The 144,179-nt window shown below is 41.4% G+C and overlaps 2 protein-coding genes across 2 annotated transcripts; both read right to left on the bottom strand.

The window, feature by feature from the left end:
• Positions 1–33,011: 33,011 nt before the first annotated feature.
• Positions 33,012–40,071, bottom strand: KCNJ8 (potassium inwardly rectifying channel subfamily J member 8). Its single transcript, XM_075160758.1, has 3 exons — positions 39,741–40,071; positions 38,945–39,391; positions 33,012–35,209 (listed from the first exon to the last, which is right to left on the bottom strand). The coding sequence occupies exons 2-3, from the start codon at positions 39,307–39,309 to the stop codon at positions 34,309–34,311; spliced, it is 1,266 nt and encodes a 421-aa protein (XP_075016859.1). The 5' UTR covers positions 39,310–39,391; positions 39,741–40,071; the 3' UTR covers positions 33,012–34,308.
• A 13,601-nt stretch (positions 40,072–53,672) lies between these two features.
• ABCC9 (ATP binding cassette subfamily C member 9) lies at positions 53,673–127,640 on the bottom strand. Its single transcript, XM_075160749.1, has 41 exons — positions 127,519–127,640; positions 126,098–126,180; positions 120,752–120,825; positions 119,049–119,214; positions 115,966–116,107; positions 115,476–115,597; positions 114,256–114,422; positions 113,324–113,566; positions 106,889–107,083; positions 103,933–104,097; positions 102,256–102,411; positions 99,344–99,478; positions 97,892–98,054; positions 97,231–97,271; positions 96,168–96,310; positions 93,281–93,389; positions 91,728–91,838; positions 90,713–90,785; positions 88,948–89,053; positions 83,783–83,821; positions 82,123–82,221; positions 80,637–80,721; positions 80,062–80,142; positions 78,916–79,053; positions 78,294–78,419; positions 77,629–77,725; positions 75,281–75,528; positions 74,206–74,354; positions 73,333–73,402; positions 72,340–72,497; positions 69,399–69,491; positions 66,555–66,657; positions 64,070–64,171; positions 61,247–61,367; positions 60,130–60,260; positions 59,459–59,537; positions 56,623–56,731; positions 56,298–56,401; positions 55,443–55,576; positions 55,018–55,080; positions 53,673–53,852 (listed from the first exon to the last, which is right to left on the bottom strand). Exons 4-41 carry the CDS (start codon positions 119,191–119,193, stop codon positions 53,715–53,717), a joined length of 4,683 nt encoding a protein of 1,560 aa, XP_075016850.1. The 5' UTR covers positions 119,194–119,214; positions 120,752–120,825; positions 126,098–126,180; positions 127,519–127,640; the 3' UTR covers positions 53,673–53,714.
• Positions 127,641–144,179: the final 16,539 nt, after the last annotated feature.

Here is a 144,179-nt window from a genome sequence, read left to right as displayed (position 1 = left end):
TTCAACACAAAAGTAGTGCAAATGAATTGCTAGTAATCCCCTGCATACCATGGGAGGCCTCTTGTATATTTTAATGCCGGCACCAGAAACACTCTGTGGAGCACCACTGTGCATACGAGGGTTGTGGTGAGTGCTACTCTCTTTTATTAAATTACCTGGGGAAAAAAAGGAAAGTTTTCAGGCATCAGGGCTTCAACAACAATTGCTGGGTTAAATGCATGTTAAGAACTCTCTCCTTGGGGTTTGTGTGCTTTATATAATTAACAGATGTAGTTACCTAAAATGCAGGCAGCCAAGGTAGTCATATAGAAAAGATGTGGAACAATTCCTAAAAGCAAATATCAATCTACAGTGGATCATAATAAAATATTCACTTCCACTGCTTGGTATTCATGGCAGCTGAGTGGTAGCTGGTGTTATCAGGAGCATTTCCCCTCTTTGACTTGCTCTCTTTGCCCAAGGGTGCCATGAATAACAAAAGCAAGTGAGAAATAATAACCAAGCAATACTAGGTTCCCCTGCTTTATACAGCTATAGTCATGTGTGAATGCCAGTGTTTTTAGAAAGAACAGCCATTCCCCAAATGTTTGTGTGAAAAACAGAATCAAAGTGTAATTTGTGTTGGAAGGGACCTCTGGAGCTCCTCTAGTCCAACCTCTTGCCTAGCTCAGGGTGACGTTCACAGTTAAAGCAGGATGTTCATGGCCATGTCCAGTCAAATTTTGAACAGCTCCAAGGATGGAGATTTCACAGCCTCTCTGGGCACCTCCAAGAGCCTGACTCTGCCTTCTCACCCGTGCAGTAGTGGAAGATACAGGCAGATCTCCCCAGAGATGTCTACAGGCTGAACAAACCCAGCTCCCTCAGCCTCTCCTCATACACGGTATGCTCCAGGCCCCTAACCATCTTGGGTCCCTCCACTGGTCGCTAGCCAGTTGGTCAATGGCTTGTCAATCCATTTATGTCATTTATGTCAATCCATTTACGTCAAACTGGAGGAGCGCAACCTGGCCACTGGTCTGGATTATTCAGAGCAGGTGTATGAAGCTTTGTAGTCAGGAGAGGATTAACCTTCCTGCAAATGTTTCAAGTGCCCTGATTTGAGGTGTTACAGGTGCTGTACTCAGCTGGCTGCATTCAGACAGCCTTGCTAAACCTGTATGGTCACACCAGGGCATTCACAGGATCTGAACCGGTTTTAATTTGTGCCTCTGCTATGCATATTGCATGAGGAAGTTGTGATTAGAGGTGTAGTATTCATGTCTCCATCTACACTTGGGGTGGGACCTACAATTGAGTAGTTTAAATAGTGATTATCTCACAAACTTCCTTTGCATTGGCCAAATTAAAAAACCCAACACCCTCTAATAATTCCTTCTTTGATCTATATGCATTATACTTTTACTCATAATGCATAATTTCCCCCTTATTGTCTTAATTTGCTGGAAACCTTCGCCCAATCTTGGGCCTGTGTCTCTCCCAGCATTAGCTCAAAATATTCTACCTCCATTTCTTGGAAGCACAAGAGAGGAGCGTGTTTGGGTGCAGGGGAGAGAATCAGAGCTGATGGGCTTGCAGCTGCTGTCATCGGGGAGGTAAGGGCTCTCAGCGATTTGTCAAGGTGTCGTGCTTTGGCATTTGGCATATTCTTTGGTATCTGGTGCTTCACTTTGCGGAAAAGGGAGTGTCAAAAGATTCGCCTAGGACTTTCTGGGCTGGCCTGCTGATTTTCGGAAAGTTTTGCAGCACTGTATAGCAATTCAGCAAGCTGTGAAGCTATGAAGGTTCTGGAGGCTTAAAGAGCCACGTTGTATTTATTCTTAAATGATATGTTCAGTTTTGCCTGCCTGATTTACTATGCTAGCAAAATAAACCATACTATTAATAAATGGTACTATAAACTGGGCTGAAATGTAATGAGTCAGTCCTTAACTCGTTTTCAGTAGAGAAAGGTTTGGGATTAGCCTAACAACTTAAACATGCTATACTTTTTAACTGTATGGCCATGGGCAGGTCACTAGTCTGAAAGGGGAAGGTGAGAATGCATGTTTTCACAAAGAATGAAGGAAAGCTTTCCAGAATTCAGACTGAAATTGTATATGTCAGTCCTGAAATTGTCACTACCCAGTTTTGCTGTTTCATCATATTTACAGGTGGGACAAAGGAATCTCAAGTGTTTCTCAGGAACATTTTTCCTCTGAAATACATTCGCTTCTCCCCTTTTCCACCAGCTGCATCTTGACACCAGGGAGAAAAGAGAGTGCTGTCTTTTTTTCTTGAAGCCTTCTGGTTTCAAAATTTGTCCATGTGTGAGTGTGCATGTGTATCACTGACATCTACTGACCAAGTTAAAAAACACAGCCTGATCAGTTGGGAACTGCATTCAGCTGTGTATTTTAATGGTAAAAGCAACAGTTGAAAGCAAAATTTGGAGCTTCCTCTTGTTCAGTGACCCTGAATCCAGATCCGTTGTGTGGTGTTTCTCCCAAGAAAGCCAAGCAGAAACTCCACTGCCAGCATCACACAGGCGTTGCTGCCTAATTCACTGTGTCCATCCCAGTACATCCGTACTTTATTTTCCAGACCTTTGAGGCTACAGGTCCCTGAAGATGAGCTGTGCTTACTGCAGGGGAGCAAGTTCATGCCAGGGACAGCATGGAAAGCCAGGCTGTGTCCCTGCGGAGCTGTGCAAGAGCAGGCGTGACCTGGGAGGAAATTCAGTCCCAAGGCTGCACTGGCAAAACTTGCCTAAGCAAAACTTGCATGACCTGATACCAGCAGGCTAAGTATCTGGTCCAGTTTTAGCCAGATACATGTCTCATTCTTGTGTGTTAGTAAATAAATAGGTTGTGGAGGAAGTTGGATATGCAGGTAGCAAAACTCTCTCCCAGGTTCCCTGGTTAAGACCTGTGAAAGTCAATACTATCACAACATTGGTCATCAAAGCCCATTAACCCTTCTCTGACTGAAGAGTGTACCAAACATTTCTGAAGAAGAGTTAAGAAAATATGCAGTAGACCAGTGGGCTTGTAACATGCCTATCTGTCAATGAGTCTCACGTGTTCCAAAGCACAAATGTTTAAGTTTTTTCTTTTAAAGCCTCTCTCGAAGTTGTGAAAGTTCCTACAGGTGTCGAATACCTTGTTTATTTATCTGCTCAGTAGATAATTAAACAAGGTATTAGACACCTGTAGGAACGTCTTTTTTTTTTTTTTATCATTTTAAATCTACTGCTTGTCACTTCATTGCGTTATAAGAAACAAGAAAAACAAGCACCCAACCCACCTTTGCTGTATCATCTATTATTTTGAATAGCTTGAATCTCCTGATTCCTCTTCCTGTCAAGAGTCTGCCAGACCTCTCTCTATTCATAACGATTGCTATTCATTTATTACTTCTATTTCCTTCAAGGCAAGTCCTGGAGCCAAAAATAAAGAAAGAAATAAATTCTGGTCCTTGTTAAAACCAAGGGGCAGATATGCTTATGCCAGGTACAGCCAAAGCACTTTCCAAAGCACGAAGACTGCAAGCAATAAAGACCCATCCCTAGGTACCCAGTGCAGAAAGAGCTAAGTCCTTTTTGCTGTAGGTTTTCTCTGTTGCAGAGGCGCAGAGCTGCTCTGCAGCTTGCGCTGGCCCTTGAGGCAGAAGCGTGGCATCAGTCAGCCTGAAAGGAGTGCACACAAAAAAAAAGACCTTGGGCCCTGAGTTTCCTGGAATTGACTAAGGGAGACCTTCCCCAATGTAGAATAAAGAGACTATATGCCTATACACCTATTTTGAAATTAACAAGTTTAGGTCAAAGAATAAATATTTCATGCCACACTGTCAGACTACCCCAGCAAAAAAACCAGGAACTCCCATGATACTTTGTCTTTGACTCCTCTTCATATTTAGAGATAAGATCACCAAAGATAAGACCAAAAACATCTGGAAAGGTAAGGAAAAGGTTTGTGCCATTATGAGGCATCATATTTTCAAAACTATTTCAAGACTCAATCTGTATAAGCAATACATTTTATTTTGCATTTTACGACTGTTATTGCACAGTGCTTTGAGGTTGGGTTTGGGGTTTTCTTGGGGAAGAGGGAGAAAGGATTGAACATTTTGAACATGGCTTCCGGAAAGGAGGAAGGAGAGCACCATACTTGGGAAAATGGCTCCAGGCACGGATGAGAAACCCTCTTGTCAGTGAAGTCCAGATCGATGGTGCCATGCTTCTGTGGAGATCACGGAGCAATCTTAAACTTTAGACCTGTGTTTCTCATTTAATTTGCACAATAAAGGGATGGTTTGCATCCTCCGTGCCATTCTACCAGTGGGAAAGAGAGAGCTTCTTACACGGTGATGAGTAATCCCAACCCCTGGCTGACCTGTCTGACTTGCACAGAAAATCTTCTCCCCCCATTTAAAAGAATTTCAGCCCCATCTGTGCTCACCACGACTAATTTGCGTCCTTGAAGGGTGGCCGTTCGGGGTCCGGGGATGCCCAGGATTTTCCCCTTTAATTTAGGTTATGGTAACTAGGGAGAGCTGCTACTTAATGAGGTGAACGCTGACCTCTGGTGGCAAAAACCCCCACATAGGCCTACATGTACTTCACTACAGGTTAGAAACCTAAGCTTTTCTCTTACACGGAGGTGACGGCAAACGAGCAGGACAGGGAGCAGAGAAATTTCTGCTTCAAACAATCCCTAAAAAGTGGGCCTGATAACTTGTTTGTGGAAGGCTGGCTGGCTACTATGAAGAAAAATACAATGAGCAGTTCTATATGTAGTACTTCCCCTACCAAACCTTTATTTTGCTTGTCCTTATGGTGATAGTGATGGATTATAATGATGTCACCTACAATAAAATAGAACTGTGGATGTAATTATTGGAGATACTGAATTACAAGAGCTCTTGGTCAATGGCCTCATCATCATCGGAAGTGACTGCTGATTCATTGACTTTTTTCCTGCCAACAGCTTGACTGTGAGACATTTTGAGATGAAGGAATAAAAGAGCAACCTAGTGTCTTTCACAGAGGGACTGCTCTCAGCCCTGGCTCTATCAGTCTCTGATATGACACAGCGCAACAGCACGTGAATGAACCAGGTTTCAGGGAAGCAAGCATCTGTACCCTGTCAACACATTCATCTCGTGCCCTGCGCCAGCGCTCATCCCCTGGTGCGCATCCCTCATCCTGTTGGCTGTAGGGTCCTGGTCCTGCTCAGTGTGAACCTGACTTCAGGGCTCCATCTCTGAATTTTTATTTACTTGTACGTATGTATATACAGGTTATATTTAAATTATATAATTATGTTTTTCATTTATTATAAAATTATTAATGTATTCAATATTAGAAAGAAACTGGGGCATGAGCAGGTTCATGGAACAGGAGAGGCAAGAGTGCTTCCCCTGGGATTCCCTGGTACCAAGTTTCCAGTCAGAGGAGCAGGCTCCTCTGCTGCGGGCTGTGCTGGGCGAGGGTGCGGTGCAGGGGCAGCACAGCCCTCAGCGCCCTTCGCTCCGGGAGCTGCTGTGGCAGACATGGCCGGTCAGGGGCTGCTGGGAGGCACAGTCCAAGCAGGGCAGCACTGAGGACAGGACATCACAGCAGGACACAGAGCAGCACGGCACCCCCTGCCCACTTTCCCAGGTCTCTGGAGAAGCTGAGCCCATAGGGAGAGGTCAGGGTAAATGGACTGTCTAAAACAGAGACTTAGGTGGGCTGTATAGTGAATGTTACCAGATTTTACCAGGGCGTGACAATAGTCACATACGATATCAAATGCCATTCTTCCTTGACACCAGATCGCTCCACTGCACAGGACACTATAGTCCCTCACTTTCTGGCTGCAGGTGTGGGAGCTTGTGCAGCAGTACTCCTGCTAGGTCCAGGTCTGCTTCAGTCAATGATCAGAACCTGTTCTTCCACAGATCTGCACAAATCTGTGCAAAATTGACTGCATTAAGATGGCTAACCCAGCTCCAGAATGATCTGGGATAGCATTTAATGAGGTGGATCATTGCCTCGTATGTATAGGCAATATATACAGGTATTGCCTAGTATATCATGTTCTATTCATTTTGTCCACAGATATATCAGCTCATATGAATTTCCTGCTAAGATCAGAGCACTTCTTGTCAGAAGTAGTCAAGGCCACAGGATTTTCCTGCTTCCAGGCAGCAGAGTGCCCTCACCATTTCCTTGGTTCCTAACGGTGGGAAGACATCCTCTGTTCATGGGCACATCTTAAAGCCAGTCTCCACTGGTATCGTTCTTCCTCTCATGGTTCTTGCAGGAGCTTGTTCCTATTGGCTTCAATCATGCTGGTGAGATAAGTGTCAGTGCTGTTCCTCCAGGTCTTAAGGTCCTGGGCCTTAGGAAGGCTGGCAGTTTCTGTGCGGCCGAAAGCTGACCATGGTATTATGACCACTGACCATGCTTATTTAATGGACTTCATTATTTGTTATATCTTTTTCTCAAAATTGCCAGTAATCCTCAGTGAAGCTGTTTTCAGGCTTTACCTGTCCATATTCATTGCCCTGTGTTTGAAGCTATGCAAGCTTCTCCTCTAAGCAAAGTGTAGACTTAACATCTACCTGGAGGGGATCTGAGGAGTCTGATGGAAAACTGAAAAATAAACATTTCCTACAAACCTATTCTTTGGCTTCATATCGCATGCTCTTTAACCCTCACTCTTTTTCTGGAGTCCCGCTGTGTCCCAGCCTGGTGAATAGGCCATGCTGTACTTGCTCTCCTAAAAGTTACCAGGAGTGCTGGAAGGATGCTGATAGTAAGTGAGGTCAGGAGAGTTTCTAGGAGAGTCAGGACTGTGGCCAGCTTCCTCCATATGGAGCAAAGGGTTTCTGTTTGCTGGGATTTACAAATGAGTTGGCTCTCAGTCTTTTGAGACTCCATTCATTTTCATCAAGGGTGTGCCGGCTACTGAAAACCACCACGAAGGGACAGACATTAAAGTATGTGGTAACGACTGTGGAAGTTCGTGCATTATCAGCTGGCTTCTTAACAGCTTCAACTTTAAATTTTTCAAAAGATGCTTTTAAGTAATTTACTGAGAACTTGTCAGCATCCTGAATCATTAAGAACAAGTTAAAAGCAGCGTAAGTGAGAAAATGAGCGAGCCTTTTGTATCCACACCAAAGAGCCACGAATCTAGAGAAAGGTGTGTAAATCATGTGCACATAGCCTTTTTCTGAAGTGGTTTTCAGGCAATAAAGTGCTTGCTGCAAGCCTACCAACACCACCAGTAGGTGGTGGTAACAACGCAATTTCTTGGTTCGTGGGTTTTTTTTTCTTTGAGGAAAGGATTGACAGTTTTATGCGTTCATGACACCGCGTGAACACTTTGTTAGATGCCGATGAAAGACCCGTCAGGCTTCAGATGTGAAACGGAAACCACAGGCTCATAGTCCAGCAGTGGGAAAGAATGTGGCTTTCCCAGAAACAGCCACAAACAGCTCGGTTACAGAAACTGGAGATAGAGTAGGTAGTGCTAATTACAGAGCAGCTGACTGTAAAGGGAAGGGGTTGTTTTTCCATTACTTTTTAAATGCCTTCTGTATTTAAAGGCTGGAAGATTTAGATTTATGGTTAAATTCCCACTTCTGCACTAGTACCCACTTTAGCATTAGCACCCAGGTGCTGCAAGATTCATGCTGCAGCAGCTTCGGCTGGTGCAAGGTTTAAAACCTGAAGGCCCAACCAAATTCCTTTTTTTTTTTTTTTTTTTTAATGAAATCAAATTAAAAATATTATAGAGGATAAGATAAGGATCTCTCTTACTGTTTGCTTGAGTATTTCTTTGTCTGCAGCTTTGGGCCATAAGCCTGCTGCTAGGCATTGGTTCAGTTCCAGTGGAACAAAATTTAAGCTAATGAATGTTCAAATGCATCTTGACCAATCCCCTGTTCTTGCATTCCCCAATAGTTAAGGTTTTTCAAACACAAAACTCACCAAATCAAGAAAATGAATCTGTGTTCATTAGACCAATGTCCAAACATTGTACTACATGAGTATTTTCTTCACCTTTGCAGCCAAGTCCTTGCACAGGCAGCACGCTAACAACCATAGTGCAACCCAGGTTTACATACACAAAAAATCATACTGGGATGTAAAATTTGAATTCCCTCTGTGTCTAAATTAGCATACATATCTGCTGGTGTAAGCACTTCACCTGGTGTAACTACTTACGTGTTCATTCCACTTAACAGTGAATTTGATGTGGTAGCTAGAAGTATATGAAAATAAGGGGAGTTACACTGCTTAATTGTAATCTGCGATGAAGACTTACTTGATTACTGCACTTACAAAATGAATAATGGCTGAAGAACCACTTCTATATTCTACAATCTTTACTACTCCAGTTCTTAAATTTATGAAGCCTTCCAAGACTCACTTGGTAAGGTGAGTGCATTTCCCCCACAATATAAAAGCTATGTTCTATTTTATGGTATCAGATAAAATATCTGACAAAAGAAATAACTTTATATAACACATACAGTTTTAAAAAGTAGGAGGCTTTTTTTCCAGTTTGAGGCAAATTGTTCCATGCCCCATGCACTGCATATTTTTGTAATTGTAGGATATGTTGCATTAGCATTCAATTGTTTTATTATCATGAATCTTACATTACTGTGTGAGCAATGATTACTCAATGTTGTGATTTACGGGACCCAGGTGGCCTGCCATCACAGCTAATTACCAGCAAGACAAAAGTTATATGCTAGGAAAATAGCAGTCTTCTCAGGTGTTCCCTTCTTGCCCCTTTCCTCCATTTTTTCTCCAGCCTGGTTCCAGTGAAACCAAGCTTCAAAAAAAAGGGCATAAGTCAGGGCTGATTTTGAGACGCAAAAAATTTGAGCTACTGGACAGAAACCGAGTTGAAGCAGCAATGAGTCAGGCCCTTATTTTGTGTGCTCGATAGCAAAGCCCAAGCAGCCATGCTGTTTGGAGACATGACTAAGAACAGCTGTGCAAATCGGTCACTGCATTGCACTGAGGCACCAGGATATTCTGTTTAATCCTTCCCATTAGTAAAAAAATCCACCCAGAAGAGGTCAAGAAGCTGTAAAAGACACAAAGCCTCTCCTCTCTGATGCATTCTTTGTGGTCTATTTTTACAGAAATCTCTCTTAGTTCAAACTGTCCTGAGATTAATGGTTCAGGGAGAGTTAGCCAGCCTTCCCAGCCATGGAAAAGTAATCACACCCCTCAGTCAGCACAACGAATTGATAAGGTGCCGTGCAAAGTGCTCTTTCGTCTTCTGGCAGCCTGGGCCCCAAGCCTGTGTCAAATGTGCTTGGAGGATGCCACAGGAATTCAGCCAAGTGTAAATATCTGCCACAAAACATCTCCCAATAACGTCAAAGCAAACTTACACGAAGGGAACGAGCCCTTCCTGTAAATACCACCGAAAAATCCATTTTATTAGCTGATGGTGGTATTAAACATTGTTTTCCTAGAACATTTGCACCGCAGCTAGTAACAAATAAGCCAGAGTACACTGAAGCTTTATCATATGTCATTGCACTTGCCAGGTAAATTAGGGTTTTGCTCAACAACAGCAGCTCTACAAGCTGACAGAGAGTTTGCAGGTTCAACAACCATGGAGGGCCATCCCCATGCTGCAAGTCCCCATGCTGCACGGGAGATAAGAGGGTGTGGGGGCACAGCACCTGGGTATGGGCGGGCAGCGTGGGACCCCTTAGCAGGGTCCCTGCACCCCTTTGGGGATGAAGACGGTCGGTGCCTGCTTGCTTGTGCTGATCCCGCTCTGTTGCACCCATCCTGGAGCTGCGCAGGCTGATAAACTGGGCAGAAAGGTCCCCCTCTCTCCTGCTCTTTTAGAGAAAGTCCCCCTTTCTCTTTTAGCTCACCACGCTGTCGGACGAGCTGATGCAGAAAGTGATTCATTCAGCTCAAACGACCGTGTATCACTTTGCTCTGACTCCAAGTAGCATGGGAAGTATAAAGCAGGGGTTTAATTACCTTGTCTCTGTAGATTTTCTTCAAAACTATCAGATCCAAGGCTTTAACTCTTTAAATACCTACTTATGTTAGTAGGCAAGTAGTGAGGGTTTGAAAACCCCAAATCTGTCTCGCGGCTTTACGAGGGAATCTGAACCTGAACTCAGGTTTTCAAAAATTAAAGAGAGAGAGTTTGAATTTCCTGTTAATCAGGTCACACAGCTGCCACTCAAACTGTTGATGGAAAAGGATAGTTATTACTTGCAAAATCCTCACCCCTTGTTTCTGGTATTTCAGGAACACAGATTGCAGCATCCTTCCTGGAGACCTCTGCTTCAGACGCTTCCTGGCACCTGGGTGTTGGGAATCATTAGGAAAGGAAAATTAAAGAAAACAGAGAGCATCATGCGGTCCCTGTATGGGTCCACGGTGTACCTTGAACACTGTGTACCGTTCTGGTCCTCTCGGTTCAGAAAAGACTTGGTAGAACCGAAAGGGTCAGAAACACAACAAGGATGATCAATAAAGTGGAAGGACTAAATGAGGTAGGGCCCCGAGCCTGGAAAACCGGTGCCCAAAGGAGCTTATGACAGATGTTTAGAGGATGTGTGTTGGCTGGGTAAGAAACCGCTTCTCACTGTCTCTTTAATGCAAGCTGATGGGCATCACCTCAAACTGTCAGAGGAAGTTCAGAATAAACAAACAGATATGAGAAAGGCTGAGAGAGCTGGTACTGTTCAGCCTAGAGAAGAGAAGGCTCCGGGGGCCAGAACTTATCAATGTATATAAATACCTGAAGGGTGCAAAGAGGATGGAGCCAGGCTCTTTTCAGTGGTGCCCAGTGGCAGAAACAGGGGCAATGCGCCCAAACTGAAACACAGGAGGTTCTGTCTGAACATCAGGAAACACTTTTTCACTGGGAGGGTGACCAAGCATTAGAACAGGTTGCCCAGGGAGGTTGTGGAGTCTCCATCCTTGGAGACGTTCAAAAGCCATTGGGACCCGAGCCTGGGCAACTGGCTCTAGGTGGCCCTGCTTGAGCAGTGGGGTTGGACGAGATGACTTCCAGAGGTTACTTCCAACCTCAACCGTTCTGCGATTATATGATCCTTCACAAAAAATATACTTAAGCTGTCATTCCTCGCTGCAGCATCTGGTATCAATGTATGCATATTTAAAAAGTGATTTGACAATTTCAGAGAACAAGAATCCATCAAAGGCTGGGGTTGTGAGACCACACCTCTGTCTCAGAAGGCCTTTGGACAGCAAAATGCAGATGCTGGTAGAGATTCCTGGGGGAGTGTACCATTACCTGCTTCCTACACACCATTTATTGGCCACTTTGGGACATTTTTCTGTGGAAAAGGGCTAGTGTACTACTGGGTAATAAATAGCAGAGCACGGATCCATCTCCCAGCTCAATAAAACCTTTTAATGGCAAGTCCTCACAGCAAGCATCTGTTATATTAAGCCATTAAGAAGAGGTACCACATTTGATCATAACTAAACCTTCTCTAACCTACAGAGTTAGAGGAACCTTTGGTCTGATTGAGTACATATGCCCTTTTGTTCTTATATGGTATGCTTATGTTTTGTTACTCAAAGCTCCTGGCTTCCCAAGCTATGCCCAAAATCACAGCAGGAAAGGGTAAACAGAAAAGCAGATTGAGGAGACACTGCAAGTCCTTACCAAATGCTGAGATCAGAGGGGACAAAACGTGAATGCCATCTGACACCACGGTAAAAGCACAAACAATAATCCACAGACATAGGAATAGGGGTGCAGTATGTAGCAGCGGGGAGCTACAGTTGTATTGGTATGTAACAGTCGTGAGCCCAGCAGGGGAATAAGTCAGAGATTTGTAGTGTTTGCTCTTTAAAAAGAAAGCTGAAAAACTGAGGTGATTAAACCAGTGTCACAAAAACTGGCACAGTGCTAAAGAAAATGGGGAGCCTAAGGAAAACTTAAATCTGTTCAGTTTATTGAGGTGCGACTTTATAAAGCATACAGGTAGTTTCTGAGAGAAAGATAGTCAAAGATTACATTAAAGAGCTCCTTAATCTGACAAAGTCAGAACAAGAGCTGGTAGCTAGCATTAAAGAAACACACGTTCAACTGAGAAATAGAACGAGGATGCCTGATGATGACAGTGATTACCTGCAGAAGAAAACTCCTTCAACAGCCATGGTACTCGCTCCTGTAGATTGGAGGTCCCAGCAGGGAGATTTGGCCCAAGCATTCCTCCCCTTTGTCACTGCAAGGGACTCTGTACTCCTTCCTCATCGGCCTGGGAAAGCAGGCTAGAGATATCTTCAGCCTTGCTATGGTCTGACACATCCGCCTCTTCCCAGGTATATCGTTTCCGTTACTTGTAACTCATATTTTTGTTTGTGTTACCTTAGTCCAAGATGACTGGGTCTTCCCAAAGATGAAGCTAACTGTTATCCTTTCTACCACTTTTCTCCCCAGATCAAAAAAAAAAAAAAAAAAAAGGTGCAAATCTTATTGCTTTTCATGCCCTGAAACTATGTTACAGAGTTTTTGCAGATGAAAACAAGGTGAATGCAACCACTGTGCCTATGTGTGTGTATTCCTTTCTTCCTCCTCTCTCCTTAGTAATCTTTGAATCCTTTGGCTACCATAAACCACAAAGGGTAGAGGTTTCAAGGATAATTAAGATGCTACAAGTTTTGTGAAAATAAGTATCCAGGGAAAGGAGAGAGGCTTTATTAGTATTTTCACTGAGGAAAGAGTTGCAGCGTAAGCCTACATCTTTTTATTCAGTACAGAACCTGCATAAGGGAGTGCCTTTATAAATAAATGCCCAGTTAGACCCCATATCACCTGGAAATCTTACATCCTTGGACACCAAAGTCAAGTAATTAAAACGATAAAATCCTGAGGTGTCATCAGTTTGGCTGCTTAGAGAGTTGCTTGTTTCTCTTTGAAATCCTGTCTCTCAAAAATGGCAATAATCTAGATTATTGTTACAATCTCTGATCATGTCAAGGAGTCTTTTTCTACATAGTAATTCATATTTGATGTATATATAAAAATAGGCCTTCTGTAAAGTGGGAGAGATCATGGCTTTCTGATTAAGTGTGAATTTTTACATACTTTATTCTAAACTCCATGCCTTTATAAGCAGATTTGTTGACTAGAACTTCTGCAATGTTTTCTGCTTCCCAACCAGAAGAATAGGCTTTCTAGTTTCTTTGTGGCAAAAGACTCAAGCAATGCAAAAGTATCCTCAAAGCCCCGGAACCACCTGCACTGGGCTTTATTTGGGGCAGGAGACAGGGGGAGAAGACTCTTACCAGCATGTATGGTTTGCCAGCTGAACCAGCTCAGGGCCTGGTGTCTGTGAGGCGGCCAGCTGCTGAGCCCATGCATAGCTTAGGCTAAACTGAGGGTCTTTTTCTTAATAAGGGAAATCTGCACTTACAAGATCAAAGAATTGGACGAGGCTGTGCAGTCTTAACCCTTTTTTATAGGATCTGGATGGGGTGTTGAAACATACCACAAAAATTCTCGGTATCGGGTGGAATGATAATTTTTTAAAATGAGTATCTCTCCTTCCCTGGGCTGCTCCACTGCAGAGTGCGCACCAATTTCTGTCGAAGAAGTGTCCCTGGTTTTGTTCTAGTGGTTTACCCCCTCCAACCTCTGTTTTCCTGGGGTTATAGGACATACAAGAACTGGTCCCTCAGAACTGTCCAGGACAGCTCCAGAGAGCCCCCTCCCTCAGCCCCATCCATCATGCGTACTGCAGAACCCATTTTCAGAGAGATTCCTCTAGCATGGTACATCCTAGAAGAAAATATTTGTGTGTGTATTACGAATTAGTCAAAGTTGGTGCATAAATTGCTTTTGGAATATTAGCTTGTGATTATCATTGCTTTTTAAAAATGTAAAGGTAGCTTGTTCGCTTTCTTTCTTTCTTTCTTTCTTTTTTTCTTTCTTTTTCTTTTTTTTTTAAACCTGGATGTGTTTAACAGGCAAGTCAACTTTGAAACTGCACTTAGCAACGTTATCTTTTTGTTGTTTGGAAATAACTGTGCCTCCATCCTGAATAGATGTAAAACCGTGTTTTCTTTTACGTTCTCCCCGTCTCCACTGCTCTTTAAACAAACTGTGGCCAAATGATTGTGCTAGCACACTGTTTCATAACAAAGTAGAGCCTTTCACATGATGTTGGCTATTTCTAGGGCAACACATGTGAGAAATCACTCCTTTCCTTTTATTTCTGTTGGAATCAGATTAAGCCCCTATTACCAAGTGACTTCATACCTCCAGTACCAGGAATCTGAGTAGCCATAAAAAATAACACAGATTTGGGTTGATCAAGCTTAGGGCAGGTACCAGGATGGTGCTTAATTCTTAGCCTTTTTTTCACTCATTTTTTAAAGGTTCACTGGTTTCTGTCTAAGACAAATAACTGGCAGACCTGGTTTAGAAAGACCAGGTAATCCAAACCACAAACTATAAATGTGTTGCATTTAATCTGTCCTTGTTAAGGCAAAGTTCTGTATTATTTCTATAAGGAAGATAAAAAGAAACAGAAAGTTTATTAGTTTATTTAATTGATGTTTTGATGACACATTGAACAAAGACAAATTTATGGCTTGACCACTTCAGCCACTGGCTTTGGAGTGCAGAGAATAATTTTTTTTCATAGACGTTGTACACAGCAAAACCCATAAAAAACTTGAAGCTTTAGTAGTGCAACAGAAGGGGAAAGGGAGATGTGGCAAGAAGCTGAGGTTATAGAGTTCAAGTCTAAATACCCTTAAATGTAGGGAGGTTCTATTGCTATGTTATTTCTATACCTTGATTTAAAAGCCTCAGTCTGACCATGAGCTACCAGTTCATGAATATGAACTCTGGGACTCAAACCCCACCTTGTAACTGGCTTGTTTATGGTCAATGGCTCCAGCTTTAATTTGCTGAAACAAGGACTATTGGCTGGGGCCTTTTATCTCTTTTTTCTTCCTCTTCCCCTTCCCCTCTCCCACCCCCTTCCTTTTCCCCTTCCCCTTCCCCTTCCCCTTCCCCTTCCCCTTCCCCTTCCCCTTCCCCTTCCCCTTCCCGTTCTCCTTCTCCTCCTTCCCCTTCCCCTTCTCTGTCTCCTTTGCCTTCTAGATGTAACAGATTTTTAACCAGACCAGCACACATTGTGTTGTCATTTGCGTGCTTTGTGAAATCTTCCCACACGCATTTACCTCACCACTTCCTTGAGTACATGGAGCCACTAGGAGAAAAAAAGCTTCAGCATCTGCCAGGTTACAATTTTTCTCTCTCCCAGTCCTATTTTCTTGTTAATGGGTTAGCCCACTCCTTGATATGTTTTAAAACTCTCAAGGATCCAGCTGTTGAAATGCATGTTAGCTTAATCAAAAAACAAATAAACAGCAAAGATGTGTGGGAAAGGAACCAACCGTACTCACTGTGAACACAGCAGTGTGCAGGATGGACATCTTTTTCCTCTAGTTCCTCTTGTGATTCAAAGTTTTTTTACCCATGAACCAGAGAATAACATTTGATCTCAGTTTGACTTCTGAAATAGGTCACTGTCTGGTTGGGGAGCAGAGATGCGCAGAGATGATGCGTCTGCTTGGAGATTAGCTTCTTGTGGCTAAGGGGGAGCAGATAGGAAAGCATAAATAAAAATAAATATCTTTGTCCCTGCTGTGGCTGAAATGGGCTCCCGTGGTATCCAGGGACAGCAGAGGATTTGGAAAGAAAGGTTGCACTGTGATAGTATTTTTCCCTTTGTGGATTACTCAGAATCTCGCATGGGAAGATGAGGAACGGCTCTGAGCACAGACTAATTGGGATGAATCAGTGTTTCTAATTCCACATAGAACAGCCTCTGTGAGAACCGGAGAGGTTGGTGTCAAAACAGGGAGCGCTGATGTTAGAAACATTGCAGATCGTTTCAAGGGGAGCGAGAGAAAATAATGCACACAGACAGGCTCTGGGCTCTCATTACAAGCAAAAGCACAAAGAACAACATTAAAATGGTTTAATCTCCTGTTCTTCATGTTTTAGAAACCAGAATACCTTGAGGGATGAAGCAGAGAGTGAAGACTGCAGTGTGGAAGAAGTGAAGTCTCTAACTTCTGACTCCATTAATGGGGTGATGGGTGGACTTCAAAATTTGCAAACTTTGACATGACAAGTTCAGCACTAGTGTTTCTAGAAGTAAAACAGAGAAATGAGTCAAAACCCAATGAAAACAGATGAGTAAATGTCAGTATTTTCCTTCCCTAAGGAGAAATATTTGTTTTTAAGCAAACTGGACATACACAAGTCCATAGGGCCTGATGCGTTGCTCCCACAAGAGCTGGCCAATGTCATTGTGAGGCCACTCTCGATTATCTTTGAAAAGTTGTGGTAATCAGCGGAGGTTCCTGAGGACTGGAAGAAAGCAAATGTCACCTCTATCCTCATGAAGGGCAAGAAGGACCATCTGGGGAACTACAGGCCAGCCAGCCATCCTCACCTTGATCCCTGTGAAGGTGATGGAGCAACTAATCCTGGAAATAATTTCCAAACATATTAAGGACAAGAAGGTGATTAGGAATAGTCAGCACAGATTTACAAAGGGGAAATCATGCCTGACCAACCTCATAACCTTTTGTGATGGTAACCAAACACTGAAACAGGTTGCCCAGAGAGGTTGTGGAGCCTGCATCCTCGGAGATATTCAAAACCCAACTAGACATGGTCCTGTGCAACCTGCTGTAGTTCACCCCACTTTAAACAAAGGGTTCAGACTAGGTGATCTCCAGAGGTGACTTCCAACCTCAACCCTTCAGTGATTCTGTATATTGTCGTATATTGTAGGATTTTGAGAGGGCCATGATATACTGCAAGTGTTTTGTTTTTCATTGACCAGGGAAAAAATTCCAACTAAGTTTGAGAGGAAGAAGGATGGCAAAGGAGAGTTGAAGAACTGACAGAAGTATCACTTGTCTACAGAAATGTTTGTGGTTCCTGTTTGTGATACATTTGGTAATCCTCAGGGGTGACGTGCTATGAAAGTGCTGATAATTTGATTTCTTTCTTATATTTTTATTGGAAATAATAAGTGATCATGGATCCTGTTTTACTTTCAGTTGCAAAAGTCCCTGTGAAGATTCAAAGACTGAACCGAACATACCATGTCCAACAAAGTCCATATTGCAGATACTGTTACACTCCAGATGAAAATTTTCCCCACGGCATTGAAAAGTAGTGGGAATTGCTTGAATTCTCATAAGCCAGAGGGTTATACGTACTTCAAGTGTTTTGTTTCTTCTTAACTACTCTAAAAAAAAAATCCTAGAAAAGTTGAAGCAGAACAAATGTAAGGAAAATGACTCTGCAAAACAGCACTGTGGGATTTTTTCTCTCAGTGTAAACTATACCAAGCTCACAGGAAAAGAAAAAAATTCTTCAGTAATTGCCCTTGCAGTAAACCCAGCCTGAGCTGCAGTAATCAGACTGATATTTTATATCTATCCGACCATGGGAAACAATACTAAAAAAATGTTGAACTGCAGTGTGGTTTGTTTGGTTCTTTAGCACAACAATTTCAGATCTTTAGTAGGTGTCCACCTGCTCCAATTTTGGGGTGCTGGTAGTCCTCTGCTCCTCCATCGCCTCACCAGCCGCTGCCCCGGGCGGGGCAGGATGACTGCCCCCATCTCAGCACTTTCCGGCTCTTGCCCGGCAGTAAATCCACCGCGATGCAAACCAGGTAGCTCTGTGCTGCTGGGAAGGTCCGCACCAGTGGGCCCCAGGAGAATGGGAGCACGTCAGCCTGGGCCCATGCCTCTGTAGGCAGCTGGCTGAGGACATACTGCCTTCTCCGTGCCTGGGAGAAGGCTGGGTAGCTCTGGACTACAGTGAGCTGAGAGGTGGGGACATCTGCGAGACCAGGTGCTTAGGGAAAAATAGGAAGTGAGGCAAACTGAGAGTAGAGGTGCACCCATACTTTTGTACTTGTGTAAATGCTTGCCTGGCCTTCTGAAGTCAGGAACAGCTGGAAACCTCCTGCAGCAGCATAAGGGTTTAGAAGAACTTAGACTTCGGTTGCCTGATGGCGGCCAGTCAGTCACTCACACATCTGTGGTGCTCTCAGCCATGAGACAGCTGGAGCATTTTCATTGCAAAACTGTGGTAGGGAAGTTGTCTCACCACCCCAAGTGTTCTGTGGCCTCACTCCCGTTCCTGCAGGTTAATGGGGCGTCTCTCAGTCCTAGCTAGAAAAAACAGGGATTTTTTTTCCAGTTCCTGCTGCGTCAGTGAGTGGCCTGGCACACCTGAACATGAGAAGGCCATTTTAATGGTTGGAAAAAACAGTAGTCCATGCTGGATGTCTCTCAGAAGGCTCTACTGGAAGGTCACTAGCCAGCACCCTCTGGCAGATGGGGGGACCAAGACTGCCCAAGGAGCTAGTGTGTGACAGAGAAGTCCCTTGCCGTACAGATAGGTGAGGAGATGCTGGTCTGATTGCTCCATGTCATGCTGGAGGAAGAAGCAGCTGAGATGCAGAAGGAGGCTGCGAGCCAGACCACAGGGGCACGGTGAGCCTGCAGCTGTGCAAACAACATCAACCTGTGTTCACTGACTTTCATGAGCGCAGTCTGCATAGATACACAAAACCTTTGATTCAAGGCTTCAGGCCAGCCAAGATGTGATACGGTTTGCATTTGGGCAGGGCCAGATTCAGAGGTGGTGTAAGCAGAGATGATCCATGGCCTTAGACAGGACAACTTGCACAATCTGAAGAACTAGGGCCTCCTATATAAAAATTGAATCAGGTGATGTTTTTGTGTAGCTTTTTCTGGCTTTCTATCTTAAAATAGGCTACAAATTCTGTGTTAAGAAGCTCCATGATTTAAGTTATGCAGCTGAAGCAGAGTCCTTATGAGTTTATCTGACAGGGACAGAGGTTTTTTCCATACCTGCATCAGAAAGTGGCATGGATTGACTTCAGAAGTACAGTTCTTCCCTGGCCCTTTCCTGGCACTACTTGTGTGAATCCCATTGCCAAGGCAAACCTCTGTGTGTGTGTGTGTGTGTGTGTTCACCTGCATGACAGACCAGCTGCCACCGAGGCTGTCGTCTGCCCGGCTCTGCACTGATGCAAATCCAGAGTAATTCTGGTAACTTCAGCAGAGTTGCTCAGGAGAGACACATGCAGTCGAGGACAGGATCTGTTCCACTTAATTAAATAAATAAAGGCTAAATATCCTGGAAGATCCATTTTCCAGTGTCCTTAACCTTGTCTTTGCTGGTGACCTCCTTATTTATTTATTTACTTATTTTCAAACTGAGCTTTTCATGGCCATTGACATAAATTTTCCAGCTTTTCTAATACGGAACATCTGTGGTCCCTATGCAGTGTCCTCTATAGGTCATGGGAAAGCTTTATCTTACTAATAAGCTCCATTCCTCTATATATTCAAGCCCAATTGACGGGGCCAAGTGTGTTTATAAATAAATATTGTCTTGTAATGACCATTTCCATATGTCCCAGAGGAATAGAGATCTAGTCCTTTTGAGCTGGCCAGCTGCCTCCTTTATAACAGTGAGAACAGTTTTACCCTGTCTGGTTAACATTTGATTTATGTGGAAATGAACTCCCCAAGGTGACAGGCCAGTGATACTGAAGAATGCAATGCTCCCAGCTACCCTTAACAGTCCGGGAAGTTTCTTCACTCATCCACCATTTTCCTCTTCATCAAACAAAATGATGGGTGTGTTTATTGAATATCTCCATTTGTCCCTGAGTAGCTCTGTCTGCCTCAGCCAAAACAGGGACAAAAGCATGAGGAAGGCAAGTGAGTTTCATTTGAATGCTATCCCATATCTTTCAGTAAGGGAAATGACCACTGATGTAGGACGTTGCTAAGCTATGGAACAATACATTTGCTGGGAAATTCAGAGAATGGATTGCAAAAATATCTGGTGAATGATTGGCCCTTCTTACTGATAAGTGCAACAAGAAATAGGCTGCAATATGCCTTCTCATCTGAATGAAGCATGATCTAATAGTTCCTTATCACTGAAGGATGACGTACTGTCTCAGTGGCTTATTTCTTAATGCTCTTCTATCAGAGAGAATATGTTGTATTTCTTACATGAGTCTTGATCTGCTCTGCATCCTCTTCCATCCAGGCGGCGGTGCAGCAGAGGTCAGGATCCATCTTTTAAAGGCTTTCAGAAGAAATCCATCGCAGTTTTTAGAAGATCAACACACAGGGCTAATGTAGCATATCTGTTAATCTTCACTGCTTAAATTGTTCCTTTAGCTACATATATGCATGTGTTTATGTAGATATATACACAAAGAGTAAAGAATGTTTATTCTAATTTTCCAGTCTCCCAAAGCTTTGTAGTGTGTGGAAAGGAATGAATGTCTGTAGATTTCTATGGTTTGGTTTCTTGTAAAGCCAGTCTCATAAACAGCCTCCAGGCTTGATCACTAGTAAGAATTGATTCCTATGGCTATAATTCCATCCTACCTTATAGTCTATCAGAAATAGTTTGGCTGTTTCAGTTGGTGTGACAAACATATTTCCAGCAAGATTTGGCATGAATCCAATGAAAAATGCCATTACGAGAAAGACAAATGTAAAGTATCTTTGTCTCAACTTCTGTGATTCCTTGATTTCAGGTAGAAACAAAAGTATGAAAAGTTTCACAGTAGTGTCTTAAGTCTTTAGATTAAAAAAAAAGTTTACCATCTTCAGCCAAATTTCAGGCCACAAATATTTAAGAATGAATAGCATTCTGGGAGTGATCAGACATTCCCATGCCAGAGAGAAATAAACCCAAAACTCCCTGATCCTGGAAACCTGAACAGTGAAAGAGATAAGACATGGAATTTAAACCTTACCTTCCCTGTCTTCTCACAGCCTATGGCTTTTCAATAGGATTTTATTTTTAATATTTCTTGGAATTCAATTACATCTCTGATTTTTTTTGCCAGGCTGATCACCAGAGAAGACGGCCAGAGCTGGGTCGCCCTGTGGCACCATGGTCACGCTGCCTCCAGAAGAAGGGTGAACTGAACCAGGCTGCGGCTCCAGACTAGGAGCTCCACGCTGACACTGAGTTGCCCACATGGGGACAAGAAGAGGGCTGATGGCAGTCAGAGGAAAAGAGGGGGTGAGCACGTGTAAGTGGGGGTAACCAAAGCTTAGGACTAGACTGAGTAAAGAAAAGACATTTTCCAGGACTTCATTTTATTATACAGAGAAAACAAAGAATTATTCTTCTCCTTAGCGGGTTGGGTTTTAGCACTCAGTAAAGAAAGGTTATATCAAAATAGGACATCTATTTTGGGTGTCTAGGTGTTTCTCCATTTTTGTGACAAATCCAATTTTGGCTGATGCACGAAGGACTAGACAGAGCCTCCCTTCCTGTACTCTGGGACATGTTCTAGAGGAGAACTCGGCAGTAAACCAACTCCTGTGAATTAAGTCATCACAACCTTATCACGTTTTCCAATTCCTTTCATACAATATAACAATGTGTGTTAGAAGGGGATGTGTGCACTGCGGTCTAGTTTTGATACTGAATGAAATTTTGCACTGCAATCCTGGCTCTTCTGTTTTAAATGGCAAAGAGAAAGCCGTATAATATAAAATACTGTTTGTAGATATTTAATTTCAGCTTTATGAACTAGATAAAAAAACAAAACAAAACAATCGCACTCAAAAAAAGCTCAGTTGATCTATTACTACGGGGATCTGTTCAATTTTTTGTTATGTAAACTGCGTGATGGCCTTGCTTTCTGCCAGTGGGAAAATCTCCTGAGAAGAAATGTGTCTCTTGCTTCCTCTGGGAACGCTCAGTACCCTGGAGATGCTTCTTGCTTGACATTTTGTTTCTCAATTGGTGACTGGGCCTTTGCTCAGATGAGAGGAGTCATTTTTCTTTCCCGGGCTTCAAGTAGTACATGGAATTATGTAACTGTAGGGCTCTCTCCTTCATGCTTAAGGCTAAACTGGTTTATGACAGTGGATATACAGGGGTTTTCCTCGCAGTGCTTTTCTGAGCAAGACTGTGCTGGGCTGGGCTATTTTGGCTACATTTTGGTGGCAGGTAGCATAGCGAGCTCAGGAAGTCCCAGTTCAGTACTGGGCCATTGTCCATTCCTGCTTTCATACAGTCTCTCACAGGGAATTTGGGGGCCAAAGCCAAAAGACTTGAGTGCAAACCAGGGCAGCACCCATGGCATAAGGGGTCAGTGATGATTTGTGCCTGCTGTAACTACGGTGTACTTATTACATCGTTGAACCAGAAACAAACTCTGCGTTGTTTATAAAATGAAAACACGTATTTGTTCTATCTTCTGGAAATACAGCATAGTTAGTCTCAATAATGCTTGTAAAATACGTTGGAATTGCATCTGGAAAACCTGAAGTCCTCCACAGAAGACCACGTTGTGCCAGTTAGGAGCTGGGATTAGAAAGATGCAGATTATGTTCAGATTATGTCAGAACTAATCACAAATTTTAGCTAACCTGAACCTCTATTTTCTCCCTGGTACTGTTTTCTGATATGAGCTGCTTGCATTCACAGCATTTGGAAGGCACTTTGCAGACTCACAGGGATGACAGATCTAATAAATGCACACAGGTGATCCAAAGAGTGTACCTAAATGTATTTTCATTGTACAGTTTTCACATCTGTCATTTCAAACAGCACCAGTCTACCCTGCAGTGTCTGGAGTTCTGTCTCTACCGAAAAGGAGACAATTATTTCAAAAACAGTACTGAACCATGAGGTATAAAATAGGGAAAACCAAATCTTGTTCTCTTACTTGATTACTGATGTATTTTTTTCCATGATTAATTGAGGTCCTGTTGCTACATAATCTTCCTTTTTTTACCAGAAACCTATGAAACAAAAGTACACTGCTGCCATACGGAAAGGGCAGCTAGAACCTTACTGCCATTTTCTTCTCCAGCAGAGGTTGCATTGAAATGTCTAAACGAAGATGCTTATGTCTTATGTATGTAAGTTTAGGGCTAAATAATTCCCTGGGGCTGGAAGGCACACACCCGCACTGCCTGGGAAGGGCTGCGTCAGGATTAGGAAGACTCCCCTGCTAGACAGATTTATGCTCTGGAGATCTTGCCACTTTTCACTTCGAATGCTCTTCCTGCCTGGACTCTTAAGCATATATTTAACTTTAGAGGCTTCTTTGAGAATCCTCCTAATTTGGAAGGGACTTAAAGCAAGTGTACAGAGATTGTTGAATTGTTTAGCATTTCAGAGGTGCTCAGGTGTTTCTGTCTATGTCAGTGGGTAACAGCATCCTCAGTGTTTTAATTATGTTCACATTTATTCATATTAGCAGACTATACTCTATAGTTCACACTTTATTAGGTACCTATGTCTTACCATGTCCTACCCAGCACAGCAGACGGAATCCAGTACTTGCAGATCTCTCTTTCAGAAGTCTTTGATCTGAAATAAACCAAAATCACATTTGCTTTACCAGAAAGAATAGTACATTTAGTAAGAAATGTTTTTAAGACTGTGAACAGCTGACATTCACTTCTGCTTTCCTTAAAAGCCAGCCATCTCTTGACTTCTTCTGTGCATTCCCACATTGACTTCTTCTGTGCATTCCTCCTTCCCTGGAGGAGCTGTCTTATCCTCCCTTGGATGATGTGTTCCTTCAAGTCTGCTGCAGTACTTTGGTCTCTGGTATCCCTGGACTCCTTTTTGCCCTGTCATTGTCTCTTTACAATACTCCATGCGTGCTGAAGATGGCTTGTTCTACCATTCTTGCTTTTTCTCTTTCTTTGCCCAACAGCCCTTTCTTGAGCTGATTCACCATGGCAGTGGTGGCACAATGCACAGCGGCACAGCTGACACCGTAGGAACTGTTTCAGCGCTCACTATCCACCTATTTATTACAAGAACCCAGGTCGTTAATGCTCAGTCAGAAGGCACAAAGGACTATTCTGGTTCAGAGTGCGTGCAAGACCCTTACATGCAATAATCAATTGTTCAGCAAGAGGAAAAGCAAAAGCCGCGGAAGGGAATCAGGAATCTGGTTTGTCTTTCACAGCCCTTTGAACCGTGCTCTGGCAGCTCCGAGCGAGCCTTCCCCGGGGGGACATTAGGCACATGTGCTTTTGAGAGCACGAAGATCCGGGGCCGATCCTCGCTGTTGCTGTGAAGTTCGCATGGCCACGGCATGCGACCCAGCTGGAAGTGAGTCCCTGCCTGATGTGAACGGGGAGGCACGTAGCTGTGTGGTCGCTACCGCTTTTCGTGACTGAAAGCGCGTGTCCTGCCCGGTGTGTGCAGCTCCCCATACGGCATCAGCCGTGGCTGTGAGCGCTCGGGGAGCTCCCTGGGGCCAGGAGTGGGTACTGAGGGTAAGTGTTAGCCTTTAAAAACTCAGATCTCTGAATGAAAGCATTTGGTAAGCCTGCCGTGTCTTTGCTAATAAATATTTCACCCCTTGGAAGGTACATTTGTACCCTCTTTTGTGTGCGTGCCATGACTGATGCTGTGGGGCAGATGGGTCCATATGTATGACAATTTTACTGAGTTGAACCACCACAGCCTCTTGATTTCATGTGCCAAATTACTATGGGCAAATTTTTCAAAGGGAGGTCTGAAATCTGTTTCTACTAAAGCAACCCTTCCTTTTTCACAAAAAAGTTCAGGAATAAAACATAAACAATCTTTGCATGTGTATTTGCACATGCACACTTGTACAGACACACATTTTTCCATTACAATTTATTTCCCCTGTTTAATACGCCAAATGACATTTCTGAAGTACCCATATGAAATGCTTGGAAATCCTAATGGGGGAAGAAAAATAAGTTTCACTTTATAACTATCCTGCCCCGTTTTCTGTCCAGGTGGCACACTGGCATGTACCAGCCTTTCTCCACCACAGCGTGCATATGTAAGTCAAGTTGAAAACTTCAAAGAGGAAAGTGGTCATGTGCAACTCTCTGAGACACTTGACAGAAATCTAAACCAACGCATTGCAAAGAGTTACAAACAAAAATCAGTCTCAAAACCAGTGCTTCTCCTGTGACATCATGTCACATTAATCACTGCTAGGTTGCCCTAATAAGGATGAAAATTCCCCCTTCACAGCCTGTTCTCTCAAACAAAAAATGCATCTTCTGCTGTGTCGGACCTTCCTTAATGTCTGCCAAAACAGATGGAGCTGGTAGCTTTGCTCAAAGGTCAATGCAGTTAGCCGAGGCCGTGGATAGGAAAGAAGTCCACCACAGTGATGGTCTTTTCCTCTCTGAAGCACATGAGAGGGTCTCTGAGACATGAGGATTCGTGACATATATATATAATTTGTGTGTGTGTGTATGTGGCCAGAGACTAAGCTTTAAATGGAATCTTTTGGCTGGAAAACCAAAGTAACAATAACCTGGAGAATCCCTACCGTCAAATCTGGCAGCGCAAACACTTACCTCTTTATATAAATTTATATATATATATACACACACCTATTTATATAAATACCAAGTTAAACAAGCTTTTCTCCTTTGATTGGATAATGTACACAAGGAGAATTTAAGTTTAAGGAATTTACTGATGAATTAATAGTCCTGTGCTTGAAGTGGAATAGGAAAGAATGTATTAACATACACAGATGTATTATGTTGGAAAGACATAAGGAGTTATCACTAGTTGCTAGCTGTGTGATTTGCAGTGAATTGCAAGCACTGTGCAAGGTGTGGCTACCTACTTAAGATGATCTTTCTATTTTGTGACATCGCTAGCAGCCTCTCAGTGAGTGAGTGTTCAGATGTTGACATTTGAAATGAGAAAGATATGGTTGACTTCATCTACATGTTTCCATGCTAAATTATTATGCTTGTACATGTCTGTGTATGGTCTCACTTGAAACGTCTCCATCAGTAAAGTTTCTGCCACCTCTGCTTTGAAGACTGTTCCACTCAGTGGAACCATTCAGTGCATGGTCAGGAAATCTTTATTTTAGTCATCTTAACTTCTCATTTCTCTGGTTTTGTGCCTTTACTCTAGTAATAGATATGACTGAAGTACATTAGCCCTGGACCTTCTCCAACTCCCCCTGAAAGCACAGCCCTTTGCATTTTAAACGTAGCATTTTCCATTAGTTTTAAACATGTGAGGTTTTAAACCATTGTGATGAAATGTTTCAGGGGATTGTGTATGATTTGGGTTGCACGGTTTCCAAGTTTAATTAAACAGGGGTGAAACACTTGTTAGGACTGAAGCAAGGAAAAAAAAAGCCAGAAGATGGCCCATTTTGCCTGGAGCCTTCATTGACAGAAGGGGCACAAGTAAGGGTCATGTGGCTCCACTAGTGGCAGCTGCTTTGTGGCCTTACGTGGTCATCTTACTACTCCTGGTTTTATTCTGTGAATGTCTTATGGGTGACATATGTAGGCTTTCTCTATCATCCTGGCTTTCGTAACTTAGGCTGTGACTGAACAAAGCGCTCGAGCGTTAACTTGAAGTCCTGTGCGAGTTAACCCTGGCCTGCAGACAGCAGGGGCGTAGATATGCAACATGCGGTTGGGTCAACGTTATCATGCCCATGCCCCTAAGGGAAGGATGGCAACATCTTACTCCACATTAATGCTTTTGCAGGGATTGTCTGGCCTCAGTGAAACTGGTGAAACTTTGTTATTCAAACAAAAAATAAACACAGTTTTAATATTGGACATAGCCTTATGCGCTCAGTGATGGGACAGCTGTCCTTCAAAATCGAGCACAAGTTGAAGTGTAGTACTGAGCTGGACCTCAGTAGTAAATGTAGTCATACCCAACAATATGTTTTCTTGGAATCATTCCTCAAGACGTACCGTAATAAACTGGATTGCGGAAGGCTTTTTCTTTTTAGTCCCTGAAAAAGGACATGCACTGAAAAACTTGGCCTCAGTCACGCAGTTTACTACAAACCTTCACAGACATATGATGCAATATCATAAGCAATTTTGTTGTATTTGAGCAGTTGATCAAAATGTAAACTTACTCTTTGCTCATTGCCTGTTACTTTTTATCTTTAACCAGAATATCTGAATTGATATTTGAAGGAATTATTGTCCCTGAAGGAAAAAAACCCATGACTGATAATGACATACATAATACCAGTACAAACTGAAGGATACTCATGTCTTTAAAATTAGGTTAAATTAAATATTTCAAGAAGCACATTCAGACTTGTATTCCATTTTTCATGTTGATGTATAGACAGTACAAAGGGGCTGACTGTAAGGAGAGCTTCAGTTCAGAAATCTTATTACTCTCTTAATTTAACACAAAAGATTTAGAGGATATGGTGAGATTTTGTATATGGAAAAAATAGCACATCACAAACAATTTAATCTCATCGGCCAGGAATAGTATCTGTTTATAAAATAATTTAAAACACTAGCTAAGGCTGAGCATAGAACATCTTTTATTATTTGATATATTTTTTAAATGCTGTGAGATGCAAAGCTGACCACCCAAGGGGCTAACAATTATCACTTGCTCTCGCTCAAGCTCAGCAGAGTTTCTTTTACTGGGTGTTGCAACCCTGCAGTTTTGCTTTATGTCCTGGCCTTGACTGAATCTGAAAACCGTGACAGTCAGCAGAAGCAACCCCTTTTTGACAGACCAACCCGGATCACCCAGAATCAAAGACCTCACATCAAAAAATATACCCTGAAGGATAATGAGGCTGGGCCATGGAAGGATGCAATTAATTTTCGTGGCTATTGTGGTTACAAAAATAGTGCTTGAGGAGAGCAGTGATGTTCCCTGGGTGAGGAAGACACTGAGCCCCAAACCGCGACAGCCCTTTGCAGTCACTCCAGTGCCATTCCTCAATTTAATGATCTTTGCAGTAGACCTCAGACCATAAAACCAAGAAATATAATTTCACCTTGGCCCACACAGAAGCTGACTTTCTCATCCTTGCTACTAAGCCAAAATTTAACAACAGTAGGAAGAAAAGTAAACTCCTGTAATGATAAGATACCCTAATTTATACAAATTATCCCTAAGGACATTTGTCAGTACTGTTTGAAGGATCCGTAATTAGCACTGAAATGCATTTGTCAAAATAAATCAACAATTTGGGGATGCCTAACCCTGTTGGGTTTTTTTTCCCCCCTGTTTGTTTGTTTCCTCAGTGGGAGCTTAATTTAAGACTTTTGAATCAGAGGAAGCCTTTCTCTTGACCAAAACTCATTAACCCTCCCTGTTCATAAATTTGGAGTGCAGAAGGGACCATTAGATCATCCCGTCTGACCTCCTGAGCAGCGCAGGCCATGACATCATGCACAGCTACTCCTGCACTGAGCCCAGAAAAGTGTGTGGAGACTAACATGTATCCTCCAGAAAATTACAGCATGTTTGTGGGTAGAAGTAATGTCTTCAATTGGATCAACTCTTTTTTAGACTAGAAGAAAAAAAAAAAAGGTATTAAATCTTTGTTAAAGGTGAAGAGAGAATCCATCACTGTTTTGTTTACCTCTTTGAATTTTTAACAACCTAAACGTTAAAATTATTGGTAGCAATAACTAAAGTATGGCAATGTTTTCCTTGAATGCATGGTTTTTGTCTTTCTTATGTTGTAGTATGTCTTGATGGTGCTAGCATATTCCCTTCACTGTTAACCAATAACTCATCAGTGGTCTGAAAGGAGAGGCCTCAGCCAGAAACCTACTGAATACTTAGTATTTTTAAATATTTTCTTTAATCCAAGCCCCTTGGTGATGTGTCCTGACTGTGAGTCCCTCAGTCTCAGTGGCTGTTTCTCTTGGACAGCACTGATTTCGCCTCTGTGGGCTAAATCACTCTACAGTGTCCAATGAGGGAATGTGGGAACATATTTTATCTTTACTGTCCTGTTATCACATGAGAGATCTTTTTTTTTCAAGTTCAAAGAATTCTTAAGGGGAAGTAGGAAACATAATTTAGAGAGATAGGGCCGACAAGCATTATTAATATGCTAGGGGTATTAGAAATTCTTGCCTATCAGTTTAGATTCGTCTGGATGTGATGTAAACACACATATATGGAAAATATATTTTAACATAAGCATTTGGGGGAGAAAAAGTTAACTCTCACCTGGCTATGAAAGCAACCCAGACCAGGAAATCAGGTTTAGAGAAATGGGAGTTTACTCCATCATTTTGTATTTCACTGCCATCCATCACACACAGCAAGAGTGTCCCCCATCAGCTTGACATGAAGAAGGGTACTTCCTGTGAAGGACACTGTCCAAAGCACCTGGGGAGCCACATTGCTTCCCAGTCTGCTCCTGGAGACAAGTCATCAACCCAGGGCACTGACACCAGGGTCCTTGCTGCCTCCAGCCCCAACCCCGCATCCACGAGTCCCAGCATCACTCCCCGTAGAGTCTGGTGTCCACAGCTCCTGGAGTCAGCAACCACCCAGCTCAACGCGAATCCCCAGCACCGCGTTCCGTGACTGCAAGCATCCGGAGACCAGGCTGACGCACGCTTGTAGGATGCCATGCTGGGGCTACAAAACCCTGTTGCTAATAGTAGCACAGCACAAAATCAGAGACTAGCAGGACGTGATTTATTGCTTGATGGTGCCTTCCAAACCCCCACCAGTGTTTTGAAAATACCAGGCTCTGCAGAGAATATTATTTGTCAAAAATAATGAAAGCTTTGTTCCTTTCATCATATAATATCTAATGTTTTTTTCTCCAGTCAAAGTTCCTTTCTGATCTTGGACTAACTACTTTTTCAGCTTGGAGCAACAAGCATTTGCTAATAATAATCACTGGAGAGCTTGGCAACTGGTTCCACAAAATGTCCTCAATCTTAGTTTGTGAAGGAAGAAAAGATAGGCAGAATTAGCCATGTTTTTTCAGTCAGCAAGAATGGTGTGTGCATACCGCTTTCCAAAAGCATGATTCCTTGCCTGAACTTTTTGCAATATAGATAAAGGCGCGTGCTTTTGTGAAATACATTCAAGATGGCTGTGAGGTAAGTCGAGCCCTGTGCCTCTGAAATGACCCGATGGACTAGAGTAAGACATGGCATTAGGGTAAAGGCCTGTTGCATACATGAGCTACTAACTAAATCTGAATATACTTCTTGCTCTCTTGCTGTATGATGTCTTGAGTATCCCAGAAAGCTTGGGTTAACCCTTCTGTGGATGGAGCCAAGCAGTTGTATTCTGAAGGGCAAACTGCTGTGGTGCAACACGTGCCCATGAAGCAATACTCAGGAGGGGGATCGTTTTACAAGGCCACAGTGATGCCAAGTGCTAGGGAGAGGTTCAAAGCGTGGCTTGCAGCAGGCTTTAGAGGGGTTTGGTACGTAGAGCAGGATGCAGCTGGCTGCACTGAGGGTGCCCAAAAGGGGTGTTTTGAGCGGGCAAGAGTGTCATGGCCCTGACGGGAGACCAGTGGCTGTCCCAGCAGCTGTGGGGGCCAGACAGGGTGCCCCAAGGCATCCAAAATACACCTAGTTGTTGCTCGTTGAGTCATGATCCCACTTCCGTTAGCTTTTAATGCTTAGGTGCCTATTCTGCTCGTATCTTCAGCAGCCCTGGTCCAGCCTAGGCTTGAAGGGCAACCCTGCTGCCTGGCCTGAGGCGCAGACCTCCCTGGTAGCCCTGCTCAGCCAGGTTAGCCCCTCCAGAAGGCAGCCCCAAACCCCACATTGAGCCATCTGGTTCGGCAGCGCTCTCCTCCATGCCACGGGTGCTGAGGGCTCCTCCCTGGAGCCAGGCTTTTTGGGCTGGGGCGGCACTCAATGACCGTACGTTGCATGTCCTGGCAAGGCTTGGCTGCAGCTGGGGGTCTCCAGTGGCTGGCTTCTCTGCGGGGTCTGATGGCATCACTCGGGGCGGGAGGAAAGGAAGAGCTCTTGTGTTTGCGGTCTGCCAGCCCTCCTGCAGAGACCTGATTTACCCCCCGCAACGCAGGGTGCGCCCGCGCCGGGGTCCTGCCTCTGTCCCTGGCTCGCAGCAGATGTTTCGAAAGAGAGCGCAAGAAATCCTGAAGGTGACAGCTACAGAATAACCTGCCAACAGGGAAAATTTCCTCCAAATCCTATTACTCAGAGGTTGGCTTCGACCCTGGAGCATTAAGCTTTATATTCCCTGTAAGTGCCGTCTGTGTGTGTTTGCTTTCTACGTCCTCACCACAGTAACTCTGAATCTTCTGGGTATCCAAAGAGAGGACAAAGGGTCTCATTGCCATTTTTCTGTTTAAAACAGAGAAATTCATTAAGTTAAGGCTAGAGAGAAAAATAAAGTGCAGTCCCAGATATTATGCCTGTTCTGGAAGGACTTTATAATCACTTTTCTACTCTTAGGAAATACTTTTGCTCCCCACAGAAGGCTACACCAGCGACAACAACATCTGCCTGGTAGGCTGTTCAAAGAGCCAAAACGTATTAAATGCACAGAATAAGCGATGTTGAGTACACAGTTCCAGTTACACCATATTACAGGGGGATGGGAATGGTAGGGACAGACATAAGTGTGAAGGGATGGCAGGCAGATGATACTTATACATTATTACTTCTAATTTTCTAAATTTTTATGAATGAGAGAGATGGATGGGTAAATGCCAGCATGAACTGTCAGCAGTGTTCGGTAGAAATCTCAATTGTCATTCTTAACTTGACAGTGTACTTTAAACACAAAAAACTTCAAATTTAAAATAAAGCCCTTTTAATCTGATAAAATTGCCAGGAAGAATAAATAATTAAACATATTGAACTGTGGTGCTGCCAGCTCATCCTCTCGGCAGGCACGACGCTGCAAAGCTGGGTCTGAAAGCTGTCCTTCAGCGAGGAACGCAGCTCCCAGCCCCAAAACATCCCTGCCTCTCTCCACAGCCAGCTGGGTGGCTTACCCCGACTGCTTCTGCTGCTGGCTTCTCCCAGGACTGCAAAACTTGCTCAAGAAAGGGGCTTTGCACTAAGGGATTTTCTGCAAGGAGCAGGAGCACAGCAGCACAGATGAATGTGACATTCATGACACGAGGGTCTGCCTTGTGTATCTGTTCAGCATCCTTGCATATGACTGAGGTGCCTCAGTGTTACCTCAAAATACCAATATCCCTATAATAGACTTATGGGAAAGAGAGTACATTAGGTGTAAAGCAGAGAGAGACATGAAGATGAAATAAAAATTGGAAGGAAGAATGTACTTATGGAGAAAATGAGAAAATGGTTGTGGGTAAAAAAAAATCTCAGTTGAAATACTGAGAGACTATTGAGAGAATATGAAATTATTACTCAAAAGGACCACAGAAAAGGCTGGGATACAAGAAAGACTGAGAATGTAGAAGAACGAATGGAGAATACAAAGAAAAAAAGGGAAAGAAATAATCATTATTGCCACTTTTTTATTTTGTAGAAAATTTGCTTTTGTACAGCATCTGACTTAACCATTTATCAAACAGACAGCCTCAAAGAAATTCACAGCCCTGGAAATGGAGGCCAGAGACAAATTGTATATGCTTCGCTCTGACTCTTCTTGGAAGCTACAGATGTTCATTGTTTGGACATACAATGGACAGATTAATGTCTCCAGATGTTCACCATCCACCCTCCCAGAACATTAATGGGCAGGCCAGGGAATGAATGCTTTTAGCAGAAACTTCATTTTCCGCTACTGCTTCAGATGAAGTATTTTGTCAGTGTTTATCTTCTGGAGAGCACCTGCTCCAAATGTAGAGAGCCTACAATCAATGCCCCTCCCTGCCACCACCCAGCACCGCACGAAGCCTGCAAACCATCCATACAAGTGCTGATGAACTGACTTCCAAAGAGAATGAGAATCCAGCATTGCTTTTGACTATTTTACCTGATAGGAATAAGCAAATGTTTAAAATTATAGAAGTATTTAAGTGGTTGAGTGGCTCGGAGCACAGGGATAGTACTTCTCTTAAGCCACAGACATGATAAGGCAACTCCTGTAAGAAATTTGAACTGGAATCTGTCCATAATTATACTTCTTATTCACAGAGGAAAAAAACGTGGATCAATTTAGCATTACCAAATGTGATACAATTAGTTGTCAAACACATTTATTTATTCTTGTAGAGAAACTTGTGAGGACATTTTTGGGAAGGCTCTAGATAACAAATGCCCATTTGGGTTTTAAGAGAGAAGCTGCTTACCACCAATTCACAATGCCATGTTATATAAAAACATAGGTGAAAGACTGCTGAAAAATAGTAATTCAGCAGCAGCACCCAAGTCCCCCTGAAAATTATTCAGATAGTTTTGAAAATACTATCTTTAACATTATTGGCATGGTTCCCTCTCGTTCCCATTCGTGAATTCCCACTGGCAAAAAGTAACCTTCTGCTGAAGCAAACAGACTCAATCCTACAAAAAATACTGTAAGTGAAGGAAGTACACCTGTCGCCTTCAGTGTATGAATCTATAAGAGAAAACAAAACAGGATTTGGTCTTCCACTGATATGGAGATGATGTTAAAGAGGCGTGTGCTTTTTTCAACTTGAATAATTTCAGTGAAACGGATGCTCAGGTGGCAGCTGGGAGGACTTGAGTTTCTCAGCTTGGGCCACAGCTACATTACAGATGCACGCTGTCCCCCAGCGGAGTATCTCACCCTGAGAAGAAGAGCAGTGCTCTGCACGAGGCCGTGCCGTTTCGCTGGTTCTTCTGCCGCTGCTGCGCTGAGCGGCACCAGTTTTCCCGTGGGGTGGTCCGGTCACTTCAGCTGACCTGGATTTGCTCTCAAAACGCCTTTGCCATAAACCAACGGAAAGAAAAGATCTGAAAAACTGAAGGTAAAATCCTGGCTCTTCTCCAGTGAAATCATTGAGGAATTCAGCTACTCCTTTCAAGAGAACAAGGAATTCACTCCCAAAAGATTGATATCCAAATATCCTGCACAAAATCTGTGGGAGCTGTTGTATGCAGCAGTTTTGGAAAAGCACTCACTTCTGCCTGCAGGTGGGTAACCCACTTACACAGAAAAAAACACATTTTGTTACAGCCAGCGGAAAAAGATAAGAAAGAGACCCTGCATAGGAAAAATAAGATTAAAAAAAGTAGCATGCCATTAAAACAAGTATAAATACACATTATATTACATGAGTGAACTGTGTTTTCTTTAGTGTACGTGCCATTTTTAATTAATTCATACACTAAGTGCTAAAGTGTTTCCTAATGCCATGAGGTGGTGCTTTCAGTAAGTAATAGAATAAATAGTTCTTGCACAGTTCTTTTCTGCATTGTGTTCTCATTTTCTTAAGTAAAAGAAAATTTAAACAAAACACCACGGATGCCTCCTCCTTCCGAAGCCCACCGACCTCGCACAGAGCTGTGTATCACGTTTCTGAGGCACTCTGGCTCCCTTCGGGCGTGATAAACTGCACTTTGGGCACAATGAGGGAGGGATTCGTTCTCCGCATGGAGTTGCTCCTCCGAATGGAGTTGTTTCTCCTCATGGAGTTGCGTTTCCGCAGGGAGTTTTGGTGGGACAGCTCGCTCTTCTGCAGGGTCTGGATGAGAATGGATGGCTTCTCGTCGAGCTCTCGAGCACTGCAACGTGGCGCTGCCACTTTGACAGTGTTGCCAAACTTGGAGTAGTCGACTGCGTACACGCCTTCCTCTTCGGTGACGATGGGCACAAAGCGGTGACCCCACAGGATCTCCTCTGCTATGTAGGAGGTTCTCGCCTGCGTCGTGATGCCAGTTGTTTCTACGACTCCTTCAAGTATCACGATGAGCTCCAGGTCCTGGAGCACCAGGTCAGCAGCGGAGATATCGTAAAGAGGACTCCGCTTGTCTATGACATGACAAATGATTAAGGGAGCCACGAGGAAAATATTGTTGCTTTCAATGGGGTTGTCCACGGGGATATCTACTTGGTGAATGGGTATGACTTCTCCTTCAGGGGTCGTAGTCTTCCGCACAACCTGGATTCTCACCGAGGCACTAATGATCATGCTCTTCCTTAGGTCTCCCACTCGAAACATGAAGCAAAGTTTGCCATTTCGAACTGCAATGACCGCCTGCCGGCTGAAAATCAAGGTCTCAGCCCGCCTGTGAGCTTGTGCGGTCTTCATGAATATGCAGCCCAGCATGACAGCGTTGATGATCAGACCCACAATGTTCTGCAGGATCAAGACCGTGATGGCCAAGGGACATTCCTCTGTCATCATCCTGCCCCCAAAACCAATGGTCACCTGAACTTCAATGGAGAAGAGGAAAGCGGAGGTGAAAGACCTGGAGGAGAAGATTGCACAAAGTTAACTCTAAGGACAAACACAAACCGAGAAGCTATTAACATATACTTTCTAGAAACAAACTTAAGGACCTATTTGTACCTTAAGGTACATTTAAGCCTTCTGCTAACACCAGCAAAAGCATTGCACGCTCAGTGACTCTGTTTTTGTATGATCGGTGCAGTATCTGATGGTGACAGAGAAGACCTCAGAGCCTGAACTCCTGAAAGACCGTCTGCAACACTAGGTGACCCTGAGAACCCACTAGATCCTCTGTTCAGGAACACATGCTACCCACTGCGTTAGTTGACAGTGCTGTAACACCTGCGCTTTCCACCTTCTCCATTCCATGAAGCTCTTGGTGGAGAGCGGTGGTTTTGGCAATAGTGAGCAATGGGCTGGCACGCCGAGATTCTTCCACCAGCCTGTGCAGGGAAAGGAAATGGGGAAAATTGCAGCATTTCACTCATACTACCTGAGTCGTGACCCCCTTTAGCAGGATTTCCTGGAGGGAAAAGGGACACTCGCAGATTCGTGACACTTCCCAAACCCTTGCTTGCCTTGCGACTGAGCCCGCAGGATCAGGCTGCAGAGAGAGGCCAGTGGCCTCCACGGTCCCCTCTACACATCCCGGCAGGAGGACAACGCTGTGACCCAGGGTTTGGGTTTAGCTCACTGCTGTGGCAAGACTAACTGGAAAATTTCAACACAGGAGTGGGTTGTAGAAGTGTGGGTTAAGTTATACGTCCCTATATGATGCTGGACGTCAGAGGATGCTGTCCACAAACTTTCCAAATACATTATTTATAGTAGTCCACAATGCCATATTCCCTGTACACACCAGGGTCTTTCATTTCCTTTTGTAACCAGATACATCCTTCACCAACATCTCTTATGCCCCAGATCAGTACCCTGGGGTTTATCCGGTAGACGTGCAGCACACTGGGTCTCATATGAACCAATATCATAGTCACCCTTCTAACACAGTGCAACCCATCAACATTTGAAGCATTATCATGCTCAGCATGGCTTTACCTAAGGAAAACATATATCCTGTCCATGACGATGGTTCTAAACTATTCATTGCTTTTGGTTTGCTTTTCAATTAATCTGCTTTTAAATAACTTCTTCTTTTTTTTTCCTAACCATATTTTCAGTGAACCTGGGGTCATGAGGAAACAATAAAATAGGGTAGGCAACATCAGGGGTAATTTTCTGTAGAATGAGAAAGTTCATCTTTCAGAAAACCAGCCAGTCCCTGCAGAGATATCTTTGAAAGAACTTTGTCCTTTTTTTGCCTTTTCTATTTTTTTAATCTTTGGCAGAATCCCTTGTATTGAGGGGTTTAGTTTTGCATTTCATTCTGAAGAAATCAGGGATGAAGGAGTTAATTAATAGAATTCATGGAATGATTTCTTACGTTCATGAATATTCAGTCACATGCAGAATGAAGCTTCTGGCTTAAACTTAATTCAGCTTAATTCAGCTTAAAGCTCAGCGGAATAAATATTCTGATTTCCCTTAACAGTACGCCTTAAAAGAAGAAAGAAAAGAGAAGAGAATCCACCTTTTTACAGTGGAAGTAAGTGAAGCAGCAAGTTTGTACAGCGTTTTGACCATGTGAAGAGGGAGCCAGAAACTCCAAATCACACTATTCCCAGGTCCTTCCCTTTAGAGCTGTGTAACAGTTTTCCTCTTTGGATAATGTTTGCTTTGTGTGGCAAAGAGCTGTGAGACTTAGAAATTTCTGCAGTACTTTGAAAAATTAAAGTGCTGTGCAAGTTCTAGGCACTGGTTAAAATTTCCAAAACCAGGTTTCCTGTAAATCTGTAATGGCACCTTCCCAAGAAAGCCCTCCTGAAATATCTGTGGGCCTAAATCTCAGGAAAGTAGGTTAAAAAATATTTGCCATTATTTTGACATACATATCATTGCAATATTAAATATGTTTTACACCCAGCAACTTCACGACTTTGTCCAAAGCGGTAGCCAGATTTAACAAGATGAAGTATTTCACTATGAAGGGAAGAGATTTTCTATGGCTTGGACGTGGGCGCTAGAGCAGCTGTTGGCTGAACCACCCCAGGTACTCGCACGAGGGAGCGACGTGTGTTCTTTGTCATGGGCTAAACCAGAAAGTTACACCGATTCGTTCGCTCTGCTTTTTCACACCCCTGCAGGCTGTCCTCGCAGCGGAGGTTAGCAGCCATCCTGGGGGAGCTGCCCGCGTGGGGCTGTCGCAGCCGGGGCTACGGGGAGGGAGCGAGAGGCAGAGCCGCGGCCGTGGGTCTGCCTCGCCCCAGCGGCACGAAGCCCACGGCAGCCGGCTCAGGCTCTGCGGGGTGGCCCAGGAGCCCCGTGGGGAGCCCCATGGGGTGGGCCAAGCCGAGGGGGCTGCCAACCAAGCGGAGGGATGTCCCCCCGCCTGACCCTGAGGAGCCGGCGGGGTGTCGCTAATTCGGGTTGGACAATCCCACAAATCCCAGAAACGCCGGGGGTGACACCCCAGCAGGCGCAAGCTGGGTCATGACGTCTCATTTAAGAGGCGACTGCTTGTGGTCAGTTATTGGAAGAGAAATAAGACAGCAACCCCACCCCCGCCCCAACCCCCCAGCCTAATGAAGGTTAGCTTGGAAAAATCCCCATTTCCTTTAGCTTGGAAAATCCCCATTTAGCAAAAAAGCATCAAAACAAAGGGAGAATGAAATCTCCGCTCCTCCATGAACCAGATACAATGTCCCTTCAAACTTGGTGAGGTGCCTCAAACCTACGTGCAGGAGAAAGGAGAAAAGGGAAGCGGATACTCTGATGTCTCGGGGGACCCTGCAGCCCCCCCCAGTCCCTCACAGCACTGCAATGTGTAACGGCAACTGATCTGGGGCAGTCTGGTCGTACCGAATCAGGATTTGTCTGCTTAAAAACCTAGTGCTATAAAAAGAGATTTTACTGATGAGATGACAAAGCGATCTTACTGCTTACCCCCACCTCCAATTAACAAACACTCTTCTATTCCGTGTGTGTACGTGTAAGTTTATCAGTGCCTTGAAAATCGTCCTGGCTTTGGGGATGGACAGTGAAATGCTTTAATGGGTGACATTTAACCTAGTAGTCCCTTAAGCTTTCACTGTCTGACACATCATGCACGCCATGGAAACTGTTCCTCTGTCAAACTGCTGGCCTATGGCTCCATCAAGGTATTTTGGAGCACCCCGTATTTAGCTGTCTCGTGAGAGTCATCTTGAAAGACATCTAGTTTTGCCCTAAGCGGCACTTTTCTTGCTAGCTCTGCCTGACACCCATGGCCGGTGCCCTGCCTCTCAGGCACCGCTCTTGGGGTGGCCACCTTTTGCCGGTGCGGCGAGCGGCTCGCACCACGCTGGGGATGCTCCCGCTGCTGTAGACAACGTTACAATACATATAACACATACCCACTCTTGCAGCAGGCTCTTATCTCGACAGGCAAGGTATGTTACCCACAGAGTGTGGAGACACATGAAAAGCAGCAGGTCTCCCTCTCTTTCAGATCCTGTAAGGAATCAAAGAAATCTACAGTACAGTATTTTCCAAGCCTGGAAGGCTCGCTGAATTTACGTAATCTAGAGGAAAACACTGCACTTTTCAACTGTCTCAACCAAACACGAAGGTTCATGTAAACCAAAAGCTGCATTTTAGGCATCGGCAGGACAGCAGGCAGCTCCGTTCCCCCCCTTTCTTCATCCCACCGACCGTACTTTACCTGACACACGTCACGCATGGTGTCCACTTCGTGCTGTTTGTAGTGCTTTCAGTGCTTGGGTCCATGTCGCCATGGGCAAAAGCCACCAGCCACCACATCATGGCAAAGAGCAGCCAGCTGCACAGGAAGGACATAGTAAAGATGACCAGCGTGTGACGCCACTTCAGGTCCACCAAGGTGGTGAAAATGTCTTGCAGGAATCGCCCCTGCTCACGGATGTTCTTGTGTGCCAGGTTGCATGCCCCGTTCTTGGCAATGAAGCGGGCTTTGCGTGGCCGGTCTCGGATGCGCGGCTTGCGCAGGTTCTCGGCAGCGATCCGTGCCAACACATACTCTTCAGGGATGATACTCTTCCGAGCCAACATCTTCCTGCCACCATAGTCCACTCAGCGAGATGCGAAATGGGGGGTGGTCCCTCTAGTGCATCTCCACAGGGCTCACTTTACCCTGCAAAAAGAGAGAACCTGGTCAGATTTGCCACCACGCGCTACAGCAAGAAGCCCTGATTAGGTACCACACACCAACAACCATTACATTAAATGTCACTGTGTGACTACTTATTCTACAGTGCCCTCCCTTTTTCAGACCATCATTTTTATATGAGCAAGTGGTATAAGCTCGCAACAGAAACGAAAGATGCTATTTTGACGCTCCTTGCAGGAAGGGAAGCTGCAGAAGAGTCTTGCAAATTTGGTGTAAAGTAACATGACGTACAACAGGTCGGTTCTCAGGCTGTTTCTCCAGGAGGTAGCCGTGCCCAGGTGGGTTCCGCAACCTGGAGCACTAAGTTACTCACATCCTTCAGGACCTGAAGAATTAGACTTCTCTGGTTTGAACCAAGGTTAGTCTGCAGAGAGGCCGTGGAGACTCATGTCTTATGGCTGTAGCTGCGCGGTGCAGCCAGGAGCCCGGCCGAAAGCCCCTGCCCAGTCCCCCGAAAGCATCACGAGAAGGAGCTGAGCTGGAAGCGCGGGAGGCAGGACACGGGATTCCACGGAGCAGGCGGTCGCATTTCCCCTTCGCAGCTCTTCTTCCTTACCGGGATTAGGCGGGGAAACCCTCCCTTTATTCCCAAACTTTGTCCCCAAACGGGTGACAGAACAAACCGACGGAAAGCCCGGCTCCCCGCAGCTCCCCGCCGGCTGGCCCGTCCCACCGGGGGCGGGCAGGGGCTGCCTGACCCCCCGCCGCTTCGCAGGGACCCCCCCCCGCCCCGGCACGGGGCTCAACCGCCCCCCGCCCCGCCGCCACTTACCGCAGCGCGGCGGGGCGGGAGGCGGCCGGGCCGGGCCAGGCGGGGCGGAGCGGGGCGGGCGGAGCGGAGCGGAGCGGGGGGCCGCGGGGGCCCGGCCGGTTCGGCCCCGCAGCCGCGGGCCGGGGCGGGCTGGGGTTGGGCTCGGTGGCGGGGAGCGGCGGGCAGGGCAGCCCGGCGCGGGGCGGTGCGGGGCGCAGGCAGACACGGACGCGCGTCCTTGCGGCGGGTCGGATGATGGGACATTTTAGGCTGGGTCCAGCAAATTTATCAGAGGAGCAAGGTGCTTGCACTGGCTGCTTGTGCCTTTTCGGTAGGGAGTTGGCTCTGGGTAGGCAAAGGGCTGCAGCAGGGCAGCGGCACGCTTGCTTGCTTCCTCTGGTAAGCCGAGAGTTGTGCCTTTTTAACTTTATCTTACCTCGAATCTCGCTGAGACAGCTTGCAGGCAGAAAGCAAAGCATGTGCGTAAGTGTTTGGAGGACCAAAGCCAGAATCTCAGGGCCTTTGCTGCTTTTGACAAACTTAATTACCTGTTTCTGCAAGAAAAAAAAAAAAAAGACATTCCTTTTTATGTGTCCTGGTTCACATCTCTTGCTGGGCACAAAGTCAGGCCCGTTATAACGTTCAGTTGGTGTAACGGGCATTGGCAGATGGGAATTTGTATATGGGAGGGTATAGAAGAAATTACGCATAATGGCAAAAAACAAACAGTGAAATCGCAGAAGTTCATTCTGTTTCCCACAGGTCGGGGTTTACAGTTTTGGCTCTTGTGTTTAATGGAAACTTGCATTCTTGGAAATTGCAGCTTTTTTTTCCGAAGTCTTAGGGTTTGTAGTAGGAAGAATAAACAGTACATCAACTTTATGAAAAGATCTAAATTTACATTTTAATGAAGTAAAGTGCAGAGGTTTCATTGTGTCGGATTAACTCCTCCATGCCCAAGGAAACCGTGTGTGTACAGTAGGGAGGTTTCTAAAGTTTTCTGTGTATCACTCAAGTGAATGACCTATACAGTATAAAATTTTTACAGAACCTAATACCTTTCTTCTCTCTGTAAACTAGAGAAAGAAAGAAATGCTTGACAGGCCTGCTGCAGTCGGAAAGGTTTTAAGTGTATTCAGGCTTGGAAAAATTGAGAAGGTGCATTTGACAGGCAGTGTAATTCTCAGCTTGAAGACATGCACCCTGTCGAATACATGCACGTGCTCCACTTTAAATAGATGAGTGATTCCTGGAAACTTTTCTAGCACTATCCTTTTCTAATACCAGATATCCAGTAGTCAGAAAAGACCCAGACTCAAAGCCCCTGTCGTATTAGGCAATTAGCTAAACATTTGTGTATGATATTAACTTTAGGCAGATGACCAGCTCCAGCCTGAAAAATCAGGATCTAAACCAATTACCTTTAGATTCTAACCAGACTCTGAATAAAACACATAAAGTCACTTGAGTGGGTATCTGCAGCATAAGCGTTGTTGGTGCCAGCTATGGCACTACGTAGTCTGGGCTCGGAGAACTCAGGATATTACCCTGCTACAAATGGGGTGGCAGAGAGTGGTCTTGGGGGGCTGACTCATTTGTTTGATGCAACCTCCAAAAGTGCGTCTCACTTGAGTGTAACTATTCAAAATAACGGATGTAATACTCGTGCAAAAAAGTTCCTTTTCCTTTTTTCCTCTTCCTTTTTTCCTTTTCCTCCTCCTTTTCCTCCTCCTTTTCCCCCTCCTTTCTTCCTTTTAGCTCCTATGAAGTATTTGTTCTATGCTAGGGCTAGAAACAAGATTGATGTTCCCCAGAATGGCTGCTAGCTGCATCTCAAAAAATAAAGAAATGTCTGGGAACTGCATGGAAACCCCCCTCCTTTTTCGTAAGATCCTTGAATTATATTATTTTGCTTCCGACACAAATTTACTCATGTCACATGCCCAATTGCACAGTTTCCTCTGAAGTTATTACTGAAACCCACAGCTTTATAAACAGAAACACCAAGAGATGTCACTTTTATTTACTTGCCACCTCAGAGCATAACCCACCGCTGTGACTGTGCTCAGCCTCAGCCCCTTCTCACTCTGCCAAGGCCCCTCGGCCGTGCTGGGGTGCGAGGGAGCAGGAGCTGCTGCCGGTGTGCTCCTCACCCCGTCTCTGCTGGCAGTGACTGGGGCTGCGTGACACAAAGTTAGTGCGTGAATTAGCAGCAGCTAGTTTGGCAAAATGGATCAAAATCATCTTCAAGGGCAGGTGGGAGCAAGGAGGGACCTCCCTCAAGCTGGTCCGGTGGAACAGAAACTGCCGCCGGCGCTGGTGCTGTCAGAGACCCCTACGACCTCCCAGCCCCGCTTGTTCCCCGCTAACCCGCTGGAGGTTTCTTCCCCCTCAATTGGGCACCATCCAAAGGCTTGTAGCTGAGATAGGAAGGGGTCCCACCAAACACACACAAATAATCTTGGCACAACCCCAGTGTGACTAAAAAAAAGTTATTGATTGTTTTCCCCATCATCATACATTGGAGAAGTGCTCATAAAATCCCGTCTTTCCATCTCCACCTGTTCAACACTGAAAGAGCCTCCCCGTCACGTGAAGCTCATAAGAGAAGGGGATGCCTCCTCCTTCCTTACACTTGGGATTAGCTTCACCGCCGGGATGTGAAGATCAGGAGCACCAGAAGTATTCCCTCCTCCTGGTTAAATATTATGAGACACGATTTTGAGCACAGCATCCACTTCCCCAAGTTACAGTGTATGAATATGCTCTGGAGAGAGACAGCTAGTAAAAATGTTCCCCTTTGCCCTTTTAAATACTTGCTTGGTTGCCACATGCACATTTAAGTCTGAGATTTAAGTAATAGCTGGGAAAATCTCCCAAAATGTCTCCTAACCATTTTTGTAAGGAACATAGTGTCTGAGTGCTGTGAACACAGCCTTTTCAGGCAAAAAATGATCAGAATTGATGGCAGGTTTGGGTTCAGTTTTATTACGGCCCATCTCCCTTCTTGCTGTTTCATTTCCCTCCACCCACAAGACTTACAGATATTCACTTTACAATTATGCCTATCTAAAAAAGGATTAAATAATGTGCTTAGACATGAATCTGAAATTTCCACATTATAGCTGTGTCCAGCCCTTTCAGAAAATCCTTCTTCGTAATAAGTTTTGTTTGAAATTCTAATCTTAGCTTAGAGATAGGATGACTTTGCAGGCGTCCAGAGATGTCATGCACTCAGCACGAGGCTTCCACAAAGACACAAAGCTGATAAGCCATATTCGGACAGCATGGATGAACTCTTCCCCAGCTGAACTGGCAGTAGATCCATCAAACATGAAAGAGCAGAAACTGCAAACTAAGGGCGTCTGTTACCCTCAGCCAGCTTTTTTTTTCTGTTTCATGCAAGAGCAGCAGGACAAAAATAGTCTTTATCATCAAAATACATATAACTAGTGCCCCTTGTCCAATATTACTAAGTCACATAGTGAAGTTTGTAGATGTTCTGTGGGTTTGCTGGCAGAGGGATTGTTTCCCATTAAAACTATTTGATTTGGAAACGATACATCTGCCTTGTTCAACGAAATCTGGTACTCTCTGTGCATGTCAGGCTATGGGGTGCGGGCTGTCGACCCTCTGCAAAGCTAGCAATATGTTGGCAGTTCTGTAAATCTCTGTTATGGTACTTCCAGTGCTGACAAATGGGGTCTGGTGCATTTGTCACCAGGAGTTTACTATTTTCTATCCCCCTGCATGTAGCCACCAGGTAGCAGATGGGTTGATATGTGGTGGTTTAGCTTCTGCAGTTCAGTGAGCTGATGGGTGCTGCTGGCCATGGCGAAGGTATCCCCTACCTTTGTATCTGCTCCCTGCGTAGCACGGGGAAGAAAGAGAGACCCACACCATCTTGGGTGAACTGCCTTAACTGGCAGCAGCTATATCCCCTATAGCATGTCCTTAGCTGGTACCGCAGAGGGGCAGCACATGGGCCACCAGCACGCATCAGCGAGAGAGGGAATGGTCCTAGAGAAATGCATTCAGCCCCGTAGTGTGAGAGAGCAGCCAGGGAACTGTTTTGGGCTGGGGCTGCAGTCCCTGGCCTCCTGCACAGTCAGCAGTGGGAGAGAAGGAGGGGAGAGATGAGAGGAAAGATTATCACACCCAAATTACATGGTTCCTACAGTCATCTGATTTATGAAATCCAACATCTTTTAGCCTCTGTTTCCCTAACTCCACCTCTGCTCCAGGGACATGCATGAGCCAAGAAAGGGGTAGTTGAAAGAAATGCCTCATGCCCCAGGATATACCTTATATTCACTCTCTGCAATAAGCCCTAGCCTCATTTCCCTCTAGAGATGACCACATTATATTAAATCCTTGCGCAAAACCCAGCAAGATTTCTTGCAGCCCCACACTACTTATCAATCTCCCTATCTTTATCTTTAATTTTAGCTGTATGTTTGTTTCTTCCCAGATCTCTCGCTTATAGTGCAGGCTGAAAACCAAAGGCTGCACTTTGCTGAGCCTCAGTGCTACAGAGACTCAGCCTGTCACAACACCTCCGTATCGGGAATGCTGGCACCGCTTTTACCCAGTCCACCTCTTAGGTCACGGTGTCTCTGACCAGCAAAGCTAGGTAATCCTCTCGTTTTTCAGTTCATGGCAGATATTAGCTCCCATGTACTTCAGCCTAAGCCTTCAGCTCAAAGTACAGAAATACTGTACTGTCACTTGGACTTACCCAAGTCAGTCTCTGCTACAGAGTGAGATGGCAATAGTCGAAGTGGTACAGCCTTTTTCTGATACCTGATGCTCTGAAGTACATCTGTCACGTTACATGCCCCTTCCTGCAGCAGGAGTTTCTTCTAAGGCTCTGAGACGAGACCAGTTTGGGGTTGTTTCTTTCCCTCCCCATGCCATAATTTATGGAAAGGCTGTAAATCAGTTTCTAGGTAGGTTGAACATGGTTACGATACATCTCTAGCTGTGTCGCTAATTCACTGGAGTGTTCTTTCCATTAGGTGCTTCTCCCTTCTGGCTCCCTGGCTATCTCCCTGGTGACTTCTTGGAAAAATTGGCTGCTGATCCATCTCTCTATGGTGATTCTCATTTCTGAGTTTATGGGCCAGACCAACCTCTGAATAGGCTGAGTAGAGATGTGAACTCTTTGCCTCCTCTACCTGGTGGAGATGTGGATGGTCCTCTTCCCTCTCTTTGCCAAACTCTTATGATCCGTCATCAGATGGAGGCATCAAATGATTTAAGTTCACTGACGGGTGAAACCACACTGTAAGAGGACTTCCTACAAGCTCCTAACCTGCTGCACAGTGCCAAGGTGGCTCCCTGCGGTGGGGTGGAAGGGCTGGTGGGAAGCTTCAGTGCTGTACTTCATATCACCAAGGCATTGGGGAAAAGGTAAAGGGGAAAAGGGTTTGGACTCCTTAGCATCTTCCTCTTGCATTCCTCCATTTTTTCCCCCGTAGGTCTACCCGTAACAGAGTACACTCAAAACAGCAGAGCGCTCTGAATGTCTGAGCTGTTCCCAAACTCAAGAGAGTCTCAGAGCAAGGTCTGTTAACCTGCTCCTCAGCGACCAGGCATGGCTCTGTACTTTTCTTGGTGTCATTGACCTCCTCCCGCTGCTTGGTCTCATCTCAGATTTCTATACAACATTTGGCTTTTAAGTCCTGTGGGGCAGGGATTTCCTCAAAGTGTCTAATACTTGAATTTTTTAAAACATCTTCCACTGCAATGTTGTTTTTCCAATTCTTCCATGGCAGGGTTTTGGCTTGTGTTGGGTGGCACCCTCCCACCCAGTAACCAGGCACGGCTTGGATGTGGGATGCCCCAAGCATGGTCCAGAGACTGTTCGAAATGCGCAGGATGGACAAGGCAACCTTATTTTGGGGTAGCTGTGGTTTTAGATACCTGGATGCTCTCACAGGCGGGCTGTGCCACTATTCCCATTTTATTTAGCCTAAGAGTTGGCTCTAGGAACAGGTAAAGCTGCCTCTGGTGACAAAGTGCTGGAGGCAGCAAAAACCCAGAAACTAAGAGAGGGTATGTACTCCTACTGCTGAGACAAATGATAGCTGCCGTTTCTCTTCTCCTTTTCTTCTGGTGGTACTTGGAGCAACAAAGCCAGGTATTGAGGGTATCAAGGGCTTTTCATTCCGTCTCCTTGTCCAAACCGTGTAGCAGGAGCCAGAAGGCTTCTGGCTGGCTTCAGCCTCAGAGTAGTCTCCTCTTCTGAGAAGCCCGGAGCTGGCTCAGGGGCCGTACCACCAGCTGAAGGAGATTTTTCTTCTGATTTGTGAAATGGAATTTTTTTGTATCTCCGTCTTCGTGCTTCCAGGTCCCCTTGTCTACAAGTGATTGATATCTCTGCTAGCTGCAGAGTAAGAGTTAAATTAAGATTATGCCATTGATGGAAGATAGATGGCATCTCTCATCTTAAGATCATATCACAGAGTAATTGGCAACTCCGAGCCCTCTGATCTCGGATGCTGTGGTGAGACCTGGAGAAGTAGATGGCCCCAAACCAGAATGATTCAGCCTTGAAAATCTGCACTACTCAGAGCCTCTTAGAACCTCACGTTCCTGGCTCTGATGGAGAGGTCTAATGGTCATAGCTGGTGTTGCTGAAACAGTAAAGGCCTAATCTAGCTAGTATGATAAAAACACATATAACCGGTAAACATGAATCTGTAACTTTCTGCTTTTCAAAGAATATGCTGCTTTGGGGCATCTGTAACTGTGATACTGAAGGGTGGTGGTTCTGGACCATGTCATTTACACTAAGCTGCATTAGTTCCTTAGTTACACGGTTAAATATTTTACTGGACGTTTAAGTGATATTTATGGATGTAAGCTGGTACAGCCAGAAAACCCTGAAGTAAATTAAAGGGAGAGTTAAGAAATGTCATGGGAATAGCTATAAGACACTCTTATGGGCAGTGCTAGCTGGCACTGTTCATTACTTATTTATACCTTTTATCCAAAGGATGTATAACTATGTAATGTATTTATATATAAAAATGACTAATTTACATACATGGGAATGAATGCACTGGGCAGTGAAATGTGCAACATGGTAACGTGAGCTGAATGCTGCATTATTATATAGTAATTCATAGGATGAAAATCTCTATGTTCCATGAAAATGAAAGAAGGCATCCTGCGCATGGTGAATGTCAATACACCAAATAGAAACTAATTTTTATTAATTTAATGACTGCTTGTTTATAGTCTCCTCAAAATGTGGCTTATTATATTAGAGAAATAAAAAGCTCCTGCCAGGAATGTCTGTTGTGTTTGCATGGGTAGTGTCTAGCAGACAGATGCTATCAATAGTGAATAATTAATAATAACTATGTAGTAAATAGATTAAGACTTTTCTAAAAATCTCTCTTCTCTTGAAGGATTACATTTGGAAGCTTCTCTGAACTCCATGGCTTTGTACAAGCCAATACTCTAAGCTGTCCTGCCAAAACAGCATCAGCACATTGCTAATTTGTAAGAGTCAGAGAACTTCTGCCTCACAACAATTTTTTGATAGTTTGAAAACCTGATAATCTTTCCCCACAATTCCACACAGAGGTCAGTTCTGGTGGAGAAAAAACAGAGCAGTAAAATACCAATGTGGAAATGATTGGGATGTTTGCATGGCAATGAAGAATTTGATTTACAGTTTTGTTTTCAGACTTTTTTAGTACTCTCTTAGTTTTGTCTTTGAAAGGATTTATTTCCAAAGAAACTAGAGAGCTCTTTACATGCCATCATTGAATTAATATCAGAGGATTTACATAACATATTTTGATTTTAAATTAGGCTTTCAAAACATACTACTTGAGGATATAAAATGGCAAATGTGCTGAATTAATTTTTGCTTTTAAACACATTTTATGGGAGAATCGTTGCTCCAGAGAGATTTTAACAAGTAGCAGTGTGGTTTCACTAGATATTCTAGAACTGATTTCTATTGGCAGAATCACACTGGGGATGCTGGGCCGAAGTATTTGCAAGGGAAATACACTCCAACTTTTGCCACTAGATAATGGAAACATGATAATGAAAACATGGCCCTTGTCCACCGCTTTTTTATAAAGGTAACTGTTTGCCTCAAATACATCATATCTCCGTTTGTGATAAAATGCCTACATAGCTTGTGTAAAATGTATGTGTGATGTTTCCTTCAGCTTCTCTTGACACGTTAGCAGAATGGGATGTGAATGTATCGGCATCTTTACACAACAAAGCAAGAGAGCTCATTGCTTTAGGAAGCAAAAAGAAAACAATTAATTAAATCAAACAATTCATTGTATAAGAAGTTTGAAGAGACCTATCTGACCCCATTCAAAATTGATGTCATCTGTATTTTAAGAAAACATAATTCAACACAATTACTTTTTGCTGACAGAGGTTTTACATAAAATGAGATGCCAAATCCTTTGGGCCATATTCATGTTGGTACTGACTGAATTCAGTGGAGATGTAATTATTTTCTTAGAAATCTTTCTTCTGAACAGAAAGGAAATGAACCTCGAGTTACTTGTACCATATGCTTCTTTAAAATAAAAGTTCGCATATGTGTGTGTGTAAGCACACACACATACAGACAACTTATGGTATGTCAAATGGCAAACTTATCCAGGTTGTTTTAAGAGGTCTTCATAACAAAGCAAAAGGAGTATGAATAATTAGTTATAAGGGACTCTTTGAAATAACATATAAAATTAATTTAAAACAAGTTTGAAGTTACAAAAAATTACAAAAAATCAGCAACAAGCTCAGCTCAGAATTCAGAGTCCTCACAGCCACTGACTTGATTTATTTCCTCTAAAAAAAAAAAAAGCAACTTTCCTTTTTGGTAACTGTATTGTTTGAAATGTCAATTCCAAATAATTGTCATGCTCCCAAAATCCCTGAAGCGTAAATAACAATTAGCAGAACACAAGTGGTTCAGGCAAAGCGATTCTTAAGGAGTTTCTCATAATCTTTCAAGATGTGATGGTTGAGAAAACATCATAAAAATAATTCACCTTAAATGAGTCCCAGCATCCACTGTGCTGATGTAGATCCCCAGCAAAGCAAATAGATGGAGAGATCTGTTTTAAGCGCTGGATCTTGAGAAGGCAAAAGCCTCCCCTTGCTACCTGTCAACAGCATGGCTTTATGGCAGAGGCTCGTGGACCTCCTTCAAGAACTACTTAAAACCCCTACAGTGGGTTTCCCAGCCCATTAAGGCTTCAACTCGGTAATAAACACAAAGGTTGTATGGGGTATTTCTGGTTTAGAAGAAGCAGTAATGAGCAGCTAACTGTTACGAGTTTGATGAAAGGCCAGATACAGGAAGGGAGCAGTCTCATCCATGCCAGCCATTAGACCGGCTCGAGGAGTGGGAAAGATAACCCACTGGTTGCAAGCTAAAGGTTGAAAAACACTGCTGTGGATCCACAAGCGGTTGCATTGGCAGCAAGGGCTCTTACTCCTTCTATTTTGCTGCTTCTGTCACAGAAACACTTAGCAGAAAAAGAAATGCAGGTGAGATGAGAAACATAATTTAGGACCTCTCACAGAGATGATTTTCCTAAAAGAAATGTCCCTATGGCCAGTGTTTGCATTCAAAGCTCCTTTGTGAAAGGAAGAACTTAATAGTTCTGGTGCATAACATTGCAATAATGAAAGCTTGTTTAGTTTAACGCTTGGAAAGAAACCACAGCCCCGGAGCATGATGACCCCAGAGTAAGGGTCCCCCTGAAAAGGAGGGGTTATGACAGAAAGCTAGAGGAAGCCAGGGGGAGAGGAGAGCGAGTGCAGAGCTGTGTCAGAGAGGAAATAGAGCAGAGGGTACGGAGCTAAATCAGGAAGGAGTGGGAGGCCACAGGCAGGGTAAGGAGCATTCAGGGATACAAGCGTGAGCCTCAAAGAGGGTATGATATAATGAGATGGTGAAGAAAAAAAAGCAAGAAGGCTGTGGCAAGAGAATAAGGGCTGACCAGCAGAAGGGGAGTGTGACAAGAGTCAAAGAAGCAAAATCTCCAGGCTGATGTTTCCTTTGCCATGTTCGCGCCACAGCCTACGGAAACTGCTCCTAAAGGGGACACATTTAAGGCCTTTACGTGACATTAAGAGAAATTTGTTTCAAAGACTTCATTCCTTCTGCATCCTTCTTAGTGACAAAACAGCTATGTGACTGTTGGAAACGCCCTCCTCCATTAGCAGAAAACACAAAAAAGCAAAGTTCAGCCTGAGCCCTTGGTGAGTATATAACATCATATGCACAGTGGCTATAATGCAAGGAGATCTGGTACGTCTATAGCAGTTGGTTTATGTTTGCTGTCTTTCTTGGGATTTGTGTATGTTGAATAGGTTTAATTGCTCAGGAATCAAATTGTGCTTTTAAACCTGCTAGGCAGCTGTGGGATATGCTACAGAAATCATCAAACACTTTGACCATGGTTAACGCAATACTAAGGCCAATATTCCTGCACACTTCCATCAAAATGAATAAAGTGTGCTGGTAGGTTTTTCTCAGCCCATAATATTTTTTCTTTTCTACGTGTTTCAACAGCAGTGTTAAGTTCTATAGGTCTGGAGGGATGGATGAGTGAAGAAGGTGCTTCTTACCCCTGTAATGGCTCTGGGACATAGGTAAGAGGAAAGAGGTACTAATTATTAGCCCCTCTTAAGTATTACAAGATACCTGACACAATCCCAGGCCCACGGCAGCCATTTAATGTAGTGGGAACCAGGATCTCACTGAACTAGTTGGCATCACTTGAAATAAATCAGGATTGCATCGTCATCAAAGATACACAGATAAACAAAGTTAATGTGTACTTCATCTTCATACTGACTGAGTCTGACAGCAATGAATCCAATTAGCTTTTCACTGAAGACAATGAAATTAAATCAAGAATGATTTTGGCCTTCTGGCTCTGAAATCTGTGTAACAACATGCACTTCCGCTGTAAACATCTGCTTTATTTTTTTATTTTCATTGTATGACAAAGTTCAACACAGGGAATTAATCCAGAAAAGAGCAAAAACTTTTCACAGCAGTAGACAGGGAAATCACAGAAGTACTTCCCCGCATAAAATGTTCCAGACTGAGTTTTTTTGTTTAGTTGTGTCACGCAGCTTTTATTTCCAATAGTTAAGATGGGGCGGGGGGAGGAGGGGAGATAAACCACTGTATCATTTTTACACTGCTAGACTAAATGTAATCCCAATTTTAAGTCCTACAACTTCTCCAAAATTCATCGTGTTTTTTTTTTTTGCCAAGTACTGTGCCTTATGTTCTTTTCATTACACTAGAAAGAGGCTTAAGTGCACCTCATGTTCTTCCTAAATCTTATAGCAATAGATGAATAAGAATCACACTGAATACTACTAGTGAAGCTGATGTCTGCCTTTGGAAGTGTCTGTGAAACTCCTTCTGGAGGTTTAGGCCCATTGTGCAGTTGTCATGGTTCAGAATCTAGCCATAGGCATTAGTCAAGTGCAGGCAACCTTTTCAAAGCTGTATGATGTAAATATGTATCTAAATCCTTGAAGATACAGAAATAATTTGAAAATCATACCTTCTTGGACTAGATCTGGTTTAGATACATGCCACAAATGTGTAAAGGAAAGGAAAGGTTGTCCCAGGATAAAAAATAATGGGAAGGACTAAAGACATACAAAACAATTAGCGGTTGCCTAATTAGATGCCATTTTAAGTAGAATATTTTAGTGGACATATTTAAAAGATTGGCTAATATCAAGTTTATAAATTCAGATTATCTTTAATACAAAGTCTTAAGATATTGTACAAAATTCTTCTAGAAGCCTATCAAAGCATGCATAATTATAGGATGATTTGCATCTTTGACTGAAAAAAGTCTGTGGAACAAATATGGTTTTAGGAACTGGCCGTAGGGATAAGCCATCATTACACTGAAAAATAGTACTGTGCCAACTATTGTGTGCGAACTAAAGTGAAGGACAGGAAGAATTTCCTTATTTCTGATGAAATTCCTTTCCCTCATTCACTGCTCCTCCACTACAACTTAAAGAGCAAAGTTAATGTCTTTGGAATGCAGCAGAGTGCCCCAAGTGTTATGGGTTTTGATTTGTTTTTTTTTTAATTTTTCCCCTCTGGGGACACAATGCTTCTGGGGATCTCTCATTTCCTTGACAAACTGCACGATTTGATTGCTGGTTCCAGCATAGCATATGCAGTTTATAAGAGCAGTGCATTCTTTTCCTCTCTATAGAAGAAAATAAAGTCACTAAACAGTCTAAGGAAAATGCCAAATTCCCAGGAAATAAAAACTTCTGCCTCTGTGTGTGTGTGAAGTTTAATAGCTTTTGAATGAAATGACATTATTATTGCTTTGAGGCATACATGTATTGCAATAGGTTTTATTATTTTGGAAGATGGACGTGTGAAGAAAGATGCTCTAAAAAAAAGATAAAAGTGATGTTACATTGAATAAAAAACATTTGCATTTCATTTGTTTAAAAATAAGCTATTAAAATGCATCATGCGATTCTTCACATGTCAGCCCGGACAAATGAAGCAAAGATGCCATCTTCTTGAGAAAGTAGGTTCTCAGGCGTATCATATTCTAAAATGTTCCCTCGCTTCATGACGATGACCAGGTCTGCTGTTAGGATGGTGTGAACCCGATGCTGCCGTAAAGAAAAGCATACAGAAGTTTTCGTTATGATAATTCTCTCTGCAGTTCATTAATGGGCCTAATGCAAGGCATACCAAGTTGGTGAAAGGCTATCCTTGTTTACAGTGGTATTTGGAGTAGGTCCTTGTACTATATCTTTAATCTGAAGAGATCTCCAATTACTTTACAGCCTCTGGCACCAAGCCTGAAAATACTTAAGCATGCACTTCACTTTCGGTCCGCTAATTGCCATTATGGGCAGCACAACTGTTGGAATAAATCCTACAGTGTCACTGAAATACATCTTCTCCTTTAGGAAATATGTGTGAGAAACATCCTGGGTGTGCCTGCACTGTCAGGTGGCTTAGTGTCCTTGGTCTCTGTACCCTGACTGTCTGCTCTGCACCTATCTTAGGGCAATCCTGGGCTGTCTCCTTCTGTAAATCAATTAGCTCCCTCTAAGATTAAATTTGTGCGTGCTACAGGCAATATTGAGCCCCATAGGCAACAGGGATGAAACAAGGCTGAGTTTGATTTCAGTGCCGTATGAATACAGCCAGGCAGGTATAGACAGGATGAACTCTAAAAGTGTGATATTTCACTATAAAGGCTGAAGGTCAGGGTTTACTTTATGGAGTGGATTCCTCTAACGTTATAGATTCAGTGCTAGCTGCCTGCCTAAGCTTTAGTTAAATATGATTCGCATAAATAGTCATGAAATTAAACAAACCCAGGAACCACACAATAAACACCTTCTTGCACTGTCGTCTCAGAAGTTGTGCCGTAGAAAGGAAGCAGAGTGAAAGGAAACTAAAGAGGTAAAAATAACTACCAAAGAGCCAGAAGTCTTGTGAACAGTGTGGACTGAGAGAGTCTACTTGTGAGTCTTCACCAAAGTGGTGAACAGGCCGTCCTCTTTGAGGAGTAAGTTTGAGGCAGTGTCACATTCAACTAGAAAGCCCTCAGAAAGGACTAGGACAATATTGGCGTCCAAGATGTGAGATACGCGATGCTGGAAAAAAGAAAAGAGAAACAGGTGGGTGAAGGAAGGATCAGCCATGAATGAAGAGAGGAAGGAAACGAAGCCAATTCTGTGAGGAAAGCTAAATATTAACGTGTGCCGTTTTGTTTGAGACACCGACTTTGGAGAGGCAAAGCAAAAGAAAAGTGAGATTTCAGTCAGAAGGACAATCCTGAAAAGTTGAATGGCACGTAACTGAAGGAGCATATGCTTACTGCTAGCATCTTCAGCATTTACACATCCGAGAACCTCAGAGCCTACTGTCAATGAGCTAGGTTAAGTGGCTTGCTTGACACAAACTAGTCACTGACAGACTTGAAACCAGAGTCCAGGAGGCATAGCTCTAATCTCTAACCGCAGGACTGGATTCCAGACAAAGCAAATGAAACAGCTGTTGAAACACGTATTTATCTGGTGGATAAAACATCTGTTTGTTGAGTAAGCCTGCCGTCACAAGGTGAAACACTGTGTATGTGTGTACGTGTGTATGCATGTGTATGTATGCACATACACGTGCATAGCTGCACAGATATATGGAACTTTTGGGCAATAGAAATGGCAGGAAAACAGGAAAAAATATCATAAACCCTTAGTTGAACAGATACTAATTTTTGAGCAATTCCCATTGATTCAAATTTTTAAAACTTTTATCAAAAAACCAACTTTTTATTCTGAAAGAAAAGATAACCCAACTTAAGAAACCACACCAACAAGCTTTTGAAATCTCAGCTCCTTTTATAAATTTGTGCCATGATAGTAGACACTATACATGCAGACTCCAGAGGCAAAATTCAAATCTAGATTTTGATGCAAGTTTCAATAATGGTTTAACCCATGGGTTTGGTTTCAATTTTTAAGTGAGAATGACTTCAAATTTTCTTGGAAACAGTGTAGATGCTGAAGTTCCCTGTAAAATCCTTCTTCAGATCTAAGTGTTTTAGTTTGGCCCATTTGCAAGATAGCATTTACTGCAAAATTTCAGGTCATTGATAGTATGTGTCTTGACTTGTTCTAGTATCTGGGAATATTCTGACCTTGTGTTTTAGTTTTATTTTTTGATGTTTTTAGTTTTATATAGTGATGTTTAACTGGTGAAAGGCAAGACTAACTGCCTGAGGAATGAGGAAAGAGAGCATTTGCTGGCATCAATACTTACCGCTATTGTTACGACTGTGCGGTCTGCAAAGGCAGTCATCACAACCTTCTGCAAAATGTTTTCCTATCAAAGGAAAAGGCTTACTTCAGTTACTTCATCCTTTTATATTTTAATTCATGTGTCTTCAAGCACGTAAGAGAGAGAGGATCGTATTCCATACTATCTCTGATCTGTCCACCAGATTCTCGGTAATGAAATGCCACACAGGGGATTTTCTAAAACATTTAATTTTGTCTTTTTTCCCCTCACCATAGGCATCAATCCCCAAAACGCATCAACAGCAATGGCTGAAACCAAACACAAGAAAAAGGCGAAAAAGCTGTCAGTTTTTTCTGCTAAAGAGATCTCATGGCTGACATTTAGGGAAGATGATGCCTCCTCTCCTAGTAGATCCATGCACTGATGGTGCTAATTGCTATACTCACTGTGGCCATGTCAATAGATGCTGTGGCTTCATCCATGATGAGAATGCTACTCTTGCGGACAAAGGCTCGGGCCAGACAGAAGAGCTGCCTTTGCCCTACGCTGAAGTTCTCTCCTCCTTCTGTTACCATTGCATCTGTAATAAAATCAGTTACTTTGAATGTTGCACCACTGAAACGCTGTACATTCATACAGTCAGGACCCAGAGATTTTGAGTGGGCACTGTGAAAGCTTTGGTTGTGCACTATTCCAGGGTCAAGCAAAATCCCTGTAAAAGCCAAGCAGCATAATCTTGACTGAACACTGTAATGGAGTCATACCAAGAAAAGTGAGCTTTTGGGAAAGGAGCAGCTTCTTGGGAAAGGAGCAATATATATCATTAAGCAAAGAGTTGGCACAAATAGTTAGCAAATCCGGTAGGCTGCAGGATAATATCTTAGTAATATGAAATACGCTTAATATGGAAGGAAATATGTGAGTTTCCTTCGTGAACCAGATCTGAAATGATAAGGAAAATGCTCTGTCAGTGTTCTAGACAAGAGCTACAGCTCTGCTGGCAGAGCCAGATTCTGCCGAAGAAGCGGAGGTAAAACTGCTCTTTTTTAACTCTTTGCTGACTAGTCACCCCACTATGATGCTGAGGTGCTGCAGTATTTTTCTGCAATGAGTGGAAAACCAGACTACTCTTCACCTTTTTAGTAAGAATATTCTGTCTCTATGCTAGATGTAGGTGCCTGGCAACTCCTACATGATGGTTCAGAGTGTAAGATCTTATGTATCTGTTTATATGTGTGCGTGCTCATGCATGCATAATTTCATTATTGGCCTATGTTCCCAGAGACTTGGTTCAGACATACCAAGGCCTCCTGGCAATGACTTGACCATGTTCTTCAACTGAGCAATCTCCAAAGCTTCCCAGAGTCTATCATCGGTGCACTTGCATTCTGGATCCAAATTAAAGCTGCAAAGAAAACCGTAACAAGAGTTTTGTTACTGCAATTACAGTTCATTCAGGTCTTCTGCAAAGGAACATTTTGGCATTGTGTATGTCACTTGACTTCCCTTGGACAGACAGATTGGACTGAGCTAGGAAGGTTCCTTCCCTTTTACATCCCTTCCTCTTCCCCAGTGCCCATCACAAGCACGCCATGCAATGGTCACCCCCAGATGGCATACACCTACCGGATGGAGCCACTGAACAATATTGGATCCTGGAGAATAATGGAGAGTCGGGAACGGAGAGTATGAAGAGGCAATTTGCTGATGTCTATTCCGTCAATCACTATCCTCCCTGTTTAAAACAACATGCAGAAGACATGTGAGGGAATTGCACAAAGCATGTGATCTGCAGGTAGCAGAGAGAAAGAGAAAACAACTAGTTTGGGCTGGACTCCAGATGATGGGGCAGGGTGCCTCTGCGATCTCTCAGCACCGTTATATAAACATGGGGAAGGTGAATGTGTGTAGCGATGCAAGCCAGAGGGAACCCAGCTTATTAGTGACACTGTTGCCTTGCTCTCTTTCTTTTTTTTCCCCTCATCTTCCCTTAAAGGAAATACGTGGCTTCCATGCTATGTGATTAATGGTAGAACCAGAAGGACAGTTTATTATGGGGCAACCTGAGCTTTACAGTCAAACAGAGCGAGAACGAGAGCAACTTATGTAATTAGCCACATCCTGTGCCTTTCTCTGTTCCCCTTGACTTTAACAGTTGCAGAAGATATTTAATTTGAGATTGTGCACAATTTCTTTTGCATAATACATGTATGTATCTGCAATCTGTACATCAGGAGCCAAAACTATCCTTCGAACTCTAGAAGAAATGGGGTAGCATTTACTTTTTAACACGAGGCAGATCAGAAGAGCAAAAAGGATATCCTACTCCATTTTAATACCATTCATGCTGGTTCCTACAGCTCAGTTTCATTTGAGTATTTGGTTGTGAATTAGCCACATACTGTTCTGCTAGCATAGGATTACTGGAAGCAGTCCCATTAATCACTCCTTAACCTAATAGTTCATTCCCTGACAAGAAGTTGCTGCAACAGCTGGGATACTTGGTAAAGTAAGAGGATTTTTCCTTTTCTAGTCACTACTTCAGGTCAATGAGCATATGGATTTCATCTGAAAATCTGATTTATGATGTGCTGGGTATGGCAACTGCTGATATTCAGGCGAGGGAGATGGGGGAAACGTACAAGAGAGACTGGTTTGCTGCTCTGTAAGTAGAAGAGGGTGAGAAGGGCAGAAGGAATCTGGCAAATACATGGCTATTCAAAGCTGTGCACATATGCCTCTTCTGTCATTCCCAAATGCCATGATACTGCATTTTGTAGATTACTTTATGTGGCCCTATTCTGATGAAAGACTTAATCTCCACCGAGCAGGACTTCCATTAATCTTATGCTTTCATTAGAAGTTCAGAGGAACCAAGATTTCATCTGTGGGGTGCAAAGTCCAATTGTTTTCAGACTTTCAGAAAGTCTGAATCAGGTCATAAGACTTCAGCATGAGACATTGGTGGCTGCATAAACTTACGCAATTCCTTTCCTTCACAAATGAGGACATGAGAGAAGGTTAGCACAAGATGAGGTGGACTAACGAGAGAAAAATTAATATGGCATGCGTTGGGAATAGGGGAATGCATTTTTGATAGAAGCCAGGGTGTTGAAGGAAAAGAGAAGATGAGGAGACTTAAGGGAAAAAGTAAATTAGAGAGGAGTTGGGAAAGCAGGAAAGTAATGAAGGGCGGCCAAGCAAGACAGAAGAGAAATGAGTGGTGGTTTGAACAGAGGGCGAGAAAAGGGAAGCACTGAAGAACAAAGAAAGAAGTGACAGTAGGGGAATAACATGGAACACATACAAATTCAAAGAAATAACAGAGCCATAAGAACCCAAGATGGACAACATGAATGAAATCTGGCTCCAGTAAAGTTACTCGAAATCTTGTTATGTAACTTTTATTAGAGCCACGACTCCACCCAGAAGTGGACCAGCGTAGAGGCCAAATATGGGTCTCGCTGAGAGAGAGACAGGGATATGCACAAAGGATGAACAGAGCTTGGTTAGAAAAGACTTAGGCATTCCCATTAGGAAAAATCAGGCATACAGAAGGAACAGAAAAAGAAAAGATACAGAAAGAAGATTAAAGTAGAAGGAAACTTAAAGTTGGCCATAAATATAACTATTACTTGTTTGCCCTATTTATATATATCCAGGAACCCCGGTCATGAATCAGAAACCTATTACCATAGATAGATATAGGCACAGAACCACAACAAAAGCACGTATTAGCTGCATCAGATTTACTTATCCTCCTGCATCCTACTGGGGTTTCCCTAGCAAACGTTCCACGTGCAATGGCTAAATTAGAAACATGGAAATCTTTGAAATAAAAAGATGACTCTCCAGTAGGTTTCCATATTCCTGCAACGGTACCCATGTATACGTATTATAAATGCCAGAGTGCATATTGCTGCATACCAGTTCATTCCAATTAGCTGGGAGAGTTAAATATTGCAGGAGTGAAAGCATAGCAAAATGTTTCCAAAACCTTCAGTCAGTTTCTGCTGTAGTTGTGGGAAACCACAATAAAATAAAAAATAAATATCAAGGGAAGGGACTTGTTAAGTTCTAGTTTCTATTCTGCTAAAATTTTGACAGCTATCATAAGTTAATGCAGTTATTCTTTAGGGAGAAATTTAGAGAGGCTCCAGAGAGTTGCATATTTTTTCCTTCTATTTCAAAAATAGCATATTGTTTTGTCAGAGCATACGCAAAAAAAATTTAAAAAAATTAGAAGTATAATGTGTGCGTAACCTTTCCTGGAAGAACCAAGCGCTACTCACAATAGGACACTTTGTACTTTGAAGGATCAGGCATAACAAGCCCCATTCTAATCAAGTATCTTCTGAGCCAGAGAGCCAAGATATAAACTATCAAAAAGTCTCCTTGCTTCTTCTGAAGAAATAAGGGGGGAGCAGGTCAGGAGTGACAACATACTCCAGTCAAAACTAACCATCAAATATGTCCACCATTCTGAAGAACGCCAAAGACAGGGATGACTTGCCGCTGCCAGTACGACCACAGATCCCAACCTGCAAAAGAAAGCAAGATGTTACTTACTTATAGAGGGAAGCTGTAAATCAGACCTGCAGTCCTTTTGCGAAAGCTGGACTGGACTGCTCTACTGGTGAGAAGAAAGGTCCTTCCCAATGGCCAGTGGCAGACACCAGGGAAAAACCAAAAGAGCATGGCAAGAACACTCCTTTTTTCTGCCTCTCAGTATTGTGAGGACTTGTCCCAGGAACATTTTTAAAACTTCAGCATTTTGACCTGGACTCCAATGGCACTATATGCTGAAATGTGAGATATTCTTGCATTTTTACTCAGTTCCAGTTTAGTGTTCATCTAATCTCATCTGGCCACCTAGGCTCACTCTGTGTGAGGGAGATGGACTTGGAAAGAAGTGAGACTCTCAGAAGGAAAACTGATCCCAGCCAAGAATAAGATGTCATCAGTGTAAGTTTCTTGACCCACGCCCAGGGACCTCAGAGAGGACCATCAATGTATGTAGCTGTCACTGCAAATTGTTGTTATTCTTGCTCTTCTGCCACCTTAGAAAAGAAAACACAATAAGGAAGGATCTGCTCCAGAATGGGTATGATAGGCAATTGCTTGACACGATACCTTTTGTCCTGGTTTGATATACGCCTTAACATGCTTAAGAACAGGCTTCAGGTTGTTTTCATATCGAACGCACAAATTTTCAATCTTGATTTCCCCCTCCTGGGGCCAGTCTTTGGGGACTTGAGAGGGATCTGAAGTAGTTACAGAAAAACAAACCAAAACGAATGCTATCAGAGGGTCACCCTTTATGACATTCCCCTTTCCCCCTCTCTCCTGTCTGTGGACCTTCCTGAAGCCACTCGAGACATGGAGTCCCACTTCCCTGCTGAGGGGGAGCTGGGAACTGCCTGGCGGGTGCGTTAGCACTTAGCTTCCAGATCTCCACACATAAGATGAGAGGGCAAATGCTAAAGTGGCTCTTGGCAATGAAACGGGGAGAAGCCAAACGAGCAGAGAAGAATGTAGTGTCAGCGCAGCATTAACATCTTCTTCGGTCAGTAACCGGCACAGGAAGGGCAGTGCAAGCAAGGATGTTGTTACTGCCTTACAACATCAGCTGTTGACATTATTACAGCTCATATTTCATCCTGATTTGCGAATACGCAGGCAGGTTTTGTGTCCAGACTAAGGGGTTTGACCTTCCAGGGAAGCTTGCTGACTTGCGAGTTTTTTTGGCCTTGCACTTCAAGCACTTCTAAAGTACCAATCAAAGCCAATTTGAAATATGTGGAGTATGAACAGCAATGTGCAGTTCAGGGAAGAGCTGCTGAGGTCCAATTGCTAACATGCCCCTGTCCTGTAGTCCCCATTTGCTGCAAAGATCAGAGATTTTGAAGCATGTGACTGATGGTGCATTTCTAATTTTCATCCATTTTTTTGAATAGGTGCATGGATATTTTGTTCATCCCATCTATAACTGTGCCCTAGTACTTTCTGATTGTACTACAGGGCCATGCTCTGCCTCCCTGGCGCTTGGTAGGGTTTTTTTAATGTTGACTATCATGGGCCACATATTTCATAGCTGCTTTTAGCTATCCTTGTCACTCACATCAGCGGGAGTTCCTACATGTCAATGAGCACAGATTTTGGCCAAAGAGGCATATACATTTTACATGACCAAGTCTTCCGTGCTTTCACATTACCACATTAAAAACCCAAAAAGATTAGACTGCAATACCCAAGTAGCCATCATAGTTCTCCGACTCCATGTTCAGGAAGCTGTGCACTTTTTTTACCGCACCCATCTGCACCTCCAGATCAGCCAGATTCCTCACCACCCAGTTCAAATAGTTGGTTATCTGCATCACAAAATGAAAACAAGGACAGGGTTCAGCCTTCTGTCTGTTCATCTCCCTGTTTGCAAATAAAGGTTGGATAAATTTGTAATAGTCTTTGGCCTGACTCAGCACAGCGGGTCTCTTATTGACGTTACAACAGTTCAAGACTCAGTGCAATGGCATCAAATACGTAATAAGCCAGTCATACTCCAACACAAACAACCCTGACATAGTAATTTAATGCTCAGTATTCTTATCCTTGTTTTTTGAAGGAGAACTATGGAAAGGTTGTACCTACAGTCTGAAGATGTGACTGATTAAGGCAATCTCTTGTTCTCAGCATCTAGTAATCAGTACTGAAAGGCATTCTCTATCAGCACACAAACACAGAAAAAAATCAGAATTGGAAGCACTGTTTGGAAATATTGCAATTTCTAATCTTTCAAAGACTGCAACTAAAGATTAAGAAAGCTTACTATTTGCAAATATATTGAAAAGATTTGATGGGCATTTCAGTTCTGTTTCCTTCTGTACATATTTAGATAATTCATTTCTCTTTCTCAGTGGAAAATGTGAGTTTCTTCGCATAGAAATAGGTGAGAAATAATGTATTATCAGCTCAATGGTGTTTCCTTCTTGGTGTTTATTCCCTTTTGTAATCAAAAGGATTTAATCAATAGTAAAGCTATTAATTGTAGTAGATAATAGTTGAAAATTAGTTGTCTAATAATACCCAGAAGCTTAGAGAAACTAATGCCTAGTCAGGACTGACTATTTAAGGCTGAAAATAGAAACTTAACTTAGTGAAAACATCCTATACACAAACAGATTCAGAGAAAGGTTTTGTCATTTATTTGTGGGAGATTAGCTGAATTTGCCAAATAAGAAGTTTAGTATGAATACATCACTCAGCCCCACTTCTTTTCCACTTACCTAATACTGATGCAATAGGCATACAGTAAATAATTTTCACTGAGATTCAGCAATAACATTTGTTGTCAATTTAGAGGATTTAGTTGCTTGTTTTATCCTTAAGACAGAGTTATTCTAGCGGGTAGAGTGAAGTATTTTCTTCGTTGTTCAGAAACCCACTCATTCTGTGTCCGGGTTTTGAGTCGGGAAGCTACGGAAATGGGTACGTTTGCAGATAAGCTAAACACTCTGCAGAACTGCTGCTTGCGGAGTAGCAGGCTGCAATCATAGATCTGGCAGATTTGATAACAGAGCCTGGCGTCCAAAAGGCTCTACCCATTATTTCAACCTTCATCGCAGTTGTGCAAGGGAGTTGGCAGTGTTTATACATGGGGAGAGAATAAGCTTATGGATGTTTACTGTAAACACAATGTTGGTACAAACGGTTTGCTCTCATCCGGGTCCAAACATCAGCCCTCTCCTAGCTCCAAAGAGAAATGATACAAAAACCTGTGTCAGGGGACACAGGTAATGATCCAACTGCATTCCAAGTTCCATCAGTGTTATTGTGGGGCAGGAGAGAGACAGGTAATCACTTGGTGACTACAGCATTTTTTCCTCTGCTATGCCAGACTTCAGCACATGGCTAATTTACACTAATGATCTGTTTGCAAGTACAGACTAAATACAAAGAAGCCAAAGATGATGCAGACATCTTGGCGCTTTCAGATCTCTGCTAATGAAGCAGGATTACCAGGAATGTTTTCAGAGTGAAGTTGAAGCACTGGGACTGATTCTCAGTTGCTGGCAGATTCTCACACTGCTGCAACAGCAGCACAAAGGGGATCTAAGGCCACCCTAAGGCAGCTGCCGACAACTTTCTGTTGTAACCACGGGCTCGCCAGCATTTACGTGCAAAGCCAGATCTCGGTGGCAGACCCATACCCATATCCCTCCCTCATACCAGTGCCATAAAGCAGCCACGTTTTTGCCATGCCAACCATGATTTAAAAAATTCTTCCTGCCACTATCTTCATCCTGCTTTTGTCACCACTTTCGTGGTTAAATTCAGTGATATTTCTACTCTCTACGGTGATTGTACTCACTCTGTGCTCATGATGCACCCTCAGTCTCTCTTATAGCTTAGTACACTAAAACACTGTTCCTTCTCTGTGACTCAGCTCAAATAGCTCAGTGCTAGTGATAGAGCCAAAATGAATTGGCTAGCGTGCCACCAAAATCTCATCATTCCTAACCCCGTGTCCCCTGCTTTCTTACTGCTACCTGTCATGATGAACCATGCCTACCAGCCCCAAAAGTCCCAATCCCCAAATCCATTCAGAATTGCATGGACAATATTGGACATCTGAGTAGTTTCCCTCCAAAGGCAGAACTGGTATTTCTGGTTCTTCAGCAATTATTTTATTTGATCTTTGGTTAAAAATTACCCAGGTTATGACAGTCTGTGGAACAGTATTTTCTGGCAGGTTTTGCCATATACAGGCGGAACCAGCACTGTGTTGTGCAAAACAGAGTGCACAGCAGGTCCTCTTACGCATTTTTAATTTTCCTGCTCTGCTTGGGAGCACGCAGGGCCTGGGAATGGATGTGTTTTTTTAATTGGCTCATAAAACCTGAAGCAAGTCCAAGTTGCCCTGAACTCTCTCAACTTTGGCTCAAATCCATTATTTGCAAGATTGTTTTTTTCAAGATTAAGAAAGCTGGAAGACAACCATGTATATGTATTTTTAAAAGTATTATAAAATTAATATGTTGGTCTGAAAGTTCTTACTCTTTGCCTTGGTACATACCGTCAGAGCGTACAGGAGACCTAGCCCCACAAACCCTGAGTTAGGCCCTTCGGTGATGGAAGTGACAGCCGCAGTCAGAACTATACAAGCACCAAGGTAATCCTGGAACGAGAGAGAGGGGGAGAGAAAGATTCTAGGCAACATTAAAATGCAGCAACAAGAAAATTTCTTTAGTTGCACAGCAGGTTCACTTTACTGAGGATTATTTTTGTACTGAAACCTAGTTCTTAATTCTGGTTTGCTTTTCCTGGAAAAGGTCAGAGGTTGTGGTGCCCAACCTGAAACACTCTAAAGGAACTTGCTGAACACAAGTGAAACAGGCCAGTATTTTCTGCAAACCCATTTGGGCTAGGGTATCTCGTTGTGGCCACCCCAAAAAGAGCAGGTATCAAAAAATCTAATAAACACATTAAAAAAAAATCATAAGAATGGCATAACAATGACACTCCTAATTCCTACCACTAAAACAAATCAATTCCACTCTCTCCACTTTCCTTCAGGTCTTCTCAAACATGGGTTTGCTTCCCCAAAAAAGAGAAGTATCGGTGACTTCACAAAGTCCATGAGGAATTCTGGTAGAATTTATACAGGTCATGCACATGTTTTATTGGCACAAGTGGGCAGACTGACATACAGTGTCTATGTCATGCAATGGGACACTGTGCATGGCGAAGGCATCCCTAAGCCTGCTATACACTCACAGCCTGCAGTGAAACACCATGTGGGTGTTGGCAGCGTGGACTCTGAAAGCAGTATAGCTGTGTAGTTGTGGTGCTGCAAATGAGCTACTAAGCCTTGCTCCTGCCACAGCACTTTGAGTTTCAGAGTGATTCCGTGGTAGATACCTGAAGGATCTCAGCTCTGTTGCATGGTGATGTCTTGCTTTACAGAAATTGCTGTGTAGGCTGTATTAGAAAGATCTGACTTCTCACAAGCTTTGCAGGAGCTTGAACCCATCTTCTTGATGTGTACCTCAGTTTTGAAGTGAAAGCCACATGTGATCTCATGTAGTTGTTAAGGTGCCTGATTCATGAGACTGCTGGTATTGCCACTATCCCACTGCTCCCTGCATTATATTTACTTTGGATTACAGGGTTAGCATTTTCCATCCGTTTTTTACCTCCTGTCTGATAATATCCTGCCTGGAATCTTTCCTTCTGAGATTTGAAATGAGGGCCACCTAGTTCATCTGTCTGTAAAAAGTGTTGGCGAGCAGATGACAGACTCGAACTTAACATCTACAGGGAAGTAGAAGCACAATGGTCTCGAGTCTCCATCAGCAGTTGGGACAGGATTTCACAGTTGCTATTAAATCCTACAAACTTTTGAGTGATATTAGTACTACTGTGCCACTAGGCAGAGCTAAATGAACTATTCCTTGGCAAGACCACATTATTTCTAATGCTATGATGAAGCGATGCATATTCTTGGATCAAATTCATTCCACGTGTAAGCAAGTCTAAGACTGAGAGACATTAACCGGCATTGCCACAGCTTATTCCAGGATTGGTTGTTGCTCTGTTATTTATCTGTCTTTGGTTTGGAAGCAAGTTCAGCTTGATCTTGGATGCTGTAGGAAGCTGAAAGCTTCATGCACAAGGGAAAGCTTTGCCATCATAAGAAATGGAGCACAACTTTTGTTGCTCTACCAGCGTACCAGGAAACAAAAGTGAGGATATAGCCTTTGATGTGAGGATTAATCTTGCCTATTACTATTTGTGTCTAGAATCAGGTCACTGCTCTGTTTATTCACTGCTCTTTTAGTGTCAGGTGAATAAGGAAATCACAGTTACTTTGCTTTCCTTTTCTTGCCTTGCAGCTCAGGAAAGTTCCTCATGTGCTGTCCCTGGAGAGGCCCCATGAAAGCCAGGAGCCTGTCTCACTGGCAGTGGCTGCGTTGTGCCCTGCTGTCATTTGTTTTTCAGTTGGAGTCTAGTTCTGCCATCTTTCGTGATATTGAACAGTAAAGATCACAAACAGTATGGCCTCACAGCTGCAGTAAGGGCACTGAAAAGGAGGGCTTTAAATGACAGCTGTGGGATTAAACCTGTTGCTGGAGAGATACCTCAGGACCTGGAAGCTCTGTGGTGCCTAAACCAGCCCTGGCAGAATGATGGCACAGTTCGCAAAACTACTAAAAAGCCATGCTCTGCTTTGAAAGTTCCTGCTGCGGCAGGCCTGCAGACGCTGCACAGTAGTAGAGAAAGACTTATTTCAAGTTATGTAAATGTTTGTTCTTGCACTCTCTTCAGACGCTAGACATCACAACAGCAAAAGATGAGGCAGACTTGTATTTTCTTACTCCTGGCCAAGAAAGCTGAAAAAACTCTATGGGTTTAACATAAACAATCCTGATCTATTTTAAGAAACAGTGTGTATAATCTCATTGCGAGATTAATTCTCATTATTATCTTCTCTGCATCAGGCAAAGGCTCTGTTTGCTTCCAAGGTTTCAAAACCGTGGCTGGGACTAAACTGAACGTACCGTCCTGACCTCCAGCCATCTGTTGGCAGCCGACAGAAATAAGTAGGCAATGTTGTTCGTGTCCGTGAGTTCTAGCATACGTTGTTTAAATCTGGCTTCGTGCCTGCCAAGAGCAAAGTTGTTATATTACAACACATTACACACTCATACACAAAAGGATGAAGCATTAAACTCTTCTCTTCCTCCCCTCCCCCCAAACCAAAACTTTTTGCCCTTCTGCTTTTGCCAAACTTTGGGTTAAAAACTCTTCCCTAAGGACCCGTACCTGCTGCCAGGGCTTTCTTTAACCAGGCAGAGCTACACGTACAATGGGGAGGAATTTGTTTGACAAGCAATTATGTTGGACTAGATTTTGGATCAGGTCCTGTCCCCTCAAAGAGACTGCAGTGCCAGGGTGCTAGGGACAGGTTTTATCTTCCCAGAGCACATCCGCTTTTATAGCTGTGGGCTGTGGCTGCTGCTGCCCTCCAGTCCTCTGACAGGTGAGTGCTGCCGTGGCCCCTCGCTTCTTCCTCACAAGCCACTAGCAAGAGCAGAGGGCTCACCTGTCAGCTTAAAATCTGATTTCAGAAGTTACCTAGCCAGCTGCAGGAGTTTTCAACAGGAGTGACAGCTCTAAGGTTTCAACTAATGTAGACTGTAGATTGATCAGTAGATCAATACCTTTCAGCTGCGCAGCTCGGCTGTTTTCTCAGCCAGTCACACCTTGCGTAAGCAACTCGGAAAACTACCGTGAGGGAGAGCTATAGATCATTTCTGAATTACAAAAATGAGCGGTGTTACCTCCACTGTCACTTGTTTCTCTCTCCCCCATGTAATGCCCATCATGTTTAAAAACCAGTGCAAGGATGTCAGAGCGCCTAAGAGCCGAGGTACGCTTTGGGAGAGGAGGGGGAAATCTCTGTAAGCGTATTAAATTCATGGCGCCTTGCAGTACTTTAGGTATGACCTGCAGCCAGACGGAAGCCATTTCGTCATTTCATATTCTACTGCCTGTTAAATACCCTCACTTGAATAAACTACTTGAACTTCATTCAGCAGCTTATCGTCTGCTTTATCATGGCAAGCTCTTCCATTTTAAAGTCTCAGGGCACTGCTGTGAAGCACCTGTAACCCCTGTTCTGCCAGAAACATCTGTCTTTTTTTTTTTTGCCTTTTCCCACTGATACTTTATTTCCCTCTGCACAGCTTGTAAACATGGCAAGCAACCTCCCCAAAACAGCGACTGGTAACAGTAATGACGCGGGGAGGAGCAAAGATGGACTGACTATTCTGCTCGTCTCCTTTCTGGCAGCAAAACTCCTGTTTTCCTAATGGAAAATCTGACACGCTCAATCTGTATCTTTTCATCCATGTCCAGCTCATCTTCTAGGCAGTTTTAGACTTTTATCCGTCAGATGACAAACAGCAAAGGTCACTGAAATCGCTTTCTCATCCAACTGTACTACTTTGTGGTAAGTTATGTGAGGAGCTGCTCTATTTTATCCTGGAACATACTGAACTCAGACTGCAGAGAATGACTAACAGGACTATTAGTAAATACGAGCTTGCTGACAAAAAACACTGGAGACTTCAGGTTTGGTTGACGGTGGAGCGCAGACAGGGAAATGAAATGGCTTTGATTAGCACCAGAGATCCTGGAAAACTCAAGTGATGGTTACGATGCCTAGTCCTTCCCTAGGGCTGCCTTTTGCTCTCTGCCATCCAAGCCCACATTGCCGTTTTGTAAGGTAAAGAAGAGTTGAACGACTCCCAAGAAGTGCTAAGCTCTTTCATCTTTCTCAGGAGATAATGTGATGAAAGGCCACTCTGAATCTCTTAAGAAGCACTCAGCATACATCAGCATCGGGCCTTAATTATGACTTACTGTTTCAATACATCATTCTGGTTGATAAAGCTTGTTACAACATTTCTTGTTGACCACTGGCTCACACCTCTTCAACACAGCCACATTTTTGCTTGTCCTGCCACAGAACTTACCGCAGCACTCTGAACTAATAGCCTAGGTCCTAAAGCTAGCTGAAGTCTAAAGCTAGATGAAGCAGTCTTAAGCTGATCAAATACGTGTGTAAATAGCACTGCAGCGTGATCCACATCGGCTTTAAATCCTACAGTGTACAGAATGAGTGCAAGTTACACTTACTGGGGGACAACATCAAGCTGGCACTTTGACAGAGTCATGCCAGCTACAATGTAGTGAATACACAGGAGAATTTGGCTTATATTTCATATAGTAAGTAGAGAAAAAAAATACGTGCATGGTTGGAAAAATTCTCTGAATCTTCTGGAATTTATTTTTTGGTTTTGATTGACAAGGCTAGGTTTTACAATATTAAGATCAAGTTCTGTTCTGCCATAGTTTTCTTGGAAAGTCCCTCTAGTTGCCTACTGACTTCCAGTTGGAGAGTACTATAATGATGTTTCCCTGCCTGAGGAGTGGGTTAAATACAGAGATGACTCAGGGGCACTTGAAGAGCACAGCTTGTAGGATATAGTGGAGGGGTCTGAAGGAGTGATGCCTGTGCCTGCCTGGCAAAGGAGAGCTCCCTGCTGTCCAAGTAAGGCATGGTTAAACTAAACACCTTAAAAGTTTAAATACTGTATCCTAAAAGAGTCATCATCTGTTCAGTGGAAAACCAATACAGATAAATTAGTATGTTACTGAAAATATGCACAAATGTTTAGAGATGTGGCAAAGCCACAGGAAAACAAAAATTTCTTTCCTGTTTTGAGATAGCTTAATAAAGTCTACCAAATCCAATAATTTGCCCTCAGACATGGTCCAACAAGCTGCACAGGCCAGAGCAGAACCCAAGCCTCTCTCTAATAATTTGTTTTACGGACCTGAATGCTCTGATGGTGGTAAGGCCTTCAGCTGTCTCAGAGAAGTGACAGAGTAAAGGTAGCTGGGTGCTGTCGTCAAGTTCCTGGAGGTCCCTGGGAGTACGAAAAACAACACGCAGCCATTACAATGTAAACACCTCTGTCTGTAGAAATTTTACTGCATAACAGACAAGAATAGACATTTTATGTATTGCACATATTCTTTTCAGGATCACACAAAATAGTATTTCTATAGTATAGAAAGACACTGACATGGGAATATCACATTTCTCTTTTGTCATAGAAGCCTTTGAATCACCTCCCAGCCACCTCCACAGATCTAGCTTTTGGTCACAGCTAAGCTTCTGTTTGTCCCACAGCGGTAATGACATTATCACACCTCTTCTGGATAAAAACCTGCTGTCCATTTTAGCCAGATCCTAATTACCTTTTATTCTCAAACATTCTAATTTATTAATATAATTAATATAATTAACTTAAATTCAGAACAGTTGATTTTCAACTTTGTAGCATGTTATTTGTGGCTCTTACATCAGATATAAAATAGAGTTTGTGTATCTGCAAGTTTATCTATTTTATTGCAACTGTATGTATCAGCTGGCCTAACAAAAAGGGTGCCTTTCTGTATAAACTTTGCCTCATTTTGAGTATCTGTAAGTACCACGACATGCTGAATGTAAAATATAAGAGACTGTAGCAGACCTTCTATTTGTAGTGTTAACATTATCACATTGGTTAAAATAGAGACAGCACTGACAGAGAAATAATATGAATGAGAAATTTCCTCAATTATTCAGCAATGGTATTTTCAAGACCTGCATGGAGCAATGATATTTAAGTCTAAAAAGTTCCAGTCTCCTGAAACAGGAATGTTTTCCCAACCACAGAGACAAATACATCTTTCTGTAGTATTCTGGCATAGCAGCCAGTTGTATAAACAGAAGAGAGGCCAGATCATTAGATATTTAAACTCTTTATTGAAATCCTACTGTGTTTGCACACTGTATTAGATAGGCCAGGAGAAATAACTGCTCCATGATGCTGAATGTTACAGTATACAGAACTGAATTTGCTGCTTATGTTTTGATGATAAGTATGCTCTCTTTCAAATTTATGATGGAAAATACACAGAAGTTTTTGAGAGATGTAATGGAAAATACAACAAAGAGTCAAAGTGCTGCAAGAAATATTGTAAATATTTGCATTTCTAAAAATTAGTGAAGCTTATATGCCTGGAAAGTACTGCATGCAAGTAAGTTATAAATACTGGCTGAAGCTATCCTTCATCCTACATTTCCCAAGACTATTTTTTCTAGAAATAAATTGGATTTATTAATTTCTATTGTGGATTGAAAGAACACAAGTCAACCCTGGATGTTTCACAAGTGATTTAAAAGATTTTAATTTAAACAGATTAAAAGAAATTACTTGCTGATACAGATTTTCCCAGAAAACTGTAAGGGAATAAGATGAATGAGGTCGCTATGGCCTTGCAGAAGATTGGCGATCGCAGAGCCAATGGGTGCATGTGCGTGTGTGTGCTGACCTACAGGGGTGATCAACTTCTCGCTCGCTTGCATGGTATGGCTATCGGTACAGCATGTGAGAAAACCAGGTTTGGAGACAGATGGAGACTTTACTCTCACATACAAAATCACAGAGAGAAACTGTAGTATTTCCCTGGGGTCTAATACATCAGATTTTGCCTACTTTTGTGTGTTTTAAGTAAGAAGTTTAAATGGTGTGCACTGCTATGTGTAGCAGGACAGGGTGACACTCAGAACATAATGCATTTAAGAATGAAAACCAGGTCTCCTGATTTCTGAGGCACCTTGAGGCCTGGTGTACTGCCACGTAGAGCATTAGTTTGGAAACCTGGTAGGGAAAGAACAAGGTTTCTGAAAAATCTCAGAGAATTTAAGCAAATTATTTCAGAATGAAACATTTTTGTTTTGTGAATTCTGATTATAAAGTTTTCTTATGAATAAATTGCCTCGGAAATTCTGAGGAAAGCTGATGAAAAGGAGGCTAAAGTGAAGCTAAATTATTGATATGTCACTCTGTGCCCCTCCTGATCCATTGATTTAAGGGGAATAACTGACACAATTCTTTCTCAGGCTACGTAAATAAGAGTATTGTCCATCAAGCCAACTGTACTGGAATGCTCAGTTGAAAATCACCGTGTCTCTTAACTGGATGCTACCAAACAGCAGTTAATGCTTTACCATGTGCATACTGCAAAGACAGATGCTAAAGATGGTAGGTTATTTTGGCATCCCTGCAGGTCAGCAGACACCTGTATCAGCAAGTGGAGTAAATCCAGCCAGAAATCTGGCTGATAAAAACAAAAAGCATGACTGATTGAATTTAAGACAAAACTTCGAATGGCTTGCATAAGATATTTTACTAAATTATATAATGGATTTAGCACTAGAAGCATGACTCTAAGAAACCATGACACTCTTTTTTTCTGACAAAAATTTACTCTTTATAGCCAGCAAACCATTCTGAATAAGAAATGTTGCTGTACAGTTGAAATGACTTTCTGTGGAGATTTTTTACCCAATATGAAGAAAAAGCCGTGACTACGTTAATCCAGGAAGTTATTTTCCATTCTCTACTAACCCTCAAAAGGTCGAAGAGGAGCTTTGACCAGATGTGAGCTGGCTCAGTTGATTAACAAACTTCATGCTCATCTGACTCTATCGCCAACAGTGTACAAAAGTGATGCAACTAGTGTTACTTGCCCAAATACCCCATTTGTAGTCAGGTCAGCTGAAAACATCCTCCAATGTATGTCTCAAACTCATACCTCAGGATCAGAAGCAGGACGCCATGACCATTTTCCCCTTATACTATCTCCTATAACCTCACATTCCATCACAATTCTTATGTACAAATTTTTTAGAAGAAATTTTCAGGACAGTTTTTTAATACGTACTTGGAAGCAACTCTGAAGTATTTCTGGATGAAATAAAATGCTATCCCGAGAGGCACGAGGGCGACAAGGAACCATGGAGTGGCGTAGGAGATCATTCCGATGGCTGACAGGCAGAGCAAGGTGGACCGCGTAAGAGACTCCAGGGTAGGAGGAATGTGCTAGAGTGAAACAAAAAACAAACATAAGGCAAAAGTCACTGGCAGTACTACGGTATGCCTTTTCCTATAGAGGACCATAGGGAAAGTGGAATGATACCACTGTGCACTCATTGGTATTCTCCCTATATCAGGAACCTTTATGCTTCTGTGGGTCTACTACTCAAATGTGCAGAGGTTAAAAAATGAGTCAGTACGTTTTTTTCTAAAGGTTGGTGTTTCAAAGATCACGGGGAAATAGAAGCCATTTCCATCTTGTTTATATAACAGGCAAGAAAGAGAAAATTGTTCTTGATATGCCAAATATTTAAAGAAACAGCATGCTCTTTCTCAGAGCCTCTTAATTTTCCTTTCATGTTCCCATCACCCTTACATTCAGGATTATTACTCATCCAAACATTTTAATTCACAGCCATAGTGAAAGCATCCCTTCCTCTCCCTGAATGCCCTAAATTCACATGTGCTACAGCCAGGATGGAACATCTATTTGTCACGTATTCTCCCATATAGTTAAAGGTATTATAGTCTACCCCGTTTCCTGCTTTGAGCCCAAAATCTGGTGTTTTGCTAATCCAGATCTTCCAACAGAAGCATATCCAATGTCTGCATATGAAGACATGAAGAGCCACCATCTCCCACTATGTTTATTCTAATGGTTACCTGCCCTCATTACTACAAATGTGTGTGTACTTTCTATTTTGAATTTGTCTATTATCATTCCCAGAGCCTGTTTTTGCTATGCCTTTCTCTACTGAATATTTTAATACATCATCTTATTAGCTGAGTGAAAATTTACAAAGCCAAGATGTAACAAAACAGAATATATTGATACGTCTACCTGGTCAATGATATTTGTATCAGCAGAGAAGCGATTTAGAATTAGCCCCAACGGAGTCATATCGAAAAACCTGTTGAACAAATTAAGAACAAAAAGTTACCTGAAAAGGAATTCTAGTTTTGGATAAAAAGCCCGGTCAGACAGAACACAGAGCTGTGTCCAGACATTTTCTAAAACCAAGCAGTAAATATGAATAACATAACACATCATAATGTCTGCATCCTGACTATCCAAATGCTTCTCTTGATCATCGCCCCCCGCAACTTTTAAGGCTCCTCTTCCAAAAACCTACCATCTTGCCCCCTGCTCTTTCATCCACGCTTCCTCAAGATTTAAGATCCCCTCCAAAGATCACAGCCTGTCCCTGGACGCTACTCAACCTCCTGCATAGAACTGGGCACCAGAACTCCGTTGTTTCATGAAAGAACTGTGATAACTGTATTCATTTCGCAGGCATCCTTTTGGCCATCCTGCTGCCTGTGAGAGACTGTGGTTATCGTGCACAGAGCCCGTCCCTGGCCATCAGAAGAAACTTGGTGTCCAAATCGTTTGATCCTATGCCCATTGCTCAGGGTTGGAGCCGGGTGCCCTGGAGCTAGAACTGCACTCAAAGATTTCCTTGACACCTCAGCCTTGAAGGGGGTGCCAGCTATCTGACACATTTCAGCCAGATAAAAAAGGGGGAAGAATGTCGCATGTTCTCACATGGAATTTCAACCCCCCGCTCACTTCACTCGTTATTTTCACTTTTTGAGGCCTTGAAGAACACAGGGCAATTACAAGAGCTTTTCACAGGAGTATCCTCCTAGTTACAAAACCAGGACAGGTTTTGGCCATGTAGGTTTTCAGGAAGAATGTTATTTTTTGCTGTACCTGATTGGTCCAAGGATGATCTTGTTGAGGAGATTATGGTGTAGGTTCTTGGCTGCTGTGAGACCCATCCACTCCACAGTCAGAGATGTGATGAGGCAAAGGACAATCCCTGCTCCAGAGAGGATGCTGAAGACAGCTACATGATAAGTCTAATAAAATGACAAATACATCAATCCTAGAAATAAAAATATATTTCTTTTTTCTACTAGGAAGTTCCCAAGGTACTTCGTACCAATCAGCTAGTATGTCACATCACTTATATTTCATAATAATATTAATATAATCTTTGGGAAATAAAAGAACTATGATGGAACTGCAATTCATTAAGTTCACATAATTAGAAGATCTGGCAGTTCTAAGATCCCTCAACCTACTGATGAGTACCCTTCAAGACCTTGAAGTGATAGTACTTAGAACTGTGAAGACAGACTAACTGGACAAATACAAAAGTATGCAAATTGTCAGCCAAGAAACTCAGATAACCAAAGTAGAACCTCTCAAGAATTAAGGCATTTGAGAGATGTTGGAAAGTTCCACTTTATTAAGTTCAAGCACCACTAAAATTCCCAGAGCAAATCCTAAACTAATCTGCCAGGGCTATAACATGTTTAAGCCTTCTGAAAGTTTACTAAGTGGATTCCAGTGAGATATTTGTATATCAGTCAAATTTACAGCTATAAGCAGATTGTATTTAAGTAGTATATTTGAAGATCTTTTTTTTCTGGCAGGACATTACTGGACAGCCAGTACTTAGGAAAATGGGGTCATTGACTTAGGTGTTAAAAAATCCAGATGGAAAAGTTCAGTATGAGATTCCTTCCATTGAAAAGTCAATCAATTTTCTAACCTCAAACATGCTTCTGTTTCAGTTTTGCATGTTTGAAAAGATTGATAAAATTTGAATTGTCTTATGTTTTATCATAAACAATTCATCCACCCTATATAATAATCAATCTTACTATATCTATCTGTCTTTCCAATCTAGCTAGCTTCTAGATGAACAGCAAATAATTACTTTAGAACATTTTTTCTTTTTTTTGGCTGTCAAGCTGTCAAGCTCCAAGATATGGCCCACCTTATTTGTGCTTTTAACATCATCAATGTTCCTGACTTCATTTGCATTGTCCATGGATGTCCACGTAGCAAGCCAATAGTCTATGGCCACTATAACTGAGTGTTTCAACAACTTTGAGAAAATCATCAGAAAGAGCAAGAAAAATCCTCCAGAGGTTAGGTATCTCCAGCAGGTTTTCCACGGCATCTTTGTTCTGAGCCTCAGGACAGTTGACATATTATCATCTTCATCTTCTTCCTCTTCTTCCTCTGTGACTCAGACATTTGATCAAGTTAGCTTGGATTCGGTACTAAGAATTATACCTGGTTTTACTGGATTTGGTTGACTTTTTTGTTTTGAATTTTAATTTTAATGGTAAAATTAAATTTGTCATTTAAAAACATCAAACACTTCAGACATATTTTCATAAGACTTCCCCTGTGCTCTTTGAGCAACTCTATAGTTTGTCAGTCTTTGACTAGTTGCAGTTTTGGTAATAAATATTTTTGTAAGTCAGGTCCTCAGTACTGACTATTTATAGTAGAGACTAGGCCTTTCCCAACCTGTTCAATTGCAGAGCAGAGCACTTTGGGTCACATGGAAGATTCTAGAAAGCTCTCCAAAGCTTTCCATCCAGATGCTCTGTCATCTGTTGCATGAAAGAACTCAATTTTTACTTTATTCCTGAGTCCAAAAGTTTTGTCTATATAAAAGAGCACAGCTGTGGGATTAATGTTTCTTCTAGTCCTACCTTTGACTATATGATAATTGTTCACATTATACTGAAATACAATTCTGCTATGGGAAATATATTTTTCATAGATGCATAAACATTACATTTAAAAATAATTTTTTTCCAGGTAATCAAAATACACATCACAGCCTTGCAGGCTGCACTTGGGGAAGAAAAATGTTGACCTGCTTTTGACAGCCCTGAACTGACAGCATTTCCACCCATTTCTGATTTTGAACTTTAAAAATGAATTAGCAAGTGATTTGAAAGTTGAAATTCTACACTTTTTGGGACACAGAGACTTTGTGTACGTTCCCTAGGTCACATAATAAGTGTGGATGACCTGGAATGCAGTGTCAGTTGTATTTCTGCCCTCAAGTTACTGATATGTGTTTTATGATCTTAATGATGCTTTTTGCAGGCATTCTGTGGACTATATGGACATGTCGTTTTTTCCCCGTGTTTTCTATCTTACCCCACAAAGAAGATATAAGTTTTTGGCAAGGCTTTCTTGACAGACCAGAAGGAGGAGCTTGGGAATGACCTCAATTTAAACTCCTCCAAGAATTTAACTGATGAAGTGTACTGATGACTGGACATAGTAAGAGGTGTTCTGCCTAGCTCTGCCAAATAAAGATGAAGCCAACATAGTATTTCCATCTCAGGGGCTTTAGGGTCCAGCTCTGCCTGTTGTGCAGTGATTGGAAATCTCTTCAAAATGGAGCAATCCAGGACCTACAGACCTATGAATTAAGATGACAATCCATCATGAGCATTGTGAGATGAAACACAAGGCAGCAGTAAAGAGCCTGCTAATAGCTCGTGTGCATTCTGCGATCACTCCAGCCAACATCGCCATGATAATCTCTGCAATTAGTGCTGCTGTTGAGTTAAGGTGAAGCCTACAGTTCACCTCTTCTCTTCCCTGGCACAAACTTACTGCTTGCCAGGACTGACTGGCGTGGTTTAGCATCCCAGGGATGTTCTTGATGGGTCTTGTTGACAGCTGCCAATATCCAACCGTGTGTCACCCTCTGCCCCTCATCCTGCTTTAAAAGTGACATGAATCTGAATCTGCAGCCTCTAAAACCACCAAGACTTGGGGGGAACAAGAAGCTAAGCTTGAGAAAAAAGCCTAAAATTTCTCCCATAAATAGTCTCAGCTAAAAAAAAAGCAGATTAACTCTATATCCAAAAAGGATTTGAAAATAGCTACAAGTTTGATCACATGGTGATATATCAAGAGTCCAGAACAGATATCTCATGAGGGACACGGCTACAGATGATGTAACATTATTGTGCCAATGACTAGGCAGAGATACCTCAATTTGCATTAATAACAATTCTTACCGTTGTTTTACATCTATCTCACCCCTCACTACCTCCGGGCAGTATGAGTTAGCAAAGAAATTAACTTGTTTTGGTACACCTTATCCTTGCACAATGTTTAGAGAAATCTATGGAGAATCTCTTAAACAAGTCATATTCTAAACAGGTCGAAGTATTGGACTTTCCACTGTTATTACCAAGTGTCATCAACATCTTCATACTTCGTTGCTAAGAACTGCCAGTTGTTCAAGTGGAAAGGCAATGATACATGGTAATAGAATAAATAAAGGAAAATGATAAAACATACCTTCATCTTCATCTTCCAGTTGTGATTTGGATTCTCTGGGGTACATGGCCCTTCTAAGAGTTTTTCTCTCAAGAGTAGTCTGGTCAGCTTCCATATCCTGTAATAAGAAAACTTATTTATTAATTTGAGAGCTTAGCTGTCTGCCATTGTGGTAGCACCAACAGTAACCTCAAAGAGACTATTCAGATGATTTAGCTCACAGAATGCAAAAGCACAGTGTTTTAGGATTTATCTTTCAGAAAATCCTGCCTTGTCCACTTTCTTCCCTCTCTCTTTCTTCCATTCTTTCATTCCCTCTCTTCTGGAATGATAAAAACTTCAAAAATAGTCTTTAAAGTGCTCATGGCAATAACAGAATCAAAGGCTAAGAGATACTTTAGGAAGTCTCTTAGTCCATCCTTTGCCCCAGCAAAGGATCAATTGTGCATCGCATTTCAAAAGGATGTTTGCCTAATGTGTCCTTACATGTCCTTACCCATGATGGATATACCATACATGTCCTAGACAACCTGTTCTGGTCCTTAAAGTTCGTTACAGTTCATGTATTTTTTTCCCTAATGTCTAGTTTAAAATTTGCTTTCTGACATGGTTTGGTTTTTTTTAGAAATTAACTGAAAAATATTTCTTTTCAGAAAGGTCATCCTTGCCCAAATGATCCTATTTACCTTTTCCAATTCTTGATCTTGGCGATTCATCAAAGTTTTCCAGTGTTCATATAGCTCAATATCCTTGTTTTGGATATCCTTTAATGTCCCTTCCCTAAGCACCATTCCATCCTTCATTGCTATGATCTAGGGGAGAAAGCATCCAACAGGTCTACTCAGCAACATAGATATCATAATCACTGACCTGGATCCTACAAGACATGTCTCAGTATTGGTGAGATTACCATTATGCCAATTTCTGTGTTCATTTTATTCAACATTTTATTAATAAATTCTTAAGTTTGTTGACACAGCTCATAAACTGGAATTTCTATAAGCCATGATTACCTGTACTTGTAAAAAGCATGGACAAGACATAATAAGTAATAGTTGTATTTGCAATTAAGTCATAATTCTCCGGTGGCTTTCAATCAAAAAACCTACACAAATAATGTAAAAATAAAATTGTTCCGTCTACTATAAAATCTGTATTATGTAAAGTGGCAGTTAGACACATGATGTGGGATTAAGAAGGAGGGACTCTATTACAGAGAAAAGTAGTGATCTCATCAAGCATTATGGTGCTAACTTCAAGTGTACGTTTGTCATTAGCAAATCTGCATCATGGTAACTCTTCTCTTACCCAGTCAGCATGTGGTAGATATTGTAACTTATGTGTCACCAGAACAAGAGTCCTCTTGTCTTCTTGCAGAAACTTCAAAATGCCTTCCTGCATTAAATGATCACTTAAGTGAATGTCCAGTGCAGAGAATGGGTCATCCTGCAATCAAATAAAATTAAAAAATATTAGAGCAGGATACAAAAATTAGTTTTATTTCTTTCAAGAGTTTTTTAAAAATAGAAAGCATCTGCCATTACTAATGTTTCATCTCTCTTTAATGGCTAAGACCTAGTCAGAGGGCTGCACTATGAAACAGTGAACTAAAATCCATTGCTCTTTAGTTCATAGCAATGGACTCAATTAATTTTTTGTGTCTAGAAGTGCGCAGTGCTGGTGCCACACTGATAGTATGGAGTAATCCTGATCAGGAACACCAGAACTGAAATTTCCCATCCAAATTTGAAAATGCCAGCATCCAGAGCCAAGCTTGGGCCTACTTTTGATGGGAAACTGGCACGGGAAAGATACAGCAGAGTTAGGAACTGCTCTAATTTCCTCCAGACTAAACTGCAGATGTGCTTGGTCTTTACTTTGAGTGAGTGTGGCTAGCAACAAGACAACATTCAGATAAGGATATTAACATGCAAACACTTTTTCTCTAAGAACAGAAGTCCCTGGTTAACAGAAGTCGAACAGCCCCTTCATGAGCAGTAGCCTCCTGAAATTCCTGATGTGCCTTGAAATTAGTAACAGAGAAGGGAGCTTGTCCAAATCCACAGCACTCTGCAGGAGAGTGCTGAACCCTCAGTCTGTTCACTGCTCACAAGTAGTTGCATTATGGTGCTTTTCCTTATCAGAAGTCCTGCTGATTTCAGTGGGACTATGTTGATAGCAGGTCACCACTGAGAGCGAGCAGAAGTTAGACAATCTGTCCTACTCTTCCAGTGTTAATCTCTGTAGGAAATCCTACCTTCATCAGTCTCCCACTATGTTTTGATGCTGCCTCTGGTGGATGTTTATTTCCTACCTCTATAATTTGGATTTGGAGTTGAATACAAGTCCCTGTAGTTTTCTAAATCTAATATAAATTTTTTCTAAAGCTAAATATAAGGAATGACAGTTTTATTACTAACTTTCCATGCTTCATGTCAAAAAGAAAATTCTTACCAAGAAGACAATGTTGGTGTTCTGATAGAGTGCTCGAGCTACACAAATTCTCTGTCGTTGGCCGCCACTTAAGTTAATCCCCTAATGAGTATAATGGATCAGAAATATGCATCTTTGAATAAACATTATGATAGGACTTTGGAAATGTGATTTTTTACAATTATACAGCGTTCCAATAAAAATAAAAAGCTTCATTAAAATGCTAATCCTGTTGATAAACAAGCATAATCCTCATATAATATCAGAAGAAAAATGATCATTCAGCAACTAATCATGGATAAATGTAAATTATGAAGAGCTTCTCTAAGCACAGCAGGCTTCTTAGATTGAAAAATGCAACCAATACTAGCATCAAATTCTGCAAGCAAAATACAGGAGACTTTGATCAAAAATGCCATTTGAGAAACAGCTGAAGAAGGAATAAAGTTTTCAACTTTTTTTGCAGTAACCCCTGATGAATTACAATTATTTACAAGGCTGGCAGCCCAGCACAGACTAGATCTGTCTAAGTGACATCAGAGAGCACCTTCTTAATACATAGGCTAAGCAGACATAAAAGCATTCATATTATTTACCCTTTCTCCAATTTCTGTCTGATCACCAAATGGTAGTAAGTCAATGTCAGGCTGCAGAGAGCATGCATCTGTAACAGCTTTGTACCTATAAAATAAAAATATGGTCATTGCAATTATTTAACCAGCCACTTACTTTGCTAACACAAAACCCTCCCGCTCAAATTCACTGCTAAAGTATTATGGCTCTGTGATGGCTGGATAATTGCAAAAATAAGTAGGGCAAAATGATTATTCAGCAACTAATCATGGAGCGTTGTAAACTAAGCATTGTAAAAAATGACATATTTATTAATAGAGATCTTTATTGGCAAGCCTACTTTTTAAAGATTCAATTACATAAATTATCGAGTACATTCCTCCCTATCACAGTGTATTTGAAGCCATTTTCCAATGAGTTATTATTCTTCCCCCGTTAGGTGCCTCTTCATTTACTTCACTATGATATTACAGGACAAAAGATCCTTACAGTGCTTCTGATCTTGCCAGAATCAGGAAACCACTTTCAAAAAGTTGAAATTTGTTGTGAGATTTCTAGGTCTGTGGGGTATCGCAGATGATCTGCTAATAAGCAGCTGGGATCAGACTATTTGAGTGGTGTAATTCAGCCTTGCCCCTTTGATATGAGTGAAGTTAGGCTGATGGATGCAGTAGCTGAAGAATCTGGTCCCTGAAATTTTAGATGTTTATCTAGATTTTGAGATATTTGGTCATTGCTAAGTTTTATTAAGTGGCAATGGAGTCATACATCTTAACAAAGCACACACTGAGAGGAATGGGGTGTATTTTTAATAACTTAAAACAGAGTGTTGCCTTTGAAAATATCAGCAATTTGTTTTCTTTAAGTCAAGTCACTTTTTCCACTGCATTTGTTAGCTGACCTTTTAGAAGGACACAAGAAGCAAGTGCTGGATAGGCACGACAGAATCTGTGCCTCAGCTTTCACGCTCCCTTCCTCTGTATTTCTAAAGGAAGAATTAAGGTTATTTCCTTGAGGCACCCCATCTTCATACGTGCAGTGTTTTTGTAAAGTGGCTGCTCCAGTAACTTGATCACAGCAGGATTAGCACATAAACTCGGTGGAAACAGGCCTAGTATCCCTATTTCCAGAGCCCTCTGACAACCTCAGGCTCCATTAAACAAAACAAAACCATGTCAGTAGTCTCCAAAGATGGGATTCATCTCACCTAACTTTAGCCACTTGAAAAATACACATATGGCTTCCGCTGTATTCCATGGAGAGCCACGGCCGCTGTGTGATTTCTCACAAACACCTTAGACATGCACTCTGCTTAGAGGGGGAGCCTTGAAAGACTAATTTAAAATAGAAACCTTCCTCTGAGATTGCTAAAGTCAGGTTAGCTAAATCCACCCCAGGGTTAATGTGCATTGATATTTTTCAGAATCTTCAAACTTCCTCCAGAAGGAGAAGCCAAAAACCTCTTTAAAAGAAGCTGCCAGGTGTTTTTGCAAGGGGGTTGATATTTACCTCTGTTTATTAAATGGGCTCCCAAAGATAATGTTCTCCTCCACGGTTGCATTCAGCAGCCATGGCTTCTGAGCTGCGTAAGCCACTGAGTATCTGTTTCTACTGCAGACAGAGAAAGAGCATTAGCAAAAAGCAAAGCACCCACATTATGAAATGTTTTTTAAAATTAATTTTATGAATGTGCATTCATAAAAATACAGGGAAACACATAGGCAAAGCAACTGTTAAAAAAGTAAAGGGAAGAATTTTAAATGAGATGCTTTTGTTAGAACAGCACCCACTCTCTCCCCTGATGGCAAAATCTACACTCTAGGTTGTATTCTATTCTACTATAAATGGCTGGTACCTACCTCAATTTAGTAACTGCAATTTCAATCCAAAGGCAAATTATAAATAATCCAAATTATTAAATTCTCACAAGAATAGTTATTTGATTTTTTTTTCTCTAACGTCAAAACAGGTAGTGAAAAGGCACTGTTCAAACGGCATCAGGGCACTTGACTTGCTGCTTTCTGAAGTTTTAGATTATTTTATGTATGTGGCCGTGCACATGAAATATATTTTTCTCAGTGAATGTTTTTTTCCTTTAAGTCTATTAGATCTTCAGTGGACTGACATGATATCGGAAAAGAGAACAGTTCAATACAGATTGGGAAGGAATCACTACAGTCTCCCAAGTACTTACTAGATGTACTTTAAACATGTCTATAAATACCTAATGAAATGTGTACAATAGGGGTATGAATGTTCTTTACTTCTGGCTGTTTTGCCTACGTGTGGCAAAAAAGGTCATGTAATTTCAGACATTTTTCTGAGATGCCCAAGATGTGTGAGGAGGATGTGTGAGGTACCAGCTTGTGGATCCGAACACTTATCTTCCTTCTCAGTCTCTTTGATGGTATTGCTTCAAACAGACATTTGATATAGCTTTGTACGTAAGCATCTAGGATTTGCTATTGAGAGAGAGGGTGCTAGGGTATGAGAAATAGCTGGTTAGAAGCAGTCAGTAATATCCCAAAATTTTTAGGAGTTTTAGCAGTTCAGTATGCACTAGTATGAAATATGTCCTCAGGATTATCAGGTAGCAAATCATGGTGTGGCTCCCAACCACAGCTATGTGTGCCACTACTTCTCTATCATTTATGACGTGTTTTGAGTTTAGCTTGTCCTTCTTTTAAACCTGCAGGCCCTTTCACTGAAGCCAGGGGTGGAGCCTGCTTGACTTCAGCTGGAGCACAGCCGGTTCCCTTCGCAGGCTGTGTGCCCTGCTCCGTCACACAGCCGTCAAGCTGGGTTACAAGCAATGCAAAACCCAGTGCTGATCAGAAAACATGCAAACACATGGGAGAGTACACATAATGATGTCTTACATCTAGAGACCCTGTCTTGCAAGATATGGAGCACACTAAACTCCCAGTGATGTCAAATGGGAGCTGGGAGCACAGAACATCTTTCAGATAAGATTGAGGTAGTGGTACAATGGCTGGAGAAGATTGGGATCCACTGGATTTAACACAATCTGTCAGTTAATCCTACAGTGAATGATTATCGACATGGTAAGAAAACACAGAGATGGCTGAAGGGCACAAAGATGAAGGTTTGAGGAAATTCTGAAGAAATGAATGAGTGTATCATGATACACTAAAAACAGAAATAATACCTTCTGGATGCTTCAAAAGAAGGTTCAGTTTCATTTACACTGTAAGTTATGGTAAATGACATTTAGTAAGCAGGAAATATAGAGAATAACATTTTGTGCAAGTTTTCTATACAACAAAACTGGAGTTAAGTACACATTTTAAGAACTCAGCATCACTTTGGGTTTTTTTGTTCTTAAAGGGAAAATAAACAAGGTCTAATTAAAAGTAAATAACTTTTCTAAATACATCAGTTTCGTATCTATAGTGCATAGTGGCTAAACAGGCAAGTTATGTTGTTCGAAAATGTATTAAAAATGAAAAGTGTATTGTAAAACCTATTAAAAATGAAATTCTTAATATTGCCTGGGCATATAGAAGGTTGACAAGCAATAAGTTAGCTTCTCCACACAGTTCTGCCAATGACCTGCAAAAGTTGGTAACTGATGTCAAATTTCTCCTGGAGCAAAGATAAGCTTTGCAGATACGATTTTGCAAGGTACAAACACACTTTTGCATCAGAACAGATTTTGAACCTGTTTATAACAGTAAGGCTGCATCAAGCCATGCACTACAACACCTAGGCTTTTCTTGTCAACCTCCACTTCCTAAGGATCATATCCATGAAATACATTTTGAAGAACATGCAATGGCAGTAATGACATGAATGATTTTGTAGCTCCCTCTGTTTGTTAATGGACTTATTAACAGCGTTGAGGGCATGGAATGGCAGTCAAAGCAGTTCTGGACCAGCGATGGGGCTCATGTCCAGGCACGGCAACACATCACTGCAAAGTGCAAAACCTAAAAGAGTAAGTTTATGCCAGGTAAATGGAAACAGACGTTAGAAGGGACTAGTAAAACGATGTCAATGTGTTATTTGCCTGACTTAAAAAAACCCCAAACAAACAAATCCTCCCCTCCCAAACCTACGAATCCTCCAGATGTAGTATTTTACTGCTGAGACAGAAGTGTCTACTCAGTAACTGCAGCTGCACTCGTAAGCAGAGGATCCAAGTCTGGCCAAGGGCATAAAAATTCTAATAGCAGAGCCCTTGTAATGCCAGACTCAGGTATTAAGCATCTTCCCAAAATGCCAGGACTGAGACATGTTGCTTTCTGTGCTGCACATCAGCTCTCTAAGAACTTTGATAATTCATGCCTCCTAAAGTGCACAGTCAGTGTGTTTCCTTCGTGTACCAATCGCCAGAGAAAATATTACATCAGAGGTGAATAAGCCCTGTTGGTTATCTCAGAAGGGTCAGATAGCCATAAATTGAGGCTCAAAACAGACATTGCTTCACCAAAATTCATCCTTTATTCAGCTGAAGCTTCCATTCTTATCTACAATGGAAAAAAGTTACAAGAAAGCAAAAGATGGAGTCTAATAAGAGATTAAAAAGAGGTCAGAAATTAGGTCAAACCAAAGAAAAAAGAAGAAAACCTAAATTTCCTGTATTAAAAAACCCCAAACTTCTATCAGCAGAGCATTGCAAATGTAGAGAAAGGGATAATGCTTTCATGTGTACATTTGGGAGTGCCCTCTGAAGTACAATTTAACAAAAACTGGGCACAAGCTTTGCAAGACCCTTGCAATTCCATACCAGATTTAATATGCTTGCCATTATAATCAAATAGATTATCTGAATGAGCAAGGACTAATTTTAGGATCTCAGTTTCTTAAACTCTTCTTCCTTGGTTAGAAATTTCATTCCATGCTTAGCTTGACAAATACACTTTAATTCTCCCAAATTATGTGTGAAATTTCTATGAGAAACCACGTTCATTAATAATCTCATGAATAAACACATATAAGACCTTTGCTGAGCTGGGACCTTCATAAATACGGGGATTAAATATTTGGTCTTGTGCTTTATTACCCTACTGAGTCTGAAAGAGTGATGCAATTGCAGGGCATGGGAGTAGGCTGAAACTGAAGCTCCTGAGGTTTCTAAAAAGAGTGCTTTATTTGCCCGCTGGGATTAGTAGTCTTTGCTCTCATTTCTTTATTTATTGAAATGTGGCTATTTATACTGATTTTTATTCTGCACTATAAAATATACACATTTCCTAAAATGGGGCATGGTAAGTTCAAGTCTGAAATGGTAGGAAAGACCAAACTGATTAGATTGATTATTTATTTTTATAAGATTTTGAATATATAAGCTGAAATAATACAGAAATGAATTTAAATCAAGGTTTTAAGGAAAAGTCAAAAAGAGACCTTGTTGAAGTTTGGACAACTTTTATGCTAACTCTGGATGTTTTAAAATAGACTAATGCATGTCTAACCAGGCCCAGATTCCCTCAGCTTACAAAATGAAAATGGACGAGAAAAAAGGGATACAAAATCTGTAGGATACCACTGTAGTGGTGGAATGAACCATTTCCTCTCTAATATAGGCAGGAGATTTGAAGCAAGACAAGGACTGATCATCTACACAAATACTGTGCAGCCCTTTGGAGGAATTTATTCCTGTCCCTGCAGCCAGCCGTAGCAGCACAGCAGCCCTAGCAGGTATGCTGACTTTGGCTACTGACATTTATCTGGCTGACCATTTGTCCATCTGTGGATAATGCCCTTCAGTGTTTTCTATGAGTTACTGTGGTTGCAACCTTTTGGTAAGTACTTGTACTTGTAATCCTTCTGAGGGGAGCACTGACTTTTCCTAATTTTTCTTGAAGCCTTCCATAGCTTGAGAGCAGAACAGGATTGATTTTGTAATTCTTGTGTTTCCCATATTTTTCACTTAGCACACCACAACCTGTTTGCACAGAAACCAGTTCAATGTACAGAAAAGGTATACCAAGTGAAGAGCTTCCACTTAGCCACTCTTCTTTGTTTGGCGGTCTGAGAAGATGGTTCTGACTGTTTGGCTTAGTATGGATGAGGGGAATACATGTGTCTGCATATTCCCCACATCTGTCCCTGTGTAGACTTAATAGTTAGTAACTCAGATCTAACAGGGTCAGCTGAATCTCTGCATCTGGCTAGCCTCACGTTTCAGTGTTTAAGAAGTCTCTCTAGCTGATTGCTCACTGGGAAAACAAAAAGCCAGTTCCTTCTCTAAGGTTTTTAATGTATCTGAGGCATGTCTCATATAACTGGGAAGAACTGAGATCTGGCCCATAAGATTTGCCCTGGCCAAGATCTCTTACAGAAAAATACACTAACACGCTTTCTTTCCCTAAGATCCCAAACCAGTGACAACCCTGGCAGTAGGACAGACAGCCCTCACTGCAGTCAACCACAACAGCAATAAGATATTCAAGCCTCATGATGGGCTTTCACAATGATGCACTGCAGGATTACCCCAATATAACTGGCGCTGAAATTTGATCCATCATTACTATTACTGTGTGGTTATACCTGATTTTGTTGGGGAATTCACCTAGCCTGCACTTCATCCCTGGGTCAGTAGCTGCGTTAGTCATGCATGTGGAATCACATGGAAAGGGATTTAAGAGAGTAAATAGGACCTTTATTTCGGTTTTATAAAGTATAGGATCCACTTAGTTAAATACCTGAAGTATCCTTCTGTATTCATCTGTCTGTCAGGCAGTCTGAAATTATCAGCAAAACATAACCATGTTTGCATCAGCTATATCACAGTACCACATTATAGTTTGCAATGAAAAAAAGTCACTCAGCAAGATGCTTGCTAAAACCTGAGTTTCCCGTTTGGTTATGTACAGACTGCTAATCAACTGACAATATGATCTTAATCCCTCTTGAACAATGTGAAACTTAAATAGCATTTCACAATCTTTCTCTAGTATCTTTCTAAGATTTCTCTTTTTGTCTAATCTTCCTAAGATTCCATACCTTTCTCTAGGACAAATTGGATTCTTTCTCAAATATATCTTTGAAAACAATTGTGAGAATAATTTCAAGGTACACTCTTGTAATAATTTCAAGGACTCACTACTTGTATTTTCTTAAACTACTCAGAAAAAAAAAGCCTGATTGTGAAGCCAAAATCTCCATTATATGTCTCAAAGAAATTAACTGTGCTAAGTCACATATTCTTCTTCCTTCAAAGCTTAAACTCACATATAATGAAACTAAAGTTAGTCTTGCCTTGGCTCCAACTATTCCTGCTGCTCTAGTGAGATCATACGTTTAGAATAGCAGACAGTGAAATATGGCTGAGGAACAAAAAATGCCACACATACTAATACAGGAAAAGCAAAAATATCCAGCCTGCAACATTGCTGTAAGAAAAAGATGACAAAGGAGGTTACTATTCAAGGGATGGGGCAACAAAGTATTGGTGTCTCTGACAAAATTCACCCTTTCTCCTCAAAAAGCTGATTAAGAAGAGTTTGGCTTGGTAGTTTTAAGGAAACAGAACGGATCTTTACAATGAAAGAACAAGTCGTGGGGTTACAGCACATCCCTTCCACAGCCTCTGCCCTGCCTAGGCTGGAAGAGTGGTTGCTGCCCCACCTAGTCTCCATAGGAAGTTCTCATTCACTGGGTCTGAACCCATGTGGATCCCGAGGCCTGACCTCACTAGCAGGTCCCTCTTCAGCAACAGCTTCTTCAGAGCCTTTAGTCTTTAGGTATTCGGTGTCCTCAGGCTGCTTTCTGAATGTATGACTGTGAAGAGTAACACTGACTTCCACAGACAAGGCTTGGGCAGTTACCAGGGAAGGGGAAAAGCATTGCTCTCGTGTTATTATATCAGCTTTTTTTTTTCTGCTAGCAGCAGCATCATTGAGTGGGAAAGACGGCCTTTCCTGTAGGCTGGTTCCCCACACATACCACTCTTCTGAACAAGCTCCAGCCTGTCATGCTTTCACAGGCATGTACAGTAGCAGCATAGCAATGCTGACTTCAATCATAGTAAGTACCGTAAAGCCAGAGCTGACTCCCACCACTGAAGACTCTTGGATAACAGGAATGCTATATGCTTTCTATTCAGGTCATTTGCTAGGGCTAATATATTAGATACTAATCACCAGACTATCCTCTTTCCCTTCCCGAGGTGGTCCGCTCTGAACCATGAACAGAACAGCAATGAAAATCGTCATAACTTTGCAGGTGATGCCTTCCAGAGATAATCTGGGTGATAATAATCATTTAACATGCAGTTCTGAGACATGAAGTTTACATTTCTCACAGCAGAACCCAACTACCTCCTTCTTAAATGAATACAGCAATTAATAGCTATATGAAACATACTTGCTCCAGTGAACTTTTCCCTCCAGCGTCTGCATCTCTCCCAATATAGCAAGGAGAAGTGATGACTTGCCACAGCCAACTTGACCCACAATCATTGTCATCTGACCTATGATAATAATAACAACAAACACATTTTCAAAAAAGAAAAAACCCAGTTCTACACAAGTCCACAAGGCCCAACTAGATCCAGTTCTAGAGCACTTGAAATAGTTGGTTAAATTTGTTAGTGTCCACTATGCAAATGGGCAATATTGCATGTATTCATCTATGGAAATATACATTAATGGACAGTACAATTACACACTAATCTCTGAAGGAATGAGACTATTGCTTTGACAGATATTATCATACATTATATGGGAGTGTGTTACTTTATGGAAGTTATTTAGGGTTAAATGATATAAAGTGGGAAGTGATTATTCAGTCTGTGGTTCCATGAAAATTCTGGCCAATCTAAAAAGTGACTGCAACTGAAAGAAGATCCATTACTCTTTTCTGCTTTGCTGTACTCCTTCTTCCCCCACTACCAGTTTCCTACCTTCAGTCCTACTCTGTAGTGGCAATGGTTCTTCTCAGATCTTCCCATTAACTAATGGAACTCAGTAACTGTGCTAGCTAGTGCATTTGCTAGGTAAGCTTCTCACCAGCTGGGGAGTTAATGGTCTCATTCCTTCTAAAAGAGGTACAATCATAGACTGGCTCACCCAGCTTGCAAACCCACGGCCTTAGATTGTAAACTCCTTGGAGCAAAGACCTTCTGCTGGTGTTGTATGTTGCACTGGGCCAGCACAAAGAAGTGTTGTTTATCCCTGTATAGGACATCTAATGCTACAGTGAAACAAATTATATAGACTTTCGGATTACATATAGTACTTTGGAATTACTTAATAACTATGTGATATCAAAGATGTGTCAACCTAAAGTAATAAGCTATTTTAAAACTAAGCACTTGATAGATATAGAAATAAAATATAAGACTATTTAATAACATGAAATACCAACAGAAAGTGCTAGGAATTTTACAGTACTACTACTACTACTACTACTACTACTACTACTACTAATTTGCTACTTTTCGCACTTGCCATGTAAGTCTTCCAAAACAAATCAATGTTTTGTAAACCTGTGAAACTCCTAGACAAAAGACATTAAGGATGCAAGAAATGACAGGAGCTCAGCTGGACACAGAGAAATTCATTGAAAGAGAAATTCATTGAGGATTTCTTGACAGACAAACTGTGTGAGGCTCAAGGAATTCTCTGAGATGAAAATAGTTGTGAACTGGGAGACCGTAATGTTGAAGAATGGTAGGAGAAGTATAATATATGACTGCTGTGTCCCTGAGCACCCACTGGTAGCCACTGCTGGAAATAAAATAATGAATTGGATGGACCCTTGGTTTGAATGAGTCTGGAGTTCTCTCTGTTTCTTTTTTTTAATTTGTCTATTAAAAATAATAATGAATTTTTTGCAACCATCTTTTCATATTTATTCTTACTCTTGACTTTGTTCCTGCTGTTATAAAAACTATATAAACTATATAAGTATATGAAAAGCATGTTATTTTTTGTTTATTTATAGTACTTTAGGTTAATGATATAGCTGTACGACCAATAGAGTTCATGACCTTGTATACATTTTTAACCTTCATTTTTTCTTATAAAAATCTAAATGTGTGGTTTTGTGCTTTTCACAACACCAAGAAATGGTATTAGTAGCAATTTGATATTACATAATTCATGTTTAAGGTGTGCATTTATCCTACCTGTTGGGATTCTGATGTTTATGTTGGACAATGTAGCTAAACCACTTCCCCATGAAAAGTATCCATTGGTCACCTACAAAACAATTACCACATGTCAGCTATATAAACACGAGGGAGAAAAAAAGAATGTCTAGTTTGGATTTAAAATATGTTACTAAAATAAATCTGTGATTAATAGACCTGGTGAGGTATGCTCATATACAAAAAAAGCAAGTTCGGTTAGTAAAGATTGCCAAACTCAGAAAAGTTTGTGAATAAGTTATATACATAAATATATATACTGTATGAAATGCAATAAAGGGATGATCTTGAGTTGAACTCTATTTACCAAACACTTTCATTCTGTCAAGTATAAGATTAAAGACTAAGAATAATGATTACAAGACCTCACAGGTGACAATCTAAATAGCATAGCTTACCAAGGAATGAATCATTCTACATATTGTGATATATGGCCCCTTGTGAATGTATTCCCAAAGTACAAATTGAATATTCATGAAGTTTATGCTGGACATAAAAAAATGTTCCCCAGTAGACTATAGCCTTTTTGTGCATACTTCCTTTGGAGTCGACAGGGCCATGAAACATTCTTTGCACAGAGCACATATGTGGGGAAAAATTGGCCAACATGACTTAAAATAATGTCATAATAAATGCCACGTCATAATAAATGTCAAAAATTGACTCAAAAGTTTTGATCTTGGTTCTAAGAGTGAACGAGAAGTGCATGAAGAGAAAGTCTAAAAAATCTATATTAATTTCTGCATATCAGATTATCTAGGTTTTAGACTCATGATGCCTCTTTTTTTCCTTAGAAGACAGGGAATCACTATAAAAAGCTGGTCTGAAGTGAATTCTTCTCACTTTATTTTTGACTAAAGTGCTGATTTGTTTAAGGGCTTGTTCTTGCAATGGACAGTTTGCCTTTGGAAGAACAGCAGCAATTGGGCATTATCTGGTACTGTTGCAGGAGGACCTGCTCCTCATAAAGAACGAGACGATGCTTTCAAACTACCTTGATTGCGATGTCATCTAACTCCACAGGACGTGTTTGCTTCCTTGTTGGCTGTTCATAACTTTCAAGCTGATACCTCAAGGGCTGCCTCCTGTTGATGGCCTTGGTGTGCTACATAGTGAAATGAAGAAAGGAGGAAAGTTGGAATTCTCAAGAGAGGTCAGCATTTGGTTCCCTATAAAATAGACAATCCATTCCCTTTCCTCCCACCATTCTAGGTCACAAGAAGAAACCAGAAATATGTGTGATAATACAGACACGATACTGTGATGCCCATATTGTAACGTTTTATACACCCTTAAGTGAAGCACAGGAAATATCTGATTTTTGGTTTCCCACACATAACCATCTCAAATTTCAGCTCTGTCATCCTTCTCAAACCACTAGGTAAGTTTACCCTACCTGAGGTAGCTCCAGACAAAGCTATGTCAGTAAAAGTATAATGACATGCAGAGTTACCAGTTTGGTTCTTGGAAGTAGAATAGCTGCAGGAGTGAGAAGCATATCAAATCAGCTTGTGCAGAGTACTTCACTAATGCATAACAGCGACTGTGGAGCTAGCTCGTTCAGAGCTACCTGTGGTATTTGTAAGTGCCACTGTATTGAGCTGAATCGGCGTAATCTTAGTGATTCCTTAGAGCAGGGCTGTCTACAGTGAATGATTTAACTTTTCCAGATATTGCCTTTATTTTTCCCTCTCCCCATCATCTAGACTTTGTCTGTTTCTCTCTGTAGGGCTGGGCAAAAGGTGGACAAGAGAAGCAAAATAAATGCTGAAACAATTTCATTTTTGTTTCCTTTGTTATAGCTGTTAAGCCAGAAATACAAGAAAAATGTTGTTTCAGGTTGGCAAACTAATTTAATTCCACTCAAAATAAAACTTATTTTGTGCTAATCCTTTCTTTCTGTTGCTGTCTTCAAGTTTCAGTCACATTTCAAGTGATATAATCAGTTTGAAACAGTTGAAAAACGTCAAAATGAAAAAATATCTTTTCCCAAATCATCTCCCTTTTTTTTTTTTCCCTTCAAATTTTACTCAAATTCATTATATGTTTAGCACTCCAGAAACAGCATTTTGGAATGAATTCCTACTTCACAAAGTTTGGTGTTGTTTTTCCCACCTCCAATTCAGAATTTCCCAGAGCAGGAATCGGTTCTACCTAAAGATGCCCAACATACGATGGGTTGTACCGGAAACATACAGTACAAACCCCACAACCACAGGAAACGCACCTGAGCCTTTTATAAAAACTGAGAAGGATGAATTTGAACCATGTGTAAATGCGTGGGTATGTTACGGGGTTTTTATTATTACTGGCACTTCAGCAATGCTTAAATGTGTTTGGGGACCCTTTATGTCATAGAAACACAGAGATCTTGACATAGAAGAGGCAAAACTGGGCAAGAAGAGGCAAAACTTGACATACAAGAGGCAAAACTTAGGCTCAGGCTAGAAGCCAAAACTCCCGAGCCCTATCAGCTAGTCCATTGGCCTTGTACGGGGCTATATGGCCTCTCTGCTTTGAAACTCAGTGTCATAAAACAGAACTTACAAGTCCTGTGTGCTTCTTACAGGATTCATAAGCTACAGAGCTGTCCCCACCTCTCCAGCTGTCTTCTCCAATCTCATCACTCAGGAGAAACTCATTCAGCTTCTGTACACTTGAAAGAAAACAGGACAGTGAGTTAAATAAACCAAGGTTTCCATGAGTACATTTCCATTTTTGTGCAGTCCAGCCAGCAGGATGTACCAGAAGTGTTCCAAAAGATGTTCATGGGATACTTTTGGTTTCCTATTGGACTGTCTGCCATCCTGATGGCAAGTGAAAAAAATTTGTGTGGAAGAGGGACAGATGAAAATGACCGATCATCGTACTGGTAGCTGGGAATGAAGAGTAGTATGTGAGTGCCAATAGAGCGCTGTGGGAATGGTTTCATCTTGGCAGGCTTCTCTCTCCTGTGCCTTTCTCATGCCTACACACAGTCACGATGCATAAATGAGTCGTTCACCCACCTACATCCTTTGAAAATGCCAATACACTAGCTGCATCCTGAACACAGCTTTTGCATACACTGCATGCAAACAGGACTGAATACTGCACAAATCAGCACAACCATGGCCAGCCTTGGAGAAATACAGCAAGAGCTCTCTTTGCCTACTTGAAACTGTCCCCTGGGAAATACAGCATACAGGTTCAATTCATTCTTCATCACAGAAGGATTTGATCCCCTTTCTGCCCCACTTCCTTTCAGAGTGCCATAAGTACCTGGCTCTTTATCATGCTGGGGAAGGGATGAACAAAAGCACATACTGGTCATGGTGAAGCTATGTTACTTTGTAAAAACGAAAATCAAGGTGCATTGAGCCAAAGACCAAGAAAGCAGAAGGACATATGACTACAGATCAGTGATTTGAACATTAATCTGCAAATGGGAAAGTAGTCCTGTTTCAAGGCCTGTCTGAGCATTTCGTATGAAATTATCAATAAATGTTCAAGCCACAGAGATACTGGTTAGCAAGAAAGCACTGCTATTGTCATTATTTCCTCCTGCCAATATACCTGTTCCTACCTCCTCTTTTGAAAGGAAAATTTATGTGCCTAAGTCCCATATCAGAATTTCAGCCTTACATAAGTGCATGAAGCAAGAATTTATCTTCTTGTAGAAGATAAGAGACCTTGTTCTGATCATCTGCCTAAGAAGACATCAACCATGACTTTGCATTTGAATGAGGACAGGCACCCTCAAAAGCTTTCATGGTACTAGAACTACTTTTTACAATAAAATGGAGATTCTGACCAAAGGATAAGCACTTAATCATAACACAAATGGGTGCATACTCATATACATGTATTTGATTGATGACAGAGCCATGGAGTGGCCAAGCATGCATTCTTCATTCTTCACTTAGGGGACATGATGTTCATGGGAGAAAGATGTTAGGAAATAAGTTTGCCAGAGGGTGAAGTTTGTTTTGGCAAATACGGTCTTTAAATAATGTCCTGAGGGGCGGCCAGCAGTGCTAAGGAAAATGTACACACCATTTTGATATTAGGGCTATGCTAAACATAGTGCAGAGATGTACCGGCTGGGATGATTTATAAAGGAGACTTGAGATTTTCCATCAGTCAGAAATAATTTTCAATGTAGGGAAAATCTCTCATGTGGCCCTGCTGCTGCTTCAATAAAAACAAACCCTATTTAATTAATTTTTTTTTAAAGCGAGTGTGGTACTGGCAAATGAAAACTGTGGAGCCTGAAGTCCCGTTGACTGCTATTTATTATTATCGTTACCCACGAAAAAGAGGCAGTGGCAGCAGCAATGCAATACCTTGCCAATATGCCTCAGTCTTGGCAAGAAGGAGCTATGTTTCTGGGTGGGAAGGTTAGTGCGGTCTTCACATCCTGCTAGTGCTTGGCATCTGACACGTTACTGCCAGTCAGGTGTCAGTTTGTGCCTCTTGGGACATCTTGGCAGTGTGTATGTCTACATAACTGTCCCATGACCATGACTCTTTCCATACAGACCACTGACGCAACAGCCAAAAGTCTGAAATTTTACTTACTACCAACCAGCTCCCTTGAGATTAAGTGTTCTATAGCCCAGCACGAAGGAAGTTGTTTTGTCGAGCTGTTTGCAGAAATAAATGCCTGGAACATATAAGTTTCTGATGAAGCAACACATTTTATGAGTTCCTTTTCCTTTTTTTTTTAAAACTTTTCCACTTCATGCCAACTTCGTCGCTGTCCTGGTACACAGATCCCCAGCCTTCACAGACTAAACTCCCATATGTCTGCCTTGCCATGCTTCCTCTCCTGCATCTCTTTACTGCCATTCAGGAGAACTGCATTTTGGCTATAAGAGAAAACGTAGGGCTCAGTTTCCCTTGAGCCACTAGTCCTTCATGTCCAGTGTTCCTCCATCCACTCTTTTTCCTGAGAGAGTCCATGCTAGTGCTAGACAATGCCAGGCAGGACAACACTAAATTCTCACTTAAAGCACAATGCACCCTTTGTGGAGGTAAAGTTAAGCCAGTTGCTCTTCCTTGCATCAGCAGGGCCAGTCTCAGATAGCTTCACGCCAGTCTTTCTTCTCCTTCTGTGTTGACAAGAGCCCAGGAAAGTACCTAGATGAGAGCGATGGTGGGTGGCCACACTGTGAGAAGAGGAGCATATCCCAAGGAAGGACAGTCCGGCTCTGAATCCGGACTGCCAAGCTTGGTGAAATTATAAAAAGAATGGAACATTTCTTTGTCTCTGTATCATGCAGTAAAAAGAAATGGTTACTCTGATTTCTCTCACATTTTTGAACATCGGAGTCTCACCTCTAAATTCTCTTCCACGTGAGCAGGTAGAAACAACCTTTTTCTCCAGCACCTTTCCTGTGGTATTACTGAACGTAGGTGTTCAAGCATTGGAGAAACTAGAAGGGCCACTTACCTTATGATAGCCTTGACTGCAAAACGAACCACAGTGGAGAGCAGGAACAGTGGTGTGACCAGGATGTGAAACAATGACAGTGATGCAAAGGCCTGGGCAGGCTGCAGCGGCTTGTCATTGGTATACGCGTAAGTCACAAAGGTCTGTCACATCAGGAAAAGAGCATGTCAGGATAAAGACTCTTGAAAATGATGGACAAGGACAGCAAGCAAAATATTTTGCTCAACTAAGGCCAATAACTATATACGTCAATTTATTGGGAATCCCAGTAAACTGAAGAGAAAGGTGTCTTCTGTTAAAAGTGAAAAAGATTTTAAAAACTTGCCAATAACTTCAAGAGATTTACACATTTAAGAATTAAAAAATTTTCTTTGTAAAATCAAAGCATTTGGTTTTGTAAAGTTTTGTAATTGACTTCAGGGTTTAGAGGAAACACACAACCCAGAAAAATCAGCAAGAATCTAATAGATCTTATGTTTTTTTTCACAGATGCAGAACTATGGTCATATTTCTTCCAATTCTGGTATATACTGTCAGCATACGCTGAGTAATGCCCTCAGAATTTCGTCTATGAAGACTCCTTACTGACCGGCATGCCATAGTTCCTCTGGTGCATTAGGCCAGAGGACAAGCGAAATTTATTTCTCCTTAAACTGCAGAATACCCTTTCTTGAAAACTGAAATGGTGGCTTATAATGCATTTTGAAACAGGAATGATTTTCGCTGCTAGACAATAGAAAAGCAAAGCCACCCAAAAATCCTTCAAAATGAGAGCTTCTCAAAATGGGTCTTCTTTCAAGTTGCAATATTTTTTTCTTTCTTTCTTGTAGTAAAAATTGATATTTCTTTTTGTTTTTACCAATCCAAACCACAGCTGGTGAAATACCAGCTCTGGGAATGGTCACTTCCAGTGTCATGCTATCCTACAGTTAGCAGGGGCGCATTAACGCATCTGTCGGTTTTATGAATATGTCCTATAATAACAATGGTGTCCTTTCTTTTTTTCTCCCCCTCTCTTTTCCTCTCCATTTTCATAAGAAAAAGTGAAAAAACCATATCTTACTGCAAGAACAGCTGCTATTGGTATGGCCGCATTCATAAAAACTGTGAAAGAGAAATAAAATAGGTGTCAGATTATATGAAATAAGAGAATTAGTTGTATGGCACTAGAAAAATCCAGTATTTCCAATTCAAGTAAGTAAAACTCCCAAAGGAAAATTCCTCTGCAGGAAGAAATTTCCTTCCATGACAGAGAGAGATCTTAAACACACAAACAAATAAGCCAAGGAATTATCTCATTTGTATACTTTAGTGAACTGGGATAAAAAGTTTTATGTGCACAATTATTATGCAACACAATTAAAACATTACCCTCTCAGCTCTTCTACATTACAGAAAATACAATTTCTTTCAGACACTAATTTATCTTTGCTGTAATAGAAGCTGCTAATATTATCTGGAGCCTCCTTACAATAATCAACTCATAACCGTAATATCATGATGAAAGTGACAGAAAACTTACTACCAAAAAAAAATCAACAAGACACGCTCTATATTTTCAAGTTTCTGTGTTACATATTTGTCATGTCTTTTTATTTTAATCACATTCCACACACACACAAAAAAGTGTGATAGGAACAGCTGTATCTCGCTTTAGCTGAAGTCAGAAGGAACACTGACATGAACAGGATCAATTTCTGAGAGCTAAAAACATAGTTACTTACTGGAAAGAGATGTATGAAGTGCAAAGGTTTTGAGACTGGTGAGTTCCTTCATTCTTGTTTCTTCCACGCTAGTACAAAAGATGTGCTCCCAGGCATACAGCTTTAATAACTTAATGCCTTTTAGTATCTCATTGGTTTTCTTTAATCTCTCAGTAGAATAGTCCTTCATTGCAAAAGAAAACAAGGATAAGAAATGATAATGGTTTGTAGTTTTAATGAGAATGTTCTTTTCCCTTCACTTCTGTTGTCAAATTCATTAAAGATTTATAATTTTGTTCGTTTGGGATTTTGTACAGGCTTTCAGTTTTCATACTGAGTAAACAATATACAATTTCATGTTCTTTGGAGATATTAAAGTGCTTACAATCATGAGGGGAAACTAAGTCACCCTGTTCTGAGAAGAAAAATAAAACAAAACATTCAAATCCTTCAAATAGAGGGTGAAACTCAGGGAGGTGGATTACTAGGTGAATTGTCCATAACAATAGACAGATGACTACATATGTGTAATTGCTGATACAAGATTCATTCTGGGATTCATACATAACGGTCATGTTTATTGGTATATTTATACTGACGTTTATTGAGATATTTAGCTAATTGCCCCTCACCAGAAAACAGTAATCATAAGTTTTGGTAAAATGGTAATCCAAAAGATGTTATGAGTCAGAGGAACTCAGAAAAGAGCAAAAAGAAAGATGCAGACTATTTCTGAAATTATGCAAAGATAAATCCTCTTTTGATATAAATTGGCACAACTTAACAGGATTGAAGTGTGCTGAAGATTAGATCCACATGTGTATAATTTGCTTACTGAATATTAAGGTAACAAGGATCTTTAAATATTTGAAGACTCAAACATCAAAGGCTGATTAAGAGGGTTCAAGGATCACGAGAATAAAGTTAAAAATTAGAAAAAGTATCTGAAAACATTTCTAATTGGTGAACTAAATTAGACATCAAAATTAAACTTACAGTTCTGAAGAACGTACAATAGATATTAATCCAGCAATGCCAGCTGACTTTTAGGGAATACCAAAGCTTGGGGTAAGAGCATAAAGTTTCTAGCCATTTCAGAGGGGGTTGTACACATTCTGTAATACTGTCCTCCTATAATTGATCAGGCATTTGTACTGTTTGCTATCATCCCATGAAGTACAGCATCTGAATGTAGGAATAACACCCTTTCATGGAATCGAATTCAGATGAAACCGTGCTAGTTGGGTGTCTGCAGAGAAGGCAGGTCAAGGTCCACGTACTTTTTTCAGATTCTTGTCTGATAAATGTGAGGAAGGAAGAGATACTGAGCCACAGAAAAACAGAAAGGGAGGGACGATGGAATTAAGGGACAGCTTGCCCAAACCTCCGCAATGAACGTTCACTAACAACAAGAACGCCTGCTTCCCTGTTCTCATTTCTGGATCACAAACATTGCTGAAATAATTTACTTACGAGAGTGCTCTTCTGAGCCTCAGCCAACTTCGTAGCTATGAAGTACTGTATCGGAGCTAACAGTACAATGACAGCGGCACCGACCAAGGCACTCACTCCGAGTAAATTATAGAGTAGGATAACACCCATTATTATCTATGAAGAAAAAAGCAACATAGAAAAAAAAGTAGATTTCAATATGCCAGAATGATAGCAAGAAAAAAATATTTGTTCTTCTAATAAACAGTTAAATGGTTCGTAGGAATCAGCCGAGCCCATACTTCAGAAGGTCAAGTTTGGAAAGTGTGGGAAATGAACATCAACTGCATAGTTTTTGTTAGTGCCTGGTAGTCCTAATTCTAGATGAGGTTTCCACAGGACTAAAGGAGCACTAAAATGATGGTGCTTGCCCCAAGGCATTTTACAGAATCACTGGCCTTAAGTCTTATTCACACTAGAGCTCCTTACATCACTCTGGAAGTATTCAGAGGTCTTAGGACAGTCATGAATCACATCTGCATTCCGCCATAGTGGTCCTCTTGGAACTGCAGAGGCACGTCTAAGACACGCACTGAAGCATGATGCAGATGTGCTGGGAGTGACACAGACCTGAGCTTGTGCATCAATACCATGTAGCTCTGTAGGAAAGTACCAAGATGCTACCTTAGCCCCACAAAAAGTTTGGGAACACTTCCCACAAAGGTTTACTTGGGAATGGCTCTCATGCAGCTACCATGATTCTGGTTCGCATGTCAATACAAGCTCTACTACATAAGTATTTTTATAAAAAGCTCCACTTTATGGTACAGAGATGTCCTCAGTAACAGGACATACAGAACCAGTTCCCTACTTTGTATTTTTGCTATCTCTTCAATAAATCAGTTCTGTCTTTAAATCTGCCTTCTTATTATACAGTATCAGAAATAAGAATCATGGAGTTCAACATTTTGAAAGCGTTATTTAGCTTTTCAGGCTTCTGTAATGTAAATTAGCATACCTAGCATGCCATTTTCTTAGCTGAATAATACAAGGTTACAGGTAGCAATTTGTACTTGGTGTAAACTGAAGCCCTTACTGGGGACCTGATCCTGCAATGAGTTTTTGTTCTTGATAACAGGCCATAATTGGTGGATACACAATATATTTCTAAGATTCACCGCAATCTTCAGCAGGCTATGGCTATATTGGCTCACACTGGAAAGATGTAAGTTCAGTATTTGCTACAGGCTGTTCTGCTCGAGGAGGGGACAGCCTTGACTAGTGCTGTTTCTTGGGACATCCCTTGAAGCTCAAGTCCTTTGCATAAGGCAAGACAGGACAGTCCCACCACTTTTTCCAGAGTGGTATAGTTATAATCCAGCTCATAGTTACCAAGGATTAGTTTCTTCCCTCTTTTTTCCAAAAAAGCAGCCGATAATCAGGCAGAAAGACATTACCACACCACCAGTGTCATTGGTGTCAGCCGCATAATACTTTGAGAAGGAAATAGTATTCTCCTTTCAGTTTTATTGTTGGAGCAGAGGTGTAACGTAATCCCTATGACTGATAGAGCTAAAGAGCGGAAGGAGCCCTCTGTAGCCTAGGCCACAGCTGCTCACTCACCAGGTTCTTCAGCAGGGGCAAATTCATGGGTGATGCTGTGCTCATTCCTGGACAAAGCTATGGGCAAGCTACCCCTGTGTTCCCTGTCTCCTGATTGCTTGAAGGTGAACTACAGAAACCAGCAAAATCATCAGAAGCTTCCTCAAACCAGCCTTTTACTGTAGTGGTGAGGAAGGCCATTACATTTCTACAGTGGCTGAGACAGAGACTTTATTAAAGAAACAAATGAGTGGTGAATTTGGGCTACATATAATCATTCACTAGCCACAGGATTCAGACCACCTGTTCATTTAATATCATTCAAAGTATTAACAGCAACACTTCCAAATAAACCTGGATATGAAACAGTGACTTAAAATGAAACCCTCTGTTCTATTTCTAACCTCAGTTACCGTGCAAACTTTTTTGTCTTTTTCTCCATAAATTATTTTATGACTCCCTAAACCCCACCCGATCCTAAAATAGACACAGAAAAACAATATTTGTTTCCATTAGTAGTAGTAATATTGCTGACTATTATAATAGATTACTGATATATTTCCAGGAATTTCAGCAAAACAGATCTACTATAAGAGTGGCTTCTACCCCTTTTTTAAACTTGTTTAATGCCGGCAGGATAACTTATAGGTTATGCCAATCCCACCCCAAGCTAAAATTTTGAAGGTGTTACAGCAGTCCAAACTTTATGGAAAATCAGCGTGGCTTAGGTCATTAAGTCATTTAGCACTTTTGAAGATTTCTTTCAGGCTAATGATTTTTACCTTTCCTTCCTACAGATTTTCCTACAGATCTTTCCCAGCCTTGTTAAGAACCAGATGTTTACAGTAATTAAGCTTGTTTAGATGAAAGCTCCTCTGAGCATTTTGTGCAGTGCACTGGCAGTGCTGCTGTCAGTCACTGGGCAGGATTCAATTGCTTTTTGCTCCTGCCACAAAAAGTAGTTACAAGTGGATACTGCAAATGCAATACTTGGCGCTCGTCAGATGCCTGTATTGCTGCCATGTGGCAGAAATAAAAGCAATGACTTGTGTCAGTAGTGGAAGATATATGAGCAGGGAAAGGATGACAGGTTATCATTCTTAAAGTCACAGACCATATCTGTGACATGGAAATCCTGCTCAAAAAAATCCTCTCTCTTTACTGGCCCTTGGAGACGCAGCCTCCCAGCCCTCGGAGGAGATGATGGGCCATGTTTCTGCTTGTTTGTCCTCCTGGCAAATGAGTGTGAAGTCCAGGTTCCCCTCTGGATTTTGTAGTCGTCTCACAGACATACAGTCTTTTCAACCAGGTTGGAGGATCTCTAAAATCAGGCCCTTACTTTGATGCTCTACCTGAACAGGCATTGCCCACAGATTGGGGCACAGGAACAAGAACCACATTAATTGATTTGTTTCTATGGCAACCAAGTTATTGATTTGTCCCAGCGTCATCTCTCCCATGGACAAGTTGGATGTGGAAAGCCTCAGGATCTTATTATATATCATTGCCTGTAGGAAAGGAATAAAATGGAAGATATGAAAATGATATCATTATAAAACATCAGTAGCAGTAGGACGTTTCAAACGGCAGTATCAGTCTTTACCTAAGACAGCCCTTCTCCCAGTCTCTCACCTGAGACAGAGAGAGAGATGGAGACAGACTGAGAGAAAGCACAAGAGAGAGAACTGATTTTAAAAAACTCCGATTCCTCTTAAAAGGTTTGTTGCTTAACGCAGACCTAAAATAGAACAAAATGACAAGAAAACATCAAAATTTAGGAGGTTGGGCAAGGATCTTTTTTTAATAAACATTTGGTGAACCTGCTTTTCTGTGACACTGTCTGTCAAAGAGATCCTTGTTTCTGATAAGATGGTTAAACTCATGCTATGAAGTTTTGATCAGGGTAGGTATGTGTTCCTTTGGGTTTTTCTCCTTTACCTGGCCATCTATTTCCATAAGATTTGTAGGAGCTTAACAGGGTTTCAAATTAATCAGGGCTTATATCTACCAGAATTTTAAAGACAAATATTGTGAGCCCAGTTTGCAGTTATGACCAAATATCAAACACTGCAGCTTGAAGGAAGTTTTCAAAATAATTTGTGTTCTTTGCCCCGTTCTGTCCATGAGCAAGGTAGGTCCTGTAGAATTAATCAGAAATGCCTACAGACCATGGTGAATTACATCAGCTGCATATGGCCCTAAGAGTCCCCATTTTGGCAAGTGGGAATCACAAAAGCACAAGGAAATAATCAGGTACTCTTTCTTCACCAAGTCTGTACCATCTATCCTGGGAGAAGGCAGAAAATGCTTGAAACAGCTACGTCAATCACAGTGCGCACAAAAACCAGAAGCTTCCACGCTGAGGTGATATTTCTACGGTTAATTACAGCTGGCAAAACATCAGTTCCAGCTTGCTGTCTGTGGAGTTTGGTCTGCAGCGATCCCTGCTACAACCCACCCACGTTCTGGAGCTGCTGGCTCCAGTTCATATCATGACTTTCACAGAGGGTTAATGGACGCCAGTTTTAGAGACACAGTTTTGGAGATGAATCACTCCTGTCCCATCCGACAGGGCTCTGTGCAAAAGGGCATGAATACTCAGAATCACCACTCATGATACATGGACAATGTTCCCGTAAAACATAGCTCAGCCAAAGATACTCTGCAGATGACTCTGTTCATAGTCAGCAGAAGTAACCTCATAAGCAAACGAACAAAGCAGCTGCAGAGCTGAAATGACACCGCTTATCTTCATATACCTAACATCATCTGCAAAGGTATGTTCTTATATGCACAGAGCAAGTGTTAAACATCTACACGTTAGTACGATGGTTTTAGTTTTTAGCAAAAGGAATTGCTGCCATCAGTGATATTACTTTTTCCAGTTTTCTGTATAAAAATACAGTGCATATCTTCTCTCAAACAATTGTTAACTGAGACTTCAGATAAAGAACAAGACAAATGAAAGTACGAAGCTGGAGCTATTACTAGTGAATTTCTTAGCAGATCATGGGAACATCTTTGCTCACCAATAAAGCACCTCGTAGGTTGATGCCAGTTTCTGTAGTCACATAGTAGGATGCCTGCAGGAATGTCCTCTGCAAGATAAGGGCCAGGAAGAGAAGAACTGCCAAAACATAAACATTCCTAAGGAATTCCTCTGAGGAAAGATATGAATTTGATGGATCCTTTACCTGAAAAGAAAGGAAAAAATTATGGAAGTGGCATAGGAGGGATTGTATATTCTTGAGACACTGGAAACAAGGAAATTCAGTCATTGCATTAGAATAAAAAATATTGATGGTATTATGGGAAAGTTATGGAAATCAGATTTCTCACTGTCCTATGTATCAAAATAATTTGGATACAAATTAAATACTCTGCTCATATTCCAAAGACTTAGGATCTTAACTTCTAGCAGTTCTAAAATGAATTGTTTTTAGCAGGAAAGGGACAATGAGATCACCATGCTTGTCTTAGCTTTACTTTCTCCATTGAATTCTGATGATTTGTAGGACAGAAATGCCACTCGGTAGAAAATAAAGCTCATTCCACAACATTGCTCATTGCATCACAAAGAAGCTGCAAGAAAATATTTTTTGTTATATGGGATTAGTTACTTACGTTGCATTTGTATGTTATGGGAACAATTCCTTCCAGAAATATAGTCTATGATACATGTAAATTCTGAATAAAATAAGAATATATATGCCAGTATTCCCCACAAAATGAGGTTTAAATGCCTCAACAGAGGAAAAAAAAATCTTGTTTAAATCACTTTATTTGTTTTCATTTTCTAGTTTTTATGTTCGCTGTGCTGCTCTGTTTCAGGCAGAAAAGGAAACAAATGTACCAAAATACTGCAAAGAAGGCTGTTCCTTTGGTATTTCCGATCCAGCTGGAAGCAGGATGTACTGAAATTCTTACAAAAAAAAAAAAAAAAAGAAGAAGGAAAAAGCCTGTTCTACTGAAATACCCAGCCTGATTCTGAGATGAAAGGTTTGGGAAATATTGGAAAGTAAGCCACGTACCTACCCTCTTGAAGATTCCTTCATCACTCAGGATTACTGTCATCTGCCATGAGACTGCAGGTAGGAGAGAGGTGCTCCGAGCCACCCAGGCTCACCTCACTGCAGCGAACCCAGCCTCTCCACACCACATACTCATCCCTCTGCCACAGGCAGCTGACACCTAAAAGGTGTCTATAAGCACTTAACAGTGTTTTCAAAAGGTCCAATGTCTGTAAGACACCTAAATCCCACTGAAATAATAGGACTAAGTGGCTTAACCAGCCCAAGACTCTCTGATACGAGGGTTGCTTAAGTGCATGATTGGTTGATAAATACATTTGAAAACTCTTCTCTTAATGTTCTGCTGCATCTAACTTCCAACTTCCCCATGTTTACATAGTGGGGATATCAATAGTAAAATAACAGTTGTAGATACCTTTATCAATGTACATAGAGTTCTCAGGAATTAAGGGGGAATAAGCATAAAATTCAATTAATTCACATTCATTGAAACTAGAGAGAATTTAAAGGAGAAACACATAATAACAAGAACAACCAAGAGAAAGTTTATCAAAAACCATAAAATAAAAGCAAATGTATTCTGAAATGTATCCAAGAGAAATAGTGACTGTCACCAAGCCAGGCTCTTGGAGTGGTTTCAAGTTCTCCAATGATTTTAATCTTCCCTTCAGCCAGTGTTGATTAAAACTTCAAAAAACCCACAACTAAAACCACTACAGTGAAGAGTACAAAAAATAAAGGAAGGAACAAGGTACAGATTCCTAAATTTGAGATCCAGAAATGATCATTTTCAAGCTAAAATACCTTGTTTGTCCAACATGCAAAAAAACCCCCATTTTTGAGGCAAAATATGCACTTTGCCTTTTAACTCTGTGGCTCAAATCCAACATGTAAAGGTTCAAGGATGATAAAGAGCTTTATTTGATAAGCTGCATAATTAAACTCTCCTTCAGTGCAATGACTGAACGAGAGTCTAAAGCCAAATTCAGACCATCAGTCAAGAAAATGAATGCCAGGAGTGAGCAGTTGAGAAGAAGATGTTTGGATAGTGATGATAGTCGAATGTTTTATCTGGAAGGGAAAATGTTATTCCATTACATACCTATCCGCTCATTCAAATACAAAACACTCACTGCATAAAGTGTATGGATATGTTTCTGTATCAGAAGACAGACGTAGGAAAATTTCTTCATCGTATCTCCTCTGTTGTCAGCTAGTAAAATAATATCTTTTCACTAGTTACTAATAAATTCTTTTTCTTATGATAGAAAATGTTCTGTATCAGAGGCTTGCTCAGTGCTTAGAAGTGGTCTCTGAAAGTTCAGTCTCGGTGAAACTTGAAATGAGCTGTGAACTAGCATCTTTTATGCATCTCTAATATCAAGAATGCCATTGAACAAGGTGGATGCTTTTCAACTTCTCACATGTGCCAACGCATTTCATCACAGCAACAAGAAGCATAATAACAGGGAATGACTAGGCTCGGCTTCCCAGTGGAAAACAGCTTTCAGAGAACTCAAACTTGTCAACGAACTACAAATGGACAGATAGACAGAAATTAAGCAAAATTCCCAGACTCATCCTTGCTGGATGCACCACTGAGGCACCACCAGTGGGTGTCCTGCCTGAAAGGAGGAGGCACAGTTGAAGAGGAGGAGAAAAGCTGTTCCTTCTCCCCAGAACTGCAGCGATGACTCCACCAAGAGGCAGACAGCTGGGCAACTGGGGGAAGCCTGCACTACCTGTGTTGCATTCATACCAAAGACTTCCACTACTCAGGTTTATAGCTTGACCGTCTCTCACAGAAAAAATCTCAATTTGCTTGAAAGAAACAATGAAATAATACAACGGTGACCATAGACATGTAAAAGCATGCAGCCAGACGTATTAAATACCTGATATGAATCTAGAACTAATATGAAACAAAGTTTTTCAATCCGTGTTGGCGGGTTACCTTTTCTGTTGTATTCGTATTATTGGTTGTATTCTGGAAGCCCTGGACAATGCCAGAAATGCATAATGGCCCAGCAAAACCCAGCAAGTCAGCCAAGTAACGGAACGTGCTGCTGAGAAGAATTGGTCGTCCAAAAGCACTGTACATGGCTAACCATATGGAGGGACTCCGATTGGGCTGGTCTGCTACCTTTTTCTGGAAAATAGAGAAAGAGGTATCAATGCACCAAGAAGAGACCTCCCTGGCTCCATACGGCAACTTCCATTTCGTTCCTGTCTGGATGCCCAAATGGTTCCTGAAGGGTGTTTTGGAGTAGATGAGGTAGTAAACGTGCTGTAGATATCAACAGATTTCAGACGTTCTTCTCAGCAAATGCAAATTCTGCCTCCTCTTGGTAACTGTGGTTCCTCACCTCTAAATCCTAACACTTTTCTGAACCTGTGAACACAGGAATGCAAACACAGATTAATCGTACTGGCAAGTAGCCATTGCTCCTTGTCAAATGTGTGCTCAGGAAAAGGTCTGACCTTTCAAGCCCTTGCTCATATGGGTTATCTTGACTTTCACAGTACTGTGAAACCACTTGATCCAGTAAAGGCTTCTGATGTGAGAAAGAGATTGAAGGAAAAAACATGGGCAGACACCTACAAGAATATGGTTTAACTTAATTTATCTGGATTTTTTCTCTCTCTTGGGTTCCTTCCAGGAAGATACACTTCAGCCCAACTAATTACCGGGCTCAAAAAGGTGAAAGGAACACGCTATGTTGAGAGGTAAGATTAAATCAACTGAGGGTCCTTTCTAGCCTTCAGTTCTGCGAATCTATGCAGTATCACAACTCTTGCCCTAAAACACTAGGATCTGTATCTAGTCAGAGGAGTTCTGATATTTCTGAGGTCCTTTCAATCTAAAGAAGAAAGAGTTTTACTTCACAGATCCATGGTCTGCAGAATGCTTCCTTGCACTTCAGGCAGCAGCTTTTGACACTTTAAAAAAGCATCTGTCATTTTTCAAGCAGCACAGATGCCTGCAAGTTGTAACCCAAGCCAAGCTCTCTTGAGTGTTCACAGAGACATTTTAAGTATAGCCCAGTAATAACAACCCTCTGCCCCAGCAAATTAACCAAAGAAAAGCAAGTATGCCTGTACCCTGCCTGGCTGCCTCATGTCTTTTTTCCTCTTTTCTCGGTTTTTCCTTTTATACCACTTCAACAGTGAGATAGAATACGTGCATGGTGCCAAAACCGCACAAGTGTACAGGAGGGCCAGATAGCTGCTTACTGGCTTTTAGAGATTAGGACAGGCTGGTCATACCCAATGCCAAGAAACTTAGTACAGAGAAATAAGCAGCACGGGGACAAATTAGAGCTAACATTTCGGAAAGTGGTAAGAATGAAACTGCTTCTTCTGATGAAGGAAAGAGCGCAAGGGCCTCCTGCGAGTTTCCCAGACAAAAGGCTCTGAATTTGTTGCGTAATGGGTTTTGAGCTAGACTGCACTGCAGGGGCTACTGTCATCCTCCTCAAATAAATGACCTGCACTTTAACAGCTTGATGGGAGCAAAGCTAACTTATTAGGAAAACACATCTGCCGTCTTTTGGAAAAAATTGCACATATTATTCTGGGCATTTAATTAATGGTAAATTTGGTAAATGGCAATGGTAAATCCTTATTTCTTTAATAAGATTTTACTATTTCAATAGTCATTTTCACTACTACTACAATTCACATAATTGTCATCACTACATGAAATCTATTTACTTTTCATTGGAAAAAATACTAATTAAATTAAATTATCTAATAATCTCTATTGCTAAACACTGTTGTTTCTTCTTTTTTAATCAGGACTTCAAATTAGCTGAAGCATCTAATGGGGAGAGGGGAGAAAAAAGAGTGGATTTTTCTTCTAATCTTAAGCTCTTTTCCGGAATGGTTCTTGAGGCCCACTGTTATGGGCTTGCAGTATACTATGTTGTATGTGCCAACCCTATCCTTTATTTAGGTGCTGAAGGATGATCTGTCAATCACCACTCATTATAGGTCTCTGACGACCACTGACATGTTTCGGTAAATCCACAACTGAAAGCTTGGCCAATGTCATAAGAATGAAATAAAAAGCTCTGTCTGGGCTTTCTGCATCAGAAAAACGTTATTACCATGATGATTATTTTCTGCAGTTTCCCAGTCCTTTTAAGCCTCTGTGGCTTGGGAAGCCACCTGAAGCCAAGAGCTTCTCCTCCTGGGCACGGGAGGCTGGAAGGACATACTCTCCTTTTGGAAGGTGAGAAAAAGAATCTTAAAACATAATGTTAAAAATGATCCAGTTACAGAAAAGGAGGGGAGCTGTACTAAAGAGAGGGAAGAGCTGCAGCAACACAAATGTGAGCTTAATCAGTTTACACAACTATGCATCTCGGTGCCTTGTTTAAATTTGCAAGGATTATTTTTGTTGGTATGGTTGGTAGCATTTGTTGTTGTGTGAATTACCAGGCTGGACCACTGTTCTCACCTGTGGCACCTGCCTAGGTTTTGCTTGTCTTTGTCACCTCCCTTTTAATTTACTGTAATTTTCTCTACCTTGGGCACTCAACAGTTGAAGTAAGGGCAGTGAGACAGCACTTGCCGGTAAATCAAGCCACCTGTAAGGTACACCTCAGTCAGTATGGAAATCTGACTGTTCCCTTATGCTGTAGCTGACAGTGTCAGCCTGATGCTGAAGGGCAACGCTCTGTCCCTGTGATTTCTAGCTATATCTAACACACTTTCTTTCCTCCTCTTTTTGCCGTAACAGGTAAGATCCACAGTGGCACATGAATAGTAGGAATAGGAAATTCTTCTGGTCCCTGACTTTAAAAATTGCATTTTCTATTACACCATCCCAAAAGTAAAACTTTCTATTGACTGTCAGAGCAAATTACACAGGATTTTGGTTGATGGGGTAAACCAAATGTAATATCAATACGCTAAATCTATTCTGGGATATGTGATGTATGATGCATTAGTAGTGGTTTGAAACATCTAGGCCACTTGTATAGAAAACAAAACAAAAGCCAAGCAACAACAGAAACAGGATCTGTTTTTTGGGGGGGCGATTATGTAACAAGTACTACCCACATGTAGTACATTGGTCCAAAACTCTGGCTGTGAGAGTTTCATTGCATATCATTAAGGACTTCTTTATCTTCTTAACAGTATTAAAGCATTTTTTATCTTCAGCCAAAATGTCCATTAATATAGTAGGGACTGTGAACGTGTATTAAAGAGAATATATGACTTTAGGATCATGGGTCTAACCCTATGTGTATGATGTGCATCACTGCTTATTCTGCAGAAGCAACCTTCCTATCCACAGTTAGACTTACTCCGGGATTCTTAGAAAGGTATGATAAAAATACTGTGAGATGATGTATCTCTGTTTCTATAGGAGACTGTCCAGAAAAGCAAGAAAATACAGCATGTCCATCTTTTAGAATATTTACTGATGGCAGGAAATAACGAGATAAGGAACGCCAATTGCAATGTGGTTTTTCAGCAACACTTTGTTTAGGAAAAAACTCAAACAGCATATTTAAGTAAGCTTAATTATCAAAAGAGCTTGTTTTACCTGTAGTTTTATAGTATATTCTAATTGAAAGAACATATGCTGTGTTGTTTTCTTATGATATGCTGTGTTATGCTATGTTGCCAAACAAACTATCTACAAAACCAGTAACAAATGACCTGTATCTTATTGTAAAAGTTGGAATGCCTTTTGCAGTAGCCACTACCAGACTAATGGCCAATTAGAATGTTGATCACCAGTTATTTAGCCTTGTATTGTGTTGGTTTATATTACTTAATATTATAATACAGTTACTGATAACTGGCTTTAAAATTCTATAAAATACCATGTAGCACGGAAGTGATATTAAAATTAAATTACTTGATGCTTTGAAATAATTACTCATAACCAAAGAATTTTGAGTAGTGAATGTATTCATAATGCTAAAAACTGCTTGATAAAAATTTGAAAACGTAAAAAAACACAGAACAGAGAATGATTCGTCACTGAGAAGTGTTAGCTTAGGTCTCATGTGCCAGTGGGCAAACCTTCATATGGCAGGCGCTAGAAGAATTCTGTTGAAATAGTTGAATATGGATTTCAGGAGTTGTCCACTGACATCAAAGAAAAGAAAAGGTTCCACCCAGTGTTCACAGACGTCATGGTTACTCAAGTAGCAATATGCTATTTTAGCAGAATATAATAGCCATAAAAAGTTAATCTCAGACCCTCGAGTTTACACTCCTGTATGCTTGGACACAGGTTTGGAAAACAGTAAATTTGAGAAAACAGTCATCAAAATTTAACCTCACTCATTTCCCTTATGCTATTATTTGTAGAGAACTTCAGCTGGTTTCAATTTTCGTAGCATGCAGAAGGGATAGCAAGACAATGTCTTGTGAGCTATCTCAAAGGCATTTTACAATACAGAATATTCATGGTCATGTTCAGCATCTTTCATCACGGCATGATAAGAAGGGTTTGGAAAGGAACAGAAGCTTTCTTTCTGCAGGGCCATGGAGCACAGCTGAGATCAGCTATCTCCAGGCACAGATAGGGGTAACCCCACTTAATCCAGAGGATGCTGGGGGGCTCCCCTCACCAGCTGCAGAAGATTAGTGTAAAATACACCCTGGCAACAGAGACAGTGACATATCGTCTCTTCCAGATTGCGGACCATGCTTCAACCTGAAGAATTTTCCTAATTCTGTGGCTGTTTTCTGGCCCAACAGTGCACAAACCAACACATTTCTCCGTAGGAATGAGCTGCAGAGAGTTCCACTGCGTCGCTCTTTGGATTGCTTTTAGCTCTTTGGTTTACTTTAACTATATAATCTATGAAGTATCAGTTTACTTTAGGGTTACAGCCTGTTTTCAAATATTAGCACAAATGTGCTAGACGCTGTGGTAATTTCAAGACTTTAAACAATTACGGAAACCAAAAAATCTGATGTAAACCAGCTTTATAAATGTAGGTGCATGTAACTGCATGGGTACATTTATGCAAGTCCTCATACGTGCATGACGCACGCTGAGGGAAGTTACACACTGAATGTTTGTGTTCATGCACATGAGCAATAGCACACTTAACTTGCCTTTTGGCATCTGAACTGCATATTTGTGCAGGCACACACAGTATCTGCAGATGTAGATGAGCTACAGACAAATGCTTGCACCCAGTCATCATGCCTTTCATTAAGAATGGCACAAAGGCTCAGATCCTCGGGACATGTAGGTGCCTAAGACTCTTTGGTGTCTTTAAGTAAGATTTAGGCACCAAATGCTTCTTTAAGGAGCTGGCCTACGGGATGCACTTCTCCTTTGCTGTGAAAAGCTCCGTTCCAATGACTCAGTAGTTTTCTGCTTAAAGCAAAAGTGTCCTGATCTCTAGTACTGTAAGCATCGACTACGAAAGGAAAGAGAAGCAACCTAAATCTATTAAAATAGAAACAATTGTACTGATTATGCTTTCATTTCAGAGGGCACAGAAAGGAATCTGCAGCTCCATCCGTTGCTGGGAGCGGAGAGCTGCTCCTCCCGGCTTCCCCTCGCATTGCAGTTCTAAACCGTGCACTGCTTCGAAACACGTTAATCTGGTGCGTGCAGGAACGGGATTTATATGCTTTTGTCCTACATGCTACATTTTCCAAAGTGGCCTCTGAATGCCTGTATTCTCTCTGTTTATGCTTGAGAATTGATATGTATGTACACATCAGGGAGGCAGGCTCTCGAATCCTCCCTCTTTTCTGAAAAACAAAGTATTTATTTTTTTGGCAGAAATCACTGGCTTTAAGCACAAATGAAATGCCACAGTTTTGCCTAAATGCAGCCAGAAGTTTCTCTGGAAACTCCTCCCTACCCAGTGAGTTTGCCCAACCTGTACTGGGTCTGGCTGGGATTAACTGGAGTTAATTTTCTTCATAGCAACCTGTACGGTGCTGTGTTTTGGACTGGTGACTAAAACGCTGTTGACAGGACACCAGTGTTTTGGCTATTCTTAATATGTGTTTTTGGCTATTTCTCTTTCTGGAGAAAAAAGTGAAGATGAGTGTTTCCAGCTGAAACTATGGACAGAAAGTCTTCTAATTTAAGATGCTGTCATAAGTAGCTAAGATTTAAACAAAGCTTTCACTTTTAAAATGAAATCTAGCAAGTGATCAGTCTGTTATGGTTTTAGTTTCCAGTCGCTCTCAATCTGGCAACTCTCCTCTGCTGCAAATTCACTTAAAACCAAACAGTAACCATTGGATTGAAACTTCCTAAGCCAAGTTTCACCTTGGAACAAACAGTCCTAAGTTAAAAATTCCTAAAACTAGGGTTTCATAGAAGCACAAAAAATTCGAAGTGACATTATAGTTTCTAAGGCCAAACAGTGACATGAACATCTTTGATTACCTTTTGTTCCTCATACGCTTCTTTGAGACAAACATAGTTTGTCAGTGCTCTCATTGCAATTGGAAGCTTTCCGATTGCCTTCAGGTCCACAGGTTTCTTGTGAGCAGATATAATAAGAGTATTCATCCACCAATAAGTTGCCTTTGAGAGCAAATTGACAAATGGCTGCAGAAACCTCACCCCCAGGTCCTGTAGATCCTCTGGTGGCTTTACTTTCTGAGGGTTCATGAAAAATACATACCTCTGGAGGGAGAAAATAGACAGCATGTGCTCAGGAATTATGTTATTAACAGTAATTTTTAGTAAAAATTATGTATAATACAACTACAGTGTCAAATTTGCATTTAAAGGTAATTATACATTGAATTTAAATGTAAATTTGCATGTAAATAGGAGAATTTCCATTTTGACAACATAACTGGCAAGAAATTGAGCAATATGGGATGTATACACAGCTCTGTAGCCTACCAGTACTACCTATCTCTATCTGAACAACAATAAAAAAGAATTCTTGGGATATAATTACATTTTAAATTATCATGGGTAAGAACGTATGCTAACTTATACATTCACTACATATATCGTTTATCTGCATTAACATAGCATATACTGTATAGATTACATACACACACATATACCCTTACATGCACAAATATGCATGTACATCTATCTATACAAATATGTAGGAACTCTCTGTGTGTATATATATACACAGGCACACATACATACCAAGTCCAGGGGACACATCAAGGACATACTTTTTAAAGAGATGCCAGGTCCCATTGATTTCTATAGAATTAACCAGACATTTACGGTCAAGCTGAACTTGAGCCTAAACTTGACACAAGCCAGAGTTACTGGGACTAAAGACCCATCTTCATCCCCGAGATATTATTGATGTCTTTTCAGATCCTGATAAAGAAACCACATACCCTAACTCGAATGACATTGATCTCCACAGCCATCAGCAGCCCATAGAGAATGACCATAATTCCAGTGATGCAGAAACGCAGCTGAGAAAAAGGCACACCGTCCTGGCAGTATCTGACAAGCTTGATCGTTTTGGTGACAAAGGCCATTATCCAGTAAAGAAAGAGAGCTGTAAAACAGGTGCACGTGCATAATTTAAAAAAAAAAAAATTAGCTATACCAGCGCTACAGAAGTTTTAGCTCTCTTAAACAGAAATATCCCATGGCTTAACTCAATGCAAGTATGGTGATCCTCTATATCACTAGCCTGCAGTGTGATGTCAGCCCAAGTCAGGAACTCAGGTTTGAGAGATTTGCTTTGCACTTTCTTTTTCTAGGTCACTATTTTCTTTCCTGGGCCACGACCTTTCAAAGAGATCCACAACGGTGGGTCTTCACACAATAAGAAAAGTCCATTGAAGATAATCTGAAGGGGAACTTTGTTATTGAAACGAAGTAAAAGTCACTTAAACTGACAAATATCATATTGCCTCTTTGAAAAAGCAGAGTGCATTGCAAGTAAGTTCATTGTGAAAAAGAGTTCATGTAATTTAATTCTATCCTGCATCCCGAGTTGTATCTATCAATGCTAGTCCAGGTTGTTGAGTTATAGGTAATTTGGACCGTATACTTCTACGAAACATTATCCTGCAATGTCTAGTCAAATTCTTCTGACCATCTCCTGGCTGAGACAGATATTGTGAATACCAGGTAGCAGTTTCTCAAAGGTAAACCTACTCCCCGCCCCCCTTGGAAAAAGTCATTAGACTGCGTAATCTCAAAACCAACTGCAATGGATGCTGAGAAACAACAGTCATCTGCACAGGATGGTTTGTGATCAGTTAACTATTAAAAGTGGTCTTTTAAAATACCCTTTTGAATGAAGACAAGTTTTTGCCTCAAGATAATGAGCAGTGTTAAAAAATACCTAAAAGCTCATGCTAGAAATACAATAGGCATACTATTTTCCTTTCCCTTTTGTGATAATTTTTAAAAATAGTTTTCAATGCGTACTGCATAAAAGATGCAGTAACTCCTACAGTAAGACTAGCTCAAAGAGCAGAGAATTATTCCTCTCTCTTTAATATTCTCATACATTTCACCATCCTCTTCAATCTAAGCAAGCTGACTGGCTAAACTACTGGGTTTTGTAACAGTACATAAATATCAGACTTAGACTTACCCAACAGTAACTTTGGAAAGTTAGATGTTTCAATGTTATGGTAGTAGACTATGGATACAGTGGCAGCCACAAATCCCATTATAGCTGGTAGAAAGAGATGCAGATGGCGAGATTTCATTTGTCTGAAAATAAATAGGGTATAAATTAGTGAATTTAGTGTCTTTTTTCACCATTGTTGTATTCTTAGGTGTTCTGCTAATCGATTTAAGAGGACAAATATGACTTTCCTAGAGACAAGAAGATTTTTTCCATGTGAGTGCTTTAACTTCTGTCAATATTTACTTGCCGTTATAGTTCAAGAGGAGAATAACGATGTGCTAAGAACAATCATTTCACCTTAATCCCATGAAAATCCGGACAGTTCATGAAATGATGCCCCACCTTTTTGGGGGAAAAACTCCTTACGCCTTACTAGCCAGCCCATCACACATTATCAGTATACATTAACGAATGCAATTAGCTTGGCTATCCATCAAACACTGTCACTTACGTATCGGAAACTATGCCCTCTGCTATTTCACACACATGTACGAACAGGAGGGTGAATGTCAGGATCCACCGCAGGTTGTGTCCAGGGAAGTGCAGCCAGGTATTGTGGTGAATCTGGACTTTGGAGCTTTGGCTTCCCCAGCCTGGGAAAAAATAGTAATGAAAGAAGAAGGTTATCACACAACCAGCTAGTGAGTGATCTGGTTATCAACTCCCTATTCTAATCCATAGGTTACACTTAATAGTATATAACCAACACAAACCCCCTATAAGACAATGGGGGCTGTTGTTACTAATAACATGACCCAGGAGTGTTTGAGTTGCCATGTAGCCCCCCATAATTTAGATCTGACCCTCTAGACAACATGACAGCAGACTTCCCGCAATTGCAATCAAAGAGAAGAGGTCCCTGGCCAAGAACAAAGATGAGAAAACCAAAAGAAACATCTCAGAGTCTCACAACAGGGACTGACAGATCCTAAATGGCGTCATCGTGTCTTTCCCAGTCACAGACAAGAGTGGCTAAAGTTTCCAACTGATATAAAAGTTGCATCCTCCAATGAGGCTTCAAAGAGATATATTTACTTCAAACAAATAAAATTGATTATCTCTGTCTCAGGCCTGGTTGGGAGCGGCTGTCTCAGGGGATGCTGCACAGCGATTTCCCAGACTCCGCTCCTCAGGCACAGCTCACCCTCCTTCCCCTGCGCACAGCACAGCACCAGGGATTCAGCTGATTTAACCAACAAATTAATCTTGAAGCCCATTTTCATATTGTCACCTCAGATGGCACCTATCCTTTTCAGGCAAGATCCTCTCTGAAGCCAGCAACCTGGCAAGAAGCGGGACACCAAGGACCTGACGGATGTGACAGTGCTGGGGGGAGCTGAGGACTGATCAGAGGTTCGCCTCTCGTGATGGCGAACTTGAACTGCACGTTGCTTTGTCCTCTGTCCCTTCCCACCCTGGTACAGGGCTGTCCTGAGTCAGTCAGCCCAAATGGCTGTACATGTCCCTCTTACTTATAAGGCAGCTCCTGGAATTCCCTAACAGACTTCCCGAAGCCCATAGAGGATTCCAGGAACAGCACATTTCAGGGAAGTAAAGAAACAAAACAAAAGAAAACAAAAACAAAACCAAAGTTGTTTAATTAGGGCAGTGAACATTGCATCTCTTTCTTTCTGAGTTTAAAATCCAGGATATGCTTTTGATACACAGAGATGCAGCAATTCATCGTGCCTAGAGGCTCATCAGGTGACTCAGAAACACTTAAACCAGAGCCCAGGTTTATTCATTCTTGGAAACTGTCAGGATTTCACCATTTCATCCTTGTTTAATATGTAAAGTATTGCAGGAACAAAATATTCTCTCTTCTCCATATCTATCTCAAGCATTTTCTATAGCTTCCTGAGATTTTCCTAATCTAATGTGGCTTTCTTTGACCTTGCTCCTATCTTTGTCTCTCCCAAGCCTCTCTTCATTTTTATTCCCTCTTTGCCCATACATCTGCACAAACATGGTTCATCATCAATTTTTTGTTTTGGAGTCAGTCCATATTGTGGACTCCAGCTGGCTTTTAATGCTCTGTTCAACAACTATTTGTCTTGATAACCAAGGTACAAAGTAGAAAACAAAGAATTACACACATATATAGCATACAATTTAAGCTATTATGTTTTTCTCCTAACATTGTTAGAAAATAGAGGGAATATTCAGTGGCTGCAATACTATTCCAAAATTAATTGGCTAATACCTGTAAAAATATTAAAGTGGCCTGCTACCACTTGACCCATAACCCAGAATGTTGTAAAAGATTATCTCTGCCCTCAGACCTTGCATTGAGTTTCCATCAAACACTTCTGCAGAAAGCCCTGTAATTCAAGGATGACTTGCATCTCATCTCAAAGAAAGAGCCAACACTGACGTAAAGTTGTCCATAACCCTCGGGTTTTTTCCCAGTCTTTAGTTATTTTTTTGTTAGAACTTGTTTCTTATTCCCTTGCTTAATTATTTAATTAGTTTTCAGTCACTGGATCTTGTTATGCCTTTGCACTGGATCTTGTTATGCCTTTAATTGAGTGTCATAGCTCACAGGTTCCTGTAGCCTATTATTCAATCACTTCAGAGTCTTTTTGCATAATGGAAGTCCTTAAATTTCTAGTCCTTAAATCTTCGTATATAGTCCCAAATTCAAATCTTCCTCGTGAAAGAAATGTATTACTATGTATATACGCGACACCAGGAAGGTAACATAGAAGAACTGATATGTCATTTCTCATGCAGTTGTCAGAAGAATATTTTTGTTAATACTTATTGCTTTTTGACAGTTATTCAAGTCTCTTTATCTCCTACGATCAGTTAGAATGCCATTGTTTGACAGCTTTGAAAAAGTACTAAATTGTATTTATTTCATCACTGCAAATAACTGGGATAAAGAGACAACTATAGAGAAAAAGTATCATTAGAGTACTAGTTTAGATGGCGCTTTTTACAAGAATATGTAAGTTAGAGCCACTCCACTGTCCTAAATTCTTCACGAGAGATTTATCACTTCTTAATTTCATTCCTGTGGAAAAAGATTATCTTTTTTGCTCTACTTCTGTTTACAAATGTTGGCAAAAGAAGTAATTATTCTGTTTTAAAAGTTTCATACAATTCTCCTAGCCTTAGATCCAAGTTGCACATTTTGGATATTCTCTGAAATTCACATAACTTGAAGGGAATTCAAACCCACTGTCCTAAGTTTTCTAATATCTAATAATAGAAAAGGTTGCAAGTTGCCAATTTCAAATCTGAAGAAAACTTCTCCAGAGAGAAGTTTCAAAGCATTTGGATCTGATTTCTCTGGTTTTCATCCATCTTTTCATGCTGCTTAGTTCAGATTTATATCTAAAATTCCCAACATTTCAAGGGGCTTGGCTTCACGTCCTCTGGCTCAAGCCATTCCGTCTCTTCTTTTTTAAAATAAATAAATAGAAAGCATCCAACGGGTTGCACCACAGGCCTCCAAGCACATAAACATGACTGAGTATAAATACAAGCTCAAGTGTTTGTAGAATTGCACAGCTCCATTGAATAACTCACCAATGAACAAAATTGGGAAGGTGATAAATAGCAAGAAGACATGGGGAACCAAGTTGAGGGCATCCACAAAGCAGACGTTTCTTAGGACACCAGCACTGATGTTATAGGCTGAAGCATTGTCGTTACCACAAAACGCGAGCCTCATCGCTTCCAGAAGGTCTGACTACTGCAAAAGAGAGAGAATAGTGGACTACCAAGACTGCTAGCATTCTCTTTAGCTAAACACAAAATAAATAAAATAAAGAGATACAGAAGGAGCACACTGAACAATCCATAGAGAATAATTCAGTTGTATTTTGAAAATTCTTTTGGGCTCCATCAAGTATAAGCACATTAGAATGAAGGCTGTGTTTATATTAAATGTACTATTTATTGTAAGTACTATGTTTTAAATACACTATGCTATGTCTTCTAGCTTTCATTATATGCACAAATGTTATGCTGCAAATGCTCTATAAGAATATAGAGAAAGAACAAGAAAGTTCTGAAAAAAAAAATTTCCATTTCTCATAAGAAAACTCAGATGCACATAAGCCGACTCCTGTGTATTACTGCTTCTTTGATGAGCCAACATTCTCTGTGCAACATCTCTGTTCATACAATTTGTTGCACTACATTTTCAGTGCAAGCTCTGAACCTTTGATATTTGTGATTTGGCAGCTTTGCATTCACTGATATTTTGTATTTCTTCATTATCCCATAGAACAACAACGGTCACATACACTAGTCATTACAGATAATTGCCAAACTCTTAATCAAAGTAAGTTGTATTGAAGATTGCATAGGCAGTAAATCAGCATTTATGCTTGATCCTGCAAATCCTTATGCACGTGCTTAGCCTCATCTAAGCAGTTCTCTGACTTCCATGATTTCTTATGAGATTATCTTTGTACACCAAGATAAGCTCATGTGTTCGTGCTTGCAGAGTATGGGCCATAGTATGACCCAGAGTTATGACCAGCTTCTGGCTTTTATCAACCTGTGCATCATTTATTTATTCATTCTTCTTTATAAGAAGATGAAACAAGATTGCAACCAAAATGTTTTCTTGCTGGTTTCTTTGCCCGAGACTTATACACAGCAACATAGTGCTGTAGAATAGGTTGTGTAAACTCATTTGCTCGCATCTTTTTTTCCAAATTTTACATACTAAAATGGAAAGAATATCTTTAATTCAGCAAAACATATGTATACTTCGGTGAATGCATCTTTCTGCAACAACATTGGCATTAATGAGTTTTGCAGAATCAGAACAATATAGACATGCAAAAATGCATGAACATAGTTTAAAAAAAGTTACTTGAATGCAGAGAAAAATGCTTTCCTTCTTTCCTCAAATAGTTCAGATTGGTTTTATGAGCCTAGTTGTTTAAACAAGGTAAGCATAAAATACTCGAGTACTCCCTTAAAGAGAACAGAAACCTATAGAACTTCGAAAGAATACAGAGTTCAAAAAGGCACTTTGAACCTCTGCTAAACCCCCTTTTTGCTTTTAACTAACTTTTTGCTGGATCTGAAAAGCATAATCCATATTGAAATACATCAGTGAAATTTGTAAAGGAGTTTCATTGAAAGGAATGTGATAAATGCAGTCCCTTTTCGAAACATATCAGCACTTTATGGTCTGAGATTTGCCAGAAGTTAAGCATAACTCAGAGTCATATGGTAGACCACATCCTGCAAAAATGCATGCATGTACTTACTGTGGTGCAAAAGCTGACGGGCAACCACTCAATCTTCAGTAGAACACAAATTGATGGAGAGTTTGGCCCATTCCCTATATAATGGGGAATATATAATGAATATATAATGAATAGAGTGATATGACCACTATCATTCTATCATTTTATTTTTATATAAAAATATATTAATAATTGCATATGACTAATGACACAAAAGAAATAGTATGCTAATATGAATTCTGTCTGAATACATTGAGGAGTTATTAGCAAAACAAATATAGAACTTTTCAAAAAACTACACAAAGATTGCTTGTTTTTAATCTGTAAAAGCTTGACATGTCTCCTTTAAGAGAAACATAATGGTAATGATAATCTCTTGAAAATCAGAAGTGTTGTTTCCTCATTTTTATCGAAGGTCAGAAGTCCAAGGGAGTTCTGCTGGGAATTTTCCTCCCTTTCCCACAAAGAGGACTCTTTTCTGAGACAGTGTAAGATGCTACTGTGGTTTAGTGGTTGGATTGGTACCGAAAGGCAGGAGGATCCTGGGTTCAAATGAGCACTGAATCATTGACTTCCAGTGTAGCTTTTGGCTTCTAGTCAAAAATAAAACTGGGAGAAAGGATTAAAACCATGTCCAAGACAAGCTAAGGGAGCTGTTGTTATTTTTCTGGAAGGCAAATAGAATATAGGCAGTAGATGTTCCTGTGGAAGAAGGGACTGTTAACTGCATGGAGAGTGCCATCCACTAGCTAGGACCTACCATCAGATTGTAGAGGTTTCACATAACACCTCAAACAACAGTCCCTAAAAGCTCTCAAGAAAGATGCATCTTTCAAGAGTCACATCTGCATCTTCACAAGAAGCTGTGATGTCCCTCATTTTGTGATGGAGTATGTCCAATAACACACTCTTAAAACCAACTGTCCTTTGCACATTGGCAGGGCTGAGGAAAGAATCTGGTCCTATTGTTAATACTGATGTATAGAGACAGTGCCCATCATGCTGATGATAATTTTCAAGAGTAGGTATAAGCAGTCTATTCACAATACTTTTGTTACAGGTTCATTTCAAAAAAGAGATAGGATTTTATTGTCTTCTCTTAAAATGAGAGAGAAAATCAAAGAGCTTAGGTTGGTTAGTTTGTAAAAAAAAACCCAGAAAATCAAAAAGATTGCATTGCCAATGAAATGAGATAGGGTAATTGACAATAAATTCCCAAGTTTTTAAATCAGAAAACACTTCATCATTGATCAGCACATCCAGTGACCATGTTCATTAAACCTCCACAGGCTTAAAATCTATCAAAACATGCTGATCAGTGTCATGACGCTGTGTTGACCCAATGCATTGCCCTCATAAAACGCTCACCAGGTACAACTTCCCTTTTTAGCAGCACCCACTTCAGGACACACATCTAGTACAGTATGGCACTGATAGGGAATAGAAGAGATAAGAACTGTAGAAGCATTAATAGTCCAGTGATCCTCCCTTCCTTCCTTTCTTCCATCCATTTGTCCATCACCACTGTGCTAGAAATTAACTACAACTGGAAGTGGAGGACTCATGTTCTGCATCTGTTGATGTATGCCAACTTTCACAGACGCTTTCTGGTGTTTACACAGACGGGCTGCTAGTAGTTCTCTGTATCTTCAAGAGTGGCGTATGAAAATACACTGCACTACATTAGAGCTCTAAGAAATAATTTTATCTCCAGTGTGCCTCACAGGGAGCAAGAAATGACTCCATCATTCCCTTCCCATCCATTTCTAGTGCAGAAGGCAGATCCGATGTACCTTCCACGCTTTTGCCCATGTGTCTCAAACCACTTGCTCTGTTTTTGGAAAACTTACATACGCAGCAGGCTCTGGAGATGCACTGATGCACAGGCTCATCACCCCATGCATAAAGCATGTCATGTAGTTTCTACTTCTTTGCTCAAGTTTCACAGATAGCGAAAATACATTGGATGAAATTTTACTGACAGGTAAGGGAGGATGCTTTGCATTTACAGTCAATGCGAGTGAAACTCCCATTTGGTTCAAAGCTGAAAGTAGCCATTACTTTCTGCTGCATCAGGGCATGCCTCCAGAAGCTCATTTTCATTGGCCTCAAAGTTTAACAACCTGTGTTCATTTCCAAAGAAGGACAGAAAGAAAAGCCCTTAAGGGCTAAGGGCTAAGAAGAACAAGTCCTTGACTTCTCTAGACAGTATGGGGCATTTCACTACAATTCTTGCACAGCTCCACCAAAGTTAACAGGAGTTGGACCATGACAGGTTTCCAGATGCAACTGCTCATCCAAGGAAACAGTGTAACCTTCAGTCTTCCTCAAAGGAAAATTTGATAATATAATGGCAAAATTTCTCGTGCCCGCACTCAGATCCCATGCTTGCAAAGTTCAGTGTAGCTACAGATGAACACATTCTTAGGGCTGCAAACAGTGCAAGTAGCATGTTCAAAAGCATCAGACTAGTTTAAGAGTCTAAGTTGCATTTTCAAACAGTATTTCAGTATTGGGAGTTAAGGCTAAAGAGATCATTAATAATTCTAAAAATTTTAAAGAGTTTTAAAAGGCCTCAGCTATAGTGACTTTTAATGAGTCCCAGTTTTGAAAATTTTCACTCAAAAAGCTGAGCCTGGAAATGAAGACAGGAAGATCTTGACTGCAGATAACCAATGAAAGGCAGAGTGAAAAGGCACTATTCCCTTCTCTTCTGTAAAACCGTAAGATTTCATTTCATGAAATGAAAACGTGAAATGGAAGAACAAATTTAGAAAAAACATAAAGAATTGCAGTTGTGCTCACTGTTGTAACTCATCAAAAACTGCAGCTGCATTTAGAAAAGAAGATGGAACACTTTTATGACTGATCACTGACCAAATCTGGTTCCCTTAACAATAATTAAACTATTCTTCCACTGGCTTAAACTCTTCTAGTAAGCCAATGCTGGGCTTCAGTCAGAACTAGATCTGTAGAGAGGTGACTAGAGGTATCTTGCCTACATGAGGAAGTGCTGTTTGTTTCACTCAATGCTGAGCATTGTGCAAGTACGTAATTAAATACACTGAAGACTTTTTATATTTTTCCTGAACACCAGTTGTTGATCATTGCCAAAGACAGAATGCTGACCACACCGAACAACAGTCTAACCCTGTAACGAATAACCATGCTGAAGATCTTTGAATTAGCCCTGAGCAACTCGGAATACAGAGCTGACTCAAGGTTTCCCACAGTGTAGCCAAAGGTGATTTTCTCCTACCAAAGATGAGGAGACAGACTTTTTAGGCAACAGTAAGTATGCAGGGAGAGATCAAAGGGAAAAACTGCGCTGCAGAGCCACACGAGGAGAAATTTAAAGAGACTTCTGTTGTCAAGGGATGGAAGAGATAAAAGCAGTTATTGCTGCAACTCAGAGAGGTTATCACATTCCATAGCAGCAGTTGCCCTCCTACCCCTGCCAAGACCCCTTCCTTGTAAGAGCACCCCAGCAGCAGCACGAAGCTGGGCTTCCTGGAACTGTACATAGGTGAATTAAGAAGCAAAGCCTGATGGTTTTATCATCCTCAGCAGTCTGCTTCACTGTAGGCAGCTGCCTGCTTCACTGCAGGCTACACAGTCTAGTAGAGAGCCACACAAATTCAATCTCAGAATTAATGGTCTTAATCACCATGGTGCTGGTCCCAAGATAAGAAGCCCTGCTCACAGCAAGCTTGACATCAGTGCTGAGTTGTTGCAGTTGCCATACTTCAATTCCAAAGTTAGCTCATGCAGGACTATTCCAAGGACCCATGAGCCATATGGCGTAACAGCAGAGAAATGTCCACTAGTTTCTTAGCAAATCTTTATCTATGGGTCCCAAAGGAAGGGATAGTCACTGGAAAGCAAAGGCCTCTTCTTCTCATATGGCTTGCCAAGACCTTTTCTCTAAGCTCACGTTCAAGTTGGAATCTTTGGAGCTGAAAGCTTCTTTACAGGCAGATGGCTTTGTCTAGTGAACAGCAATGTCTGCAAAAAACGGGAGCAGTCCGACTGCCACATTAAAACAGTAAAATGCATAACCCAAACATGAATATTCAGGAGAGAACAGATGAAGGGGTAGCAAGTTGTTTTGAAATTTGTTGGTCATCTGAAGTTACTGACCACTATTTCTCATCAGGTAGTAGCAGCTTTTCAGATCCTCAGATACTCTTTTAAGAAGACAATATTATTCATAGTTCTTACAAAAAATGGCTTTCCCAGAGATAATTTCCCTTTCTGTTGAATATAGTAGTCCACCAAATTATGTTGGGGTGATTACACCAAAGTGAGTGCATCACAATATATTTGTTTCACTATTAATTATAGCAGGAATGTTATACTTCATAATAATGTTGCCAAGCATACTACCTTTAACTTAGCATTTCAGTCAGGGGAAATGCAGGGATGTGATAAAGATCATCCGATAACAAGCACGTGATATCTGAGGGTACCAGCTACATTCAGCACCCCAACAGGGGTGCCCAGTACCAGGTAATTTTTTGTTTTAACACTTGTAGGCTGGAAGGCCTTCGTTCTTCAAAGTTATTGACAAATTGCTCACTTTAACCTCAGTCTTTACAAACTCTAGAACTGGTCAGGAATTTTCAGAGGTGGTTTTTCTTTCTCCCTTTGGAATTGGCCTTTGCTGAGCAGTCAGCTACAACCTAAAGCCACGAGCAAAACTTCACAGAGGAGGGGAATGGAAGGAACAATCAGGAGCATGGGCCCATGATGGTGCCAGTGGAAGGCAAGTTTCAGCTCTCCTTTACATCATTTGGGAATCTGATTCCCTGTTGGTTTACTTTAACGAGGATGTGAACTATCTGAACAGCAGTTCACCCTGCAATGAAAGAGCTAAAAAAACTTACGTCCTTTAAGCATTTAAATTTTCATGCTAAAATCCCCATTACTGGCAAGTTGGGACTTTCTGGTTTTGGGCTAAGGTGTACAGACATAGTCATAATATAATAAACAGAAACCAGTACAAAAGAAATTCAGGAATAAATATTCACTGTGAAGAAAAAAAAGGTTTTGGGAAGAAAGAAAAAAAGACAAAGTTGTAAATATGAATATGATGTAGCATTGAACCTAAACACTTTTACAAATCTCATTTTTACAAGCATAAATGGGGATTCTCAGGGCACTAAGCCAGTTCCTGAGATACATTTTCCATAAGCAATTGCAAAGACAACAATGGGAAAATGGTAGATAATTTAAATTTCCATAAAAATTACGAGAACATCCTCACTGAGTGCAAAACTGTAAGAATTCTAGTTAAAGGCATTTTAATTACCTTAGGGTCTTTTAAAGTGAACTTAAAAGTCTTCATATTCAAGAGTTTAATCTTACCTGGATTATCACTCTGTTCGGCATGCTCTGCAAGATACTTATGATTATAAAGAAAAGAGTATAAATACACTCCTCAGGTGGACCTTGTTTGGGGGAAATAAGAATATTTTGAAAAATGTTTATTTCAGTAGTTCTGTTGCCTATATTTAAAAAAAAAAAATTAATACCTGCACTTCCTAATTAAAATATATCAGCTTACAGAGCATACTTGGGTCTCAGTTCAGATTTTTTTTTTTTATCTCACATATAATGTGCATTATATGCCCATATATGTATATATACATGTATATATATACACATATATATAGATATGTGTATGCATACAGATGCAGGATGGAGAAAGTACTCAGAGTTTTACAAAAGTAGTTAGTTCTGATCTTCTGAATAATTAAGTCATTACAAAAGCAAGAATTTGTCTTTCCTTCTTGAATTTCACAGAGAAAATTTCAACAAAGGACGAATTATGGATTTATAGGTTTGGAGAAGCACAATGGAAGGCCTAACTCCCGAGTTTTGCCACAGATTTTAGTTTAGTGCTCTGAATCTTTTTCCTTTCTAGGTATAAACCTACCAGTTTGTTCTTCTTACCTTCCTAAAAGCACTGGACCTAACACAGTCTATGTGATTTATAGTCTATGCATTATTTGCAAAGAGTTCTCCTGAGGTAATGGCAAAAAGTGCTGTCCCTTTAAAATCTATTTTCTCAAAAATGATCCCGTACAAAATATCATTTTCCTTTTTATTCCTATTTAAGCTGTGACTACCTATTCTAGACAGACCCCACTTCCTCGCTACGCACTGTCCCAGTTACCTTGGGCCCTAAGGTGATGAATTACCTCTGACACTTGTCAGCATTCGCACCGCTAACTGCCATATAGCAGCAGCCTGATCCAAACGTTATTGAAGTCAATGCAGAGAATCTCATTGACTTCAGCAGGTTTTTGGATCAGGCTCCAAACAGAGAAAATCACAACAGCAGTAGTGCTAAACAGGCTATCGGCACTGAAAAGCATTTCACACAAACATCTGCAGAGGTCTCACACATCTAATACATTGCTTTTTTCTTTTTTGGTAAGCTTCTTAACACAATGCGATTTCAACCATCAGCGTGCTACACTGCCTGCTGTAAAACCTTCGACTTCACATGCCAAGACAGGACAGTTTAAAAAAAGAAACGTAACCCTGCGAACAGCAGCAAAGAAAACATCAGCAGGAGGGGACGGTAAAGGCTGAGAATGCCTGCGAATGGAAAAGGAAAAGGAAAAAGAGATTGGAGTTGTAATTCCAGGAAAGAACAAGGAGCAGCCCTGTCCCACAGATATAAAGGGAAGGAGGAGGAGGTGGTTAGTGGGAGATAATGGGGGAGGGTCATCGCATGCCCCGTTTGGTTGCTGAATGTTAGATCAAACTCTGTAGCTTACCTTTGTAAACACAAAAACAAAATACCAACCCAAATTGTCACTCGGTTGTGCTATGTGATCAATACCATCCCGATGGCAGGATTTTCCTCCACTTAGTGAAGCCGCTCCAAGCCCTGGAGTGGATTATTTTTAGGCTGGTGATGGGAAGATCAGCTGCTGCCTCCTATCGAGTTTCCAAAGTGCACAGACTCTTCTTGTCTTTCTCATACACTGAAGGGGGCAGGAAACTGGGAAGAGACAGGCAAGCAAAAAGCACCAATTTTTCGCCTCCTGAAGCTACAGTCCCCTGGGATTTCTTCTGCTTGCTTTTATTTTCATTTTTCCCTCACTGGAGTAGTAAGATTCCAAGAGGCTGTGTTACAGCGCACGGACTATTAGCAGATGGTTATTCTGAAGTAATGGATTTAGACAAGGTAGTCTAACTTTTGGCAGGTTTGGGGAGCTTCAGCTTTTGAATTCTTTTGAATTAATCTTGGATAATTTGAATTTGACAACATAATTTTGCACGTCTTCCATCATCTTGAGCAGAATAGAAAAGAGGAGTCTACTCAGATATTTTACTTTACCCTAGATCCCTCCAGACTCTTCTGCTTAAAATCCCACTTCTTGATCACACAAATCTGTTTCTGTTGACACAGATTTTTTAAAACTTGAAATAAAATTCAAAATGAATCTGATGCTCATACCAGGAATATCCTTTTCAATACATTAGCCCTTATTAACAAAGGCTAATATTTTTTGGCTGCAAAATACATTGTACATGCTTATTTAGAGAGAAAGAAGTCCCGAGAGAGATTACATGCAGTCGGTTGGTTTGTTTGCTCATTTTCTTTCAGCGCTATTGAACCAAGATATACGAAGGTTCAGATTTTCCATCATGATAGTTTCACTTGAGCCCTACAACTCGAGGCCACAAATAGCAAAGACCCGGGATCTGGTGGTGCATCACAGGACACGTGGTAGCGCAGGATGGTTTTGAGCACAGCTGTTCAGTCATTAGGTACCAGAGCTGGAGGCCCTTGGGACAGAATTTCCTTTGTCCTTGCAGAAGCCAGGGGTTGCATCTAGATCACTGGAGAGCAAATGGTTTCCAATGGATTGCGGTCAAAGATGTTTTCTTGCCATGAAAAGGATTACAGTGAGCTCTGAGCTGAGAATGTAGTTGGATGGATGAGGCCAAACACTGACAGGATTCATCAAAATCTTGGCAAACCCAGCTTGCTTCTTTTTCTCTGATGTTTCTCACCTTATGATTGTAGGGATAAGAAAGCGGAAACCTCAGATCTAGAGAAAATTAGCACCTTTTGCTATCTCCCATTGACTTGAAACATCAACACAGCATTACACTGAGCAACTGAGACAGTCCTCAACAGTCCTCTACGGCACTTGAAATCTTTTACTTGCATTTACATTTTTTTTTTGCTTTTTTCCCTTCCTTTCATGTATTAAAGTTCAATGCTTTAGAAAAAAGATTGTGGATTGAAAGCTTCTGAGTTCTGCTATATATCTGTTTCATTAAAGAAGATAAAAATTAAAATCTTTAACCCATCTAATCATCATCTAAAATAGCATGTGATATTTCTGAAAACACATATAATTTCAGACAGAAGTGAGTAGCATTTATGGTCACAATTTTCTTTACCAACACATGAAAATTTGGTTCATTGTCATTCAGCTAAGTCATTTCTACCAAATTGTTTAAACAAGAAGGAAAAAAAGAAGGTAAAATGAATGTGGAAGGAACCAGCAGGTTTCATTTTGCTGTGCTTTCATTCCTCTACATAACAAGCTAAAATGTTTTGAAATGCATTTTTGAAAGGATTAAGAAAAACGAAAAGCTCTTAAATGTCAGAACACATTCTGCTCTGATCTCAAATGATTTTTTGTATCTGGGCTGTTCGATTTGCCGGGGGAGGGGAGGGGGGGAAGAAAAAAAAAAAGGCAATAACGGGAATTCAAAATGTTTCAGAGTATGTTTGGACCTGTACATGAACGGAAAAAAAACACAGGCCGATTCTCTAGTACAATATTTCACCAAATTTCCCACGTCAGCCTCCAGAAGACGAGCGCTCTGTCACCGACACCTCCCGAAGCCGGAGCTACTCCGGGTGTGCGCCGAGGTGCCAGCCGTGCGGTACCAAACCGGCACCGCCGGCAACGGGGCGGCGGCCCCGGGCCGGAGGCAGCAGCTGCTCGGCGGCGATGCTCGGCGGCCGGCCCGGCGACCCGGCCCCCGGCAGCGGGGCGCGGAGAGGGACACGCCGCCCCGCTCCCCCCTCCCGCCGCCCGCCCCGGCCCCCGCCGCTCCCCCGCGGGGTCCTCACCGCACGGCGGCGGCGGCGGAGGGGCTGCCTCCGCGGGCAGGTGGCCCCGCGGCCCGGGACCCCTGGTCCGCCCGCCGCCCCGGACCCCCGGTCCGCCCGCCGCCCCTCGCCTGCCCCCGGGGATGGGGAGCGGGCGGGCGTGCCCGTGGCGGATGGGTCACCTGATGGTGAGGCTGCCTCACCTGATGGCTTTGGGGGGGGGTAACACAAAAAATTCTGAGCGGATCTTACCGAAACCGCTGAGTTCTGGCTCCTTGCTCCGAGGCAGGCGAAGTCCACGGCCCAGCTGGCAATGATTTCCACGCTGTTGGAGGCTTCCATCAGCTTGACCGGCTAAACCCAAAGGAACCTAAAAGGTGGAGGAATGGCGGGAGTGGAAAAAGGTTTTAATAAATTAGGACTCACCAGTGTGAGGAAAATGACCCGACAGCCGCTGCGGGTATGGATTAATTTGACATAGCTCCCTGCTGAGCACTCGCCACTTGAATTGTCTTGGTTTATTTACCTCACTAAAGGGGAAAGAAAGGGTATCTGTACTCTGGGCAGTGCTCACATAACAAACTAGTCTGGTTTCAGCTGACAACAGCTCGCTCTGCCATTTTCCATATTGCGGACCAGTCCATTGGTCTCTTTCTACGTGTACTTTATGGCACACCAACACTAGCAATCAAGTCACTGGACCATAACGAGCTACCACTCATTAGTCAAACTCAGGTAGCTGCATGCAGGCTCCTCGTCTCTCCCATTTCTTAGGTGAAGAGCTGAAATCACCCATGCGTGCAGGTTATTTTGTTTGAACTGTTGACACTAAAGTAGCTGTTTTGGAGAAAACCTCTCACAGATATTTTGCTGAGCAGGTGGGGATAAATTCCTTGACTTATTTTAAACCTACATATATCATTTATACCAGGGCTTTATGCTAATATAGCAATATATATCAAATGTTCGGAGTAATTATATGTTATAGTCTATCAAGTCTTTATTTTACTTCTAAATTTGTCACAGACAGAATTCCCATAGTGCTGTGTCAGAACTCGTATAAACATCATATAAAAAGATCAGATTGACACAGTTTCAAGATGAATTTTATTTATGCTTACAACCCTATTTAAAAAAAGAAAGGTTTGCTGTATTTGTTTTAATTACACATTGCTCATTTTATCTAAAAAAATGGATCTACCAAGAAAATGTTAATGAAGTAGCAAAGACTCAATTTTCTATTTTAATTTTTTTAATGTAATGGAAAATGCAGCCTGGTCTTTGAATAACTTCTCTGTCCCTTTTAAATATTTATTGTGATTAAGCTTGGAGGGGGGGAAGCAGTAGAAGCTTAGTATTATTTGAAATATTTTCCACCGCTTTTTTTGAAGTTATTATTTCTGGTTTCTATGGGGAAAACTGTTGTGGAAAATATATACAGCAAAAGTTCAACAGAGCAACCTAAGTAGAGAAGAACTCTATGTGGAGAACTACAATAAAACCCCAGACCTCAGAGTTCATCACTATAAAAGGTGTATAAAGCCTCAGGACTTGAACAGGGATTTACAAACCTTCTGATCTTTGATGGACAACTGCGCATAAGTGGCGCAATGGTGGGGTCAGAGGCACCGAAGGCAATGCTATGATTTGTCTTGGTAGCTCTTAATCTTGGCTGAATCTGTGCGCAAAGTTGCAGCTCAGATGCTGCACACAATATAACTTTTCAGATCTCCGGTTTTATTTGTTCTGTTTGATAAAGGTTTTTTTTTTTTTAAATCAGTCACATTGGCAACAAAACATATGGTTTGTATTACACTCTTTTTTTGCCTCAAAAACCCCACAAAACCTGAGAGCTGTTCTTTTAATATTGCAGGGCTTTTCAAGGCTGTGAAGAACAAGATTTCCATGTCCTCTAAGCGTAGAGGAGTTTCATCCTAAATATCATAAAGCAGAATTTTTGTACTATAATTTAAATTCTACCAAACCTTTAGACCCACTTCTATTATAAATGACAATGACATTGTGGATTTTGCATGTGTGTCTGTGTGTGTGGAGCTGGAAGAAAGGGTTGTCTTTTTGTTTTTTTCCTGTGCTGTATTGAATTTGTGTTCTCTAGGCTGACTTTGGACAATTCGGACTATTCTTGTGTGTTGCCCAGAAAATCTTCACTTATTTCTAAACCAGCAAACCTACTGGTTGGATTTTATCCTCTCTGCAAACAAGACAGGACTAAACTAGGAATGGGTTCATTTTCTCCCATTGAATCCAAAAAGGCACCTACATTGTTTAGTCCCATTTACAAATTTTGGCTTTTAGGTACACAGTAGTCAGAAACAAAAAGATCTTTAGGTGTCTAATTTCAGTGTGAATGCCTGAAAGGGGAGTTAGATACTAAACACAGAACACGCCTCACCTAGGATTAGATGGCAGATATTTGATTGTTTATGTCTCTGCCTGTTGCCTAGACTCCCTATACGGCATTTGTAGATGGTATCATTTTCAGGTGATAATTCTTTTCATTGTAAAACAGGTATGTAAGATAGTGGGAACTCATTCCCCTCTGGATATGACTATCTCACCCCATGGAGAAGGAGAGAGTCTATATGATTGTTATAGGCTTAAGTAATTCTCACACAGGTAGAATTAGGGAACTGGACTCCTGCTGCTATGCATACTATGCTACATTTGGAAATGAACCTAAATCACTGGAGCATTTTTGAAAATTTTACCCTGTATCATCTTCTTTTCCTTTTCTTTGAGGTATCGAAATAAATTTTCAGCCCGAGATATTTTTGCATGTATCTACTTTACATTATTGTGTACAGCAAGAGAATATGATAAAAGGGTAATAATCATGACAAGTATCTTGTAGAAGTCATCCCCACCATTTTTACTAGACCTGGTAGAACCCACACAATCCTTCTCCCACATCCTTTACCGTCTCTGACTGTAATTCCAGAAGTTGTTGTACTTGAGCACTGCTCTGTTCTATGCTGGGATAAATGTATAGTGTAAGGAAAGATGAATCATCAAAACTGTAAGAAATTTCTTTTATAGGAAAAGATGAAATTGATTTGCCTGTACTAACCCTGAAATCTGACATCCGCTGTATACAAAGTACAGCTTTTTTTATTTATTTATTTGCACTATATAGAATACTTTCTTCAAAAAGCCACTACCATAAGAGGATGCATTCAATCCTTGAGAAGATCCATATCTTCTTTTGCAGGCAAGATATGTAGTACAGTTGCCTTGCTTTTCAAAAAAACATTCAACCGTAAAGGGTCTTTCATCTTTTTAACAAAGTCTGTGTTCAGGTTGCTAGGAACAAAAAAGACCTTCTATCAAAATTCACTTTCATAAAAAAGGCAAACCCCAAATATATCTAAAAGCATTGTGGTCACGCTTTATGTTGTATTTCAGTTAATAATATACATCATGTGGGTAATTTAACTGCTGCAGTAATTGAGGCTTTAATATGCACTGCCCTGCTCTTTGCGTTATTACTTACCCCTGCATTTAGTGGGTACTAAATGTCCTGGATCTCTGATCTTTTCTTATTCTCTTCTTGCTGATGTCATCTGTGACCCTTGCTGGAAATCAGGAAATGGTAAGGTAAGTCTAAAGTCCATCTTACAGCACACAGAACTTTATTAAACCCTATGCTTACATGGATTAAAATCTGGAATAGAAGTTAGTCAAAAGGATTAAGATTAATTTAAAATTACTCTACTTCTTTACAGTAGGACATGTCAATGGCACAGCAGTGGAAGGCAATGTCTTGGCAGAAGACACAAAAGCCCATTAATGAAAACAAATAAGAACGTCCTAAATTATCCATCAATCAGCACACAGCAGAATCATCATGTTACAAGGAATGGTGCCCCCCCAGGCTCTCCCAAAACACCTTCTGAAGCTCCTCGGTAGGATATATCTAAGGTACTTCTGTAATACTTCATCCTGAGCCTGTGACAGCAGTCTGATAGCATGGTCAAAGGGTTCATATAAGCAAAGAAAAAAGTGGGATAGATTGTTACAACACAACTTGGTCCAGTTCCAAGACAGCAACAAGATAATAGCATATGGTACAAAACGATAGAAAATAAAACAGTCTTTGGGGTGAAATAGCAGTTCCTGTAAAACAGTAGTAGAAAAACACCACGCTGAAGTGTATAATGTTTCAAGGCAGACTCTTGGCAGACAATGTAAGATTTATTAATATGACTTCAGGGAGATTTACATCACATTTGCTGTAATAAAGCAAATGGTCTGAGAAATGTAAAAGGGAATTAAACAGACTTTCATCAGCGTTCATCCTCTGTTTTACATCTTGTCCCTGTAGCAGTCATGGGCTTGATAGGGAGCACTATCTCATTTCAAGTGGACCAATAGATTCTTTTGTAACTTTGCATATGAAATGCTGACATGCTGAGGCAATCCGGAGATCATCAAACAAATACGACCAGAATCACTCCAGCCAAATTTTCAGCTTGTGAATTGGTATGCAAATTGACTGCACATGATCCTGCATTCAGCTATTCTGATGAACTAATTTTCTCTCTCCTCCCAGTTATCTCAGGGATAGGAAGACCAAGTTAGTGTATGTGCATGAGTGTGTGTTACATGTTAAGTAATGTATTGCTTAGCACTCCAGCTGCAATTAAAAATGAACCCCATCTGTACAACTCAGATCCAAATCTGGTCTGTAGATGTATCATCATCCAGCAGATGTTTCAAACTAAAGGGTGTTTTTTTATCTACAGTGACACAGATTCTGTGAGCCAACTTGCAGCAACTGACTGCTAGATGTTGCTAAGGGATGTCTGAGAGCAGTTGAATATAACTGGGTTTAGATTTGAAACATAAGGCAACAGCCACTAGTGATAAGAATCATATACATATGACATGTTATGTCTGAACAGATGAAATGATATCTTCTGGAGGTCAAACTCCCATTTCCCTCTTCAGAAAATCCTAGATGGAAATATGAGTTCATGAAACCGGAATGCAATATGTCCAATACGCATTTCATACATTGTATTGTGTCCTGAGCAGCTGATGTGTACGTATACTCTTTTATTTAGACCAAAAAAAACCCAAACTCACTTTATCTGTTGCTGTGGCAATATTATGTTGTTGGAAAAAGTAGCTAATGATATTCTGAACAGAGAAAGAAACTGTGAGAAAAAGTGAGGCGAAGAGAAAGGAAAGACACTTTAGAGGACGTCTCCAGGAACATTTGTGTCTTTGAGGAAAAATACAGCTGCACATCCTTCTTACCTTCATTGAGCAGACCCTCTTGCAAGACAAGGTAGATTAATTTGAACTGGATATTTGGCTAAAGTAACTCAAAAGGTAACATCCAAGGAAAAAAGAGAGAGGAATCTGGTCACTTTCAGGAACGATGAAGATGAGCAGGTCCACTGTGGAGCAGCTGTGTTCTGAAGTTTCTCAGATTCACATGCTGCCTAATCCTTACCACTCAGCCCAGGTAACTAGTGTTTAATTCACCTGGTTCCGTACCAGATGATAGGAAATCCATCACTGGTAGAGTTGGTTGGAATTTTGCTTTGAGAAGCTTTTGTCTTACTCATTTAAAAAAAAAAAAAAGTTCAAAGTATTTTTGTAATGTTTTTACTTTTTACTTACGAAAAATACAGCCTTTTTTTCTTAGTTCTATCTTTCCCCCCCTCTTTTATTTCCTCCATCTTTTTAGTAGCAAAACACAGAGGAAGAAGTTGGAAAACCTTTTTTCTGACATTTTGAGAGTCCTTAGTATCTCACATTTGTTGAGACGAAAATTATGATAAAATTGTGAAAAGTCTTATGCATGAAAAATTTATCTTTCTAATTCCTATGACATTTGTTTCAGTATTTGCAAAAAACTAACTTTAGGCCCCGTATTTTGAAAATCTTAACTTACCTTCTTAAGAACCAGTGCTAACACTGTTAAGTACATTCCCACTAAAGCTGGGAGGAGATGCAGATTCCTGATACCCCTGAGAATCAAATTTTCTGAGGAAATTTCCAGAGCTAAAAAGAGAGACATATATTAATTGAAGTAAAAGAAGATGGGGAATATATGGGATGAATGTATGGTGAATGGAGTTAAATCCAGTTGGCGGCTGGTCACGAGCGGTGTTCCCCAGGGCTCAGTACTGGGGCCGGTCCTGTTCAATATCTTTATCAATGATCTGGACGAGGGGATCGACTGCTCCCTCAGTAAGTTTGCAGACGACACCAAGTTGGGTGGGAGTGTTGATCTGCTGGAGGATAGGAAGGCTCTGCAGAGGGACCTGGACAGGCTGGATCAATGGGCCGAGGCCAACTGTATGAGGTTCAACAAGGCCAAGTGCCGGGTCCTGCACTTCGGCCACAACAACCCCAGGCAACGCTACAGGCTTGGGGAAGAGTAGCTGGAAAGCTGCCCAGAGGAAAAGGACCTGGGGGTGCTGATTGACAGCCGGCTGAACATGAGCTGGCAGTGTGCCCAGGTGGCCAAGAAGGCCAATGGCATCCTGGCCTGTATCAGAAATAGTGTGGCCAGCAGGAGCAGGGAGGTGATCGTGCCTCTGTACTTGGCACTGGTGAGGCCGCACCTCGAATACTGTGTTCAGTTTTGGGCCCCTCACTACAAGAAGGACATGGAGGTGCTGGAGCGTGTCCAGAGGAGGGCAACGAAGCTGGTGAAGGGCCTGGAGCACAAGTCTTATGAGGAGCGGCTGAGGGAACTGGGGTTGTTTAGCCTGGAGAAGAGGAGGCTGAGGGGAGACCTCATCGCGCTCTACAGCTACCTGAAAGGAGGTTGTAGCGAGGTGGGTGTTGGTCTCTTCTCCCAAGTACCTAGCGATAGGACGAGAGGAAATGGCCTCAAGTTGCGCCAAGGGAGGTTTAGATTGGACATTAGGAAAAATTTCTTTACTGAAAGAGTGGTCAAGCCTTGGAACAGGCTGCCCAGGGAAGTGGTTGAGTCATCAACCCTGGAAGTATTTAAAAGATGTGTAGATGAGGCGCTTAGGGACATGGTTTAGTGGGCATGGTGGTGTTGAGTTGATAGTTGGACTCGATGATCTTAGAGGTCTTTTCTAACCTTAATGATTCTATGATTCTATGTAGTTATTTAATGTACTAACACATTTTATTATGTCTGGGGGAACCCAATAAAATGGGATCCTGATGAATAAAACAAACTGAAATACTATTTTATAATAGATAATATTCCCATTACATTTACTGCAGTTTCTGGACACACTTTGAACGGTAGAAAACAAGAAAAAGCTTGTTCAGAAGGCTTTCTCTCCTGCAAATATGCATTTCGGCTTTCATCATGAAAATTTACGAAGCTTGTAACAATGGCAGAATAGTTCCCTTATCAAAACATTCAATTTTTCGTTATCAGGTATCACCAATAAAAGCATTCAATACAGCGTACATCATATTATGTAGATATCTACAACAACATTCTCATGTAGTACTTTTGAAGCAAGTATTGAGGTTGATGGAATCTCAGAAGCTAAAACATTATGTTCATTCAATAAATAAAATACAAAAGCATTAACAGTCTCAAATTTATAAACTTTATCTTGTACAGACAGAAGCTGATGAAGTCTCCCAAGGAAGGAGAGTTTGCCTACTGCCGCTGTATCTTCCTGCAAGTTCCTGGCATGTAACTGTTAATAATGATCCCGCTATAATTTTAAAACAACCTCCTTTTCATACCTAGTTTTAAGCATTCAACACTGGTACCGCAACAAAGTGTACCAGTATTCAGGCATCTTCCATCTATGTATGGAGCTGTGGAAGAAAGGGGAGTGATACAAGGGAAAGTTCCTCCTCCCTCTCAACAGTGCTTGCTATCAGACCAATAGGTGTCATTCTCTCTGAGCTCTAAGAAACACATCAATGAAGATGAAAAGTTCTTGGCTTGAGCTAATAGAGTACTTGATTAGGGAAAATGGGAAGACAGACAGGATGAAAATTAGCCTGCAATGATATTTACATGAGCAATTTAGCCTGAAGACAAAAATGGTTGACAGAACAGTTGGATGCTTGTGGTCAGCATGGCCGTGGTCAGCACCAGGAGGAGCTCTGCCTCCAGAATGGTATCCCCTTGCAGCTATCTCTGCACTTTCTGCCTGAGCACAATTAATCCAGCCTAAGAAAAATACTTATTTCCATCTCAAAGATATATTTTCAGGTAGTTTTCACAGTTAGTGACAGCTAAAGAAGATGTAATGCATTTCAAACACTGTAACAGGTAAGAGATTTAATTGGCACCATTCACTGGACAGGTCCTTGCAAGTGCTGTGTTGTCAATAGTTAATAAAGTTTTCCAGGAGTCCTTTCCTTAGAGACAAGGCACAGGAGTGATGTCTGATTTGCCTTAGACTTCCTGGGAAAGCTCGTTCCTGCACTTGAACAGGGATCTTTGTTCCAGATCACTTAGAACAAACAATTGTGAATCTCCTAAATTGTTTTAAGACACGGTATACAACACATGGCACATAATACATGCAAGTCGTAGCCCAAATAGTTGAAAGCAGACCACTGTGTAGTACTGAAGGGTAGAACATTTAAAAGACCAGCTCTGGACCAAGCTTGGACTGTGGTTTGGAATATGATTTGAGGTTACATGGTAGGACAGACTGAGGTTTTAATCCCACATTACCAAAACCTCCTGAACTGTTTTCAGAGATTTTATTGAAAAAAATGACAAAAAACTTGCAAAGGCAAGGGTAAGGGCATCATAAGATGGAAGACAATAAGATGACTAGATAATGTCTGTCTGTACAAAGTAGAGGTTTCTGTGTCCAATTCTTTTCCAAGACACAGCAAGGAAAAAGTCCAGAGTACATAAGTCACCTAATGTCCCTTTAATCACCTCTTGGCCATAATGGTCACCTCAGCTACCTGTTTCCCCTTGGGAGGCGCTGCCATCAAAATTGCATGGTTGAAGCTGATCACTACAAATCAGGGTTAAATCAATCAAAATTGCATGACTGAAGCTGTTTTAAAAGAAAAAATCTATAAAATCATTTTATATTACAGGTATTTTTGAATATTCTATGTCTTCATTAACAAAATAAAATAATTCTTTACTCCACAATCAGCATAGTACTACTTTCAGGGAGGGTTAATGAAAAATCAAAATTTATCACAAATATTCTATGGCTATATGTCTCTACAAATACATATTCAATGACTTGCCTTCCCAGCAGCAACTGCGAGTGAAATGTGGCTCGTGCGCTTGTATGGGCAGTCCAAAATGACCATTTGCTAGCTCATTAGCTAGAGTGTGAGAACCATCTTTCAAAAATTTCCATTGTAGTGAAACAGGAAGATTGTACGTGCAGACCTGAGCTCTGTAATACTCTCAGCAGCTGCGCTGAGGCAAGTGACCCTACGGAAATGTGACACAATATATGTCTGGGTCTGAGAAGACAGTTAGCTAAGCACAGGGGCACGAGAGCAACCAGAACTTTCTGACTCTACTGGCCATCACGCAAGCCGTGGGGAGTGGGAAGTAGATTTCCTAATAGCGTGAATTACAAAGGTAGTATCAGGAGACCCTGATCTCTGCCTGATCTTTTGTACAGTCTTCTGCGATTCACATGCTCATAGAGAAATTATTAAGAGGACTATTTATCTGACCCCGCAAAATTTTGCTCAGGCTGTGCATGTGCTTTCTATCTAGGGCTTGCTCTGTGGGTCATCAGCCAGCAATGAGATTGGAAATAGGAACTGGTCCAAACAACAACAACAACACTTTACTGTACTTGTTTCTCATCCAGCTTGAGGCCTAGACAGAGGGAGGGTGTTTACATTGAAAGGAAGACGAGCAACATGCACGCGCAAGGGATTCACTTCACTTCAAGGGAAACTACCATCTGCTCTATACCTGTAAGTCTTGCTCTGTAAGGAATAGGAATTCCAATTCAACATAACCATAAAAGAAGCAAAAAATACAGTAATTAGAAACTGCAAGCAGTATTAGCGTAATGGCATCTGCAGAAGCTATTTCATGTGCAATAATCATAGATAACTGTCTGGAAATCTGTCTACAGTAAAAATAGCTGGTGATTTTACTGAGTTCTCCATGGACACATTTCAACATCATTGTGAAGTAAGAAGGGTAATTTAAGCAGACTTCTTACTGCACCTCTGATGATGATTTTCTCAGTTGATTATTACTTGCTACTGTACCCCATGGTGTTAATGTTGCTATAATAATGGCACTAGATGGCACTGTTCCCACCAGCTGCCAAAATGGCATGCGAATACTACTTTGAGTTGCTAATTCTGAGCTACGCAGGGTTATACCAGGCTACATTACAGGAGCAGTTTCAGAAGACATAGCACACTATCAGCTCTATGAATCTATAATTAAATCTGCTACTTTAGATAGAGAAGGTATAAATTGCTTTAGACTAGGTACAAACAAAACAAGCTCTGTTCTGACCGGCCTGGCTGAACAGAGAGCTTTGGCTGGAACTCAGGAAAAAAAGGAGAGTATGACCTTCGGAAGAAGGGGCAGGCAACTCAGGAGGACTACAAGGATGTCATGAGGTTATGCAGGGAGAAAATTAGAAGGGCCAAAGCCCAACTAGAACTTAATCTGGCTACTGCCATAAAAGAAAATAAAAAATGTTTCTATAAATACATTAGCAACAAAAGGAGGGCTAAGGAGAATCTTCATCCTTTATTGGATACGGGGGGAAACATAGTGACAAAGGATGAGGAAAAGGTTGAGGTACTTAATGCCTTCTTTGCCTCAGTCTTATATAGCAAGACCAGTTGTCCTCTGGGTACTCAGCCCCCTGAACTCGAAGACAGGGACGGGGAGCAGAATGAAGCCCCCAGAATCCAAGGGGAAATGGTTAGCAACCTGCTACACCACTTAGACACACACAACTCTATGGGGCCGGATGGGATCCACCCATGGGTACTGAGGAAGCTGGCGGAAATGCTCACCAAGCCATTTTCCATCATCTACCAGCAGTCCTGGCTAAATGGGGAGGTCCCAGTTGACTGGAGGTTAGCAAATGTGACGCACATCTACAAGAAGGGCTGGAAGGAGGATCCGGGGAACTACAGGCCGGTCAGCCTGACCTCGGTGCCGGGGAAGGTTACGGAGCAGACCATCTTGAGTGCCATCATGTAGCACATACAGGACAACCAGGGGATCAGGCCCAGCCAGCACGGGTTCATGGAAGGCAGGTCCTGCTTGGCCAACCTGATCTCCTCCTATGAGCAGGTGACCTGCCTGGTGGATGAGGGAAAGGCTGTGGATGTGGTCTGCCTGGACTTCAGTAAAGCCTTTGACACTGTCTCCCACGGCATTCTCCCAGAGAAGCTGGCGGCTCACGGCCTAGACAGGTGCACTCTTCGCTGGGTAAAAAACTGGCTGGACGGCCGAGCCCAGAGAGTTGTGGTCAACGGAGTGAAATCCAGTTGGCGGCCGGTCACGAGCGGTGTTCCCCAGGGCTCAGTACTGGGGCCGGTCCTGTTCAATATCTTTATCAATGATCTGGATGAGGGGATTGAGTGCTCCCTCAGTAAGGAGGAAAAGGACCTGGGGGTGCTGGTTGACAACCGGCTGAACATGAGCTGGCAGTGTGCCCAGGTGGCCAAGGAGGCCAATGGCATCCTGGCCTGTATCAGAAATAGTGTGGCCAGCAGGAGCAGGGAGGTGATCGTGCCCCTGTACTCGGCACTGGTGAGGCCGCACCTCGAATACTGTGTTCAGTTTTGGGCCCCTCACTACAAGAAAGACACTGATGTGCTGGAGCGTGTCTAACGAAGCTGGTGAAGGGCCTGGAGCACAAGTCTTATTAGGAGCGGCTGAGGGAACTGGGGTTGTTTAGCCTGGAGAAGAGGAGGCTGAGGGGAGACCTCATCGCGCTCTACAACTCCCTGAAAGGAGGTTGTAGTGAGGTGGGTGTTGGTCTCTTCTCCCAAGTAACATGCAACAAGACAAAAAGAAATGGCCTCAAGTTGCACCAGGGGAGGTTTAGATTGGTTATTAGGAAAAATTCACTGAAAGGGCTGTCAGGCATTGGAACAGGCTGCCCAGGGAAGTGGCTGAGTCGCCATCCCTGGAGGTATATAAAAGACATGTAGACATGGCGATTAGGGACATGGTTTAGTGGTGGACTTGGCAGTGCTAGGTTAACAGTTGGACTCAATGATCTTAAAGGTCTTTTCCAACCTAAACTATTCCATGATTCTGTGATTAGGCCACAATTTCAAATTGTGGATTTCTCCTCTGCTGAGAAGCAACGTGCAAAGCGTTACACTTGGCAGACTAAAATCATTAGCAGCAGTCAGGGATGTTCAGTGTCAAGCAAAAAAGGAGGCACTATATACAGATTCCTGTGCTTCAAGTGAAACAATTTGTTAATGTGTAAAATAAATATGCATTTCATAAATAGTTTTGACATATTTTGTAGGCAAACAGTGGCAGCAGATTGAGGATGTTTATGGACTCAGGCAGATAAGCTGTTTAATGACCCAGTGCGCAGATAAAACGAGTGAGCCGGCTGCTAAAGTTGTGGAGATTTGTAACAAAAAAATATTGAGGGTGTTATGAACACAATACGAATGGAAACATATGTGTGTGAAAGCACCAGATGAGACAGCAGAACAAGGGGTAAAAGAATAGCCTGGACTGATAATGAAGAACACCATTGCCCTGACCCTGTTCCCAGAACATTGTTCTCAGCAGTAAATGCGTGATGTTTAGGTCAAGCCCAAAAGTCCTGCACTCAAGCCCACAAGGCCCGCACTCTGATAAGACCACAGGACAAGATGACTTGTCAGCAGAAGATGCTGCATCCTCACAACAGGAGGATGGCAACAAGGCTCCAGCATATGACATACAGCATTTCTTTTCCCATTGGCCTGTCGGAAAAACAGACATACATTTCAAACAAACAAGAAAAAATGGGCAAAAGCAGCAACTGTGCCTAAAATTTATGGAGGCTGAAGCGAGCAAGATCCTGAAACAAAGGACAAGCATATGATATGATATGGGACTGTGAGTGAGTGAAATATTTAAGGGAATGTTAGTGCATAGCATCAATTTACATAGAGATTTTATAAATAAATAAAAAATTCCCTTTCTCTGAGATCTAGCACTAGGTTTTGTTATGGTGAATTTTCCTTTTTTTTTAAACTTGACTCCCTCACCTCTTTTAATTCCTCTCTATTGTAATCTTCTCTGAGACTTATGTATGATAGTGGGTTTGGGGTTCTTCTCTCTCTGTTTTCTTGGTTAGATTGTCTTCCTTGCAAGTCTTTTTATTTTAATAAAATAAAAAGAAAGGGGGCTGGAATGGACCTAAAAAGATCGTTTAGGTCACCCAAAACATGTTTACGTCACACCTAGAACAAATCCTAACACCATGTCAGTGTCAGCTGCCAATGAGGGAGACATCACATCCTCCCTAAACAATGCATAGAGTGTAATCACCCTTCTGATTACCATTTCTAATAGCTAGCCTGAATATCCTGTCATGTAACTCAAGCTTGTAACTTCTTGTCCTAAGCACACTGACATGACAAAGATTTTTTCTTTTTTCTTGCAGCAATCTTTTACTTGTGTGAGAATTACTATCATGTCCCCTCTCAATTTCTCCTTCTTTGATTTCCCTCAACGTTTCTTCACAGTTTCAGCCTAAGAAGGAAAACCAGGCAGGATTTTTGGTCCTTTGCTTTACCAGCTGGCAACATCTCACACTTTTGGGGTTCAGCTAGCCTCCCATAGCCTAGTTGATGGTGGGAAGATGTAAGAACAATAGGCTAGAAAAAATCACAAGTGTGATAGAGGGTTAGTAAAAAAAATCGCAAAATGCCAAACCATGAAATTTCCTGACCCTGTAACAAGACATATGAGTTGGAATAAAAAGAGTGAAAGCCACCAACTACAGGAAGAAAATATCATTCATGTACTACGTCCTTTAAGTAGGAGGGAACTGTTGAGGAAGGTTTTAGGGAGGATCACAACTAAGTCACACTACAGAAGAAAATTTTAAAAACAACAATCAAGGTAACAAAGGTCTTTGCAAGTCTGAACTAGGGGAAAATTTCTTTCTGCTTGCACGTCCGGCTATAAGCTTAACCTTGCCCTTGTAATCAGGACACACTAACCTGGCATCTGAAAAAGCTGACTATCATGGAATAACTAGCACCGCTAAAACTCATTTTCCAGCTGGGGAAAGCTACTGGTGTACCCTCGCTAAAGGGCAAGTCAAAGTTTGGGTACATTCAACTGTTCTCTAAAGGTACCTTCTGAAGGATACACAAATGTATGCTTCCTTTTTGGCTATACAAAGAACATGAGGCTTTCAGGCTTCCAGC

The sequence above is a fragment of the Calonectris borealis genome, chromosome 1 (assembly GCF_964195595.1).
Source record: "Calonectris borealis chromosome 1, bCalBor7.hap1.2, whole genome shotgun sequence".
In the NCBI taxonomy this organism is placed as follows: domain Eukaryota; kingdom Metazoa; phylum Chordata; class Aves; order Procellariiformes; family Procellariidae; genus Calonectris; species Calonectris borealis.
This window is presented reverse-complemented; position numbering and strand designations above follow the sequence as displayed.

Excerpts from the sequence above, each read along its gene's own strand:
- KCNJ8 (XM_075160758.1), bottom strand. The coding sequence starts at position 39,309 with ATGTTGGCTCGGAAGAGTATCATCCCTGAAGAGTATGTGTTGGCACGG. Across the intron at positions 35,210-38,944 it reads CCATGCGTGACGTGTGTCAG|GTCTTTCACCTCCGCTTTCC; the intron begins GTAAAGTACGGT and ends CTTCTCCTCCAG.
- ABCC9 (XM_075160749.1), bottom strand. The coding sequence starts at position 119,193 with ATGAGGCTCGCGTTTTGTGGTAACGACAATGCTTCAGCCTATAACATC. Across the intron at positions 116,108-119,048 it reads CTTCCCAATTTTGTTCATTG|GCTGGGGAAGCCAAAGCTCC; the intron begins GTGAGTTATTCA and ends ATTTTTTCCCAG. Across the intron at positions 60,261-61,246 it reads GAACTATGATGGCTACTTGG|ATCCCTCTCAAGTCCCCAAA; the intron begins GTATTGCAGTCT and ends TAACTACTTCAG.